We start from the raw sequence: 144,179 nt of genomic DNA on the forward strand, positions 1-144,179 counted from the left end.
TTGAGATACTGTGGCCAGTCTGCCTGAAGCGATACGCCACTAGTTGTGTATCTTAAGAGAAACATCGTTACTCTTGCCAGCGGTTTCTTGACTTTGAAGCTGTGATTATACTGGTGACGAGATATTGGCTACCCTAAGAGAGTCACAGTGTTTCGTGCCGGTTGCTCACCCAAATACACATTTTTTAGATACTGTTTCCAGTGTGCCTGAAGCGATACGCCACTAGTTGTGTATCTTAAGAGAAACATCGTTACTTTTTCCAGGGGTTTCTAGAAGTTGCTGATTTGATTCTGCTGGTGACGAGGCATTGGCTACCTCAAGAGAGTCATAGAGATTCCTGACAGTTCTTCACCCAAATACACATTTTTTAGATACTCTTTCCAGTCTGCCTGATAGCTACCCCACTAGTTGTGTATCTTAAGAGTCATTGTAACTTTTGCCAGGGGTTTCTTGAAGTTGCTGATGTGATTATGCTGGTGACGAGGCATTGGCTACCCTATGAGTGTCATAGTGATTCCTGCTAGTTGCTCACCCAAATACACATTTTTTTGATACTTTGGCCAGTCTGCCTCAAGTGACACCCCACTAGCTGTGTATCTTATGAGAAGCTTCGTTACTTTTGCAAGCGGTTTCTTGAAGTTGGTGATGGGATTATGTTGGTGACGAGGCATTGGCTATCTTAAGAGAGTCATAGTGCTTCCTGCCAGTTGCTCACCCAAATACACATTTTGAGATACTGTGGCCAGTCTGCCTGAAGCGATACGCCACTAGTTGTGTATCTTGAGAGAAACATCGTTACTCTTGCCAGCGGTTTCTTGACTTTGAAGCTGTGATTATACTGGTGACGAGATATTGGCTACCCTAAGAGAGTCAAAGTGTTTCGTGCCAGTTGCTCACCCAAATACACATTTTTTAGATACTGTTTCCAGTGTGCCTGAAGCGATACGCCACTAGTTGTGTATCTTAAGAGAAACATCGTTACTTTTGCCAGGGGTTTCTAGAAGTTGCTGATTTGATTCTGCTGGTGACGAGGCATTGGATACCTCAAGAGAGTCATAGAGATTCCTGCCAGTTCTTCACCCAAATACACATTTTTTAGATACTCTTTCCAGTCTGCCTGATAGCTACCCCACTAGTTGTGTATCTTAAGAGTCATTGTAACTTTTGCCAGGGGTTTCTTGAAGTTGCTGATGCGATTATGCTGGTGACGAGGCATTGGCTACCCTATGAGTGTCATAGTGATTCCTGCTAGTTGCTCACCCAAATACACAATTTTTTGATACTTTGGCCAGTCTGCCTCAAGTGACACCCCACTAGCTGTGTATCTTATGAGAAGCTTCGTTACCTTTGCAAGCGGTTTCTTGAAGTTGGTGATGGGATTTAGTTGGTGACGAGGCAATGGCTACCTTAAGAGAGTCATAGTGCTTCCTGCCAGTTGCTCACCCAAATACACATTTTGAGATTCTGTGGCCAGTCTGCCTGAAGCGATACGCCACTAGTTGTGTATCTTAAGAGAAACATCGTTACTCTTGCCAGCGGTTTCTTGACTTTGAAGCTGTGATTATACTGGTGACGAGATATTGGCTACCCTAAGAGAGTCACAGTGTTTCGTGCCAGTTGCTCACCCAAATACACATTTTTTAGATACTGTTTCCAGTGTGCCTGAAGCGATACGCCACTAGTTGTGTATCTTAAGAGAAACATCGTTACTTTTGCCAGGGGTTTCTAGAAGTTGCTGATTTGATTCTGCTGGTGACGAGGCATTGGCTACCTCAAGAGAGTCATAGAGATTCCTGTCAGTTCTTCACCCAAATACACATTTTTTAGATACTCTTTCCAGTCTGCCTGATAGCTACGCCACTAGTTGTGTATCTTAAGAGTCATTGTAACTTTTGCCAGGGGTTTCTTGAAGTTGCTGATGTGATTATGCTGGTGACGAGGCATTGGCTACCCTATGAGTGTCATAGTGATTCCTGCTAGTTGCTCACCCAAATACACATTTTTTTGATACTTAGGCCAGTCTGCCTCAAGTGACACCACACTAGCTGTGTATCTTATGAGAAGCTTCGTTACCTTTGCAAGTGGTTTCTTGAAGTTGGTGATGGGATTATGTTGGTGACGAGGCATTGGCTACCTTAAGAGAGTCATAGTGCTTCCTGCCAGTTGCTCACCCAAATACACATTTTGAGATACTGCGGCCAGTCTGCCTGAAGCGATACGCCACTAGTTGTGTATCTTAAGAGAAACATCGTTACTTTTGCCAGGGGTTTCTAGAAGTTGCTGATTTGATTCTGCTGGTGACGAGGCAATGGCTACCTCAAGAGAGTCATAGAGATTCCTGTCAGTTCTTCACCCAAATACACATTTTTTAGATACTCTTTCCAGTCTGCCTGATAGCTACGCCACTAGTTGTGTATCTTAAGAGTCATTGTAACTTTTGCCAGGGGTTTCTTGAAGTTGCTGATGTGATTATGCTGGTGACGAGGCATTGGCTACCCTATGAGTGTCATAGTGATTCCTGCTAGTTGCTCACCCAAATACACATTTTTTTGATACTTAGGCCAGTCTGCCTCAAGTGACACCCCACTAGCTGTGTATCTTATGAGAAGCTTCGTTACCTTTGCAAGCGGTTTCTTGAAGTTGGTGATGGGATTATGTTGGTGATGATGCATTGGCTACCTTAAGAGAGTCATAGTGCTTCCTGCCAGTTGGTCACCCAAATACACATTTTGAGATACTGTGGCCAGTCTGCCTGAAGCGATACGCCACTAGTTGTGTATCTTAAGAGAAACATCGTTACTCTTGCCAGCGGTTTCTTGACTTTGAAGCTGTGATTATACTGGTGACGAGATATTGGCTACCCTAAGAGAGTCACAGTGTTTCGTGCCAGTTGCTCACCCAAATACACATTTTTTAGATACTGTTTCCAGTGTGCCTGAAGCGATACGCCACTAGTTGTGTATCTTAAGAGAATCATCGTTACTTTTGCCAGGGGTTTCTAGAAGTTGCTTATTTGATTCTGCTGGTGACGAGGCATTGGCTACCTCAAGAGAGTCATAGAGATTCCTGCCAGTTCTTCACCCAAATACACATTTTTTAGGTACTCTTTCCAGTCTGCCTGATAGCTACGCCACTAGTTGTGTATCTTAAGAGTCATTGTAACTTTTGCCAGGGGTTTCTTGAAGTTGCTGATGTGATTATGCTGGTGACGAGGCATTGGCTACCCTATGAGTGTCATAGTGATTCCTGCTAGTTGCTCACCCAAATACACATTTTTTTGATACTTTGGCCAGTCTGCCTCAAGTGACACCCCACGAGCTGTGTATCTTATGAGAAGCTTCGTTACTTTTGCAAGCGGTTTCTTGAAGTTGGTGATGGGATTATGTTGGTGACGAGGCATTGGCTACCTTAAGAGAGTCATAGTGCTTCCTGCCAGTTGCTCACCCAAATACACATTTTGAGATACTGTGGCCAGTCTGCCTGAAGCGATACGCCACTAGTTGTGTATCTTAAGAGAAACATCGTTACTCTTGCCAGCGGTTTCTTGACTTTGAAGCTGTGATTATACTGGTGACGAGATATTGGCTACCCTAAGAGAGTCACAGTGTTTCGTGCCACTTGCTCACCCAAATACACATTTTTTAGATACTGTTTCCAGTGTGCCTGAAGCGATACGCCACTAGTTGTCTATCTTAAGAGAAACATCGTTACTTTTGAAAGGGGTTTCTAGAAATTGCTGATTTGATTCTGCTGGTGACGAGGCATTGGCTACCTCAAGAGAGTCATAGAGATTCCTGCCAGTTCTTCACCCAAATACACATTTTTTAGATACTCTTTCCAGTCTGCCTGATAGCTACGCCACTAGTTGTGTATCTTAAGAGTCATTGTAACTTTTGCCAGGGGTTTCTTGAAGTTGCTGATGTGATTATGCTGGTGACGAGGCATTGGCTACCCTATGAGTGTCATAGTGATTCCTGCTAGTTGCTCACCCAAATACACATTTTTTTGATACTTAGGCCAGTCTGCCTCAAGTGACACCCCACTAGTTGTGTATCTTATGAGAAGCTTCGTTACCTTTGCAAGCGGTTTCTTGAAGTTGGTGATGGGATTATGTTGGTGACGAGGCATTGGCTACCTTAAGAGAGTCATAGTGCTTCCTGCCAGTTGCTCACCCAAATACACATTTTGAGATACTGTGGCCAGTCTGCCTGAAGCGATACGCCACTAGTTGTGTATCTTAAGAGAAACATCGTTACTCTTGCCAGCGGTTTCTTGACTTTGAAGCTGTGATTATACTGGTGACGAGATATTGGCTACCCTAAGAGAGTCACAGTGTTTCGTGCCGGTTGCTCACCCAAATACACATTTTTTAGATACTGTTTCCAGTGTGCCTGAAGCGATACGCCACTAGTTGTGTATCTTAAGAGAAACATCGTTACTTTTGCCAGGGGTTTCTAGAAGTTGCTTATTTGATTCTGCTGGTGACGAGGCATTGGCTACCTCAAGAGAGTCATAGAGATTCCTGCCAGTTCTTCACCCAAATACACATTTTTTAGATACTCTTTCCAGTCTGCCTGATAGCTACGCCACTAGTTGTGTATCTTAAGAGTCATTGTAACTTTTGCCAGGGGTTTCTTGAAGTTGCTGATGTGATTATGCTGGTGACGAGGCATTGGCTACCCTATGAGTGTCATAGTGATTCCTGCTAGTTGCTCACCCAAATACACATTTTTTTGATACTTAGGCCAGTCTGCCTCAAGTGACACCCCACTAGCTGTGTATCTTATGAGAAGCTTCGTTACCTTTGCAAGCGGTTTCTTGAAGTTGGTGATGGGATTATGTTGGTGATGATGCATTGGCTACCTTAAGAGAGTCATAGTGCTTCCTGCCAGTTGGTCACCCAAATACACATTTTGAGATACTGTGGCCAGTCTGCCTGAAGCGATACGCCACTAGTTGTGTATCTTAAGAGAAACATCGTTACTCTTGCCAGCGGTTTCTTGACTTTGAAGCTGTGATTATACTGGTGACGAGATATTGGCTACCCTAAGAGAGTCACAGTGTTTCGTGCCAGTTGCTCACCCAAATACACATTTTTTAGATACTGTTTCCAGTGTGCCTGAAGCGATACGCCACTAGTTGTCTATCTTAAGAGAAACATCGTTACTTTTGAAAGGGGTTTCTAGAAATTGCTGATTTGATTCTGCTGGTGACGAGGCATTTGCTACCTCAAGAGAGTCATAGAGATTCCTGCCAGTTCTTCACCCAAATACACATTTTTTAGATACTCTTTCCAGTCTGCCTGATAGCTACGCCACTAGTTGTGTATCTTAAGAGTCATTGTAACTTTTGCCAGGGGTTTCTTGAAGTTGCTGATGTGATTATGCTGGTGACGAGGCATTGGCTACCCTATGAGTGTCATAGTGATTCCTGCTAGTTGCTCACCCAAATACACATTTTTTTGATACTTAGGCCAGTCTGCCTCAAGTGACACCCCACTAGTTGTGTATCTTATGAGAAGCTTCGTTACCTTTGCAAGCGGTTTCTTGAAGTTGGTGATGGGATTATGTTGGTGACGAGGCATTGGCTACCTTAAGAGAGTCATAGTGCTTCCTGCCAGTTGCTCACCCAAATACACATTTTGAGATACTGTGGCCAGTCTGCCTGAAGCGATACGCCACTAGTTGTGTATCTTAAGAGAAACATCGTTACTCTTGCCAGCGGTTTCTTGACTTTGAAGCTGTGATTATACTGGTGACGAGATATTGGCTACCCTAAGAGAGTCACAGTGTTTCGTGCCGGTTGCTCACCCAAATACACATTTTTTAGATACTGTTTCCAGTGTGCCTGAAGCGATACGCCACTAGTTGTGTATCTTAAGAGAAACATCGTTACTTTTGCCAGGGGTTTCTAGAAGTTGCTTATTTGATTCTGCTGGTGACGAGGCATTGGCTACCTCAAGAGAGTCATAGAGATTCCTGCCAGTTCTTCACCCAAATACACATTTTTTAGATACTCTTTCCAGTCTGCCTGATAGCTACGCCACTAGTTGTGTATCTTAAGAGTCATTGTAACTTTTGCCAGGGGTTTCTTGAAGTTGCTGATGTGATTATGCTGGTGACGAGGCATTGGCTACCCTATGAGTGTCATAGTGATTCCTGCTAGTTGCTCACCCAAATACACATTTTTTTAATACTTTGGCCAGTCTGCCTCAAGTGACACCCCACTAGCTGTGTATCTTATGAGAAGCTTCGTTACCTTTGCAAGCGGTTTCTTGAAGTTGGTGATGGGATTTAGATGGTGACGAGGCATTGGCTACCTTAAGAGAGTCATAGTGCTTCCTGCCAGTTGCTCACCCAAACACACATTTTGAGATTCTGTGGCCAGTCTGCCTGAAGCGATACGCCACTAGTTGTGTATCTTAAGAGAAACATCGTTACTCTTGCCAGCGGTTTCTTGACTTTGAAGCTGTGATTATACTGGTGACGAGATATTGGCTACCCTAAGAGAGTCACAGTGTTTCGTGCCAGTTGCTCACCCAAATACACATTTTTTAGATACTGTTTCCAGTGTGCCTGAAGCGATACGCCACTAGTTGTGTATCTTAAGAGAAACATCGTTACTTTTTCCAGGGGTTTCTAGAAGTTGCTGATTTGATTCTGCTGGTGACGAGGCATTGGCTACCTCAAGAGAGTCATAGAGATTCCTGACAGTTCTTCACCCAAATACACATTTTTTAGATACTCTTTCCAGTCTGCCTGATAGCTACCCCACTAGTTGTGTATCTTAAGAGTCATTGTAACTTTTGCCAGGGGTTTCTTGAGGTTGCTGATGTGATTATGGTGGTGACGAGGCATTGGCTACCCTATGAGTGTCATAGTGATTCCTGCTAGTTGCTCACCCAAATACACATTTTTTTGATACTTTGGCCAGTCTGCCTCAAGTGACACCCCACTAGCTGTGTATCTTATGAGAAGCTTCGTTACTTTTGCAAGCGGTTTCTTGAAGTTGGTGATGGGATTATGTTGGTGACGAGGCATTGGCTATCTTAAGAGAGTCATAGTGCTTCCTGCCAGTTGCTCACCCAAATACACATTTAGAGATACTGTGGCCAGTCTGCCTGAAGCGATACGCCACTAGTTGTGTATCTTAAGAGAAACATCGTTACTCTTGCCAGCGGTTTCTTGACTTTGAAGCTGTGATTATACTGGTGACGAGATATTGGCTACCCTAAGAGAGTCACAGTGTTTCGTGCCAGTTGCTCACCCAAATACACATTTTTTAGATACTGTTTCCAGTGTGCCTGAAGCGATACGCCACTAGTTGTGTATCTTAAGAGAAACATCGTTACTTTTGCCAGGGGTTTCTAGAAGTTGCTGATTTGATTCTGCTGGTGACGAGGCATTGGATACCTCAAGAGAGTCATAGAGATTCCTGCCAGTTCTTCACCCAAATACACATTTTTTAGATACTCTTTCCAGTCTGCCTGATAGCTACCCCACTAGTTGTGTATCTTAAGAGTCATTGTAACTTTTGCCAGGGGTTTCTTGAAGTTGCTGATGTGATTATGCTGGTGACGAGGCATTGGCTACCCTATGAGTGTCATAGTGATTCCTGCTAGTTGCTCACCCAAATACACAATTTTTTGATACTTTGGCCAGTCTGCCTCAAGTGACACCCCACTAGCTGTGTATCTTATGAGAAGCTTCGTTACCTTTGCAAGCGGTTTCTTGAAGTTGGTGATGGGATTTAGTTGGTGACGAGGCAATGGCTACCTTAAGAGAGTCATAGTGCTTCCTGCCAGTTGCTCACCCAAATACACATTTTGAGATTCTGTGGCCAGTCTGCCTGAAGCGATACGCCACTAGTTGTGTATCTTAAGAGAAACATCGTTACTCTTGCCAGTGGTTTCTTGACTTTGAAGCTGTGATTATACTGGTGACGAGATATTGGCTACCCTAAGAGAGTCACAGTGTTTCGTGCCAGTTGCTCACCCAAATACACATTTTTTAGATACTGTTTCCAGTGTGCCTGAAGCGATACGCCACTAGTTGTGTATCTTAAGAGAAACATCGTTACTTTTGCCAGGGGTTTCTAGAAGTTGCTGATTTGATTCTGCTGGTGACGAGGCATTGGCTACCTCAAGAGAGTCATAGAGATTCCTGTCAGTTCTTCACCCAAATACACATTTTTTAGATACTCTTTCCAGTCTGCCTGATAGCTACGCCACTAGTTGTGTATCTTAAGAGTCATTGTAACTTTTGCCAGGGGTTTCTTGAAGTTGCTGATGTGATTATGCTGGTGACGAGGCATTGGCTACCCTATGAGTGTCATAGTGATTCCTGCTAGTTGCTCACCCAAATACACATTTTTTTGATACTTTGGCCAGTCTGCCTCAAGTGACACCCCACTAGCTGTGTATCTTATGAGAAGCTTCGTTACTTTTGCAAGCGGTTTCTTGAAGTTGGTGATGGGATTATGTTGGTGACGAGGCATTGGCTACCTTAAGAGAGTCATAGTGCTTCCTGCCAGTTGCTCACCCAAATACACATTTTGAGATACTGTGGCCAGTCTGCCTGAAGCGATACGCCACTAGTTGTGTATCTTAAGAGAAACATCGTTTCTCTTGCCAGCGGTTTCTTGACTTTGAAGCTGTGATTATACAGGTGACGAGATATTGGCTACCCTAAGAGAGTCACAGTGTTTCGTGCCAGTTTTTCACCCAAATACACATTTTTTAGATAGTTGCCTGAAGCGATACGCCACTAGTTGTGTATCTTAAGAGAAACATCGTTACTTTTGAAAGGGATTTCTAGAAATTGCTGATTTGATTCTGCTGGTGACGAGGCATTGGCTACCTCAAGAGAGTCATAGAGATTCCTGCCAGTTCTTCACCCAAATACACATTTTTTAGATACTCTTTCCAGTCTGCCTGATAGCTACGCCACTAGTTGTGTATCTTAAGAGTCATTGTAACTTTTGCCAGGGGTTTCTTGAAGTTGCTGATGTGATTATGCTGGTGACGAGGCATTGGCTACCCTATGAGTGTCATAGTGATTCCTGCTAGTTGCTCACCCAAATACACATTTTTTTGATACTTTGGCCAGTCTGCCTCAAGTGACACCCCACTAGCTGTGTATCTTATGAGAAGCTTCGTTACTTTTGCAAGCGGTTTCTTGAAGTTGGTGATGGGATTATGTTGGTGACGAGGCATTGGCTACCTTAAGAGAGTCATAGTGCTTCCTGCCAGTTGCTCACCCAAATACACATTTTGAGATACTGTGGCCAGTCTGCCTGAAGCGATTCGCCACTAGTTGTGTAACTTAAGAGAAACATCGTTACTCTTGCCAGCGGTTTCTTGACTTTGAAGCTGTGATTATACTGGTGACGAGATATTGGCTACCCTAAGAGAGTCACAGTGTTTCGTGCCAGTTGCTCACCCAAATACACATTTTTTAGATACTGTTTCCAGTGTGCCTGAAGCGATACGCCACTAGTTGTGTATCTTAAGAGAAACATCGTTACTTTTGAAAGGGGTTTCTAGAAATTGCTGATTTGATTCTGCTGGTGACGAGGCATTGGCTACCTCAAGAGAGTCATAGAGATTCCTGTCAGTTCTTCACCCAAATACACATTTTTTAGATACTCTTTCCAGTCTGCCTGATAGCTACGCCACTAGTTGTGTATCTTAAGAGTCATTGTAACTTTTGCCAGGGGTTTCTTGAAGTTGCTGATGTGATTATGCTGGTGACGAGGCATTGGCTACCCTATGAGTGTCATAGTGATTCCTGCTAGTTGCTCACCCAAATACACATTTTTTTGATACTTAGGCCAGTCTGCCTCAAGTGACACCCCACTAGTTGTGTATCTTATGAGAAGCTTCGTTACCTTTGCAAGCGGTTTCTTGAAGTTGGTGATGGGATTATGTTGGTGACGAGGCATTGGCTACCTTAAGAGAGTCATAGTGCTTCCTGCCAGTTGCTCACCCAAATACACATTTTGAGATACTGTGGCCAGTCTGCCTGAAGCGATACGCCACTAGTTGTGTATCTTAAGAGAAACATCGTTACTCTTGCCAGCGGTTTCTTGACTTTGAAGCTGTGATTATACTGGTGACGAGATATTGGCTACCCTAAGAGAGTCACAGTGTTTCGTGCCGGTTGCTCACCCAAATACACATTTTTTAGATACTGTTTCCAGTGTGCCTGAAACGATACGCCACTAGTTGTGTATCTTAAGAGAAACATCGTTACTTTTGCCAGGGGTTTCTAGAAGTTGCTTATTTGATTCTGCTGGTGACGAGGCATTGGCTACCTCAAGAGAGTCATAGAGATTCCTGCCAGTTCTTCACCCAAATACACATTTTTTAGATACTCTTTCCAGTCTGCCTGATAGCTACGCCACTAGTTGTGTATCTTAAGAGTCATTGTAACTTTTGCCAGGGGTTTCTTGAAGTTGCTGATGTGATTATGCTGGTGACGAGGCATTGGCTACCCTATGAGTGTCATAGTGATTCCTGCTAGTTGCTCACCCAAATACACATTTTTTTGATACTTAGGCCAGTCTGCCTCAAGTGACACCCCACTAGCTGTGTATCTTATGAGAAGCTTCGTTACCTTTGCAAGCGGTTTCTTGAAGTTGGTGATGGGATTATGTTGGTGATGATGCATTGGCTACCTTAAGAGAGTCATAGTGCTTCCTGCCAGTTGGTCACCCAAATACACATTTTGAGATACTGTGGCCAGTCTGCCTGAAGCGATACGCCACTAGTTGTGTATCTTAAGAGAAACATCGTTACTCTTGCCAGCGGTTTCTTGACTTTGAAGCTGTGATTATACTGGTGACGAGATATTGGCTACCCTAAGAGAGTCACAGTGTTTCGTGCCAGTTGCTCACCCAAATACACATTTTTTAGATACTGTTTCCAGTGTGCCTGAAGCGATACGCCACTAGTTGTCTATCTTAAGAGAAACATCGTTACTTTTGAAAGGGGTTTCTAGAAATTGCTGATTTGATTCTGCTGGTGACGAGGCATTGGCTACCTCAAGAGAGTCATAGAGATTCCTGCCAGTTCTTCACCCAAATACACATTTTTTAGATACTCTTTCCAGTCTGCCTGATAGCTACGCCACTAGTTGTGTATCTTAAGAGTCATTGTAACTTTTGCCAGGGGTTTCTTGAAGTTGCTGATGTGATTATGCTGGTGACGAGGCATTGGCTACCCTATGAGTGTCATAGTGATTCCTGCTAGTTGCTCACCCAAATACACATTTTTTTGATACTTAGGTCAGTCTGCCTCAAGTGACACCCCACTAGTTGTGTATCTTATGAGAAGCTTCGTTACCTTTGCAAGCGGTTTCTTGAAGTTGGTGATGGGATTATGTTGGTGACGAGGCATTGGCTACCTTAAGAGAGTCATAGTGCTTCCTGCCAGTTGCTCACCCAAATACACATTTTGAGATACTGTGGCCAGTCTGCCTGAAGCGATACGCCACTAGTTGTGTATCTTAAGAGAAACATCGTTACTCTTGCCAGCGGTTTCTTGACTTTGAAGCTGTGATTATACTGGTGACGAGATATTGGCTACCCTAAGAGAGTCACAGTGTTTCGTGCCAGTTGCTCACCCAAATACACATTTTTTAGATACTGTTTCCAGTGTGCCTGAAGCGTTACGCCACTAGTTGTGTATCTTAAGAGAAACATCGTTACTTTTTCCAGGGGTTTCTAGAAGTTGCTGATTTGATTCTGCTGGTGACGAGGCATTGGCTACCTCAAGAGAGTCATAGAGATTCCTGACAGTTCTTCACCCAAATACACATTTTTTAGATACTCTTTCCAGTCTGCCTGATAGCTACCCCACTAGTTGTGTATCTTAAGAGTCATTGTAACTTTTGCCAGGGGTTTCTTGAGGTTGCTGATGTGATTATGGTGGTGACGAGGCATTGGCTACCCTATGAGTGTCATAGTGATTCCTGCTAGTTGCTCACCCAAATACACATTTTTTTGATACTTTGGCCAGTCTGCCTCAAGTGACACCCCACTAGCTGTGTATCTTATGAGAAGCTTCGTTACTTTTGCAAGCGGTTTCTTGAAGTTGGTGATGGGATTATGTTGGTGACGAGGCATTGGCTATCTTAAGAGAGTCATAGTGCTTCCTGCCAGTTGCTCACCCAAATACACATTTAGAGATACTGTGGCCAGTCTGCCTGAAGCGATACGCCACTAGTTGTGTATCTTAAGAGAAACATCGTTACTCTTGCCAGCGGTTTCTTGACTTTGAAGCTGTGATTATACTGGTGACGAGATATTGGCTACCCTAAGAGAGTCACAGTGTTTCGTGCCAGTTGCTCACCCAAATACACATTTTTTAGATACTGTTTCCAGTGTGCCTGAAGCGATACGCCACTAGTTGTGTATCTTAAGAGAAACATCGTTACTTTTGCCAGGGGTTTCTAGAAGTTGCTGATTTGATTCTGCTGGTGACGAGGCATTGGATACCTCAAGAGAGTCATAGAGATTCCTGCCAGTTCTTCACCCAAATACACATTTTTTAGATACTCTTTCCAGTCTGCCTGATAGCTACCCCACTAGTTGTGTATCTTAAGAGTCATTGTAACTTTTGCCAGGGGTTTCTTGAAGTTGCTGATGTGATTATGCTGGTGACGAGGCATTGGCTACCCTATGAGTGTCATAGTGATTCCTGCTAGTTGCTCACCCAAATACACAATTTTTTGATACTTTGGCCAGTCTGCCTCAAGTGACACCCCACTAGCTGTGTATCTTATGAGAAGCTTCGTTACCTTTGCAAGCGGTTTCTTGAAGTTGGTGATGGGATTTAGTTGGTGACGAGGCAATGGCTACCTTAAGAGAGTCATAGTGCTTCCTGCCAGTTGCTCACCCAAATACACATTTTGAGATTCTGTGGCCAGTCTGCCTGAAGCGATACGCCACTAGTTGTGTATCTTAAGAGAAACATCGTTACTCTTGCCAGCGGTTTCTTGACTTTGAAGCTGTGATTATACTGGTGACGAGATATTGGCTACCCTAAGAGAGTCACAGTGTTTCGTGCCAGTTGCTCACCCAAATACACATTTTTTAGATACTGTTTCCAGTGTGCCTGAAGCGATACGCCACTAGTTGTGTATCTTAAGAGAAACATCGTTACTTTTGCCAGGGGTTTCTAGAAGTTGCTGATTTGATTCTGCTGGTGACGAGGCATTGGCTACCTCAAGAGAGTCATAGAGATTCCTGTCAGTTCTTCACCCAAATACACATTTTTTAGATACTCTTTCCAGTCTGCCTGATAGCTACGCCACTAGTTGTGTATCTTAAGAGTCATTGTAACTTTTGCCAGGGGTTTCTTGAAGTTGCTGATGTGATTATGCTGGTGACGAGGCATTGGCTACCCTATGAGTGTCATAGTGATTCCTGCTAGTTGCTCACCCAAATACACATTTTTTTGATACTTTGGCCAGTCTGCCTCAAGTGACACCCCACTAGCTGTGTATCTTATGAGAAGCTTCGTTACTTTTGCAAGCGGTTTCTTGAAGTTGGTGATGGGATTATGTTGGTGACGAGGCATTGGCTACCTTAAGAGAGTCATAGTGCTTCCTGCCAGTTGCTCACCCAAATACACATTTTGAGATACTGTGGCCAGTCTGCCTGAAGCGATACGCCACTAGTTGTGTATCTTAAGAGAAACATCGTTTCTCTTGCCAGCGGTTTCTTGACTTTGAAGCTGTGATTATACTGGTGACGAGATATTGGCTACCCTAAGAGAGTCACAGTGTTTCGTGCCAGTTGCTCACCCAAATACACATTTTTTAGATAGTTTCCAGTGTGCCTGAAGCGATACGCCACTAGTTGTGTATCTTAAGAGAAACATCGTTACTTTTGAAAGGGATTTCTAGAAATTGCTGATTTGATTCTGCTGGTGACGAGGCATTGGCTACCTCAAGAGAGTCATAGAGATTCCTGCCAGTTCTTCACCCAAATACACATTTTTTAGATACTCTTTCCAGTCTGCCTGATAGCTACGCCACTAGTTGTGTATCTTAAGAGTCATTGTAACTTTTGCCAGGGGTTTCTTGAAGTTGCTGATGTGATTATGCTGGTGACGAGGCATTGGCTACCCTATGAGTGTCATAGTGATTCCTGCTAGTTGCTCACCCAAATACACATTTTTTTGATACTTTGGCCAGTCTGCCTCAAGTGACACCCCACTAGCTGTGTATCTTATGAGAAGCTTCGTTACTTTTGCAAGCGGTTTCTTGAAGTTGGTGATGGGATTATGTTGGTGACGAGGCATTGGCTACCTTAAGAGAGTCATAGTGCTTCCTGCCAGTTGCTCACCCAAATACACATTTTGAGATACTGTGGCCAGTCTGCCTGAAGCGATTCGCCACTAGTTGTGTAACTTAAGAGAAACATCGTTACTCTTGCCAGCGGTTTCTTGACTTTGAAGCTGTGATTATACTGGTGACGAGATATTGGCTACCCTAAGAGAGTCACAGTGTTTCGTGCCAGTTGCTCACCCAAATACACATTTTTTAGATACTGTTTCCAGTGTGCCTGAAGCGATACGCCACTAGTTGTGTATCTTAAGAGAAACATCGTTACTTTTGAAAGGGGTTTCTAGAAATTGCTGATTTGATTCTGCTGGTGACGAGGCATTGGCTACCTCAAGAGAGTCATAGAGATTCCTGTCAGTTCTTCACCCAAATACACATTTTCTAGATACTCTTTCCAGTCTGCCTGATAGCTACGCCACTAGTTGTGTATCTTAAGAGTCATTGTAACTTTTGCCAGGGGTTTCTTGAAGTTGCTGATGTGATTATGCTGGTGACGAGGCATTGGCTACCCTATGAGTGTCATAGTGATTCCTGCTAGTTGCTCACCCAAATACACATTTTTTTGATACTTTGGCCAGTCTGCCTCAAGTGACACCCCACTAGTTGTGTATCTTATGAGAAGCTTCGTTACCTTTGCAAGCGGTTTCTTGAAGTTGGTGATGGGATTATGTTGGTGATGAGGCATTGGCTACCTTAAGAGAGTCATAGTGCTTCCTGCCAGTTGCTCACCCAAATACACATTTTGAGATACTGTGGCCAGTCTGCCTGAAGCGATACGCCACTAGTTGTGTATCTTAAGAGAAACATCGTTACTCTTGCCAGCGGTTTCTTGACTTTGAAGCTGTGATTATACTGGTGACGAGATATTGGCTACCCTAAGAGAGTCACAGTGTTTCGTGCCGGTTGCTCACCCAAATACACATTTTTTAGATACTGTTTCCAGTGTGCCTGAAGCGATACGCCACTAGTTGTGTATCTTAAGAGAAACATCGTTACTTTTGCCAGGGGTTTCTAGAAGTTGCTGATTTGATTCTGCTGGTGACGAGGCATTGGCTACCTCAAGAGAGTCATAGAGATTCCTGCCAGTTCTTCACCCAAATACACATTTTTTAGATACGCTTTCCAGTCTGCCTGATAGCTACGCCACTAGTTGTGTATCTTAAGAGTCATTGTAACTTTTGCCAGGGGTTTATTGAAGTTGCTGATGTGATTATGCTGGTGACGAGGCATTGGCTACCCTATGAGTGTCATAGTGATTCCTGCTAGTTGCTCACCCAAATACACATTTTTTTGATACTTTGGCCAGTCTCCCTCTAGTGACACCCCACTAGCTGTGTATCTTATGAGAAGCTTCGTTACCTTTGCAAGCGGTTTCTTGAAGTTGGTGATGGGATTATGTTGGTGACGAGGCATTGGCTACCTTAAGAGAGTCATAGTGCTTCCTGCCAGTTGCTCACCCAAATACACATTTTGAGATACTGTGGCCAGTCTGCCTGAAGCGATACGCCACTAGTTGTGTATCTTAAGAGAAACATCGTTACTATTGCCAGCGGTTTCTTGACTTTGGAGCTGTGATTATACTGGTGACGAGATATTGGCTACCCTAAGAGAGTCACAGTGTTTCGTGCCAGTTTCTCACCCAAATACACATTTTTTAGATACTGTTTCCAGTGTGCCTGAAGCGATACGCCACTAGTTGTGTATCTTAAGAGAAACATCGTTACTTTTGCCAGGGGTTTCTAGAAGTTGCTGATTTGATTCTGCTGGTGACGAGGCATTGGCTACCTCAAGAGAGTCATAGAGATTCCTGCCAGTTCTTCAACCAAATACACATTTTTTAGATACTCTTTCCAGTCTGCCTGATAGCTACGCCACTAGTTGTGTATCTTAAGAGTCATTGTAACTTTTGCCAGGGGTTTCTTGAAGTTGCTGATGTGATTATGCTGGTGACGAGGCATTGGCTACCCTATGAGTGTCATAGTGATTCCTGCTAGTTGCTCACCCAAATACACATTTTTTTTAATACTTTGGCCAGTCTGCCTCAAGTGACACCCCACTAGCTGTGTATCTTATGAGAAGCTTCGTTACCTTTGCAAGCGGTTTCTTGAAGTTGGTGATGGGATTTAGATGGTGACGAGGCATTGGCTACCTTAAGAGAGTCATAGTGCTTCCTGCCAGTTGCTCACCCAAACACATTTTGAGATACTGTGGCCAGTCTGCCTGAAGCGATACGCCACTAGTTGTGTATCTTAAGAGAAACATCGTTACTCTTGCCAGCGGTTTCTTGACTTTGAAGCTGTGATTATACTGGTGACGAGATATTGGCTACCCTAAGAGAGTCACAGTGTTTCGTGCCAGTTTCTCACCCAAATACACATTTTTTAGATACTGTTTCCAGTGTGCCTGAAGCGATACGCCACTAGTTGTGTATCTTAAGAGAAACATCGTTACTTTTTCCAGGGGTTTCTAGAAGTTGCTGATTTGATTCTGCTGGTGACGAGGCATTGGCTACCTCAAGAGAGTCATAGAGATTCCTGACAGTTCTTCACCCAAATACACATTTTTTAGATACTCTTTCCAGTCTGCCTGATAGCTACCGCACTAGTTGTGTATCTTAAGAGTCATTGTAACTTTTGCCCGGGGTTTATTGAAGTTGCTGATGTGATTATGCTGGTGACGAGGCATTGGCTACCCTATGAGTGTCATAGTGATTCCTGCTAGTTGCTCACCCAAATACACATTTTTTTGATACTTTGGCCAGTCTCCCTCAAGTGACACCCCACTAGCTGTGTATCTTATGAGAAGCTTCGTTACCTTTGCAAGCGGTTTCTTGAAGTTGGTGATGGGATTATGTTGGTGACGAGGCATTGGCTACCTTAAGAGAGTCATAGTGCTTCCTGCCAGTTGCTCACCCAAATACACATTTTGAGATACTGTGGCCAGTCTGCCTGAAGCGATACGCCACTAGTTGTGTATCTTAAGAGAAACATCGTTACTCTTGCCAGCGGTATCTTGACTTTGAAGCTGTGATTATACTGGTGACGAGATATTGGCTACCCTAAGAGAGTCACAGTGTTTCGTGCCAGTTGCTCACCCAAATACACATTTTTAGATACTGTTTCCAGTGTGCCTGAAGCGATACGCCACTAGTTGTGTATCTTAAGAGAAACATCGTTACTTTTTCCAGGGGTTTCTAGAAGTTGCTGATTTGATTCTGCTGGTGACGAGGCATTGGCTACCTCAAGAGAGTCATAGAGATTCCTGACAGTTCTTCACCCAAATACACATTTTTTAGATACTCTTTCCAGTCTGCCTGATAGCTACCCCACTAGTTGTGTATCTTAAGAGTCATTGTAACTTTTGCCAGGGGTTTCTTGAAGTTGCTGATGTGATTATGCTGGTGACGAGGCATTGGCTACCCTATGAGTGTCATAGTGATTCCTGCTAGTTGCTCACCCAAATACACATTTTTTTGATACTTTGGCCAGTCTGCCTCAAGTGACACCCCACTAGCTGTGTATCTTATGAGAAGTTTCGTTACCTTTGCAAGCGGTTTCTTGAAGTTGGTGATGGGATTATGTTGGTGACGAGGCATTGGCTACCTTAAGAGAGTCATAGTGCTTCCTGCCAGTTGCTCACCCAAATACACATTTTGAGATACTGTGGCCAGTCTGCCTGAAGCGATACGCCACTAGTTGTGTATCTTAAGAGAAACATCGTTACTCTTGCCAGCGGTTTCTTGACTTTGAAGATGTGATTATACCGGTGACGAGATATTGGTTACCCTAAGAGAGTCACAGTGTTTCGTGCCAGTTGCTCACCCAAATACACATTTTTTAGATACTGTTTCCAGTGTGCCTGAAGCGATACGCCACTAGTTGTGTATCTTAAGAGAAACATCGTTACTTTTGCCAGGGGTTTCTAGAAGTTGCTGATTTGATTCTGCTGGTGACGAGGCATTGGCTACCTCAAGAGAGTCATAGAGATTCCTGCCAGTTCTTCACCCAAATACACATTTTTTAGATACTCTTTCCAGTCTGCCTGATAGCTACGCCACTAGTTGTGTATCTTAAGAGTCATTGTAACTTTTGCCAGGGGTTTCTTGAAGTTGCTGATGTGATTATGCTGGTGACGAGGCATTGGCTACCCTATGAGTGTCATAGTGATTCCTGCTAGTTGCTCACCCAAATACACATTTTTTTGATACTTTGGCCAGTCTCCCTCTAGTGACACCCCACTAGCTGTGTATCTTATGAGAAGCTTCGTTACCTTTGCAAGCGGTTTCTTGAAGTTGGTGATGGGATTATGTTGGTGACGAGGCATTGGCTACCTTAAGAGAGTCATAGTGCTTCCTGCCAGTTGCTCACCCAAATACACATTTTGAGATACTGTGGCCAGTCTGCCTGAAGCGATACGCCACTAGTTGTGTATCTTAAGAGAAACATCGTTACTCTTGCCAGCGGTTTCTTGACTTTGGAGCTGTGATTATACTGGTGACGAGATATTGGCTACCCTAAGAGAGTCACAGTGTTTCGTGCCAGTTTCTCACCCAAATACACATTTTTTAGATACTGTTTCCAGTGTGCCTGAAGCGATACGCCACTAGTTGTGTATCTTAAGAGAAACATCGTTACTTTTGCCAGGGGTTTCTAGAAGTTGCTGATTTGATTCTGCTGGTGACGAGGCATTGGCTACCTCAAGAGAGTCATAGAGATTCCTGCCAGTTCTTCAACCAAATACACATTTTTTAGATACTCTTTCCAGTCTGCCTGATAGCTACGCCACTAGTTGTGTATCTTAAGAGTCATTGTAACTTTTGCCAGGGGTTTCTTGAAGTTGCTGATGTGATTATGCTGGTGACGAGGCATTGGCTACCCTATGAGTGTCATAGTGATTCCTGCTAGTTGCTCACCCAAATACACATTTTTTTTAATACTTTGGCCAGTCTGCCTCAAGTGACACCCCACTAGCTGTGTATCTTATGAGAAGCTTCGTTACCTTTGCAAGCGGTTTCTTGAAGTTGGTGATGGGATTTAGATGGTGACGAGGCATTGGCTACCTTAAGAGAGTCATAGTGCTTCCTGCCAGTTGCTCACCCAAACACATTTTGAGATACTGTGGCCAGTCTGCCTGAAGCGATACGCCACTAGTTGTGTATCTTAAGAGAAACATCGTTACTCTTGCCAGCGGTTTCTTGACTTTGAAGCTGTGATTATACTGGTGACGAGATATTGGCTACCCTAAGAGAGTCACAGTGTTTCGTGCCAGTTTCTCACCCAAATACACATTTTTTAGATACTGTTTCCAGTGTGCCTGAAGCGATACGCCACTAGTTGTGTATCTTAAGAGAAACATCGTTACTTTTTCCAGGGGTTTCTAGAAGTTGCTGATTTGATTCTGCTGGTGACGAGGCATTGGCTACCTCAAGAGAGTCATAGAGATTCCTGACAGTTCTTCACCCAAATACACATTTTTTAGATACTCTTTCCAGTCTGCCTGATAGCTACCCCACTAGTTGTGTATCTTAAGAGTCATTGTAACTTTTGCCCGGGGTTTATTGAAGTTGCTGATGTGATTATGCTGGTGACGAGGCATTGGCTACCCTATGAGTGTCATAGTGATTCCTGCTAGTTGCTCACCCAAATACACATTTTTTTGATACTTTGGCCAGTCTCCCTCAAGTGACACCCCACTAGCTGTGTATCTTATGAGAAGCTTCGTTACCTTTGCAAGCGGTTTCTTGAAGTTGGTGATGGGATTATGTTGGTGACGAGGCATTGGCTACCTTAAGAGAGTCATAGTGCTTCCTGCCAGTTGCTCACCCAAATACACATTTTGAGATACTGTGGCCAGTCTGCCTGAAGCGATACGCCACTAGTTGTGTATCTTAAGAGAAACATCGTTACTCTTGCCAGCGGTATCTTGACTTTGAAGCTGTGATTATACTGGTGACGAGATATTGGCTACCCTAAGAGAGTCACAGTGTTTCGTGCCAGTTGCTCACCCAAATACACATTTTTAGATACTGTTTCCAGTGTGCCTGAAGCGATACGCCACTAGTTGTGTATCTTAAGAGAAACATCGTTACTTTTTCCAGGGGTTTCTAGAAGTTGCTGATTTGATTCTGCTGGTGACGAGGCATTGGCTACCTCAAGAGAGTCATAGAGATTCCTGACAGTTCTTCACCCAAATACACATTTTTTAGATACTCTTTCCAGTCTGCCTGATAGCTACCCCACTAGTTGTGTATCTTAAGAGTCATTGTAACTTTTGCCAGGGGTTTCTTGAAGTTGCTGATGTGATTATGCTGGTGACGAGGCATTGGCTACCCTATGAGTGTCATAGTGATTCCTGCTAGTTGCTCACCCAAATACACATTTTTTTGATACTTTGGCCAGTCTGCCTCAAGTGACACCCCACTAGCTGTGTATCTTATGAGAAGTTTCGTTACCTTTGCAAGCGGTTTCTTGAAGTTGGTGATGGGATTATGTTGGTGACGAGGCATTGGCTACCTTAAGAGAGTCATAGTGCTTCCTGCCAGTTGCTCACCCAAATACACATTTTGAGATACTGTGGCCAGTCTGCCTGAAGCGATACGCCACTAGTTGTGTATCTTAAGAGAAACATCGTTACTCTTGCCAGCGGTTTCTTGACTTTGAAGATGTGATTATACCGGTGACGAGATATTGGTTACCCTAAGAGAGTCACAGTGTTTCGTGCCAGTTGCTCACCCAAATACACATTTTTTAGATACTGTTTCCAGTGTGCCTGAAGCGATACGCCACTAGTTGTGTATCTTAAGAGAAACATCGTTACTTTTGCCAGGGGTTTCTAGAAGTTGCTGATTTGATTCTGCTGGTGACGAGGCATTGGCTACCTCAAGAGAGTCATAGAGATTCCTGCCAGTTCTTCACCCAAATACACATTTTTTAGATACTCTTTCCAGTCTGCCTGATAGCTACGCCACTAGTTGTGTATCTTAAGAGTCATTGTAACTTTTGCCAGGGGTTTCTTGAAGTTGCTGATGTGATTATGCTGGTGACGAGGCATTGGCTACCCTATGAGTGTCATAGTGATTCCTGCTAGTTGCTCACCCAAATACACATTTTTTTGATACTTTGGCCAGTCTCCCTCTAGTGACACCCCACTAGCTGTGTATCTTATGAGAAGCTTCGTTACCTTTGCAAGCGGTTTCTTGAAGTTGGTGATGGGATTATGTTGGTGACGAGGCATTGGCTACCTTAAGAGAGTCATAGTGCTTCCTGCCAGTTGCTCACCCAAATACACATTTTGAGATACTGTGGCCAGTCTGCCTGAAGCGATACGCCACTAGTTGTGTATCTTAAGAGAAACATCGTTACTCTTGCCAGCGGTTTCTTGACTTTGGAGCTGTGATTATACTGGTGACGAGATATTGGCTACCCTAAGAGAGTCACAGTGTTTCGTGCCAGTTTCTCACCCAAATACACATTTTTTAGATACTGTTTCCAGTGTGCCTGAAGCGATACGCCACTAGTTGTGTATCTTAAGAGAAACATCGTTACTTTTGCCAGGGGTTTCTAGAAGTTGCTGATTTGATTCTGCTGGTGACGAGGCATTGGCTACCTCAAGAGAGTCATAGAGATTCCTGCCAGTTCTTCAACCAAATACACATTTTTTAGATACTCTTTCCAGTCTGCCTGATAGCTACGCCACTAGTTGTGTATCTTAAGAGTCATTGTAACTTTTGCCAGGGGTTTCTTGAAGTTGCTGATGTGATTATGCTGGTGACGAGGCATTGGCTACCCTATGAGTGTCATAGTGATTCCTGCTAGTTGCTCACCCAAATACACATTTTTTTTAATACTTTGGCCAGTCTGCCTCAAGTGACACCCCACTAGCTGTGTATCTTATGAGAAGCTTCGTTACCTTTGCAAGCGGTTTCTTGAAGTTGGTGATGGGATTTAGATGGTGACGAGGCATTGGCTACCTTAAGAGAGTCATAGTGCTTCCTGCCAGTTGCTCACCCAAACACATTTTGAGATACTGTGGCCAGTCTGCCTGAAGCGATACGCCACTAGTTGTGTATCTTAAGAGAAACATCGTTACTCTTGCCAGCGGTTTCTTGACTTTGAAGCTGTGATTATACTGGTGACGAGATATTGGCTACCCTAAGAGAGTCACAGTGTTTCGTGCCAGTTTCTCACCCAAATACACATTTTTTAGATACTGTTTCCAGTGTGCCTGAAGCGATACGCCACTAGTTGTGTATCTTAAGAGAAACATCGTTACTTTTTCCAGGGGTTTCTAGAAGTTGCTGATTTGATTCTGCTGGTGACGAGGCATTGGCTACCTCAAGAGAGTCATAGAGATTCCTGACAGTTCTTCACCCAAATACACATTTTTTAGATACTCTTTCCAGTCTGCCTGATAGCTACCCCACTAGTTGTGTATCTTAAGAGTCATTGTAACTTTTGCCCGGGGTTTATTGAAGTTGCTGATGTGATTATGCTGGTGACGAGGCATTGGCTACCCTATGAGTGTCATAGTGATTCCTGCTAGTTGCTCACCCAAATACACATTTTTTTGATACTTTGGCCAGTCTCCCTCAAGTGACACCCCACTAGCTGTGTATCTTATGAGAAGCTTCGTTACCTTTGCAAGCGGTTTCTTGAAGTTGGTGATGGGATTATGTTGGTGACGAGGCATTGGCTACCTTAAGAGAGTCATAGTGCTTCCTGCCAGTTGCTCACCCAAATACACATTTTGAGATACTGTGGCCAGTCTGCCTGAAGCGATACGCCACTAGTTGTGTATCTTAAGAGAAACATCGTTACTCTTGCCAGCGGTTTCTTGACTTTGGAGCTGTGATTATACTGGTGACGAGATATTGGCTACCCTAAGAGAGTCACAGTGTTTCGTGCCAGTTTCTCACCCAAATACACATTTTTTAGATACTGTTTCCAGTGTGCCTGAAGCGATACGCCACTAGTTGTGTATCTTAAGAGAAACATCGTTACTTTTGCCAGGGGTTTCTAGAAGTTGCTGATTTGATTCTGCTGGTGACGAGGCATTGGCTACCTCAAGAGAGTCATAGAGATTCCTGCCAGTTCTTCAACCAAATACACATTTTTTAGATACTCTTTCCAGTCTGCCTGATAGCTACGCCACTAGTTGTGTATCTTAAGAGTCATTGTAACTTTTGCCAGGGGTTTCTTGAAGTTGCTGATGTGATTATGCTGGTGACGAGGCATTGGCTACCCTATGAGTGTCATAGTGATTCCTGCTAGTTGCTCACCCAAATTCACATTTTTTTTAATACTTTGGCCAGTCTGCCTCAAGTGACACCCCACTAGCTGTGTATCTTATGAGAAGCTTCGTTACCTTTGCAAGCGCTTTCTTGAAGTTGGTGATGGGATTTAGATGGTGACGAGGCATTGGATACCTTAAGAGAGTCATAGTGCTTCCTGCCAGTTGCTCACCCAAACACACATTTTGAGATACTGTGGCCAGTCTGCCTGAAGCGATACGCCACTAGTTGTGTATCTTAAGAGAAACATCGTTACTCTTGCCAGCGGTATCTTGACTTTGAAGCTGTGATTATACTGGTGACGAGATATTGGCTACCCTAAGAGAGTCACAGTGTTTCGTGCCAGTTGCTCACCCAAATACACATTTTTAGATACTGTTTCCAGTGTGCCTGAAGCGATACGCCACTAGTTGTGTATCTTAAGAGAAACATCGTTACTTTTTCCAGGGGTTTCTAGAAGTTGCTGATTTGATTCTGCTGGTGACGAGGCATTGGCTACCTCAAGAGAGTCATAGAGATTCCTGACAGTTCTTCACCCAAATACACATTTTTTAGATACTCTTTCCAGTCTGCCTGATAGCTACCCCACTAGTTGTGTATCTTAAGAGTCATTGTAACTTTTGACAGGGGTTTCTTGAAGTTGCTGATGTGATTATGCTGGTGACGAGGCATTGGCTACCCTATGAGTGTCATAGTGATTCCTGCTAGTTGCTCACCCAAATACACATTTTTTTGATACTTAGGCCAGTCTGCCTCAAGTGACACCCCACTAGCTGTGTATCTTATGAGAAGCTTCGTTACCTTTGCAAGCGGTTTCTTGAAGTTGGTGATGGGATTATGTTGGTGACGATGCATTGGCTACCTTAAGAGAGTCATAGTGCTTCCTGTCAGTTGCTCACCCAAATACACATTTTGAGATACTGTGGCCAGTCTGCCTGAAGCGATACGCCACTAGTTGTGTATCTTAACAGAAACATCGTTACTCTTGCCAGCGGTTTCTTGACTTTGAAGCTGTGATTATACTGGTGACGAGATATTGGCTACCCTAAGAGAGTCACAGTGTTTCGTGCCAGTTGCTCACCCAAATACACATTTTTTAGATACTGTTTCCAGTGTGCCTGAAGCGATACGCCACAAGTTGTGTATCTTAAGAGAAACATCGTTACTTTTGCCAGGGGTTTCTAGAAGTTGCTGATTTGACTCTGCTGGTGACGAGGCATTGGCTACCTCAAGAGAGTCATAGAGATTCCTGCCAGTTCTTCACCCAAATACACATTTTTTAGATACTCTTTCCAGTCTGCCTGATAGCTACGCCACTAGTTGTGTATCTTAAGAGTCATTGTAACATTTGCCAGGGGTTTCTTGAAGTTGCTGATGTGATTATGCTGGTGACGAGGCATTGGCTACCCTATGAGTGTCATAGTGATTCCTGCTAGTTGCTCACCCAAATACACATTTTTTTGATACTTAGGCCAGTCTGCCTCAAGTGACACCCCACTAGCTGTGTATCTTATGAGAAGCTTCGTTACCTTTGCAAGCGGTTTCTTGAAGTTGGTGATGGGATTATTTTGGTGACGAGGCATTGGCTACCTTAAGAGAGTCATAGTGCTTCCTGCCAGTTGCTCACCCAAATACACATTTTGAGATACTGCGGCCAGTCTGCCTGAAGCGATACGCCACTAGTTGTGTATCTTAAGAGAAACATCGTTACTTTTGCCAGGGGTTTCTAGAAGTTGCTGATTTGATTCTGCTGGTGACGAGGCAATGGCTACCTCAAGAGAGTAATAGAGATTCCTGTCAGTTCTTCACCCAAATACACATTTTTTAGATACTGTTTCCAGTGTGCCTGAAGCGATACGCCACTAGTTGTGTATCTTAAGAGAAACATCGTTACTTTTGCCAGGGGTTTCTAGAAGTTGCTGATTTGATTCTGCTGGTGACGAGGCATTGGCTACCTCAAGAGAGTCATAGAGATTCCTGCCAGTTCTTCACCCAAATACACATTTTTTAGATACTCTTTCCAGTCTGCCTGATAGCTACGCCACTAGTTGTGTATCTTAAGAGTCATTGTAACTTTTGCCAGGGGTTTCTTGAAGTTGCTGATGTGATTATGCTGGTGACGAGGCATTGGCTACCCTATGAGTGTCATAGTGATTCCTGCTAGTTGCTCACCCAAATACACATTTTTTTGATACTTTGGCCAGTCTGCCTCAAGTGACACCCCACTAGCTGTGTATCTTATGAGAAGCTTCGTTACTTTTGCAAGCGGTTTCTTGAAGTTGGTGATGGGATTATGTTGGTGACGAGGCATTGGCTATCTTAAGAGAGTCATAGTGCTTCCTGCCAGTTGCTCACCCAAATACACATTTTGAGATACTGTGGCCAGTCTGCCTGAAGCGATACGAAACTAGTTGTGTATCTTAAGAGAAACATCGTTACTCTTGCCAGCGGTTTCTTGACTTTGAAGCTGTGATTATACTGGTGACGAGATATTGGCTACCCTAAGAGAGTCACAGTGTTTCGTGCCAGTTGCTCACCCAAATACACATTTTTTAGATACTGTTTCCCGTGTGCCTGAAGCGATACGCCACTAGTTGTGTATCTTAAGAGAAACATCGTTACTTTTACCAGGGGTTTCTAGAAGTTGCTGATTTGATTCTGCTGGTGACGAGGCATTGGCTACCTCAAGAGAGTCATAGAGATTCCTGCCAGTTCTTCACCCAAATACACATTTTTAAGATACTCTTTCCAGTCTGCCTGATAGTTACGCCACTAGTTTTGTATCTTAAGAGTCATTGTAACTTTTGCCAGGGGTTTCTTGAAGTTGCTGATGTGATTATGCTGGTGACGAGGCATTGGCTACCCTATGAGTGTCATAGTGATTCCTGCTAGTTGCTCACCCAAATACACATTTTTTTGATACTTTGGCCAGTGTGCCTCAAGTGACACCCCACTAGCTGTGTATCTTATGAGAAGCTTCGTTACTTTTGCAAGCGGTTTCTTGAAGTTGGTGATGGGATTATGTTGGTGACGAGGCATTGGCTATCTTAAGAGAGTCATAGTGCTTCCTGCCAGTTGCTCACCCAAATACACATTTTGAGTTACTGTGGCGTCTGCCTGAAGCGATACGCCACTAGTTGTGTATCTTAAGAGAAACATCGTTACTCTTGCCAGCGGTTTCTTGACTTTGAAGCTGTGATTATACTGGTGACGAGATATTGGCTACGCTAAGAGAGTCACAGTGGTTCGTGCCAGTTGCTCACCCAAATACACATTTTTTAGATACTGTTTCCAGTGTGCCTGAAGCGATACGCCACTAGTTGTGTATCTTAAGAGAAACATCGTTACTTTTGCCAGGGGTTTCTAGAAGTTGCTGATTTGATTCTGCTGGTGACGAGGCATTGGCTACCTCAAGAGAGTCATAGAGATTCCTGACAGTTCTTCACCCAAATACACATTTTTAGATACTCTTTCCAGTCTGCCTGATAGCTACGCCACTAGTTGTGTATCTTAAGAGTCATTGTAACTTTTGCCAGGGGTTTCTTGAAGTTGCTGATGTGATTATGCTGGTGACGAGGCATTGGCTACCCTATGAGTGTCATAGTGATTCCTGCTAGTTGCTCACCCAAATACACATTTTTTTGATACTTTGGCCAGTCTGCCTCAAGTGACACCCCACTAGCTGTGTATCTTATGAGAAGCTTCGTTACCTTTGCAAGCGGTTTCTTGAAGTTGGTGATGGGATTATATTGGTGACGAGGCATTGGCTACCTTAGGAGAGTCCTAGTGCTTCCTGCCAGTTGCTCACCCAAATACACATTTTGAGATACTGTGGCCAGTCTGCCTGAAGCGATACGCCACTAGTTGTGTATCTTAAGAGAAACATCGTTACTCTTGCCAGCGGTTTCTTGACTTTGAAGATGTGATTATACTGGTGACGAGATATTGGCTACCCTAAGAGAGTCAAAGTGTTTCCTGCCAGTTGCTCACCCAAATACACATTTTTTAGATACTGTTTCTAGTGTGCCTGAAGCGATACGCCACTAGTTGTGTATCTTAAGAGAAACATCGTTACTTTTGCCAGGGGTTTCTAGAAGTTGCTGATTTGATTCTGCTGGTGACGAGGCATTGGCTACCTAAAGAGAGTCATAGAGATTCCTGCCAGTTCTTCACCCAAATACACATTTCTTAGATACTCTTTCCAGTCTGCCTGATAGCTACGCCACTAGTTGTGTATCTTAAGAGTCATTGTAACTTTTGCCAGGGGTTTCTTGAAGTTGCTGATGTGATTATGCTGGTGACGAGGCATTGGTTACCCTATGAGTGTCATAGTGATTCCTGCTAGTTGCTCACCCAAATACACATTTTTTTGATACTTAGGCCGGTCTGCCTCAAGTGACACCCCACTAGTTGTGTATCTTATGAGAAGTTTCGTTACCTTTGCAAGCGGTTTCTTGAAGTTGGTGACGGGATTTTGTTGGTGACGAGGCATTGGCTACCTTAAGAGAGTCATAGTGCTTCCTGCCAGTTGCTCACCCAAATACACATTTTGAGATACTGTGGCCGGTCTGCCTGAAGCGATACGCCACTAGTTGTGTATCTTAAGAGAAACATCGTTACTCTTGCCAGCGGTTTCTTGACTTTGAAGCTTTGATTATACTGGTGACGAGATATTGGCTACCCTAAGAGAGTCACAGTGTTTCGTGCCAGTTGCTCACCCAAATACACATATTTTAGATACTGTTTCCAGTGTGCCTGAAGCGATACGCCACTAGTTGTGTATCTTAAGAGAAACATCGTTACTTTTGCCAGGGGTTTCTAGAAGTTGCTGATTTGATTCTGCAGGTGACGAGGCATTGGCTACCTCAAGAGAGTCATAGAGATTCCTGCCAGTTCTTCACCCAAATACACATTTTTTAGATACTCTTTCCAGTCTGCCTGATAGCTACGCCACTAGTTGTGTATCTTAAGAGTCATTGTAACTTTTGCCAGGGGTTTCTTGAAGTTGCTGATGTGATTATGCTGGTGACGAGGCATTGGCTACCCTATGAGTGTCATAGTGATTCCTGCTAGTTGCTCACCCAAATACACATTTTTTTGATACTTTGGCCAGTCTGCCTCAAGTGACACCCCACTAGCTGTGTATCTTATGAGAAGCTTCGTTACCTTTGCAAGCGGTTTCTTGAAGTTGGTGATGGGATTATGTTGGTGACAAGGCATTGGCTATCTTAAGAGAGTCATAGTGCTTCCTGCCAGTTGCTCACCCAAATACACATTTTGAGATACTGTGGCCAGTCTGCGTGAAGCGATATGCCACTAGTTGCGTATCTTAAGAGAAACATCGTTATTCTTGCCAGCGGTTTCTTGACTTTGAAGCTGTGATTATACTGGTCACGAGATATTGGCTACCCTAAGAGAGTCACAGTGTTTCGTGCCAGTTGCTCACCCAAATACACATTTTTTAGATACTCTTTCCAGTCTGCCTGATAGCTACGCCACTAGTTGTGTATCTTAAGTGTCATTGTAACATTTGCCAGGGGTTTCTTGAAGTTGCTGATGTGATTATGCTGGTGACGAGGCATTGGCTACCCTATGAGTGTCATAGTGATTTCTGCTAGTTGCTCACCCAAATACACATTTTTTTGATACTTTGGCCAGTCTGCCTCAAGTGACACCCCACTAGCTGTGTATCTTATGAGAAGCTTCGTTGCCTTTGCAAGCGGTTTCTTGACGTTGGTGATGGGATTATGTTGGTGACGAGGTATTGGCTACCTTAAGAGAGTCATAGTGCTTCCTGCCAGTTGCTCACCCAAATACACATTTTGAGATACTGTGGCCGGTCTGCCTGAAGCGATACGCCACTAGTTGTGTATCTTAAGAGAAACATCGTTACTCTTGCCAGCGGTTTCTTGACTTTGAAGCTGTGATTATATTGGTGACGAGATATTGGCTACCCTAAGAGAGTCACAGTGTTTCGTGCCAGTTGCTCACCCAAATACACATTTTTTAGATACTGTTTCCAGTGTGCCTGAAGCGATACGCCACTAGTTGTGTATCTTAAGAGAAACATCGTTACTTTTGAAAGGGGTTTCTAGAAGTTGCTGATTTGATTCTGCTGGTGACGAGGCATTGGCTACCTCAAGAGAGTCATAGAGATTCCTGCCAGTTCTTCACCCAAATACACATTTTTTAGATACTCTTTCCAGTCTGCCTGATAGCTACGCCACTAGTTGTGTATCTTAAGAGTCATTGTAACTTTTGCCAGGGGTTTCTTGAAGTTGCTGATGTGATTAGGCTGGTGACGAGGCATTGGCTACCCTATGAGTGTCATAGTGATTCCTGCTAGTTGCTCACCCAAATACACATTTTTTTGATACTTTGGCCAGTCTGCCTCAAGTGACACCCCACTAGCTGTGTATCTTATGAGAAGCTTTGTTACTTTTGCAAGCGGTTTCTTGAAGTTGGTGATGGGATTATGTTGGTGACGAGGCATTGGCTATCTTAAGAGAGTCATAGTGCTTCCTGCCAGTTGCTCACCCAAATACACATTTTTTAGATACTCTTTCCAGTCTGCCTGATAGCTACGCCACTAGTTGTGTATCTTAAGTGTCATTGTAACTTTTGCCAGGGGTTTCTTGAAGTTGCTGATGTGATTATGCTGGTGACGAGGCATTGGCTACCCTATGAGTGTCATAGTGATTCCTGCTAGTTGCTCACCCAAATACACATTTTTTTGATACTTTGGCCAGTCTGCCTCAAGTGACACCCCACTAGCTGTGTATCTTATGAGAAGCTTCGTTGCCTTTGCTAGCGGTTTCTTGAAGTTGGTGATGGGATTATGTTGGTGACGAGGCATTGGCTACCTTAAGAGAGTCATAGTGCTTCCTGCCAGTTGCTCACCCAAATACACATTTTGAGATACTGTGGCGTCTGCCTGAAGCGATACGCCACTAGTTGTGTATCTTAAGAGAAACATCGTTACTCTTGCCAGCGGTTTCTTGACTTTGAAGCTGTGATTATACTGGTGACGAGATATTGGCTACCCTAAGAGAGTCACATTGGTTCGTGCCAGTTGCTCACCCAAATACACATTTTTTAGATACTGTTTCCAGTGTGCCTGAAGCGATACGCCACTAGTTGTGTATCTTAAGAGAAACATCGTTACTTTTGCCAGGGGTTTCTAGAAGTTGCTGATTTGATTCTGCTGGTGACGAGGCATTGGCTACCTCAAGAGAGTCATAGAGATTCCTGCCAGTTCTTCACCCAAATACAAATTTTTTAGATACTCTTTCCAGTCTGCCTGATAGCTACGCCACTAGTTGTGTATGTGAAGAGTCACTGTAACTTTTGCCAGGGGTTTCTTGAAGTTGCTGATGTGATTATGCTGGTGACGAGGCATTGGCTACCCTATGAGTGTCATAGTGATTCCTGCTAGTTGCTCACCCAAATACACATTTTTTTGATACTTTGGCCAGTCTGCCTCAAGTGACACCCCACTAGCTGTGTATCTTATGAGAAGCTTCGTTACTTTTGCAAGCGGTTTCTTGAAGTTGGTGATGGGATTATGTTGGTGACGAGGCATTGGCTACCTTAAGAGAGTCATAGTGCTTCCTGCCAGTTGCTCACCCAAATACACATTTTGAGATACTGTGGCCAGTCTGCCTGAAGCGATACGCCACTAGTTGTGTATCTTAAGAGAAACATCGTTACTCTTGCCAGCGGTTTCTTGACTTTGAAGCTGTGATTATACTGGTGACGAGATATTGGCTACCCTAAGAGAGTCACAGTGTTTCCTGCCAGTTGCTCACCCAAATACACATTTCTTAGATACTGTTTCCAGTGTGCCTGAAGCGATACGCCACTAGTTGTGTATCTTAAGAGAAACATCGTTACTCTTGCCAGCGGTTTCTTGACTTTGAAGCTGTGATTATATTGGTGACGAGATATTGGCTACCCTAAGAGAGTCACAGTGTTTCGTGCCAGTTGCTCACCCAAATACACATTTTTTAGATACTGTTTCCAGTGTGCCTGAAGCGATACGCCACTAGTTGTGTATCTTAAGAGAAACATCGTTACTTTTGAAAGGGGTTTCTAGAAGTTGCTGATTTGATTCTGCTGGTGACGAGGCATTGGCTACCTCAAGAGAGTCATAGAGATTCCTGCCAGTTCTTCACCCAAATACACATTTTTTTAGATACTCTTTCCAGTCTGCCTGATAGCTACGCCACTAGTTGTGTATCTTAAGAGTCATTGTAACTTTTGCCAGGGGTTTCTTGAAGTTGCTGATGTGATTAGGCTGGTGACGAGGCATTGGCTACCCTATGAGTGTCATAGTGATTCCTGCTAGTTGCTCACCCAAATACACATTTTTTTGATACTTTGGCCAGTCTGCCTCAAGTGACACCCCACTAGCTGTGTATCTTATGAGAAGCTTTGTTACTTTTGCAAGCGGTTTCTTGAAGTTGGTGATGGGATTATGTTGGTGACGAGGCATTGGCTATCTTAAGAGAGTCATAGTGCTTCCTGCCAGTTGCTCACCCAAATACACATTTTTTAGATACTCTTTCCAGTCTGCCTGATAGCTACGCCACTAGTTGTGTATCTTAAGTGTCATTGTAACTTTTGCCAGGGGTTTCTTGAAGTTGCTGATGTGATTATGCTGGTGACGAGGCATTGGCTACCCTATGAGTGTCATAGTGATTCCTGCTAGTTGCTCACCCAAATACACATTTTTTTGATACTTTGGCCAGTCTGCCTCAAGTGACACCCCACTAGCTGTGTATCTTATGAGAAGCTTCGTTGCCTTTGCTAGCGGTTTCTTGAAGTTGGTGATGGGATTATGTTGGTGACGAGGCATTGGCTACCTTAAGAGAGTCATAGTGCTTCCTGCCAGTTGCTCACCCAAATACACATTTTGAGATACTGTGGCGTCTGCCTGAAGCGATACGCCACTAGTTGTGTATCTTAAGAGAAACATCGTTACTCTTGCCAGCGGTTTCTTGACTTTGAAGCTGTGATTATACTGGTGACGAGATATTGGCTACCCTAAGAGAGTCACATTGGTTCGTGCCAGTTGCTCACCCAAATACACATTTTTTAGATACTGTTTCCAGTGTGCCTGAAGCGATACGCCACTAGTTGTGTATCTTAAGAGAAACATCGTTACTTTTGCCAGGGGTTTCTAGAAGTTGCTGATTTGATTCTGCTGGTGACGAGGCATTGGCTACCTCAAGAGAGTCATAGAGATTCCTGACAGTTCTTCACCCAAATACAAATTTTTTAGATACTCTTTCCAGTCTGCCTGATAGCTACGCCACTAGTTGTGTATGTGAAGAGTCACTGTAACTTTTGCCAGGGGTTTCTTGAAGTTGCTGATGTGATTATGCTGGTGACGAGGCATTGGCTACCCTATGAGTGTCATAGTGATTCCTGCTAGTTGCTCACCCAAATACACATTTTTTTGATACTTTGGCCAGTCTGCCTCAAGTGACACCCCACTAGCTGTGTATCTTATGAGAAGCTTCGTTACCTTTGCAAGCGGTTTCTTGAAGTTGGTGATGGGATTATGTTGGTGACGAGGCATTGGCTACCTTAAGAGAGTCATAGTGCTTCCTGCCAGTTGCTCACCCAAATACACATTTTGAGATACTGTGGCCAGTCTGCCTGAAGCGATACGCCACTAGTTGTGTATCTTAAGAGAAACATCGTTACTCTTGCCAGCGGTTTCTTGACTTTGAAGCTGTGATTATACTGGTGACGAGATATTGGCTACCCTAAGAGAGTCACAGTGTTTCCTGCCAGTTGCTCACCCAAATACACATTTCTTAGATACTGTTTCCAGTGTGCCTGAAGCGATACGCCACTAGTTGTGTATCTTAAGAGAAACATCGTTACTTTTGCCAGGGGTTTCTAGAAGTTGCTGATTTGATTCTGCTGGTGACGAGGCATTGGCTACCTCAAGAGAGTCATAGAGATTCCTGCCAGTTCTTCACCCAAATACACATTTTTAGATACTCTTTCCAGTCTGCCTGATAGCTACGCCACTAGTTGTGTATCTTAAGAGTCATTGTAACTTTTGCCAGGGGTTTCTTGAAGTTGCTGATGTGATTATGCTGGTGACGAGGCATTGGCTACCCTATGAGTGTCATAGTGATTCCTGCTAGTTGCTCACCCAAATACATTTTTTTTTGATACTTTGGCCAGTCTGCCTCAAGTGACACCCCACTAGCTGTGTATCTTATGAGAAGCTTCGTTACCTTTGCAAGCGGTTTCTTGAAGTTGGTGATGGGATTATATTGGTGACGAGGCATTGGCTACCTTAGGAGAGTCCTAGTGCTTCCTGCCAGTTGCTCACCCAAATACACATTTTGAGATACTGTGGCCAGTCTGCCTGAAGCGATACGCCACTAGTTGTGTATCTTAAGAGAAACATCGTTACTCTTGCCAGCGGTTTCTTGACTTTGAAGATGTGATTATACTGGTGACGAGATATTGGCTACCCTAAGAGAGTCACAGTGTTTCGTGCCAGTTGCTCACCCAAATACACATATTTTAGATACTGTTTCCAGTGTGCCTGAAGCGATACGCCACTAGTTGTGTATCTTAAGAGAAACATCGTTACTTTTGCCAGGGGTTTCTAGAAGTTGCTGATTTGATTCTGCTGGTGACGAGGCATTGGCTACCTCAAGAGAGTCATAGAGATTCCTGCCAGTTCTTCACCTAAATACACATTTTGTAGATACTCTTTCCAGTCTGCCTGATAGCTACGCCACTAGTTGTGTATCTTAAGAGTCATTGTAACTTTTGCCAGGGGTTTCTTGAAGTTGCTGATGTGATTATGCTGGTGACGAGGCATTGGCTACCCTATGAGTGTCATAGTGATTCCTGCTAGTTGCTCACCCAAATACACATTTTTTTGATACTTTGGCCAGTCTGCCTCAAGTGACACCCCACTAGCTGTGTATCTTATGAGAAGCTTCGTTACTCTTGCCAGCGGTTTCTTGACTTTGAAGCTGTGATTATACTGGTCACGAGATATTGGCTACCCTAAGAGAGTCACAGTGTTTCGTGCCAGTTGCTCACCCAAATACACATTTTTTAGATACTCTTTCCAGTCTGCCTGATAGCTACGCCACTAGTTGTGTATCTTAAGTGTCATTGTAACTTTTGCCAGGGGTTTCTTGAAGTTGCTGATGTGATTATGCTGGTGACGACGCATTGGCTACCCTATGAGTGTCATAGTGATTCCTGCTAGTTGCTCACCCAAATACACATTTTTTTGATACTTTGGCCAGTCTGCCTCAAGTGACACCCCACTAGCTGTGTATCTTATGAGAAGCTTCGTTGCCTTTGCAAGCGGTTTCTTGAAGTTGGTGATGGGATTATGTTGGTGACGAGGTATTGGCTACCTTAAGAGAGTCATAGTGCTTCCTGCCAGTTGCTCACCCAAATACACATTTTGAGATACTGTGGCCGGTCTGCCTGAAGCGATACGCCACTAGTTGTGTATCTTAAGAGAAACATCGTTACTCTTGCCAGCGGTTTCTTGACTTTGAAGCTGTGATTATATTGGTGACGAGATATTGGCTACCCTAAGAGAGTCACAGTGTTTCGTGCCAGTTGCTCACCCAAATACACATTTTTTAGATACTGTTTCCAGTGTGCCTGAAGCGATACGCCACTAGTTGTGTATCTTAAGAGAAACATCGTTACTTTTGAAAGGGGTTTCTAGAAGTTGCTGATTTGATTCTGCTGGTGACGAGGCATTGGCTACCTCAAGAGAGTCATAGAGATTCCTGCCAGTTCTTCACCCAAATACACATTTTTTAGATACGCTTTCCAGTCTGCCTGATAGCTACGCCACTAGTTGTGTATCTTAAGAGTCATTGTAACTTTTGCCAGGGGTTTCTTGAAGTTGCTGATGTGATTATGCTGGTGACGAGGCATTGGCTACCCTATGAGTGTCATAGTGATTCCTGCTAGTTGCTCACCCAAATACACATTTTTTTGATACTTTGGCCAGTCTGCCTCAAGTGACACCCCACTAGCTGTGTATCTTATGAGAAGCTTTGTTACTTTTGCAAGCGGTTTCTTGAAGTTGGTGATGGGATTATGTTGGTGACGAGGCATTGGCTATCTTAAGAGAGTCATAGTGCTTCCTGCCAGTTGCTCACCCAAATACACATTTTTTAGATACTCTTTCCAGTCTGCCTGATAGCTACGCCACTAGTTGTGTATCTTAAGTGTCATTGTAACTTTTGCCAGGGGTTTCTTGAAGTTGCTGATGTGATTATGCTGGTGACGAGGCATTGGCTACCCTATGAGTGTCATAGTGATTCCTGCTAGTTGCTCACCCAAATACACATTTTTTTGATACTTTGGCCAGTCTGCCTCAAGTGACACCCCACTAGCTGTGTATCTTATGAGAAGCTTCGTTACTTTTGCAAGCGGTTTCTTGAAGTTGGTGATGGGATTATGTTGGTGACGAGGCATTGGCTACCTTAAGAGAGTCATAGTGCTTCCTGCCAGTTGCTCACCCAAATACACATTTTGAGATACTGTGGCCAGTCTGCCTGAAGCGATAAGCCACTAGTTGTGTATCTTAAGAGAAACATCGTTACTCTTGCCAGCGGTTTCTCGACTTTGAAGCTGTGATTATACTGGTGACGAGATATTGGCTACCCTAAGAGAGTCACAGTGTTTCGTGCCAGTTGCTCACCCAAATACACATTTATTAGATACTGTTTCCAGTGTGCCTGAAGCGATACGCCACTAGTTGTGTATCTTAAGAGAAACATCGTTACTTTTGCCAGGGGTTTCTAGAAGTTGCTGATTTGATTCTGCTGGTGACGAGGCATTGGCTACCTCAAGAGAGTCATAGAGATTCCTGCCAGTTCTTCACCCAAATACACATTTTTAGATACTCTTTCCAGTCTGCCTGATAGCTACGCCACTAGTTGTGTATCTTAAGAGTCATTGTAACTTTTGCCAGGGGTTTCTTGAAGTTGCTGATGTGATTATGCTGGTGACGAGGCATTGGCTACCCTATGAGTGTCATAGTGATTCCTGCTAGTTGCTCACCCAAATACACATTTTTTTGATACTTTGGCCAGTCTGCCTCAAGTGACACCCCACTAGCTGTGTATCTTATGAGAAGCTTCGTTACCTTTGCAAGCGGTTTCTTGAAGTTGGTGATGGGATTATATTGGTGACGAGGCATTGGCTACCTTAGGAGAGTCCTAGTGCTTCCTGCCAGTTGCTCACCCAAATACACATTTTGAGATACTGTGGCCGGTCTGCCTGAAGCGATACGCCACTAGTTGTGTATCTTAAGAGAAACATCGTTACTCTTGCCAGCGGTTTCTTGACTTTGAAGATGTGATTATACTGGTGACGAGATATTGGCTACCCTAAGAGAGTCACAGTGTTTCGTGCCAGTTGCTCACCCAAATACACATATTTTAGATACTGTTTCCAGTGTGCCTGAAGCGATACGCCACTAGTTGTGTATCTTAAGAGAAACATCGTTACTTTTGCCAGGGGTTTCTAGAAGTTGCTGATTTGATTCTGCTGGTGACGAGGCATTGGCTACCTCAAGAGAGTCATATAGATTCCTGCCAGTTCTTCACCCAAATACACATTTTTTAGATACTCTTTCCAGTCTGCCTGATAGCTACGCCACTAGTTGTGTATCTTAAGAGTCATTGTAACTTTTGCCAGGGGTTTCTTGAAGTTGCTGATGTGATTATGCTGGTGACGAGGCATTGGCTACCCTATGAGTGTCATAGTGATTCCTGCTAGTTGCTCACCCAAATACACATTTTTTTGATACTTTGGCCAGTCTGCCTCAAGTGACACCCCACTAGCTGTGTATCTTATGAGAAGCTTCGTTACCTTTGCAAGCGGTTTCTTGAAGTTGGTGATGGGATTATGTTGGTGACAAGGCATTGGCTATCTTAAGAGAGTCATAGTGCTTCCTGCCAGTTGCTCACCCAAATACACATTTTGATATACTGTGGCCAGTCTGCGTGAAGCGATACGCCACTAGTTGTGTATCTTAAGAGAAACATCGTTACTCTTGCCAGCGGTTTCTTGACTTTGAAGCTGTGATTATACTGGTCACGAGATATTGGCTACCCTAAGAGAGTCACAGTGTTTCGTGCCAGTTAGTCACCCAAATACACATTTTTTAGATACTCTTTCCAGTCTGCCTGATAGCTACGCCACTAGTTGTGTATCTTAAGTGTCATTGTAACTTTTGCCAGGGGTTTCTTGAAGTTGCTGATGTGATTATGCTGGTGACGAGGCATTGGCTACCCTATGAGTGTCATAGTGATTCATGCTAGTTGCTCACCCAAATACACATTTTTTTGATACTTAGGCCAGTCTGCCTCAAGTGACACCCCACTAGTTGTGTATCTTATGAGAAGTTTCGTTACCTTTGCAAGCGGTTTCTTGAAGTTGGTGACGGGATTTTGTTGGTGACGAGGCATTGGCTACCTTAAGAGAGTCATAGTGCTTCCTGCCAGTTGCTCACCCAAATACACATTTTGAGATACTGTGGCCGGTCTGCCTGAAGCGATACGCCACTAGTTGTGTATCTTAAGAGAAACATCGTTACTCTTGCCAGCGGTTTCTTGACTTTGAAGCTGTGATTATACTGGTGACGAGATATTGGCTACCCTAAGAGAGTCACAGTGTTTCGTGCCAGTTGCTCACCCAAATACACATATTTTAGATACTGTTTCCAGTGTGCCTGAAGCGATACGCCACTAGTTGTGTATCATAAGAGAAACATCGTTACTTTTGCCAGGGGTTTCTAGAAGTTGCTGATTTGATTCTGCTGGTGACGAGGCATTGGCTACCTCAAGAGAGTCATAGAGATTCCTGCCAGTTCTTCACCCAAATACACATTTTTTAGATACTCTTTCCAGTCTGCCTGATAGCTACGCCACTAGTTGTGTATCTTAAGAGTCATTGTAACTTTTGCCAGGGGTTTCTCGAAGTTGCTGATGTGATTATGCTGGTGACGAGGCATTGGCTACCCTATGAGTGTCATAGTGATTCCTGCTAGTTGCTCACCCAAATACACATTTTTTTGATACTTTGGCCAGTCTGCCTCAACTGACACCCCACTAGCTGTGTATCTTATGAGAAGCTTCGTTACCTTTGCAAGCGGTTTCTTGAAGTTGGTGATGGGATTATGTTGGTGACAAGGCATTGGCTATCTTAAGAGAGTCATAGTGCTTCCTGCCAGTTGCCCACCCAAATACACATTTTGAGATACTGTGGCCAGTCTGCGTGAAGCGATACGCCACTAGTTGTGTATCTTAAGAGAAACATCGTTACTCTTGCCAGCGGTTTCTTGACTTTGAAGCTGTGATTATACTGGTCACGAGATATTGGCTACCCTAAGAGAGTCACAGTGTTTCGTGCCAGTTGCTCACCCAAATACACATTTTTTAGATACTCTTTCCAGTCTGCCTGATAGCTACGCCACTAGTTGTGTATCTTAAGTGTCATTGTAACTTTTGCCAGGGGTTTCTTGAAGTTGCTGATGTGATTATGCTGGTGACGAGGCATTGGCTACCCTATGAGTGTCATAGTGATTCCTGCTAGTTGCTCACCCAAATACACATTTTTTTGATACTTTGGCCAGTCTGCCTCAAGTGACACCCCACTAGCTGTGTATCTTATGAGAAGCTTCGTTGCCTTTGCAAGCGGTTTCTTGAAGTTGGTGATGGGATTATGTTGGTGACGAGGCATTGGCTACCTTAAGAGAGTCATAGTGCTTCCTGCCAGTTGCTCACCCAAATACACATTTTGAGATACTGTGGCCGGTCTGCCTGAAGCGATACGCCACTAGTTGTGTATCTTAAGAGAAACATCGTTACTCTTGCCAGCGGTTTCTTGGGTTTGAAGCTGTGATTATATTGGTGACGAGATATTGGCTACCCTAAGAGAGTCACAGTGTTTCGTGCCAGTTGCTCACCCAAATACACATTTTTTAGATACTGTTTCCAGTGTGCCTGAAGCGATACGCCACTAGTTGTGTATCTTAAGAGACACATCGTTACTTTTGAAAGGGGTTTCTAGAAGTTGCTGATTTGATTCTGCTGGTGACGAGGCATTGGCTACCTCAAGAGAGTCATAGAGATTCCTGCCAGTTCTTCACCCAAATACACATTTTTTAGATACTCTTTCCAGTCTGCCTGATAGCTACGCCACTAGTTGTGTATCTTAAGAGTCATTGTAACTTTTGCCAGGGGTTTCTTGAAGTTGCTGATGTGATTATGCTGGTGACGAGGCATTGGCTACCCTATGAGTGTCATAGTGATTCCTGCTAGTTGCTCACCCAAATACACATTTTTTTGATACTTTGGCCAGTCTGCCTCAAGTGACACCCCACTAGCTGTGTATCTTATGAGAAGCTTTGTTACTTTTGCAAGCGGTTTCTTGAAGTTGGTGATGGGATTATGTTGGTGACGAGGCATTGGCTATCTTAAGAGAGTCATAGTGCTTCCTGCCAGTTGCTCACCCAAATACACATTTTTTAGATACTCTTTCCAGTCTGCCTGATAGCTACGCCACTAGTTGTGTATCTTAAGTGTCATTGTAACTTTTGCCAGGGGTTTCTTGAAGTTGCTGATGTGATTATGCTGGTGACGAGGCATTGGCTACCCTATGAGTGTCATAGTGATTCCTGCTAGTTGCTCACCCAAATACACATTTTTTTGATACTTTGGCCAGTCTGCCTCAAGTGACACCCCACTAGCTGTGTAACTTATGAGAAGCTTCGTTGCCTTTGCTAGCGGTTTCTTGAAGTTGGTGATGGGATTATGTTAATGACGAGGCATTGGCTACCTTAAGAGAGTCATAGTGCTTCCTGCCAGTTGCTCACCCAAATACACATTTTGAGATACTGTGGCCAGTCTGCCTGAAGCGATACGCCACTAGTTGTGTATCTTAAGAGAAACATCGTTACTCTTGCCAGCGGTTTCTTGACTTTGAATCTGTGATTATACTGGTGTCGTGATATTGGCTACCCTAAGAGAGTCACAGTGTTTCGTGCCAGTTGCTCACCCAAATACACATTTTTTAGATACTGTTTCCAGTGTGCCTGAAGCGATACGCCACTAGTTGTGTATCTTAAGAGAAACATCGTTACTTTTGAAAGGGGTTTCTAGAAGTTGCTGATTTGATTCTGCTGGTGACGAGGCATTGGCTACCTCAAGAGAGTCATAGAGATTCCTGTCAGTTCTTCACCCAAATACACATTTTTTAGATACTCTTTCCAGTCTGCCTGATAGCTACGCCACTAGTTGTGTATCTTAAGAGTCATTGTAAATTTTGCCAGGGGTTTCTTGAAGTTGCTGATGTGATTATGCTGGTGACGAGGCATTGGCTACCCTATGAGTGTCATAGTGATTCCTGCTATTTGCTCACCCAAATACACATTTTTTTGATACTTTGGCCAGTCTGCCTCAAGTGACACCCCACTAGCTGTGTATCTTATGAGAAGCTTTGTTACTTTTGCAAGCGGTTTCTTGAAGTTGGTGATGGGATTATGTTGGTGACGAGGCATTGGCTATCTTAAGAGAGTCATAGTGCTTCCTGCCAGTTGCTCACCCAAATACACATTTTTTAGATACTCTTTCCAGTCTGCCTGATAGCTACGCCACTAGTTGTGTATCTTAAGTGTCATTGTAACTTTTGCCAGGGGTTTCTTGAAGTTGCTGATGTGATTATGCTGGTGACGAGGCATTGGCTACCCTATGAGTGTCATAGTGATTCCTGCTAGTTGCTCACCCAAATACACATTTTTTTGATACTTTGGCCAGTCTGCCTCAAGTGACACCCCACTAGCTGTGTATCTTATGAGAAGCTTCGTTGCCTTTGCTAGCGGTTTCTTGAAGTTGGTGATGGGATTATGTTGGTGACGAGGCATTGGCTACCTTAAGAGAGTCATAGTGCTTCCTGCCAGTTGCTCACCCAAATACACATTTTGAGATACTGTGGCGTCTGCCTGAAGCGATACGCCACTAGTTGTGTATCTTAAGAGAAACAGCGTTACTCTTGCCAGCGGTTTCTTGACTTTGAAGCTGTGATTATACTGGTGACGAGATATTGGCTACCCTAAGAGAGTCACAGTGGTTCGTGCCAGTTGCTCACCCAAATACACATTTTTTAGATACTGTTTCCAGTGTGCCTGAAGCGATACGCCACTAGTTGTGTATCTTAAGAGAAACATCGTTACTTTTGCCAGGGGTTTCTAGAAGTTGCTGATTTGATTCTGCTGGTGACGAGGCATTGGCTACCTCAAGAGAGTCATAGAGATTCCTGCCAGTTCTTCACCCAAATACACATTTTTTAGATACTCTTTCCAGTCTGCCTGATAGCTACGCCACTAGTTGTGTATCTTAAGAGTCATTGTAACTTTTGCCAGGGGTTTCTTGAAGTTGCTGATGTGATTATGCTGGTGACGAGGTATTGGCTACCCTATGACTGTCATAGTGATTCCTGCTAGTTGCTCACCCAATTGCACATTTTTTTGATACTTTGGCCAGTCTGCCTCAAGTGACACCCCACTAGCTGTGTATCTTATGAGAAGCTTCGTTACTTTTGCAAGCGGTTTCTTGAAGTTGGTGATGGGATTATGTTGGTGACGAGGCATTGGCTACCTTAAGAGAGTCCTAGTGCTTCCTGCCAGTTGCTCACCAAAATACACATTTTGAGATACTGTGGCCAGTCTGCCTGAGGCGATACGCCACTAGTTGTGTATCTTAAGAGAAACATCGTTACTCTTGCCAGCGGTTTCTTGACTTTGAAGCTGTGATTATACTGGTGACGAGATATTGGCTACCCTAAGAGAGTCACAGTGTTTCGTGCCAGTTGCTCACCCAAATACACATTTTTTAGATACTGTTTCCAGTGTGCCTGAAGCGATACGCCACTAGTTGTGTATCTTAAGAGAAACATCGTTACTTTTGCCAGGGGTTTCTAGAAGTTGCTGATTTGATTCTGCTGGTGACGAGGCATTGGCTACCTCAAGAGAGTCATAGAGATTCCTGCCAGTTCTTCACCCAAATACACATTTTTTAGATACTCTTTCCAGTCTGCCTGATAGCTACGCCACTAGTTGTGTATCTTAAGAGTCATTGTAACTTTTGCCAGGGGTTTCTTGAAGTTGCTGATGTGATTATGCTGGTGACGAGGCATTGGCTTCCCTATGAGTGTCATAGTGATTCCTGCTAGTTGCTCACCCAAATACACATTTTTTTGATACTTTGGCCAGTCTGCCTCAAGTGACACCCCACTAGCTGTGTATCTTATGAGAAGCTTTGTTACTTTTGCAAGCGGTTTCTTGAAGTTGGTGATGGGATTATGTTGGTGACGAGGCATTGGCTATCTTAAGAGAGTCATAGTGCTTCCTGCCAGTTGCTCACCCAAATACACATTTTTTAGATACTCTTTCCAGTCTGCCTGATAGCTACGCCACTAGTTGTGTATCTTAAGTGTCATTGTAACTTATGCCAGGGGTTTCTTGAAGTTGCTGATGTGATTATGCTGGTGACGAGGCATTGGCTACCCTATGAGTGTCATAGTGATTCCTGCTAGTTGCTCACCCAAATACACATTTTTTTGATACTTTGGCCAGTCTGCCTCAAGTGACACCCCACTAGCTGTGTATCTTATGAGAAGCTTCGTTGCCTTTGCAAGCGGTTTCTTGAAGTTGGTGATGGGATTATGTTGGTGACGTGGCATTGGCTACCTTAAGAGAGTCATAGTGCTTCCTGCCAGTTGCTCACCCAAATACACATTTTGAGATACTGTGGCCAGTCTGCCTGAAGCGATACGCCACTAGTTGTGTATCTTAAGAGAAACATCGTTACTCTTGCCAGCGGTTTCTTGACTTTGAATCTGTGATTATACTGGTGTCGAGATATTGGCTACCCTAAGAGAGTCACAGTGTTTCGTGCCAGTTGCTCACCCAAATACACATTTTTTAGTTACCGTTTCCAGTGTGCCTGAAGCGATACGCCACTAGTTGTGTATCTTAAGAGAAACATCGTTACTTTTGAAAGGGGTTTCTAGAAGTTGCTGATTTGATTCTGCTGGTGACGAGGCATTGGCCACCTCAAGAGAGTCATAGAGATTCCTGCCAGTTCTTCACCCAAATACACATTTTTTAGATACTCTTTCCAGTCTGCCTGATAGCTACGCCACTAGTTGTGTATCTTAAGAGTCATTGTAACTTTTGCCAGGGGTTTCTTGAAGTTGCTGATGTGATTATGCTGGTGACGAGGCATTGGCTACCCTATGACTGTCATAGTGATTCCTGCTAGTTGCTCACCCAAATACACATTTTTTTGATACTTTGGCCAGTCTGCCTCAAGTGACACCCCACTAGCTGTGTATCTTATGAGAAGCTTCGTTACTTTTGCAAGCGGTTTCTTGAAGTTGGTGATGGGATTATGTTGGTGACGAGGCATTGGCTACCTTAAGAGAGTCATAGTGCTTCCTGCCAGTTGCTCACCCAAATACACATTTTGAGATACTGTGGCCAGTCTGCCTGAAGCGATACCCCACTAGTTGTGTATCTTAAGAGAAACATCGTTACTCTTGCCAGCGGTTTCTTGACTTTGAAGCTGTGATTAAACTGGTGACGAGATATTGGCTACCCTAAGGGAGTCACAGTGTTTCCTGCCAGTTGCTCACCCAAATACACATTTTTTAGATACTGTTTCCAGTGTGCCTGAAGCGATACGCCACTAGTTGTGTATCTTAAGAGAAACATCGTTACTCTTGCCAGCGGTTTCTTGACTTTGAAGCTGTGATTATACTGGTGACGAGATATTGGCTACCCTAAGAGAGTCACAGTGTTTCGTGCCAGTTGCTCACCCAAATACACATTTTTTAGATACTGTTTCCAGTGTGCCTGAAGCGATACGCCACTAGTTGTGTATCTTAAGAGAAACATCGTTACTTTTCCCAGGGGTTTCTAGAAGTTGCTGATTTGATTCTGCTGGTGACGAGGCATTGGCTACCTCAAGAGAGTCATAGAGATTCCTGCCAGTTCTTCACCCAAATACACATTTTTTAGATACTCTTTCCAGTCTGCCTGATAGCTACGCCACTAGTTGTGTATCTTAAGAGTCATTGTAACTTTTGCCAGGGGTTTCTTGAAGTTGCTGATGTGATTATGCTGGTGACGAGGCATTGGCTACCCTATGACTGTCATAGTGATTCCTGCTAGTTGCTCACCCAAACACACATTTTTTTGATACTTTGGCCAGTCTGCCTCAAGTGACACCCCACTAGCTGTGTATCTTATGAGAAGCTTTGTTACTTTTGCAAGCGGTTTCTTGAAGTTGGTGATGGGATTATGTTGGTGACGAGGCATTGGCTATCTTAAGAGAGTCATAGTGCTTCCTGCCAGTTGCTCACTCAATTACACATTTTTTAGATACTCTTTCCAGTCTGCCTGATAGCTACGCCACTAGTTGTGTATCTTAAGTGTCATTGTAACTTTTGCCAGGGGTTTCTTGAAGTTGCTGATGTGATTATGCTGGTGACGAGGCATTGGCTACCCTATGAGTGTCATAGTGATTCCTGCTAGTTGCTCACCCAAATACACATTTTTTTGATACTTTGGCCAGTCTGCCTCAAGTGACACCCCACTAGCTGTGTATCTTATGAGAAGCTTCGTTGCCTTTGCAAGCGGTTTCTTGAAGTTGGTGATGGGATTATGTTGGTGACGTGGCATTGGCTACCTTAAGAGAGTCATAGTGCTTCCTGCCAGTTGCTCACCCAAATACACATTTTGAGATACTGTGGCCAGTCTGCCTGAAGCGATACGCCACTAGTTGTGTGTCTTAAGAGAAACATCGTTACTCTTGCCAGCGGTTTCTTGACTTTGAAGCTGTGATTAAACTGGTGACGAGATATTGGCTACCCTAAGAGAGTCACAGTGTTTCCTGCCAGTTGCTCACCCAAATACATATTATTTAGATACTGTTTCCGGTCTGCCTGAAGCGATACGCCACTAGTTGTGTATCTTAAGAGAAACATCGTTACTCTTGCCAGCGGTTTCTTGACTTTGAATCTGTGATTATACTGGTGTCGAGATATTGGCTACCCTAAGAGAGTCACAGTGTTTCGTGCCAGTTGCTCACCCAAATACACATTTTTCAGATACTGTTTCCAGTGTGCCTGAAGCGATACGCCACTAGTTGTGTATCTTAAGAGAAACATCGTTACTTTTGAAAGGGGTTTCTAGAAGTTGCTGATTTGATTCTGCTGGTGACGAGGCATTGGCTACCTCAAGAGAGTCGTAGAGATTCCTGCCAGTTCTTCACCCAAATACACATTTTTTAGATACTCTTTCCAGTCTGCCTGATAGCTACGCCACTAGTTGTGTATCTTAAGAGTCATTGTAACTTTTGCCAGGGGTTTCTTGAAGTTGCTGATGTGATTATGCTGGTGACGAGGCATTGGCTACCCTATGACTGTCATAGTGATTCCTGCTAGTTGCTCACCCAAATACACATTTTTGTGATACTTTGGCCAGTCTGCCTCAAGTGACACCCCACTAGCTGTGTATCTTATGAGAAGCTTCGTTACTTTTGCAAGCGGTTTCTTGAAGTTGGTGATGGGATTATGTTGGTGACGAGGCATTGGCTATCTTAAGAGAGTCATAGTGCTTCCTGTCAGTTGCTCACCCAAATACACATTTTGAGATACTGTGGCCAGTCTGCCTGAAGCGATACGCCACTAGTTGTGTATCTTAAGAGAAACATCGTTACTCTTGCCACCGGTTTCTTGACTTTGAAGCTGTGATTATACTGGTGACGAGATATTGGCTACCCTAAGAGAGTCACAGTGTTTCGTTCCAGTTGCTCACCCAAATACACATTTTTTAGATACTGTTTCCAGTGTGCCTGAAGCGATACGCCACTAGTTGTGTATCTTAAGAGAAACATCGTTACTTTTGCCAGGGGTTTCTAGAAGTTGCTGATTTGATTCTGCTGGTGACGAGGCATTGGCTACCTCAAGAGAGTCATAGAGATTCCTGCCAGTTCTTCACCCAAATACACATTTTTTAGATACTCTTTCCAGTCTGCCTGATAGCTACGCCACTAGTTGTGTATCTTAAGAGTCATTGTAACTTTTGCCAGGGGTTTCTTGAAGTTGCTGATGTGATTATGCTGGTGACGAGGCATTGGCTACCCTATGAGTGTCATAGTGATTACTGCTAGTTGCTCACCCAAATACACATTTTTTTGATACTTTGGCCAGTCTGCCTCAAGTGACACCCCACTAGCTGTGTATCTTATGAGAAGCTTCGTTACCTTTGCAAGCGGTTTCTTGAAGTTGGTGATGGGATTATGTTGGTGACGAGGCATTTGCTACCTTAAGAGAGTCCTAGTGCTTCCTGCCAGTTGCCCACCCAAATACACATTTTGAGATACTGTGGCCAGTCTGCCTGAAGCGATACGCCACTAGTTGTGTATCTTAAGAGAAACATCGTTACTCTTGCCAGCGGTTTCTTGACTTTGAAGCTGTGATTAAACTGGTGACGAGATATTGGCTACCCTAAGAGAGTCACAGTGTTTCCTGCCAGTTGCTCACCCAAATACACATTTTTTAGATACTGTTTCCAGTGTGCCTGAAGCGATACGCCACTAGTTGTGTATCTTAAGAGAAACATCGTTACTCTTGCCAGCGGTTTCTTGACTTTGAAGCTGTGATTATACTGGTGACGAGATATTGGCTACCCTAAGAGAGTCACAGTGTTTCGTGCCAGTTGCTCACCCAAATACACATTTTTTAGATACTGTTTCCAGTGTGCCTGAAGCGATACGCCACTAGTTGTGTATCTTAAGAGAAACATCGTTACTTTTGCCAGGGGTTTCTAGAAGTTGCTGATTTGATTCTGCTGGTGACGAGGCATTGGCTACCTCAAGAGAGTCATAGAGATTCCTGCCAGTTCTTCACCCAAATACACATTTTTTAGATACTCTTTCCAGTCTGCCTGATAGCTACGCCACTAGTTGTGTATCTTAAGAGTCATTGTAACTTTTGCCAGGGGTTTCTTGAAGTTGCTGATGTGATTATGCTGGTGACGAGGCATTGGCTACCCTATGACTGTCATAGTGATTCCTGCTAGTTGCTCACCCAAATACACATTTTTTTGATACTTTGGCCAGTCTGCCTCAAGTGACACCCCACTAGCTGTGTATCTTATGAGAAGCTTCGTTACTTTTGCAAGCGGTTTCTTGAAGTTGGTGATGGGATTATGTTGGTGACGAGGCATTGGCTATCTTAAGAGAGTCATAGTGCTTCCTGCCAGTTGCTCACTCAAATACACATTTTTTAGATACTCTTTCCAGTCTGCCTGATAGCTACGCCACTAGTTGTGTATCTTAAGTGTCATTGTAACTTTTGCCAGGGGTTTCTTGAAGTTGCTGATGTGATTATGCTGGTGACGAGGCATTGGCTACCCTATGAGTGTCATAGTGATTCCTGCTAGTTGCTCACCTAAATACACATTTTTTTGATACTTTGGCCAGTCTGCCTCAAGTGACACCCCACTAGCTGTGTATCTTATGAGAAGCTTCGTTGCCTTTGCAAGCGGTTTCTTGAAGTTGGTAATGGGATTATGTTGGTGACGTGGCATTGGCTACCTTAAGAGAGTCATAGTGCTTCCTGCCAATTGCTCACCCAAATACACATTTTGAGATACTGTGGCCAGTCTGCCTGAAGCGATACGCCACTAGTTGTGTATCTTAAGAGAAACATCGTTACTCTTGCCAGCGGTTTCTTGACTTTGAATCTGTGATTATACTGGTGTCGAGATATTGGCTACCCTAAGAGAGTCACAGTGTTTCGTGCCAGTTGCTCACCCAAATACACATTTTTTAGATACTGTTTCCAGTGTGCCTGAAGCGATACGCCACTAGTTGTGTATCTTAAGAGAAACATCGTTACTTTTGAAAGGGGTTTCTAGACGTTGCTGATTTGATTCTGCTGGTGACGAGGCATTGGCTACCTCAAGAGAGTCATAGAGATTCCTGCCAGTTCTTCACCCAAATACACATTTTTTAGATACTCTTTCCAGTCTGCCTGATAGCTACGACACTAGTTGTGTATCTTAAGAGTCATTGTAACTTTTGCCAGGGGTTTCTTGAAGTTGCTGATGTGATTATGCTGGTGACGAGGCATTGGCTACCCTATGACTGTCATAGTGATTCCTGCTAGTTGCTCACCCAAATACACATTTTTTTGATACTTTGGCCAGTCTGCCTCAAGTGACACCCCACTAGCTGTGTATCTTATGAGAAGCTTCGTTACTTTTGCAAGCGGTTTCTTGAAGTTGGTGATGGGATTATGTTGGTGACGAGGCATTGGCTATCTTAAGAGAGTCATAGTGCTTCCTGTCAGTTGCTCACCCAAATACACATTTTGAGATACTGTGGCCAGTCTGCCTGAAGCGATACGCCACTAGTTGTGTATCTTAAGAGAAACATCGTTACTCTTGCCAGCGGTTTCTTGACTTTGAAGCTGTGATTATACTGGTGACGAGATATTGGCTACCCTAAGAGAGTCACAGTGTTTCGTGCCAGTTGCTCACCCAAATACACATTTTTTAGATACTGTTTCCAGTGTGCCTGAAGCGATACGCCACTAGTTGTGTATCTTAAGAGAAACATCGTTACTTTTGCCAGGGGTTTCTAGAAGTTGCTGATTTGATTCTGCTGGTGACGAGGCATTGGCTACCTCAAGAGAGTCATAGAGATTCCTGCCAGTTCTTCACCCAAATACACATTTTTTAGATACTCTTTCCAGTCTGCCTGATAGCTACGCCACTAGTTGTGTATCTTAAGAGTCATTGTAACTTTTGCCAGGGGTTTCTTGAAGTTGCTGATGTGATTATGCTGGTGACGAGGCATTGGCTACCCTATGAGTGTCATAGTGATTCCTGCTAGTTGCTCACCCAAATACACATTTTTTTGATACTTTGGCCAGTCTGCCTCAAGTGACACCCCACTAGCTGTGTATCTTATGAGAAGCTTCGTTACCTTTGCAAGCGGTTTCTTGAAGTTGGTGATGGGATTATGTTGGTGACGAGGCATTTGCTACCTTAAGAGAGTCCTAGTGCTTCCTGCCAGTTGCTCACCCAAATACACATTTTGAGATACTGTGGCCAGTCTGCCTGAAGCGATACGCCACTAGTTGTGTATCTTAAGAGAAACATCGTTACTCTTGCCAGCGGTTTCTTGACTTTGAAGATGTGATTATACTGGTGACGAGATATTGGCTACCCTAAGAGAGTCACAGTGTTTCCTGCCAGTTGCTCACCCAAATACACATTTTTTAGATACTGTTTCCAGTGTGCCTGAAGCGATACGCCACTAGTTGTGTATCTTAAGAGAAACATCGTTACTTTTGCCAGGGGTTTCTAGAAGTTGCTGATTTGATTCTGCTGGTGACGAGGCATTGGCTACCTCAAGAGAGTCATAGAGATTCCTGCCAGTTCTTCACCCAAATACACATTTTTTAGATACTCTTTCCAGTCTGCCTGATAGCTACGCCACTAGTTGTGTATCTTAAGAGTCATTGTAACTTTTGCCAGGGGTTTCTTGAAGTTGCTGATGTGATTATGCTGGTGACGAGGCATTGGCTACCCTATGAGTGTCATAGTGATTCCTGCTAGTAGCTCACCCAAATACACATTTTTTTGATACTTTGGCCAGTCTGCCTCAAGTGACACCCCACTAGCTGTGTATCTTATGAGAAGCTTCGTTACCTTTGCAAGCGGTTTCTTGAAGTTGGTGATGGGATTATGTTGGTGACGAGGCATTGGCTACCTTAAGAGAGTCCTAGTGCTTCCTGCCAGTTGCTCACCCAAATACACATTTTGAGATACTGTGGCCAGTCTGCCTGAAGCGATACGCCACTAGTTGTGTATCTTAAGAGAAACATCGTTACTCTTGCCAGCGGTTTCTTGACTTTGAAGATGTGATTATACTTGTGACGAGATATTGGCTACCCTAAGAGAGTCACAGTGTTTCCTGCCAGTTGCTCACCCAAATACACATTTTTTAGATACTGTTTCCAGTGTGCCTGAAGCGATACGCCACTAGTTGTGTATCTTAAGAGAAACATCGTTACTTTTGAAAGGGGTTTCTCGAATTTGCTGATTTGATTCTGCTGGTGACGAGGCATTGGCTACCTCAAGAGAGTCATAGAGATTCCTGCCAGTTCTTCACCCAAATACACATTTTTTAGATACTCTTTCCAGTCTGCCTGATAGCTACGCCACTAGTTGTGTATCTTAAGAGTCATTGTAACTTTTGCCAGGGGTTTCATGAAGTTGCTGATGTGATTATGCTGGTGACGAGGCATTGGCTACCCTATGAGTGTCATAGTGATTCCTGCTAGTTGCTCACCCAAATACACATTTTTTTTATACTTTGGCCAGTCTGCCTCAAGTGACACCCCACTAGCTGTGTATCTTATGAGAAGCTTCGTTACCTTTGCAAGCGGTTTCTTGAAGTTGGTGATGGGATTGTGTTGGTGACGAGGCATTGGCTACCTTAAGAGAGTCCTAGTGCTTCCTGCCAGTTGCTCACCCAAATACACATTTTGAGATACTGTGGCCAGTCTGCCTGAGGCGATACGCCACTAGTTGTGTATCTTAAGAGAAACATCGTTACTCTTGCCAGCGGTTTCTTGACTTTGAAGATGTGATTATACTGGTGACGAGATATTGGCTACCCTAAGAGAGTCACAGTGTTTCCTGCCAGTTGCTCACCCAAATACACATTTTTTAGATACTGTTTCCAGTGTGCCTGAAGCGATACGCCACTAGTTGTGTATCTTAAGAGAAACATCGTTACTTTTTAAAGGGGTTTCTCGAATTTGCTGATTTGATTCTGCTGGTGACGAGGCATTGGCTACCTCAAGAGAGTCATAGAGATTCCTGCCAGTTCTTCACCCAAATACACATTTTTTAGATACTCTTTCCAGTCTGCCTGATAGCTACGCCACTAGTTGTGTATCTTAAGAGTCATTGTAACTTTTGCCAGGGGTTTCATGAAGTTGCTGATGTGATTATGCTGGTGACGAGGCATTGGCTACCCTATGAGTGTCATAGTGATTCCTGCTAGTTGCTCACCCAAATACACATTTTTTTTATACTTTGGCCAGTCTGCCTCAAGTGACACCCCACTAGCTGTGTATCTCATGAGAAGCTTCGTTACCTTTGCAAGCGGTTTCTTGAAGTTGGTGATGGGATTGTGTTGGTGACGAGGCATTGGCTACCCTAAGAGAGTCCTAGTGCTTCCTGCCAGTTGCTCACCCAAATACACATTTTGAGATACTGTGGCCAGTCTGCCTGAGGCGATACGCCACTAGTTGTGTATCGTAAGAGAAACATCGTTACTCTTGCCAGCGGTTTCTTGACTTTGAAGATGTGATTATACTGGTGACGAGATATTGGCTACCCTAAGAGAGTCACAGTGTTTCCTGCCAGTTGCTCACCCAAATACACATTTTTTAGATACTGTTTCCAGTGTGCCTGAAGCGATACGCCACTAGTTGTGTATCTTAAGAGAAACATCGTTACTTTTGAAAGGGGTTTCTAGAAGTTACTGATTTGATTCTGCTGGTGACGAGGCATTGGCTGACTCAAGAGAGTCATAGAGATTCCTGCCAGTTCTTCACCCAAATACACATTTTTTAGATACTTTTTCCAGTCTGCCTGATAGCTACGCCACTAGTTGTGTATCTTAAGAGTCATTGTAACTTTTGCCAGGGCTTACTTGAAGTTGCTGATGTGATTATGCTGGTGACGAGGCATTGGCTACCCTATGAGTGTCATAGTGATTCCTGCTAGTTGCTCACCCAAATACACATTTTTTTGATACTTAGGCCAGTCTGCCTCAAGTGACACCCCACTAGTTGTGTATCTTATGAGAAGCTTCGTTACCTTTGCAAGCGGTTTGTTGAAGTTGGTGATGGGATTATGTTGGTGACGAGGCATTGGCTACCTTAAGAGAGTCATAGTGCTTCCTGCCAGTTGCTCACCCAAATACACATTTTGAGATACTGTGGCCGAACTGTCTGAAGCGATACGCCACTAGTTGTGTATCTTAAGAGAAACATCGTTACTCTTGCCAGCGGTTTCTTGACTTTGAAGCTGTGATTATACTGGTGACGAGATATTGGCTACCCTAAGAGAGTCACAGTGTTTCGTGCCAGTTGCTCACCCAAATACACATTTTTTAGATACTGTTTCCAGTGTGCCTGAAGCGATACGCCACTAGTTGTGTATCTTAAGAGAAACATCGTTACTTTTGCCAGGGGTTTCTAGAAGTTGCTGATTTGATTCTGCTGGTGACGAGGCATTGGCTACCTCAAGAGAGTCATAGAGATTCCTGCCAGTTCTTCACACAAATACACATTTTTTAGATACACTTTCCAGTCTGCCTGATAGCTACGCGACTAGTTGTGTATCTTAAGAGTCATTGTAACTTTTGCCAGGGGTTTCTTGAAGTTGCTGATGTGATTATGCTGGTGACGAGGCATTGGCTACCCTATGAGTGTCATAGTGATTCCTGCTAGTTGCTCACCCAAATACACATTTTTTGATACTTTGGCCAGTCTGCCTCAAGTGACACCCCACTAGCCGTGTATCTTATGAGAAGCTTCGTTACCTTTGCAAGCGGTTTCCTGAAGTTGGTGATGGGATTATGTTGGTGACGAGGCATTGGCTACCTTAAGAGAGTCATAGTGCTTCCTCCCAGTTGCTCACCCAAATACACATTTTGAGATATTGTTGCCAGTCTGCCTGAAGCGATACGCCACTAGTTGTGTATCTTAAGAGAAACATCGTTACTCTTGCCAGCGGTTTCTTGACTTTGAAGATGTGATTATACTGGTGACGAGATATTGGCTACCCTAAGAGAGTCGCAGTGTTTCCTGCCAGTTGCTCATCCAAATACACATTTTTTAGATACTCTTTCCAGTCTGCCTGATAGCTACGCCACTAGTTGTGTATCTTAAGAGTCATTGTAACTTTTGCCAGGGGTTTCTTGAAGTTGCTGATGTGATTATGCTGGTGACGAGGCATTGGCTACCCTATGAGTATCATAGTGATTCCTGCTAGTTGCTCACCCAAATACACATTTTTTTGATACTTTGGCCAGTCTGCCTCAAGTGACACCCCACTAGCTGTGTATCTTATGAGAAGCTTTGTTACCTTTGCAAGCGGTTTGTTGAAGTTGGTGATGGGATTATGTTGGTGACGAGGCATTGGCTACCTTAAGAGAGTCATAGTGCTTCCTGCCAGTTGCTCACCGAAATACACATTTTGAGATACTGTGGCCAGTCTGCCTGAAGCGATACGCCACTAGTTGTGTATCTTAAGAGAAACATCGTTACTTTTGAAAGGGGTTTCTAGAAGTTGCTGATTTGATTCTGCTGGTGACGAAGCATTGGCTACCTCAAGAGAGTCATAGAGATTCCTGCCAGTTCTTCACCCAAATACACATTTTTTAGATACTCTCTCCAGTCTGCCTGATAGCTACTCCACTAGTTGTGTATCTTAAGAGTCATTGTAACTTTTGCCAGGGGTTTCTTGAAGTTGCTGATGTCATTATGCTGGTGACGAGGCATTGGCTACCCTATGAGTGTCATAGTGATTCCTGCTAATTGCTCACCCAAATACACATTTTTTTGATACTTTGGCCAGTCTGCCTCAAGTGACACCCCACTAGCTGTGTATCTTATGCGAAGCTTCGTTACCTTTGCAAGCGGTTTCTTGAAGTTGGTGATGGGATTATGTTGGTGACGAGGCATTGGCTACCTTAAGAGAATCATAGAGCTTCCTGCCAGTTGCTCACCCAAATACACATTTTGAGATACTGTGGCCAGTCTGCCTGAAGCGATACGCCACTAGTTGTGTATCTTAAGAGAAACATCGTTACTCTTGCCAGCGGTTTCTTGACTTTGAAGATGTGATTATACTGGTGACGAGATATTGGCTACCCTAAGAGAGTCACAGTGTTTCCTGCCATTTGCTCATCCAAATACACATTTTTTAGATACTCTTTCCAGTCTGCCTGATAGCTACGCCACTAGTTGTGTATCTTAAGAGTCATTGTAACTTTTGCCAGGGGTTTCTTGAAGTTGCTGATGTGATTATGCTGGTGACGAGGCATTGGCTACCCTATGAGTGTCATAGTGATTCCTGCTAGTTGCTCACCCAAATACACATTTTTTTGATACTTAGGCCAGTCTGCCTCAAGTGACACCCCACTAGTTGTGTATCTTATGAGAAGCTTCGTTACCTTTGCAAGCGGTTTCTTGAAGTTGGTGATGGGATTATGTTGGTGACGAGGCATTGGCTACCTTAAGAGAGTCATAGTGCTTCCTGCCAGTTGCTCACCCAAATACACATTTTGAGATACTGTGGCCGGTCTGTCTGAGGCGATACGCCACTAGTTGTGTATCTTAAGAGAAACATCGTTACTCTTGCCAGCGGTTTCTTGACTTTGAAGCTGTGATTAAACTGGTGACGAGATATTGGCTACCCTAAGAGAGTCACAGTGTTTCGTGCCAGTTGCTCACCCAAATACACATTTTTTAGATACTGTTACCAGTGTGCCTGAAGCGATACGCCACTAGTTGTGTATCTTAAGAGAAACATCGTTACTCTTGCCAGCGGTTTCTTGACTTTGAAGCTGTGATTATACTGGTGACGAGATATTGGCTACCCTAAGAGAGTCACAGTGTTTCGTGCCAGTTGCTCACCCAAATACACATTTTTTAGATACTGTTTCCAGTGTGCCTGAAGCGATACGCCACTAGTTGTGTATCTTAAGAGAAACATCGTTACTTTTGCCAGGGGTTTCTAGAAGTTGCTGATTTGATTCTGCTGGTGACGAGGCATTGGCTACCTCAAGAGAGTCACAGAGATTCCTGCCAGTTCTTCACCCAAATACACATTTTTTAGATACACTTTCCAGTCTGCCTGATAGCTACGCGACTAGTTGTGTATCTTAAGAGTCATTGTAACTTTTGCCAGGGGTTTCTTGAAGTTGCTGATGTGATTATGCTGGTGACGAGGCATTGGCTACCCTATGAGTGTCATAGTGATTCCTGCTAGTTGCTCACCCAAATACACATTTTTTTGATACTTTGGCCAGTCTGCCTCAAGTGACACCCCACTAGCCGTGTATCTTATGAGAAGCTTCGTTACCTTTGCAAGCGGTTTCCTGAAGTTGGTGATGGGATTATGTTGGTGACGAGGCATTGGCTACCTTAAGAGAGTCATAGTGCTTCCTCCCAGTTGCTCACCCAAATACACATTTTGAGATATTGTGGCCAGTCTGCCTGAAGCGATACGCCACTAGTTGTGTATCTTAAGAGAAACATCGTTACTCTTGCCAGCGGTTTCTTGACTTTGAAGATGTGATTATACTGGTGACGAGATATTGGCTACCCTAAGAGAGTCGCAGTGTTTCCTGCCAGTTGCTCATCCAAATACACATTTTTTAGATACTCTTTCCAGTCTGCCTGATAGCTACGCCACTAGTTGTGTATCTTAAGAGTCATTGTAACTTTTGCCAGGGGTTTCTTGAAGCTGCTGATGTGATTATGCTGGTGACGAGGCATTGGCTACCCTATGAGTTTCATAGTGATTCCTGCTAGTTGCTCACCCAAATACACATTTTTTTGATACTTTGGCCAGTCTGCCTCAAGTGACACCCCACTAGCTGTGTATCTTATGAGAAGCTTTGTTACCTTTGCAAGCGGTTTGTTGAAGTTGGTGATGGGATTATGTTGGTGACGAGGCATTGGCTACCTTAAGAGAGTCATAGTGCTTCCTGCCAGTTGCTCACCGAAATACACATTTTGAGATACTGTGGCCAGTCTGCCTGAAGCGATACGCCACTAGTTGTGTATCTTAAGAGAAACATCGTTACTTTTGAAAGGGGTTTCTAGAAGTTGCTGATTTGATTCTGCTGGTGACGAAGCATTGGCTACCTCAAGAGAGTCATAGAGATTCCTGCCAGTTCTTCACCCAAATACACATTTTTTAGATACTCTCTCCAGTCTGCCTGATAGCTACTCCACTAGTTGTGTATCTTAAGAGTCATTGTAACTTTTGCCAGGGGTTTCTTGAAGTTGCTGATGTCATTATGCTGGTGACGAGGCATTGGCTACCCTATGAGTGTCATAGTGATTCCTGCTAATTGCTCACCCAAATACACATTTTTTTGATACTTTGGCCAGTCTGCCTCAAGTGACAACCCACTAGCTGTGTATCTTATGCGAAGCTTCGTTACCTTTGCAAGCGGTTTCTTGAATTTGGTGATGGGATTATGTTGGTGACGAGGCATTGGCTACCTTAAGAGAATCATAGAGCTTCCTGCCAGTTGCCCACCCAAATACACATTTTGAGATACTGTGGCCAGTCTGCCTGAAGCGATACGCCACTAGTTGTGTATCTTAAGAGAAACATCGTTACTCTTGCCAGCGGTTTCTTGACTTTGAAGATGTGATTATACTGGTGACGAGATATTGGCTACCCTAAGAGAGTCACAGTGTTTCCTGCCATTTGCTCATCCAAATACACATTTTTTAGATACTCTTTCCAGTCTGCCTGATAGCTACGCCACTAGTTGTGTATCTTAAGAGTCATTGTAACTTTTGCCAGGGGTTTCTTGAAGTTGCTGATGTGATTATGCTGGTGACGAGGCATTGGCTACCCTATGAGTGTCATAGTGATTCCTGCTAGTTGCTCACCCAAATACACATTTTTTTGATACTTTTGCCAGTCTGCCTCAAGTGACACCCCACTAGCTGTGTATCTTATGAGAAGCTTCGTTACCTTTGCAAGCGGTTTCCTGAAGTTGGTGATGGGATTATGTTGGTGATGAGGCATTGGCTACCTTAAGAGAGTCATTGTGCTTCCTGCCAGTTGCTCACCCAAATACACATTTTGAGATACTGTGGCCATTCTGCCTGAAGCGATACGCCACTAGTTGTGTATCTTAAGAGAAACATCGTTACTTTTGCCAGGGGTTTCTAGAAGTTGCTGATTTGATTCTGCTGGTGACGAGGCATTGGCTACCTCAAGAGAGTCATAGAGATTCCTGCCAGTTCTTCACCCAAATACACATTTTTTAGATACACTTTGCAGTCTGCCTGATAGCTACGCCACTAGTTGTGTATCTTAAGAGTCATTGTAACTTTTGCCAGGGGTTTCTTGAAGTTGCTGATGTGATTATGCTGGTGACGAGGCATTGGCTACCCTATGAGTGTCATAGTGATTCCTGCTAGTTGCTCACCCAAATACACATTTTTTTGATACTTTGGCCAGTCTGCCTCAAGTGACACCCCACTAGCCGTGTATCTTATGAGAAGCTTCGTTACCTTTGCAAGCGGTTTCCTGAAGTTGGTGATGGGATTATGTTGGTGACGAGGCATTGGCTACCTTAAGAGAGTCATAGTGTTTCCTCCCAGTTGCTCACCCAAATACACATTTTGAGATATTGTGGCGTCTGCCTGAAGCAATACGCCACTAGTTGTGTATCTTAAGAGAAACATCGTTACTCTTGCCAGCGGTTTCTTGACTTTGAAGATGTGATTATACTGGTGACGAGATATTGGCTACCCTAAGAGAGTCACAGTGTTTCCTGCCAGTTGCTCATCCAAATACACATTTTTTAGATACTCTTTCCAGTCTGCCTGATAGCTACGCCACTAGTTGTGTATCTTAAGAGTCATTGTAACTTTTGCCAGGGGTTTCTTGAAGTTGCTGATGTGATTATGCTGGTGACGAGGCATTGGCTACCCTATGAGTGTCATAGTGATTCCTGCTAGTTGCTCACCCAAATACACATTTTTTTGATACTTTGGCCAGTCTGCCTCAAGTGACACCCCACTAGCTGTGTATCTTATGAGAAGCTTCGTTACTTTTGCAAGCGGTTCTTGACGTTTGTGATGGGATTATGTTGGTGACGAGGCATTGGCTATCTTAAGAGAGTCATAGTGCTTCCTGTCAGTTGCTCACCCAAATACACATTTTGAGATACTGTGGCCAGTCTGCCTGAAGCGATACGCCACTAGTTGTGTATCTTAAGAGAAACATCGTTACTCTTGCCAGCGGTTTCTTGACTTTGAAGCTGTGATTATACTGGTGACGAGATATTGGCTACCCTAAGAGAGTCACAGTGTTTCGTGCCAGTTGCTCACCCAAATACACACTTTTTAGATACTGTTTCCAGTGTGCCTGAAGCGATACGCCACTAGTTGTGTATCTTAAGAGAAACATCGTTACTTTTGCCAGGGGTTTCTAGAAGTTGCTGATTTGATTCTGCTGGTGACGAGGCATTGGCTACCTCAAGAGAGTCATAGAGATTCTTGCCAGTTCTTCACCCAAATACACATTTTTTAGATACACTTTCCAGTCTGCCTGATAGCTACGCCACTAGTTGTGTATCTTAAGAGTCATTGTAACTTTTGCCAGGGGTTTCTTGAAGTTGCTGATGTGATTATGCTGGTGACGAGGCATTGGCTACCCTATGAGTGTCATAGTGATCCCTGCTAGTTGCTCACCCAAATACACATTTTTTTGATACTTTGAACAGTCTGCCTCAAGTGACACCCCACTAGCCGTGTATCTTATGAGAAGCTTCGTTACCTTTGCAAGCGGTTTCCTGAAGTTGGTGATGGGATTATGTTGGTGACGAGGCATTGGCTACCTTAAGAGAGTCATAGTGCTTCCTCCCAGTTGCTCACCCAAATACACATTTTGAGATATTGTGGCGTCTGCCTGAAGCAATACGCCACTAGTTGTGTATCTTAAGAGAAACATCGTTACTCTTGCCAGCGGTTTCTTGACTTTGAAGCTGTGATTATACTGGTGACGAGATATTGGCTACCCTAAGAGAGTCACAGTGTTTTGTGCCAGTTGCTCACCCAAATACACATTTTTTAGATACTGTTTCCAGTGTGCCTGAAGCGATACGCCACTAGTTGTGTATCTTAAGAGAAACATCGTTACTTTTGAAAGGGGTTTCTCGAATTTGCTGATTTGATTCTGCTGGTGACGAGTCATTGGCTACCTCAAGAGAGTCATAGAGATTCCTGCCAGTTCTTCACCCAAATACACATTTTTTAGATACTCTTTCCAGTCTGCCTGATAGCTACGCCACTAGTTGTGTATCTTAAGAGTCATTGTAACTTTTGCCAGGGGTTTCATGAAGTTGCTGATGTGATTATGCTGGTGACGAGGCATTGGCTACCCTATGAGTGTCATAGTGATTCCTGCTAGTTGCTCACCCAAATACACATTTTTTTGATACTTTGGCCAGTCTGCCTCAAGTGACACCCCACTAGCTGTGTATCTTATGAGAAGCTTCGTTACCTTTGCAAGCGGTTTCTTGAAGTTGGTGATGGGATTATGTTGGTGACGAGGCATTGGCTACCTTAAGAGAGTCCTAGTGCTTCCTGCCAGTTGCTCACCCAAATACACATTTTGAGATACTGTGGCCAGTCTGCCTGAGGCGATACGCCACTAGTTGTGTATCTTAAGAGAAACATCGTTACTCTTGCCAGCGGTTTCTTGACTTTGAAGATGTGATTATACTGGTGACGAGATATTGGCTACCCTAAGAGAGTCACAGTGTTTCCTGCCAGTTGCTCACCCAAATACACATTTTTTAGATACTGTTTCCAGTGTGCCTGAAGCGATACGCCACTAGTTGTGTATCTTAAGAGAAACATCGTTACTTTTGAAAGGGGTTTCTAGAAGTTGCTGATTTGATTCTGCTGGTGACGAGGCATTGGCTACCTCAAGAGAGTCATAGAGATTCCTGCCAGTTCTTCACCCAAATACACATTTTTTAGATACTCTTTCCAGTCTGCCTGATAGCTACGCCACTAGTTGTGTATCTTAAGAGTCATTGTAACTTTTGCCAGGGCTTTCTTGAAGTTGCTGATGTGATTATGCTGGTGACGAGGCATTGGCTACCCTATGAGTGTCATAGTGATTCCTGCTAGTTGCTCACCCAAATACACATTTTTTTGATACTTAGGCCAGTCTGCCTCAAGTGACACCCCACTAGTTGTGTATCTTATGAGAAGCTTCGTTACCTTTGCAAGTGGTTTCTTGAAGTTGCTGATGTGATTATGCTGGTGACGAGGCATTGGCTACCCTAAGAGTATCATAGTGATTCCTGCTAGTTGCTCACCCAAATACACATTTTTTTGATACTTTGGCCAGTCTGCCTCAAGTGACACCCCACTAGCTGTGTATCTTATGAGAAAATTTGTTACCTTTGCAAGCGGTTTGTTGAAGTTGGTGATGGGATTAAGTTGGTGACGAGGCATTGGCTACCTTAAGAGAGTCATAGTGCTTCCTGCCAGTTGCTCACCAAAATACACATTTTGAGATACTGTGGCCAGTCTGCCTGAAGCGATACGCCACTAGTTGTGTATCTTAAGAGAAACATCGTTACTTTTGAAAGGGGTTTCTAGAAGTTGCTGATTTGATTCTGCTGGTGACGAAGCATTGGCTACCTCAAGAGAGTCATAGAGATTCCTGCCAGTTCTTCACCCAAATACACATTTTTTAGATACTCTTTCCAGTCTGCCTGATAGCTACGCCACTAGTTGTGTATCTTAAGAGTCATTGTAACTTTTGCCAGGGGTTTCTTGAAGTTGCTGATGTGATTATGCTGGTGACGAGGCATTGGCTACCCTATGAGTGTCATAGTGATTCCTGCTAGTTGCTCACCCAAATACACATTTTTTTGATACTTTGGCCAGTCTGCCTCAAGTGACACCCCACTAGCTGTGTATCTTATGGGAAGCTTCGTTACCTTTGCAAGCGGTTTCTTGAAGTTGGTGATGGGATTATGTTGGTGACGAGGTATTGGCTACCTTAAGAGAGTCATAGTGCTTCCTGCCAGTTGCTCACCAAAATACACATTTTGAGATACTGTGGCCAGTCTGCCTGAAGCGATACGCCACTAGTTGTGTATCTTAAGAGAAACATCGTTACTCTTGCCAGCGGTTTCTTGACTTTGAAGCTGTGATTATACTGGTGACGAGATATTGGCTACCCTAAGAGAGTCACAGTGTTTCGTGCCAGTTGCTCACCCAAATACACATTTTTTAGATACTGTTTCCAGTGTGCCTGAAGCGATACGCCACTAGTTGTGTATCTTAAGAGAAACATCGTTACTTTTGAAATGGGTTTCTAGAAGTTGCTGATTTGATTCTGCTGGTGACGAAGCATTGGCTACCTCAAGAGAGTCATAGAGATTCCTGCCAGTTCTTCACCCAAATACACATTTTTTAGATACTCTCTCCAGTCTGCCTGATAGCTACTCCACTAGTTGTGCATCTTAAGAGTCATTGTAACTTTTGCCAGGGGTTTCTTGAAGTTGCTGATGTCATTATGCTGGTGACGAGGCATTGGCTACCCTATGAGTGTCATAGTGATTCATGCTAATTGCTCACCCAAATACACATTTTTTGATACTTTGGCCAGTCTGCCTCAAGTGACACCCCACTAGCTGTGTATCTTATGCGAAGCTTCGTTACCTTTGCAAGCGGTTTCTTGAAGTTGGTGATGGGATTATGTTGGTGACGAGGCATTGGCTACCTTAAGAGAATCATAGAGCTTCCTACCAGTTGCTCACCCAAATACACATTTTGAGATACTGTGGCCAGTCTGCCTGAAGCGATACGCCACTAGTTGTGTATCTTAAGAGAAACATCGTTACTCTTGCCAGCGGTTTCTTGACTTTGAAGATGTGATTATACTGGTGACGAGATATTGGCTACCCTAAGAGAGTCACAGTGTTTCCTGCCATTTGCTCATCCAAATACACATTTTTTAGATACTCTTTCCAGTCTGCCTGATAGCTACGCCACTAGTAGTGTATCTTAAGAGTCATTGTAACTTTTGCCAGGGGTTTCTTGAAGTTGCTGATGTGATTATGCTGGTGACGAGGCATTGGCTACACTATGAGTGTCATAGTGATTCCTGCTAGTTGCTCACCCAAATACACATTTTTTTGATACTTTGGCCAGTCTGCCTCAAGTGACACCCCACTAGCTGTGTATCTTATGAGAAGCTTCGTTACCTTTGCAAGCGGTTTCCTGAAGTTGGTGATGGGATTATGTTGGTGATGAGGCATTGGCTACCTTAAGAGAGTCATTGTGCTTCCTGCCAGTTGCTCACCCAAATACACATTTTGAGATACTGTGGCCATTCTGCCTGAAGCGATACGCCACTAGTTGTGTATCTTAAGAGAAACATCGTTACTCATGCCAGCGGTTTCTTGACTTTGAAGATGTGATTATACTGGTGACGAGATATTGGTTACCCTAAGAGAGTCACAGTGTTTCGTTCCAGTTGCTCACCCAAATACACATTTTTTAGACACTGTTTCCAGTGTGCCTGAAGCGATGCGCCACTAGTTGTGTATCTTAAGAGAAACATCGTTACTTTTGCCAGGGGTTTCTAGAAGTTGCTGATTTGATTCTGCTGGTGACGAGGCATTGGCTACCTCAAGAGAGTCATAGAGATTCCTGCCAGTTCTTCACCCAAATACACATTTTTTAGATACACTTTCCAGTCTGCCTGATAGCTACGCCACTAGTTGTGTATCTTAAGAGTCATTGTAACTTTTGCCAGGGGTTTCTTGAAGTTGCTGATGTGATTATGCTGGTGACGAGGCATTGGCTACCCTATGAGTGTCATAGTGATTCCTGCTAGTTGCTCACCCAAATACACATTTTTTTGATACTTTGGCCAGTCTGCCTCAAGTGACACCCCACTAGCCGTGTATCTTATGAGAAGCTTCGTTACCTTTGCAAGCGGTTTCCTGAAGTTGGTGATGGGATTATGTTGGTGACGAGGCATTGGCTACCTTAAGAGAGTCATAGTGCTTCCTCCCAGTTGCTCACCCAAATACACATTTTGAGATATTGTGGCGTCTGCCTGAAGCAATACGCCACTAGTTGTGTATCTTAAGAGAAACATCGTTACTCTTGCCAGCGGTTTCTTGACTTTGAAGATGTGATTATACTGGTGACGAGATATTGGCTACCCTAAGAGAGTCACAGTGTTTCGTGCCAGTTGCTCACCCAAATACACATTTTTTAGATACTGTTTCCAGTGTGCCTGAAGCGATACGCCACTAGTTGTGTATCTTAAGAGAAACATCGTTACTTTTTAAAGGGGTTTCTCGAATTTGCTGATTTGATTCTGCTGGTGACGAGGCATTGGCTACCTCAAGAGAGTCATAGAGATTCCTGCCAGTTCTTCACCCAAATACACATTTTTTAGATACTCTTTCCAGTCTGCCTGATAGCTACGCCACTAGTTGTGTATCTTAAGAGTCATTGTAACTTTTGCCAGGGGTTTCATGAAGTTGCTGATGTGATTATGCTGGTGACGAGGCATTGGCTACCCTATGAGTGTCATAGTGATTCCTGCTAGTTGCTCACCCAAATACACATTTTTTTGATACTTAGGCCAGTCTGCCTCAAGTGACACCCCACTAGTTGTGTATCTTATGAGAAGCTTCGTTACCTTTGCAAGTGGTTTCTTGAAGTTGCTGATGTGATTATGCTGGTGACGAGGCATTGGCTACCCTAAGAGGATCATAGTGATTCCTGCTAGTTGCTCACCCAAATACACATTTTTTTGATACTTTGGCCAGTCTGCCTCAAGTGACACCCCACTAGCTGTGTATCTTATGAGAAAATTTGTTACCTTTGCAAGCGGTTTCCTGAAGTTGGTGATGGGATTATGTTGGTGACGAGGCATTGGCTACCTTAAGAGAGTCATTGTGCTTCCTGCCAGTTGCTCACCCAAATACACATTTTGAGATACTGTGGCCATTCTGCCTGAAGCGATACGCCACTAGTTGTGTATCTTAAGAGAAACATCGTTACTCATGCCAGCGGTTTCTTGACTTTGAAGATGTGATTATACTGGTGACGAGATATTGGTTACCCTAAGAGAGTCACAGTGTTTCGTTCCAGTTGCTCACCCAAATACACATTTTTTAGACACTGTTTCCAGTGTGCCTGAAGCGATGCGCCACTAGTTGTGTATCTTAAGAGAAACATCGTTACTTTTGCCAGGGGTTTCTAGAAGTTGCTGATTTGATTCTGCTGGTGACGAGGCATTGGCTACCTCAAGAGAGTCATAGAGATTCCTGCCAGTTCTTCACCCAAATACACATATTTTAGATACACTTTCCAGTCTGCCTGATAGCTACGCCACTAGTTGTGTATCTTAAGAGTCATTGTAACTTTTGCCAGGGGTTTCTTGAAGTTGCTGATGTGATTATGCTGGTGACGAGGCATTGGCTACCCTATGAGTGTCATAGTGATTCCTGCTAGTTGCTCACCCAAATACACATTTTTTTGATACTTTGGCCAGTCTGCCTCAAGTGACACCCCACTAGCCGTGTATCTTATGAGAAGCTTCGTTACCTTTGCAAGCGGTTTCCTGAAGTTGGTGATGGGATTATGTTGGTGACGAGGCATTGGCTACCTTAAGAGAGTCATAGTGCTTCCTCCCAGTTGCTCACCCAAATACACATTTTGAGATATTGTGGCGTCTGCCTGAAGCAATACGCCACTAGTTGTGTATCTTAAGAGAAACATCGTTACTCTTGCCAGCGGTTTCTTGACTTTGAAGATGTGATTATACTGGTGACGAGATATTGGCTACCCTAAGAGAGTCACAGTGTTTCGTGCCAGTTGCTCACCCAAATACACATTTTTTAGATACTGTTTCCAGTGTGCCTGAAGCGATACGCCACTAGTTGTGTATCTTAAGAGAAACATCGTTACTTTTTAAAGGGGTTTCTCGAATTTGCTGATTTGATTCTGCTGGTGACGAGGCATTGGCTACCTCAAGAGAGTCATAGAGATTCCTGCCAGTTCTTCACCCAAATACACATTTTTTAGATACTCTTTCCAGTCTGCCTGATAGCTACGCCACTAGTTGTGTATCTTAAGAGTCATTGTAACTTTTGCCAGGGGTTTCATGAAGTTGCTGATGTGATTATGCTGGTGACGAGGCATTGGCTACCCTATGAGTGTCATAGTGATTCCTGCTAGTTGCTCACCCAAATACACATTTTTTTGATACTTAGGCCAGTCTGCCTCAAGTGACACCCCACTAGTTGTGTATCTTATGAGAAGCTTCGTTACCTTTGCAAGTGGTTTCTTGAAGTTGCTGATGTGATTATGCTGGTGACGAGGCATTGGCTACCCTATGAGGATCATAGTGATTCCTGCTAGTTGCTCACCCAAATACACATTTTTTTGATACTTTGGCCAGTCTGCCTCAAGTGACACCCCACTAGCTGTGTATCTTATGAGAAAATTTGTTACCTTTGCAAGCGGTTTGTTGAAGTTGGTGATGGGATTATGTTGGTGACGAGGCATTGGCTACCTTAAGAGAGTCATAGTGCTTCCTGCCAGTTGCTCACCAAAATACACATTTTGAGATACTGTGGCCAGTGTGCCTGAAGCGATACGCCACTAGTTGTGTATCTTAAGAGAAACATCGTTACTTTTGAAAGGGGTTTCTAGAAGTTGCTGATTTGATTCTGCTGGTGACGAAGCATTGGCTACCTCAAGAGAGTCATAGAGATTCCTGCCAGTTCTTCACCCAAATACACATTTTTTAGATACTCTTTCCAGTCTGCCTGATAGCTACGCCACTAGTTGTGTATCTTAAGAGTCATTGTAACTTTTGCCAGGGGTTTCTTGAAGTTGCTGATGTGATTATGCTGGTGACGAGGCATTGGCTACCCTATGAGTGTCATAGTGATTCCTGCTAGTTGCTCACCCAAATACACATTTTTTTGATACTTTGGCCAGTCTGCCTCAAGTGACACCCCACTAGCCGTGTATCTTATGAGAAGCTTCGTTACCTTTGCAAGCGGTTTCCTGAAGTTGGTGATGGGATTATGTTGGTGACGAGGCATTGGCTACCTTAAGAGAGTCATAGTGCTTCCTCCCAGTTGCTCACCCAAATACACATTTTGAGATATTGTGGCGTCTGCCTGAAGCAATACGCCACTAGTTGTGTATCTTAAGAGAAACATCGTTACTCTTGCCAGCGGTTTCTTGACTTTGAAGATGTGATTATACTGGTGACGAGATATTGGCTACCCTAAGAGAGTCACAGTGTTTCCTGCCAGTTGCTCATCCAAAAACACATTTTTTAGATACTCTTTCCAGTCTGCCTGATAGCTACGCCACTAGTTGTGTATCTTAAGAGTCATTGTAACTTTTGCCAGGGGTTTCTTGAAGTTGCTGATGTCATTATGCTGGTGACGAGGCATTGGCTACCCTATGAGTGTCATAGTGATTCCTGCTAGTTGCTCACCCAAATACACATTTTTTTGATACTTTGGCCAGTCTGCCTCAAGTGACACCCCACTAGCCGTGTATCTTATGAGAAGCTTCGTTACCTTTGCAAGCGGTTTCCTGAAGTTGGTGATGGGATTATGTTGGTGACGAGGCATTGGCTACCTTAAGAGAGTCATAGTGCTTCCTGCCAGTTGCTCACACAAATACACATTTTGAGATACTGTGGCCAGTCTGCCTGAAGCGATACGCCACTAGTTGTGTATCTTAAGAGAAACATCGTTACTTTTGAAAGGGGTTTCTAGAAGTTGCTGATTTGATTCTGCTGGTGACGAGGCATTGGCTACCTCAAGAGAGTCATAGAGATTCCTGCCAGTTCTTCACTCAAATACACATTTTTTAGATACTCTCTCCAGTCTGCCTGATAGCTACGCCACTAGTTGTGTATCTTGAGAGTCATTGTAACTTTTGCCAGGGGTTTCTTGAAGTTGCTGATGTGATTATGCTGGTGACGAGGCATTGGCTACCCTATGAGTGTCATAGTGATTCCCGCTAGTTGCTCACCCAAATGCACATTTTTTGATACTTTGGCCAGTCTGCCTCAAGTGACACCCCACTAGCTGTGTATCTTATGAGAAGCTTCGTTACCTTTGCAAGCGGTTTCCTGAAGTTGGTGATGGGATTATGTTGGTGACGAGGCATTGGCTACCTTAAGAGAGTCATAGTGCTTCCTGCCAGTTGCTCACCCAAATACACATTTTGAGATACTGTGGCCAGTCTGCCTGAAGCGATACGCCACTAGTTGTGTATCTTAAGAGAAACATCGTTACTCTTGCCAGCGGTTTCTTGATTTTGAAGATGTGATTATAATGGTGACGAGATATTGGTTACCCTATGAGAGTCACAGTGTTTCGTGCCAGTTCCTCACCCAAATACACATTTTTTAGATACTGTTTCCAGTGTGCCTGAAGCGATACGCCACTAGTTGTGTATCTTAAGAGAAACATCGTTACTTTTGAAAGGGGTTTCTAGAAGTTGCTGATTTGATTCTGCTGGTGACGAGGCATTGGCTACCTCAAGAGAGTCATAGAGATTCCTGCCAGTTCTTCACCCAAATACACATTTTTTAGATACTCTCTCCAGTCTGCCTGATAGCTACGCCACTAGTTGTGTATCTTAAGAGTCATTGTAACTTTTGCCAGGGGTTTCTTGAAGTTGCTGATGTGATTATGCTGGTGACGAGGCATTGGCTACCCTATGAGTGTCATAGTGATTCCTGCTAGTTGCTCACCCAAATACACATTTTTTTGATACTTTGGCCAGTCTGCCTCAAGTGACACCCCACTAGCCGTGTATCTTATGAGAAGCTTCGTTACCTTTGCAAGCGGTTTCCTGAAGTTGGTGATGGGATTATGTTGGTGACGAGGCATTGGCTACCTCAAGAGAGTCATAGTGCTTCCTGCCAGTTGCTCACCCAAATACACATTTTGAGATACTGTGGCCAGTCTGCCTGAAGCGATACGCCACTAGTTGTGTATCTTAAGAGAAACATCGTTACTCTTGCCAGCGGTTTCTTGATTTTGAAGATGTGATTATAATGGTGACGAGATATTGGTTACCCTATGAGAGTCACAGTGTTTCGTGCCAGTTCCTCACCCAAATACACATTTTTTAGATACTGTTTCCAGTGTGCCTGAAGCGATACGCCACTAGTTGTGTATCTTAAGAGAAACATCGTTACTTTTGAAAGGGGTTTCTAGAAGTTGCTGATTTGATTCTGCTGGTGACGAGGCATTGGCTACCTCAAGAGAGTCATAGAGATTCCTGCCAGTTCTTCACCCAAATACACATTTTTTAGATACTCTCTCCAGTCTGCCTGATAGCTACGCCACTAGTTGTGTATCTTAAGAGTCATTGTAACTTTTGCCAGGGGTTTCTTGAAGTTGCTGATGTGATTATGCTGGTGACGAGGCATTGGCTACCCTATGGGTGTCATAGTGATTCCTGCTAGTTGCTCACCCAAATACACATTTTTTTGATACTTTGGCCAGTCTGCCTCAAGTGACACCCCACTAGCTGTGTATCTTGTGAGAAGCTTCGTTACCTTTGCAAGCGCTTTCTTGAAGTTGGTGATGGGATTATGTTGGTGACGAGGCATTGGCTACCTTAAGAGAGTCATAGTGCTTCCTGCCTGTTGCTCACCCAAATACACATTTTGAGATACTGTGGCCAGTCTGCCTGAAGCGATACGCCACTAGTTGTGTATCTTAAGAGAAACATCGTTACTCTTGCCAGCGGTTTCTCGATTTTGAAGATGTGATTATACTGGTGACGAGATATTGGCTACCCAAAGAGAGTCACAGTGTTTCCTGCCAGTTGCTCATCCAAATACACATATTTTAGATACTCTTTCCAGTCTGCCTGATAGCTACGCCACTAGTTGTGTATCTTAAGAGTCATTGTAACTTTTGCCAGGGGTTTCTTGAAGTTGCTGATGTGATTATGCTGGTGACGAGGCATTGGCTACCCTATGAGTGTCATAGTGATTCCTGCTAGTTGCTCACCCAAATACACATTTTTTGATACTTTGGCCAGTCTGCCTCAAGTGACACCCTACTAGCTGTGTATCTTATGAGAAGCTTTGTTACCTTTGCAAGCGGTTTGTTGAAGTTGGTGATGGGATTATGTTGGTGACGAGGCATTGGCTACCTTAAGAGAGTCATAGTGCTTCCTGCCAGTTGCTCACCAAAATACACATTTTGAGATACTGTGGCCAGTCTGCCTGAAGCGATACGCCACTAGTTGTGTATCTTAAGAGAAACATCGTTACTTTTGAAAGGGGTTTCTAGAAGTTGCTGATTTGATTCTGCTGGTGACGAAGCATTGGCTACCTCAAGAGAGTCATAGAGATTCCTGCCAGTTCTTCACCCAAATACACATTTTTTTGATACTCTTTCCAGTCTGTCTGATAGCTACGCCACTAGTTGTGTATCTTAAGAGTCATTGTAACTTTTGCCAGGGGTTTCTTGAAGTAGCTCATGTGATTATGCTGGTGACGAGGCATTGGCTACCCTATGAGTGTCATAGTGATTCCCGCTAGTTGCTCACCCAAATACACATTTTTTGATACTTTGGCCAGTCTGCCTCAAGTGACACCCCACTAGCTGTGTATCTTATGAGAAGCTTCGTTACCTTTGCAAGCGGTTTCCTGAAGTTGGTGATGGGATTATGTTGGTGACGACGCATTGGCTACCTTAAGAGAGTCATAGTGCTTCCTGCCAGTTGCTCACCCAAATACACATTTTGAGATACTGTGGCCAGTCTGCCTGAAGCGATACGCCTTTAGTTGTGTATCTTAAGAGAAACATCGTTACTCTTGCCAGCGGTTTCTTGATTTTGAAGATGTGATTATACTGGTGACGAGATATTGGTTACCCTAAGAGAGTCACAGTGTTTCGTGCCAGTTCCTCACCCAAACACACATTTTTTAGATACTGTTTCCAGTGTGCCTGAAGCGATACGCCACTAGTTGTGTATCTTAAGAGAAACATCGTTACTTTTGAAAGGGGTTTCTAGAAGTTGCTGATTTGATTCTGCTGGTGACGAGGCATTGGCTATCTCAAGAGAGTCATAGAGATTCCTGCCAGTTCTTCACCCAAATACACATTTTTTAGATACTCATTCCAGTCTGCCTGATAGCTACGCCACTAGTTGTGTATCTTAAGAGTCATTGTAACTTTTGCCAGGGGTTTCTTGAAGTTGCTGATGTGATTATGCTGGTGACGAGGCATTGGCTACCCTATGAGTGTCATAGTGATTCCTGCTAGTTGCTCACCCAAATACACATTTTTTTGATACTTTGGCCAGTCTGCCTCAAGTACCACCCCACTAGCTGTGTATCTTGTGAGAAGCTTCGTTACCTTTGCAAGCGGTTTCTTGAAGTTGGTGATGGGATTATGTTGGTGAAGAGGCATTGGCTACCTTAAGAGAGTCATAGTGCTTCCTGCCAGTTGCTCACCCAAATACACATTTTGAGATACTGTGGCCAGTCTGCCTGAAGCGATACGCCACTAGTTGTGTATCTTAAGAGAAACATCGTTACTTTTGAAAGGGGTTTCTAGAAGTTGCTGATTTGATTCTGCTGGTGACGAGGCATTGGCTACTTCAAGAGAGTCATAGAGATTCCTGCCAGTTCTTCACTCAAATACACATTTTTTAGATACTCTTTCCAGTCTGCCTGATAGCTACGCCACTAGTTGTGTATCTTGAGAGTCATTGTAACTTTTGCCAGGGGTTTCTTGAAGTTGCTGATGTGATTATGCTGGTGACGAGGCATTGGCTACCCTATGAGTGTCATAGTGATTCCCGCTAGTTGCTCACCCAAATACACATTTTTTGATACTTTGGCCAGTCTGCCTCAAGTGACACCCCACTAGCTGTGTATCTTATGAGAAGCTTCGTTACCTTTGCAAGCGGTTTCCTGAAGTTGGTGATGGGATTATGTTGGTGACGAGGCATTGGCTACCTTAAGAGAGTCATAGTGCTTCCTGCCAGTTGCTCACCCAAATACACATTTTGAGATACTGTGGCCAGTCTGCCTGAAGCGATACGCCATTAGTTGTGTATCTTAAGAGAAACATCGTTACTCTTGCCAGCGGTTTCTTGATTTTGAAGATGTGATTATACTGGTGACGAGATATTGGTTACCCTAAGAGAGTCACAGTGTTTCGTGCCAGTTCCTCACCCAAATACACATTTTTTAGATACTGTTTCCAGTGTGCCTGAAGCGATACGCCACTAGTTGTGTATCTTAAGAGAAACATCGTTACTTTTGAAAGGGGTTTCTAGAAGTTGCTGATTTGATTCTGCTGGTGACGAGGCATTGGCTACCTCAAGAGAGTCATAGAGATTCCTGCCAGTTCTTCACCCAAATACACATTTTTTAGATACTCATTCCAGTCTGCCTGATAGCTACGCCACTAGTTGTGTATCTTAAGAGTCATTGTAACTTTTGCCAGGGGTTTCTTGAAGTTGCTGATGTGATTATGCTGGTGACGAGGCATTGGCTACCCTATGAGTGTCATAGTGATTCCTGCTAGTTGCTCACCCAAATACACATTTTTTTGATACTTTGGCCAGTCTGCCTCAAGTACCACCCCACTAGCTGTGTATCTTGTGAGAAGCTTCGTTACCTTTGCAAGCGGTTTCTTGAAGTTGGTGATGGGATTATGTTGGTGACGAGGCATTGGCTACCTTAAGAGAGTCATAGTGCTTCCTGCCAGTTGCTCACCCAAATACACATTTTGAGATACTGTGGCCAGTCTGCCTGAAGCGATACGCCTCTAGTTGTGTATCTTAAGAGAAACATCGTTACTTTTGAAAGGGGTTTCTAGAAGTTGCTGATTTGATTCTGCTGGTGACGAGGCATTGGCTACTTCAAGAGAGTCATAGAGATTCCTGCCAGTTCTTCACTCAAATACACATTTTTTAGATACTCTTTCCAGTCTGCCTGATAGCTACGCCACTAGTTGTGTATCTTGAGAGTCATTGTAACTTTTGCCAGGGGTTTCTTGAAGTTGCTGATGTGATTATGCTGGTGACGAGGCATTGGCTACCCTATGAGTGTCATAGTGATTCCCGCTAGTTGCTCACCCAAATACACATTTTTTGATACTTTGGCCAGTCTGCCTCAAGTGACACCCCACTAGCTGTGTATCTTATGAGAAGCTTCGTTACCTTTGCAAGCGGTTTCCTGAAGTTGGTGATGGGATTATGTTGGTGACGAGGCATTGGCTACCTTAAGAGAGTCATAGTGCTTCCTGCCAGTTGCTTACCCAAATACACATTTTGAGATACTGTGGCCAGTCTGCCTGAAGCGATACGCCACTAGTTGTGTATCTTAAGAGAAACATCGTTACTCTTGCCAGCGGTTTCTTGATTTTGAAGATGTGATTATACTGGTGACGAGATATTGGTTACCCTAAGAGAGTCACAGTGTTTCGTGCCAGTTCCTCACCCAAATACACATTTTTTAGATACTGTTTCCAGTGTGCCTGAAGCGATACGCCACTAGTTGTGTATCTTAAGAGAAACATCGTTACTTTTGAAAGGGGTTTCTAGAAGTTGCTGATTTGATTCTGCTGGTGACGAGGCATTGGCTACCTCAAGAGAGTCATAGAGATTCCTGCCTGTTCTTCACCCAAATACACATTTTTTAGATACTCATTCCAGTCTGCCTGATAGCTACGCCACTAGTTGTGTATCTTAAGAGTCATTGTAACTTTTGCCAGGGGTTTCTTGAAGTTGCTGATGTGATTATGCTGGTGACGAGGCATTGGCTACCCTATGAGTGTCATAGTGATTCCTGCTAGTTGCTCACCCTAATAGACATTTTTTTGATACTTTGGCCAGTCTGCCTCAAGTACCACCCCACTAGCTGTGTATCTTGTGAGAAGCTTCGTTACCTTTGCAAGCGGTTTCTTGAAGTTGGTGATGGGATTATGTTGGTGACGAGGCATTGGCTACCTTAAGAGAGTCATAGTGCTTCCTGCCAGTTGCTCACCCAAATACACATTTTGAGATACTGTGGCCAGTCTGCCTGAAGCGATACGCCACTAGTTGTGTATCTTAAGAGAAACATCGTTACTTTTGAAAGGGGTTTCTAGAAGTTGCTGATTTGATTCTGCTGGTGACGAGGCATTGGCTACTTCAAGAGAGTCATAGAGATTCCTGCCAGTTCTTCACTCAAATACACATTTTTTAGATACTCTTTCCAGTCTGCCTGATAGCTACGCCACTAGTTGTGTATCTTGAGAGTCATTGTAACTTTTGCCAGGGGTTTCTTGAAGTTGCTGATGTGATTATGCTGGTGACGAGGCATTGGCTACCCTATGAGTGTCATAGTGATTCCCGCTAGTTGCTCACCCAAATACACATTTTTTGATACTTTGGCCAGTCTGCCTCAAGTGACACCCCACTAGCTGTGTATCTTATGAGAAGCTTCGTTACCTTTGCAAGCGGTTTCCTGAAGTTGGTGATGGGATTATGTTGGTGACGAGGCATTGGCTACCTTAAGAGAGTCATAGTGCTTCCTGCCAGTTGCTCACCCAAATACACATTTTGAGATACTGTGGCCAGTCTGCCTGAAGCGATACGCCACTAGTTGTGTATCTTAAGAGAAACATCGTTACTCTTGCCAGCGGTTTCTTGATTTTGAAGATGTGATTATACTGGTGACGAGATATTGGTTACCCTAAGAGAGTCACAGTGTTTCGTGCCAGTTCCTCACCCAAATACACATTTTTTAGATACTGTTTCCAGTGTGCCTGAAGCGATACGCCACTAGTTGTGTATCTTAAGAGAAACATCGTTACTTTTGAAAGGGGTTTCTAGAAGTTGCTGATTTGATTCTGCTGGTGACGAGGCATTGGCTACCTCAAAAGAGTCATAGAGATTCCTGCCAGTTCTTCATCCAAATACACATTTTTTAGATACACTTTCCAGTCTGCCTGATAGCTACGCCACAGTTGTGTATCTTAAGAGTCATTGTAAGTTTTGCCAGGGGTCTCTTGAAGTTGCTGATGTGATTATGCTGGTGACGAGGCATTGGCTACCCTATGAGTGTCATAGTGATTCCTGCTAGTTGCTCACCCAAATACACATTTTTTTGATACTTTGGCCAGTCTGCCTCAAGTGACACCTCACTAGCCGTGTATCTTATGAGAAGCTTCGTTACCTTTGCAAGCGGTTTCCTGAAGTTGGTGATGGGATTATGTGGGTGACGAGGCATTGGCTACCTTAAGAGAGTCATAGTGCTTCCTCCCAGTTGCTCACCCAAATACACATTTTGAGATATTGTGCCGTCTGCCTGAAGCAATACGCCACTAGTTGTGTATCTTAAGAGAAACATCGTTACTCTTGCCAGCGGTTTCTTGACATTGAAGATGTGATTATACTGGTGACGAGATATTGGCTACCCTAAGAGAGTCACAGTGTTTCCTGCCAGTTGCTCATCCAAATACACATTTTTTAGATACTCTTTCCAGTCTGCCTGATAGCTACGCCACTAGTTGTGTATCTTAAGAGTCATTGTAACTTTTGCCAGGGGTTTCTTGAAGTTGCTGATGTGATTATGCTGGTGACGAGGCATTGGCTACCCTATGAGTATCATAGTGATTCCTGCTAGTTGCTCACCCAAATACACATTTTTTGATACTTTGGCCAGTCTGCCTCAAGTGACACCCCACTAGCTGTGTATCTTATGAGAAGCTTTGTTACCTTTGCAAGCGGTTTGTTGAAGTTGGTGATGGGATTATGTTGGTGACGAGGCATTGGCTACCTTAAGAGAGTCATAGTGCTTCCTGCCAGTTGCTCACCAAAATACACATTTTGAGATACTGTGGCCAGTCTGCCTGAAGCGATACGCCACTAGTAGTGTATCTTAAGAGAAACATCGTTACTTTTGAAAGGGGTTTCTAGAAGTTGCTGATTTGATTCTGGTGGTGACGAAGCATTGGCTACCTCAAGAGAGTCATAGAGATTCCTGCCAGTTCTTCACCCAAATACACATTTTTTAGATACTCTTTCCAGTCTGCCTGATAGCTACGCCACTAGTTGTGTATCTTAAGAGTCATTGTAACTTTTGCCAGGGGTTTCTTGAAGTTGCTCATGTGATTATGCTGGTGACGAGGCATTGGCTACCCTATGAGTGTCATAGTGATTCCCGCTAGTTGCTCACCCAAATACACATTTTTTTGATACTTTGGCCAGTCTGCCTCAAGTGACACCCCACTAGCTGTGTATCTTATGAGAAGCTTCGTTACCTTTGCAAGCGGTTTCCTGAAGTTGGTGATGGGATTATGTTGGTGACGAGGCATTGGCTACCTTAAGAGAGTCATAGTGCTTCCTGCCAGTTGCTCACCCAAATACACATTTTGAGATACTGTGGCCAGTCTGCCTGAAGCGATACGCCACTAGTTGTGTATCTTAAGAGAAACATCGTTACTCTTGCCAGCGGTTTCTTGATTTTGAAGATGTGATTATACTGGTGACGAGATATTGGTTACCCTAAGAGAGTCACAGTGTTTCGTGCCAGTTCCTCACCCAAATACACATTTTTAGATACTGTTTCCAGTGTGCCTGAAGCGATACGCCACTAGTTGTGTATCTTAAGAGAAACATCGTTACTTTTGAAAGGGGTTTCTAGAAGTTGCTGATGTGATTATGCTGGTGACGAGGCATTGGCTACCTCAAGAGAGTCATAGAGATTCCTGCCAGTTCTTCACCCAAATACACATTTTTTAGATACACTTTCCAGTCTGCCTGATAGCTACGCCACTAGTTGTGTATCTTAAGAGTCATTGTAACTTTTGCCAGGGGTTTCTTGAAGTTGCTGATGTGATTATGCTGGTGACGAGGCATTGGCTACCCTATGAGTATCATAGTGATTCCTGCTAGTTGCTCACCCAAATACACATTTTTTTGATAATTTGGCCAGTCTGCCTCAAGTGACACCCCACTAGCTGTGTATCTTATGAGAAGCTTTGTTACCTTTGCAAGCGGTTTGTTGAAGTTGGTGATGGGATTATGTTGGTGACGAGGCATTGGCTACCTTAAGAGAGGCATTGTGCCTCCTGCCAGTTGCTCACCAAAATACACATTTTGAGATACTGTGGCCAGTCTGCCTGAAGCGATACGCCACTAGTTGTGTATCTTAAGAGAAACATCGTTACTTTTGAAAGGGATTTCTAGAAGTTGCTGATTTGATTCTGCTGGTGACGAAGCATTGGCTACCTCAAGAGAGTCATAGAGATTCCTGCCAGTTCTTCACCCAAATACACATTTTTTAGATACTCTTTCCAGTCTGCCTGATAGCTACGCCACTAGTTGTGTATCTTAAGAGTCATTGTAACTTTTGCCGTGGGTTTCTTGAAGTTGCTCATGTGATTATGCTGGTGACGAGGCATTGGCTACCCTATGAGTGTCATAGTGATTCCCGCTAGTTGCTCACCCAAATACACATTTTTTGATACTTTGGCCAGTCTGCCTCAAGTGACACCCCACTAGCTGTGTATCTTATGAGAAGCTTCGTTACCTTTGCAAGCGGTTTCCTGAAGTTGGTGATGGGATTATGTTGGTGACGAGGCATTGGCTACCTTAAGAGAGTCATAGTGCTTCCTGCCAGTTGCTCACCCAAATACACATTTTGAGATACTGTGGCCAGTCTGCCTGAAGCGATACGCCACTAGTTGTGTATCTTAAGAGAAACATCGTTACTCTTGCCAGCGGTTTCTTGATTTTGAAGATGTGATTATACTGGTGACGAGATATTGGCTACCCTAAGAGAGTCACAGTGTTTCCTGCCAGTTGCTCATCTAAATACACATTTTTTAGATACTCTTTCCAGTCTGCCTGATAGCTACGCCACTAGTTGTGTATCTTAAGAGTCATTTTAACTTTTGCCAGGGGTTTCTTGAAGTTGCTCATGTGATTATGCTGGTGACGAGGCATTGGCTACCCTATGAGTGTCATAGTGATTCCCGCTAGTTGCTCACCCAAATACACATTTTTTGATACTTTGGCCAGTCTGCCTCAAGTGACACCCCACTAGCTGTGTATCTTATGAGAAGCTTCGTTACCTTTGCAAGCGGTTTCCTGAAGTTGGTGATGGGATTATATTGGTGACGAGGCATTGGCTACCTTAAGAGAGTCATAGTGCTTCCTGCCAGTTGCTCACGCAAATACACATTTTGAGATACTGTGGCCAGTCTGCCTGAAGCGATACGCCTCTAGTTGTGTATCTTAAGAGAAACATCGTTACTCTTGCCAGCGGTTTCTTGATTTTGAAGATGTGATTATACTGGTGACGAGATATTGGTTACCCTAAGAGAGTCACAGTGTTTCGTGCCAGTTCCTCACCCAAATACACATTTTTTTGATACTGTTTCCAGTGTGCCTGAAGCGATACGCCACTAGGTGTGTATCTTAAGAGAAACATCGTTACTTTTGAAAGGGGTTTCTAGAAGTTGCTGATTTGATTCTGCTGGTGACGAGGCATTGGCTACCTCAAGAGAGTCATAGAGATTCATGCCAGTTCTTGACCCAAATACACATTTTTTAGATACTCTTTCCAGTCTGCCTGATAGCTACGCCACTAGTTGTGTATCTTAAGAGTCATTGTAACTTTTGCCAGGGGTTTCTTGAAGTTGCTGATGTGATTATGCTGGTGACGAGGCATTGGCTACCCTATGAGTGTCATAGTGATTCCCGCTAGTTGCTCACCCAAATACACATTTTTTGATACTTTGGCCAGTCTGCCTCAAGTGACACCACCACTAGCTGTGTATCTTATGAGAAGCTTCGTAACCTTTGCTAGCGGTTTCTTGAAGTTGGTGATGGGATTATGTTGGTGACGAGGCATTGGCTACCTTAAGAGAGTCATAGTGCTTCTTGCCAGTTGCTCACCCAAATACACATTTTGAGATACTGTGGCCAGTCTGCCTGAAGCGATACGCCACTAGTTGTGTATCTTAAGAGAAACATCGTTACTCTTGCCAGCGGTTTCTTGATTTTGAAGATGTGATTATACTGGTGACGAGATATTGGCTACCCTAAGAGAGTCACAGTGTTTCCTGCCAGTTGCTCATCTAAATACACATTTTTTAGATACTCTTTCCAGTCTGCCCGATAGCTACGCCACTAGTTGTGTATCTTAAGAGTCATTGTAACTTTTGCCAGGGGTTTCTTGAAGTTGCTGATGTGATTATGCTGGTGACGAGGCATTGGCTACCCTATGAGTGTCATAGTGATTCCTGCTAGTTGCTCACCCAAATACACATTTTTTTGATACTTTGGCGAGTCTGCCTCAAGTGACACCCCCACTAGCTGTGTATCTTATGAGAAGCTTCGTTACCTTTGCAAGCGGTTTCTTGAAGTTGGTGATGTGATTATGTTGGTGACTAGGCATTGGCTACCTTAAGAGAGTCATAGTGCTTTCTGCCAGATGCTCACCCAAATACACATTTTGAGATACTGTGGCCAGTCTGCCTGAAGCGATACGCCACTAGTTGTGTATCTTAAGAGAAACATCGTTACTCTTGCCAGCGGTTTCTTGATTTTGAAGATGTGATTATACTGGTGACGAGATATTGGCTACCCTAAGAGAGTCACAGTGTTTCCTGCCAGTTGCTCATCTAAATACACATTTTTTAGATACTCTTTCCAGTCTGCCTGATAGCTACGCCACTAGTTGTGTATCTTAAGAGTCATTGTAACTTTTGCCAGGGGTTTCTTGAAGTTGCTCTTGTGATTATGCTGGTGACGAGGCATTGGCTACCCTATGAGTGTCATAGTGATTCCCGCTAGTTGCTCACCCAAATACACATTTTTTGATACTTTGGCCAGTCTGCCTCAAGTGACACCCCACTAGCTGTGTATCTTATGAGAAGCTTCGTTACCTTTGCAAGCGGTTTCCTGAAGTTGGTGATGGGATTATGTTGGTGACGAGGCATTGGCTACCTTAAGAGAGTCATAGTGCTTCCTGCCAGTTGCTCACCCAAATACACATTTTGAGATACTGTGGCCAGTCTGCCTGAAGCGATACGCCTCTAGTTGTGTATCTTAAGAGAAACATCGTTACTCTTTACAGCGGTTTCTTGATTTTGAAGATGTGATTATACTGGTGACGAGATATTGGTTACCCTAAGAGAGTCACAGTGTTTCGTGCCAGTTCCTCACCCAAATACACATTTTTTAGATACTGTTTCCAGTGTGCCTGAAGCGATACGCCACTAGGTGTGTATCTTAAGAGAAACATCGTTACTTTTGAAAGGGGTTTCTAGAAGTTGCTGATTTGATTCTGCTGGTGACGAGGCATTGGCTACCTCAAGAGAGTCATAGAGATTCATGCCAGTTCTTCACCCAAATACACATTTTTTAGATACTCTTTCCAGTCTGCCTGATAGCTACGCCACTAGTTGTGTATCTTAAGAGTCATTGTAACTTTTGCCAGGGGTTTCTTGAAGTTGCTGATGTGATTATGCTGGTGACGAGGCATTGGCTACCCTATGAGTGTCATAGTGATTCCCGCTAGTTGCTCACCCAAATACACATTTTTTGATACTTTGGCCAGTCTGCCTCAAGTGACACCCCACTAGCTGTGTATCTTATGAGAAGCTTCGTTACCTTTGCAAGCGGTTTCTTGAAGTTGGTGATGGGATTATGTTGGTGACGAGGCATTGGCTACCTTAAGAGAGTCATAGTGCTTCCTGCCAGTTGCTCACCCAAATACACATTTTGAGATAATGTGGCCAGTCTGCCTGAAGCGATACGCCACTAGTTGTGTATCTTAAGAGAAACATCGTTACTCTTGCCAGCGGTTTCTTGATTTTGAAGATGTGATTATACTGGTGACGAGATATTGGCTACCCTAAGAGAGTCACAGTGTTTCCTGCCAGTTGCTCATCTAAATACACATTTTTAGATACTCTTTCCAGTCTGCCTGATAGCTACGCCACTAGTTGTGTATCTTAAGAGTCATTGTAACTTTTGCCAGGGGTTTCTTGAAGTTGCTGATGTGATTATGCTGGTGACGAGGCATTTGCTACACTATGAGTGTCATAGTGATTCCTGCTAGTTGCTCACCCAAATACACATTTTTTTGATACTTTGGCCAGTCTGCCTCAAGTGACACCCCACTAGCTGTGTATCTTGTGAGAAGCTTCGTTACCTTTGCAAGCGGTTTCTTGAAGTTGGTGATGGGATTATGTTGGTGACGAGGCATTGGCTACCTTAAGAGAGTCATGGTGCTTCCTGCCAGTTGCTCACCCAAATACACATTTTGAGATACTGTGGCCAGTCTGCCTGAAGCGATACGCCACTAGTTGTGTATCTTAAGAGAAACATCGTTACTCTTGCCAGCGGTTTCTTGATTTTGAAGATGTGATTATACTGGTGACGAGATATTGGCTACCCTAAGAGAGTCACAGTGTTTCCTGCCAGTTGCTCATCCAAATACACATTTTTTAGATACTCTTTCCAGTCTGCCTGATAGCTACGCCACTAGTTGTGTATCTTAAGAGTCATTGTAACTTTTGCCAGGGGTTTCTTGAAGTTGCTGATGTGATTATGCTGGTGACGAGGCATTGGCTACCCTATGAGTGTCATAGTGATTCCTGCTAGTTGCTCACCCAAATACACATTTTTTTGATACTTTGGCCAGTCTGCCTCAAGTGACACCCCACTAGCTGTGTATCTTATGAGAAGCTTCGTTACCTTTGCAAGTGGTTTCTTGAAGTTGGTGATGTGATTATGTTGGTGACTAGGCATTGGCTACCTTAAGAGAGTCATAGTGCTTTCTGCCAGATGCTCACCCAAATACACATTTTGAGATACTGTGGCCAGTCTGCCTGAAGCGATACGCCACTAGTTGTGTATCTTAAGAGAAACATCGTTACTCTTGCCAGCGGTTTCTTGATTTTGAAGATGTGATTATACTGGTGACGAGATATTGGTTACCCTAAGAGAGTCACAGTGTTTCGTGCCAGTTCCTCACCCAAATACAAATTTTTTAGATACTGTTTCCAGTGTGCCTGAAGCGATTCGCCACTAGTTGTGTATCTTAAGAGAAACATCGTTACTTTTGAAAGGGGTTTCTAGAAGTTGCTGATTTGATTCTGCTGGTGACGAGGCATTGGCTACCTCAAGAGAGTCATAGAGATTCCTGCCAGTTCTTCACCCAAATACACATTTTTTAGATACTCTTTCCAGTCTGCCTGATAGCTACGCCACTAGTTGTGTATCTTAAGAGTCATTGTAACTTTTGCCAGGGGTTTCTTGAAGTTGCTGATGTGATTATGCTGGTGACGAGGCATTGGCTACACTATGAGTGTCATAGTGATTCCTGCTAGTTGCTCACCCAAATACACATTTTTTTGATACTTTGGCCAGTCTGCCTCAAGTGACACCCCACTAGCTGTGTATCTTGTGAGAAGCTTCGTTACCTTTGCAAGCGGTTTCTTGAAGTTGGTGATGGGATTATGTTGGTGACGAGGCATTGGCTACCTTAAGAGAGTCATAGTGCTTCCTGCCAGTTGCTCACCCAAATACACATTTTGAGATACTGTGGCCAGTCTGCCTGAAGCGATACGCCACTAGTTGTGTATCTTAAGAGAAACATCGTTACTCTTGCCAGCGGTTTCTTGATTTTGAAGATGTGATTATACTGGTGACGAGATATTGGCTACCCTAAGAGAGTCACAGTGTTTCCTGCCAGTTGCTCATCCAAATACACATTTTTTAGATACTCTTTCCAGTCTGCCTGATAGCTACGCCACTAGTTGTGTATCTTAAGAGTCATTGTAACTTTTGCCAGGGGTTTCTTGAAGTTGCTGATGTGATTATGCTGGTGACGAGGCATTGGCTACCCTATGAGTGTCATAGTGATTCCTGCTAGTTGCTCACCCAAATACACATTTTTTTGATACTTTGGCCAGTCTGCCTCAAGTGACACCCCACTAGCTGTGTATCTTATGAGAAGCTTCGTTACCTTTGCAAGTGGTTTCTTGAAGTTGGTGATGTGATTATGTTGGTGACTAGGCATTGGCTACCTTAAGAGAGTCATAGTGCTTTCTGCCAGATGCTCACCCAAATACACATTTTGAGATACTGTGGCCAGTCTGCCTGAAGCGATACGCCACTAGTTGTGCATCTTAAGAGAAACATCGTTACTCTTGCCAGCGGTTTCTTGACTTTGAAGATGTGATTATACTCGTGACCAGATATTGGTTACCTTAAGAGAGTCACAGTGTTTCGTGCCAGTTGCTCACCCAAATACACATTTTTTAGATACTGTTTCCAGTGTGCCTGAAGCGATACGCCACTAGTTGTGTATCTTAAGAGAAACATCGTTACTTTTGAAAGGTGTTTCTAGAAGTTGCTGATTTGATTCTGCTGGTGACGAGGCATTGGCTACCTCAAGAGAGTCATAGAGATTCCTGCCAGTTCTTCACCCAAATACACATTTTTTAGATACTCTCTCCAGTCTGCCTGATAGCTACGCCACTAGTTGTGTATCTTAAGAGGCATTGTAACTTTTGCCAGGCGTTTCTTGAAGTTGCTGATGTGATTATGCTGGTGACGAGGCATTGGCTACCCTATGAGTGTCATAGTGATTCCTGCTAGTTGCTCACCCAAATACACATTTTTTTGATACTTTGGCCAGTCTGCCTCAAGTGACACCCCACTAGCTGTGTATCTTATGAGAAGCTTCGTTACCTTTGCAAGCGGTTTCTTGAAGTTGGTGATGGGATTATGTTGGTGACGAGGCATTGGCTACCTTAAGAGAGTCATAGTGCTTCCTGCCAGTTGCTCACCCAAATACACATTTTGAGATACTGTGGCCAGTCTGCCTGAAGCGATACGCCACTAGTTGTGTATCTTAAGAGAAACATCGTTACTCTTGCCAGCGGTTTCTTGACTTTGAAGCTGTGATTATACTGGTGACGAGATATTGGCTACCCTAAGAGAGTCACAGTGTTTCGTGCCAGTTGCTCACCCAAATACACATTTTTTAGATACTGTTTCCAGTGTGCCTGAAGCGATACGCCACTAGTTGTGTATCTTAAGAGAAACATCGTTACTTCTGAAAGGGGTTTCTAGAAGTTGCTGATTTGATTCTGCTGGTGACGAAGCATTGGCTACCTCAAGAAGGTCATAGAGATTCCTGCCAGTTCTTCACCCAAATACACATTTTTTAGATACTCTTTCCAGTCTGCCTGATAGCTACGCCACTAGTTGTGTATCTTAAGAGTCATTGTAACTTTTGCCAGGGGTTTCTTGAAGTTGCTGATGTGATTATGCTGGTGACGAGGCATTGGCTACCCTATGAGTGTCATAGTGATTCCTGATAGTTGCTCACCCAAATACACATTTTTTTGATACTTTGGCCAGTCTGCCTCAAGTGACACCCCACTAGCCGTGTATCTTATGAGAAGCTTCGTTACCTTTGCAAGCGGTTTCCTGAAGTTGGTGATGGGATTATGTTGGTGACGAGGCATTGGCTACCTTAAGAGAGTCATAGTGCTTCCTCCCAGTTGCTCACCCAAATACACATTTTGAGATATTGTGGCCAGTCTGCCTGAAGCGATACGCCACTAGTTGTGTATCTTAAGAGAAACATCGTTACTCTTGCCAGCGGTTTCTTGACTTTGAAGATGTGATTATACTGGTGACGAGATATTGGCTACCCTAAGAGAGTCACAGTGTTTCCTGCCAGTTGCTCATCCGAATACACATTTTTTAGATACTCTTTCCAGTCTGCCTGATAGCTACGCCACTAGTTGTGTATCTTAAGAGTCATTGTAACTTTTGCCAGGGGTTTCTTGAAGTTGCTGATGTGATTATGCTGGTGATGAGGCATTGGCTACCCTATGAGTATCATAGTGTTTCCTGCTAGTTGCTCACCCAAATACACATTTTTTTGATACTTTGGCCAGTCTGCCTCAAGTGACACCCCACTAGCTGTGTATCTTATGAGAAGCTTTGTTACCTTTGCAAGCGGTTTGTTGAAGTTGGTGATGGGATTATGTTGGTGACGAGGCATTGGCTACCTTAAGAGAATCATAGAGCTTCCTGCCAGTTGCTCACCCAAATACACATTTTGAGATACTGTGGCCAGTCTGCCTTAAGCGATACGCCACTAGTTGTGTATCTTAAGAGAAACATCGTTACTCTTGCCAGCGGTTTCTTGACTTTGAAGATGTGATTATACTGGTGACGAGATATTGGCTACCCTAAGAGAGTCACAGTGTTTCGTTCCAGTTGCTCATCCAAATACACATTTTTTAGATACTGTTTCCAGTGTGCCTGAAGCGATGCGCCACTAGTTGTGTATCTTAAGAGAAACATCGTTACTTTTGAAAGGGGTTTCTAGAAGTTGCTGATTTGATTCTGCTGGTGACGAAGCATTGGCTACCTCAAGAGAGTCATAGAGATTCCTGCCAGTTCTTCACCCAAATACACATTTTTTAGATACTCTTTCCAGTCTGCCTGATAGCTACGCCACTAGTTGTGTATCTTAAGAGTCATTGTAACTTTTGCCAGGGGTTTCTTGAAGTTGCTCATGTGATTATGCTGGTGACGAGGCATTGGCTACCCTATGAGTGTCATAGTGATTCCCGCTAGTTGCTCACCCAAATACACATTTTTTGATACTTTGGCCAGTCTGCCTCAAGTGACACCCCACTAGCTGTGTATCTTATGAGAAGCTTCGTTACCTTTGCAAGCGGTTTCCTGAAGTTGGTGATGGGATTATGTTGGTGACGAGGCATTGGCTACCTTAAGAGAGTCATAGTGCTTCCTGCCAGTTGCTCACCCAAATACACATTTTGAGATACTGTGGCCAGTCTGCCTGAAGCGATACGCCTCTAGTTGTGTATCTTAAGAGAAACATCGTTACTCTTGCCAGCGGTTTCTTGATTTTGAAGATGTGATTATACTGGTGACGAGATATTGGTTACCCTAAGAGAGTCACAGTGTTTCGTGCCAGTTCCTCACCCAAATACACATTTTTTAGATACTGTTTCCAGTGTGCCTGAAGCGATACGCCACTAGGTGTGTATCTTAAGAGAAACATCGTTACTTTTGAAAGGCGTTTCTAGAAGTTGCTGATTTGATTCTGCTGGTGACGAGGCATTGGCTACCTCAAGAGAGTCATAGAGATTCATGCCAGTTCTTCACACAAAGACACATTTTTTAGATACTCTTTCCAGTCTGCCTGATAGCTACGCCACTAGTTGTGTATCTTAAGAGTCATTGTAACTTTTGCCAGGGGTTTCTTGAAGTTGCTGATGTGATTATGCTGGTGACGAGGCATTGGCTACCCTATGAGTGTCATAGTGATTCCCGCTAGTTGCTCACCCAAATACACATTTTTTGATACTTTGGCCAGTCTGCCTCAAGTGACACCCCACTAGCTGTGTATCTTATGAGAAGCTTCGTTACCTTTGCAAGCGGTTTCTTGAAGTTGGTGATGGGATTATGTTGGTGACGAGGCATTGGCTACCTTAAGAGAGTCATAGTGCTTCCTGCCAGTTGCTCACCCAAATACACATTTTGAGATACTGTGGCCAGTCTGCCTGAAGCGATACGCCACTAGTTGTGTATCTTAAGAGAAACATCGTTACTCTTGCCAGCGGTTTCTTGATTTTGAAGATGTGATTATACTGGTGACGAGATATTGGTTACCCTAAGAGAGTCACAGTGTTTCGTGCCAGTTCCTCACCCAAATACACATTTTTTAGATACTGTTTCCAGTGTGCCTGAAGCGATACGCCATTAGTTGTGTATCTTAAGAGAAACATCGTTACTTTTGAAAGGGGTTTCTAGAAGTTGCTGATTTGATTCTGCTGGTGACGAGGCATTGGCTACCTCAAGAGAGTCATAGAGATTCCTGCCAGTTCTTCACCCAAATACACATTTTTTAGATACTCTTTCCAGTCTGCCTGATAGCTACGCCACTAGTTGTGTATCTTAAGAGTTATTGTAACTTTTGCCAGGCGTTTCTTGAAGTTGCTGATGTGATTATGCTGGTGACGAGGCATTGGCTACCCTATGAGTGTCATAGTGATTCCTGCTAGTTGCTCACCCAAATACACATTTTTTTGATACTTTGGCCAGTCTGCCTCAAGTGACACCCCACTAGCCGTGTATCTTATGAGAAGCTTCGTTACCTTTGCAAGCGGTTTCCTGAAGTTGGTGATGGGATTATGTTGGTGACGAGGCATTGGCTACCTTAAGAGAGTCATAGTGCTTCCTGCCAGTTGCTCACCCAAATACACATTTTGAGATACTGTGGCCAGTCTGCCTGAAGCGATACGCCACTAGTTGTGTATCTTAAGAGAAACATCGTTACTCTTGCCAGCGGTTTCTTGACTTTGAAGATGTGATTATACTGGTGACGAGATATTGGCTACCCTAAGAGAGTCACAGTGTTTCCTGCCAGTTGCTCATCCAAATACACATTTTTTAGATACTCTTTCCAGTCTGCCTGATAGCTACGCCACTAGTTGTGTATCTTAAGAGTCATTGTAACTTTTGCCAGGGGTTTCTTGAAGTTGCTCATGTGATTATGCTGGTGACGAGGCATTGGCTACCCTATGAGTGTCATAGTGATTCCTGCTAGTTGCTCACCCAAATACACATCTTTTTGATACTTTGGCCAGTCTGCCTCAAGTGACACCCCACTAGCTGTGTATCTTATGAGAAGCTTCGTTACCTTTGCAAGCGGTTTGTTGAAGTTGGTGATGGGATTATGTTGGTGACGAGGCATTGGCTACTTTAAGAGAGTCATAGTGCTTCCTGCCAGTTGCCCACCAAAATACACTTTTTGAGATACTGTGGTCAGTCTGCCTGAAGCGATACGCCACTAGTTGTGTATCTTAAGAGAAACATCGTTACTTTTGAAAGGGGTTTCTAGAAGTTGCTGATTTGATTCTGCTGGTGACGAGGCATTGGATACCTCAAGAGAGTCATAGAGATTCCTGCCAGTTCTTCACCCAAATACACATTTTTAGATACTCTTTCCAGTCTGCCTGATAGCTACGCCACTAGTTGTGTATCTTAAGAGTCATTGTAACTTTTGCCAGGGGTTTCTTGAAGTTGCTGATGTGATTATGCTGGTGACGAGGCATTGGCTACCCTATGAGTGTCATAGTGATTCCTGCTAGTTGCTCACCCAAATACACATTTTTTTGATACTTTGGCCAGTCTGCCACAAGTGACACCCCACTAGCTGTGTATCTTATGAGAAGCTTCGTTACCTTTGCAAGCGGTTTCTTGAAGTTGGTGATGGGATTATGTTGGTGACGAGGCATTGGCTACCTTAAGAGAGTCATAGTGCTTCCTGCCAGTTGCTCACCAAAATACACATTTTGAGATACTGTGGCCAGTCTGCCTGAAGCGATACGCCACTAGTTGTGTATCTTAAGAGAAACATCGTTACTCTTGCCAGCGGTTTCTTGACTTTGAAGATGTGATTATACTGGTGACGAGATATTGGCTACCCTAAGAGAGTCACAGTGTTTCCTGCCAGTTGCTCACCCAAATACACATTTTTTAGATACTGTTTCCAGTGTGCCTGAAGCGATACGCCACTAGTTGTGTATCTTAAGAGAAACATCGTTACTTTTGAAAGGGGTTTCTTGAAGTTGCTGATTTGATTCTGCTGGTGACGATGCATTGGCTACCTCAAGAGAGTCATAGAGATTCCTGCCAGTTCTTCACCCAAATACACATTTTTTAGATACTTTTTCCAGTCTGCCTGATAGCTACGCCACTAGTTGTGTATCTTAAGAGTCATTGTAACTTTTGCCAGGGGTTTCTTGAAGTTGCTGATGTGATTATGCTGGTGACGAGGCATTGGCTACCCTATGAGTGTCATAGTGATTCCTGCTAGTTGCTCACCCAAATACACATTTTTTTGGATACTTTGGCCAGTCTGCCTCAAGTGACACCCCACTAGCTGTGTATCTTATGAGAAGCTTCGTTACCTTTGCAAGCGGTTTCCTGAAGTTGATGATGGGATTATGTTGGTGACGAGGCATTGGCTACCTTAAGAGAGTCATAGTGCTTCCTGCCAGTCGCTCACCCAAATACACATTTTGAGATACTGTAGCCAGTCTGCCTGAAGCGATACGCCACTAGTTGTGTATCTTAAGAGAAACATCGTTACTCTTGCCAGCGGTTTCTTGACATTGAAGATGTGATTATACTGGTGACGAGATATTGGTTACCCTAAGAGAGTCACAGTGTTTCGTGCCAGTTCCTCACCCAAATACACATTTTTTAGATACTGTTTGCAGTGTGCCTGAAGCGATACGCCACTAGTTGTGTATCTTAAGAGAAACATCGTTACTTTTGAAAGGGGTTTCTTGAAGTTGCTGATTTGATTCTGCTGGTGACGAAGCATTGGCTACCTCAAGAGAGTCATAGAGATTCCTGCCAGTTCTTCACCCAAATACACATTTTTTAGATACTCTTTCCAGTCTGCCTGATAGCTACGCCACTAGTTGTGTATCTTAAGAGTCATTGTAACTTTTGCCAGGGGTTTCTTGAAGTTGCTCATGTGATTATGCTGGTGACGAGGCATTGGCTACCCTATGAGTGTCATAGTGATTCCCGCTAGTTGCTCACCCAAATACACATTTTTTGATACTTTGGCCAGTCTGCCTCAAGTGACACCCCACTAGCTGTGTATCTTATGAGAAGCTTCGTTACCTTTGCAAGCGGTTTCCTGAAGTTGGTGATGGGATTATGTTGGTGACGAGGCATTGGCTACCTTAAGAGAGTCATAGTGCTTCCTGCCAGTTGCTCACCCAAATACACATTTTGAGATACTGTGGCCAGTCTGCCTGAAGCGATACGCCTCTAGTTGTGTATCTTAAGAGAAACATCGTTACTCTTGCCAGCGGTTTCTTGATTTTGAAGATGTGATTATACTGGTGACGAGATATTGGTTACCCTAAGAGAGTCACAGTGTTTCGTGCCAGTTCCTCACCCAAATACACATTTTTTAGATACTGTTTCCAGTGTGCCTGAAGCGATACGCCACTAGGTGTGTATCTTAAGAGAAACATCGTTACTTTTGAAAGGCGTTTCTAGAAGTTGCTGATTTGATTCTGCTGGTGACGAGGCATTGGCTACCTCAAGAGAGTCATAGAGATTCATGCCAGTTCTTCACCCAAATACACATTTTTTAGATACTCTTTCCAGTCTGCCTGATAGCTACGCCACTAGTTGTGTATCTTAAGAGTCATTGTAACTTTTGCCAGGGGTTTCTTGAAGTTGCTGATGTGATTATGCTGGTGACGAGGCATTGGCTACCCTATGAGTGTCATAGTGATTCCCGCTAGTTGCTCACCCAAATACACATTTTTTGATACTTTGGCCAGTCTGCCTCAAGTGACACCCCACTAGCTGTGTATCTTATGAGAAGCTTCGTTACCTTTGCAAGCGGTTTCTTGAAGTTGGTGATGGGATTATGTTGGTGACGAGGCATTGGCTACCTTAAGAGAGTCATAGTGCTTCCTGCCAGTTGCTCACCCAAATACACATTTTGAGATACTGTGGCCAGTCTGCCTGAAGCGATACGCCACTAGTTGTGTATCTTAAGAGAAACATCGTTACTCTTGCCAGCGGTTTCTTGATTTTGAAGATGTGATTATACTGGTGACGAGATATTGGTTACCCTAAGAGAGTCACAGTGTTTCGTGCCAGTTCCTCACCCAAATACACATTTTTTAGATACTGTTTCCAGTGTGCCTGAAGCGATACGCCGTTAGTTGTGTATCTTAAGAGAAACATCGTTACTTTTGAAAGGAGTTACTAGAAGTTGCTGATTTGATTCTGCTGGTGACGAGGCATTGGCTACCTCAAGAGAGTCATAGAGATTCCTGCCAGTTCTTCACCCAAATACACATTTTTTAGATACTCTTTCCAGTCTGCCTGATAGCTACGCCACTAGTTGTGTATCTTAAGAGTCATTGTAACTTTTGCCAGGCGTTTCTTGAAGTTGCTGATGTGATTATGCTGGTGACGAGGCATTGGCTACCCTATGAGTGTCATAGTGATTCCTGCTAGTTGCTCACCCAAATACACATTTTTTTGATACTTTGGCCAGTCTGCCTCAAGTGACACCCCACTAGCCGTGTATCTTATGAGAAGCTTCGTTACCTTTGCAAGCGGTTTCCTGAAGTTGGTGATGGGATTATGTTGGTGACGAGGCATTGGCTACCTTAAGAGAGTCATAGTGCTTCCTGCCAGTTGCTCACCCAAATACACATTTTGAGATACTGTGGCCAGTCTGCCTGAAGCGATACGCCACTAGTTGTGTATCTTAAGAGAAACATCGTTACTCTTGCCAGCGGTTTCTTGACTTTGAAGACGTGATTATACTGGTGACGAGATATTGGCTACCCTAAGAGAGTCACAGTGTTTCCTGCCAGTTGCTCATCCAAATACACATTTTTTAGATACTCTTTCCAGTCTGCCTGATAGCTACGCCACTAGTTGTGTATCTTAAGAGTCATTGTAACTTTTGCCAGGGGTTTCTTGAAGTTGCTCATGTGATTATGCTGGTGACGAGGCAGTGGCTACCCTATGAGTGTCATAGTGATTCCTGCTAGTTGCTCACCCAAATACACATCTTTTTGATACTTTGGCCAGTCTGCCTCAAGTGACACCCCACTAGCTGTGTATCTTATGAGAAGCTTCGTTACCTTTGCAAGCGGTTTGTTGAAGTTGGTGATGGGATTATGTTGGTGACGAGGCATTGGCTACTTTAAGAGAGTCATAGTGCTTCCTGCCAGTTGCCCACCAAAATACACATTTTGAGATACTGTGGTCAGTCTGCCTGAAGCGATACGCCACTAGTTGTGTATCTTAAGAGAAACATCGTTACTTTTGAAAGGGGTTTCTAGAAGTTGCTGATTTGATTCTGCTGGTGACGAGGCATTGGATACCTCAAGAGAGTCATAGAGATTCCTGCCAGTTCTTCACCCAAATACACATTTTTAGATACTCTTTCCAGTCTGCCTGATAGCTACGCCACTAGTTGTGTATCTTATGAGTCATTGTAACTTTTGCCAGGGGTTTCTTGAAGTTGCTGATGTGATTATGCTGGTGACGAGGCATTGGCTACCCTATGAGTGTCATAGTGATTCCTGCTAGTTGCTCACCCAAATACACATTTTTTTGATACTTTGGCCAGTCTGCCACAAGTGACACCCCACTAGCTGTGTATCTTATGAGAAGCTTCGTTACCTTTGCAAGCGGTTTCTTGAAGTTGGTGATGGGATTATGTTGGTGACGAGGCATTGGCTACCTTAAGAGAGTCATAGTGCTTCCTGCCAGTTGCTCACCAAAATACACATTTTGAGATACTGTGGCCAGTCTGCCTGAAGCGATACGCCACTAGTTGTGTATCTTAAGAGAAACATCGTTACTCTTGCCAGCGGTTTCTTGACATTGAAGATGTGATTATACTGGTGACGAGATATTGGTTACCCTAAGAGAGTCACAGTGTTTCGTGCCAGTTGCTCACCCAAATACACATTTTTTAGATACTGTTTCCAGTGTGCCTGAAGCGATACGCCACTAGTTGTGTATCTTAAGAGAAACATCGTTACTCTTGCCAGCGGTTTCTTGACTTTGAAGATGTGATTATACTGGTGACGAATAATTGGATACCCTAAGAGAGTCACAGTGTTTCCTGCCAGTTGCTCATCCAAATACACATTTTTTAGATACTCTTTCCAGTCTGCCTGATAGCTACGCCACTAGTTGTGTATCTTAAGAGTCATTGTATCTTTTGCCAGGGGTTTCTTGAAGTTGCTGATGTGATTATGCTGGTGACGAGGCATTGGCTACCCTATGAGTGTCATAGTGATTCCTGCTAGTTGCTCACCCAAATACACATTTTTTTGATACTTTGGCCAGTCTGCCTCAAGTGACACCCCACTAGCTGTGTATCTTATGAGAAGCTTCATTACCTTTGCAAGCAATTTCCTGAAGTTGGTGATGGGATTATGTTGGTGACGAGGCATTGGCTACCTTAAGAGAGTCATAGTGCTTCCTGCCAGTTGCTCACCCAAATACACATTTTGAGATACTGTGGCCAGTCTGCCTGAAGCGATACGCCACTAGTTGTGTATCTTAGGAGAAACATCGTTACTCTTGCCAGCGGTTTCTTGACTTTGAAGATGTGATTATACTGGTGACGAGATATTGGTTACCCTAAGAGAGTCACAGTGTTTCGTGCCAGTTGCTCACCCAAATACACATTTTTTAGATACTGTTTCCAGTGTGCCTGAAGTGATACGCCACTAGTTGTGTATCTTAAGAGAAACGTCGTTACTCTTGCCAGCGGTTTCTTGACTTTGAAGATGTGATTATACTGGTGACGAGATATTGGCTACCCTAAGAGAGTCACAGTGTTTCCTGCCAGTTGCTCTTCCCAATACACATTTTTTAGATACTCTTTCCAGTCTGCCTGATAGCTACGCCACTAGTTGTGTATCTTAAGAGTCATTGTAACTTTTGCCAGGGGTTTCTTGAAGTTGCTGATGTGATTATGCTGGTGACGAGGCATTGGCTACCCTATGAGTGTCATAGTGATTCCTGCTAGTTGCTCACCCAAATACACATTTTTTGATACTTTGGCCAGTCTGCCTCAAGTGACACCCCACTAGCTGTGTATCTTATGAGAAGCTTCGTTACCTTTGCAAGCAATTTCCTGAAGTTGGTGATGGGATTATGTTGGTGACGAGGCATTGGCTACCTTAAGAGAGTCATAGTGCTTCCTGCCAGTTCTTCACCCAAATACACATTTTTTAGATACTCTTTCCAGTCTGCCTGATAGCTACGCCACTAGTTGTGTATCTTAAGAGTCATTGTAACTTTGGCCAGGGGTTTCTTGAAGTTGCTGATGTGAATATGCTGGTGACGAGGCATTGGCTAACCTATGAGTGTCATAGTGATTCCTGCTAGTTGCTCACCCAAATACACATTTTTTTGATACTTTGGCCAGTCTGCCTCAAGTGACACCCCACTAGCTGTGTATCTTATGAGAAGCTCCGTTACCTTCGCAAGCGGTTTCCTGAAGTTGGAGATGGGATTATGTTGGTGACGAGGCATTGGCTACCTTAAGAGAGTCATAGTGCTTCCTGCCAGTTGCTCACCCAAATACACATTTTTAAGATAATGTGGCCAGTCCGCCTGAAGCGATACGTCACTTACTGTGTATCTTAAGAAATTCGTTACTTTTGCCAGGTGTTTCGTGAAGTTGTTGATGTGATTCTGCTGTTGACGAGGCATTGGCTACCTTAAGAGGGTCATAGTGATTCCTTCCAGTTGCTCACCCAAATACACATTTTTTATATTCTGTTCCAAGTCTTCCTGAAGAGATACGCTACTAGTCTTATATCTTAAGAGAAACATCGTAACTCTTGCCACGGGTTTCTTGAACATGCTGAAATGATTCTGAAGGATATGAGGCATTGGCTACCTTAAGAGATTCATAGTGATCGCTGCCAGTTGTTCACCCAAATACACATTACTTAGATACTGTGGGCAGTCTGCCTGAAGCGATACGCCACTAGTTGTGTATCTTAAGAGAATCATCGTTACTCTTGCCAGCGGTTTCTTCACTTTGAAGATGCGATTATACTGGTGACGAGATATTGGGTACCCTAAGAGAGTCACAGTGTTTCCTGCCAGTTTCTCACCCAATACACATTTTTTAGATACTGTTTCCAGTGTGCCTGAAGAGATACGCCACTAGTTGTGTATCTTAAGGTACATATAGATATTTTGCCAGGGGTTTCTTGAAGTTGCTGATGTGATTCTGCTGGTGACGAGGTATTAGCTACCTTAAGAGAGTCATAGTGAATCCTGCCACTTGCCCACCCAAATACACATTTTTAGATACTGTCGTGTCTACCTGAAGCGATACGCCGCTAGTTGTGTATCTTAAGAGGAACATCGTTACTTTTGCTAGGGGTTTCTTGAAGTTGCTGATGTGATTCTGCTGGTAATGAGGCACTTGCTACCTAAAGAGAGTCATATTGAGTACTGCCAGGTGCGCACCCAAATACACATTTCTTAGATACTGTGGCCAGGCTGCCTGAAGCGATACGCCACTTGCTGTGTATCTTAAGAAATTCATCGTTACTTTTGCCAGGTTTTTCTGGAAGTTGCTGATGTGATTCTGCTGGTGACGAGGCATTGGCTACCTTAAGAGGGTCATAGTGATTCCTTCCAGTTGCTCACCCAAATACACGTTTTTTATATTCTGTGGCCAGTCTGCTTGAAGAGATACGCTACTAGTCTTTTATCTTAAGAGAAAAATCGTAACTCTTGCCACGGGTTTCTTGAACATGCTGAAATGATTCTGCAGGATATGAGGCATTGGCTACCTTAAGAGATTCATAGTGATTCCTGCCAGTTGTTCACTCAAATACACATTACTTAGATACTGTGGGCAGTCTGCCTGATACTATACGCCACTAGTTGTGTTTCATAAGAGAAACATCGTTACTTTTGCCAGGGGATTCTTGATGTTGCTGAGGTGATTATGTTGGTGACGAGGCATTGGCTACCTTGAGAGAGTCATAGTGACTCCTGCCAGTTGCTCTCCCAAATACACATTTTTAGATACTGTGGCCAGTCTGCCTGAAGCGATACGCCACTAGTCGTGTATCTTAAGAGAAACATCGTTACTTTTGCCAGGGGTTTCTAGAAGTTGCTGATTTGATTCTGCTGGTGACGAGGCATTAGCTACCTCAAGAGAGTCATAGAGATTCCTGCCAGTTCTTCACCCAAATACACATTCTTTAGATACTCTTTCCAGTCTGCCTGAAGAGATACGCCACTAGTTGTGTATCTTATGAGAAGCTTCGTTACCTTTGCAAGGGGTTTCTTGAAGTTGGTGATGTGATTATGTTGGTGACGAGGCATTGGCTACCTTAAGAGAGTCATAGTGCTTCCTGTCAGTTGCTCACCCAAATACACATTTTTAGGCGTCTGCCTGAAGCGATACGCCACCAGTTGTGTATCGTAAGAGAAACATCGTTACTTTTGCCAGGGGATTCTTGATGTTGCTGAGGTGATTATGTTGGTGACGAGGCATTGGCTACCTTAAGAGAGTCATAGTGACTCCTGCCAGTTGCTCACCAAAATACACATTTTTAGATACTGTGGCCAGTCTGCCTGAAGCGATACGCCACTAGTTGTGTATCTTAAGAGAATCATCGTTTCTCTTGCCAGAGGTTTCTTGACTTTGAAGATGTGATTATACTGGTCAGGAGATATTGGCTACCCTAAGAGAGTCACAGTGTTTCCAGCCAGTTTCTCACCCAAATACACATTTTTTAGATACTGTTTCCATTGTGCCTGAAGAGATACGCCACTAGTTGTGTATCTTAAGGTACATATAGATATTTTGCCAGGGGTTTCTTGAAGTTGCTGATGTGATTCTGCTGGTGACGAGGTATTGGCTACCTTAAGAGAGTCATAGTGAATCCTGCCACTTGCCCACCCAAATACACATTTTTAGATACTGTCGTGTCTACCTGAAGCGATACGCCGCTAGTTGTGTATCTTAAGAGGAACATCGTTACCTTTGCTAGGGGTTTCTTGAAGTTGCTGATGTGATTCTGCTGGTGATGAGGCACTTGCTACCTAAAGAGAGTCATAGTGAGTACTGCCAGGTGCGCACCCAAATACACATTTCTTAGATACAGTGGCCAGGCTGCCTGAAGCGATACGCCACTTGCTGTGTATCTTAAGAAATTCATCGTTACTTTAGCCAGGTGTTTCTTGAAGTTGCTGATGTGATTCTGCTGGTGACGAGGCATTGGCTACCTTAAGAGGGTCATAGTGATTCCTTCCAGTTGCTCACCCAAATACACATATTTTATATTCTGTGGCCAGTCTGCCTGAAGAGATACGCTACTGGTCTTATATCTTAAGAGAAACATCGTAACTCTGGCCACGGGTTTCTTGAACATGCTGAAATGATTCTGCAGGATTTGAGGCATTGGCTACCTTAAGAGATTCATAGTGACTCCTGCCAGTTGTTCACCCAAATACACATTACTTAGATACTGTGGGCAGTCTGCCTGATGCTATACGCCACTAGTTGTGTTTCATAAGAGAAACATCGTTACTTTTGCCAGGGGATTCTTGATGTTGCTGAGGTGATTATGTTGTTGACGAGGCATTCGCTACCTTAAGAGAGTCATAGTGACTCCTGCCAGTTGCTCACCCAAATACACATTTTTAGATACTGTGGCCAGTCTGCCTGAAGCGATACGCCACAGTTGTGTATCTTGAGAGAATCATCGCTATTCTTGCCAGCGGTTTCTTGACTTTGAAGACGTGATTATACTGGTGACGAGATATTGGCTACCCTAAGAGAGTCACAGTGTTTCCTGCCAGTTTCTCACCCAAATACACATTGTTTAGATACTGTTTCCAGTGTGCCTGAAGAGATACGCCACTAGTTGTGTATCTTAAGGTACATATAGATATTTTGCCAGGGGTTTCTTGAAGTTGCTGATGTGATTCTGCTGGTGACGAGGTATTGGCTACCTTAAGAGCGTCATAGCGAATCTTGCCACTTTCCCACCCAAATACACATTTTTAGATACTGTCGTGTCTACCTGAAGCGATACGCCGCTAGTTGTGTATCTTAAGAAGAACATCGTTACTTTTGCTAGGGGTTTCTTGAAGTTGCTGATGTGATTCCGCTGGTGATGAGGCACTTGCTACCTAAAGAGAGTCATAGTGAGTACTGCCAGGTGCGCACCCAAATACACATTTCTTAGATACTGTGGCCAAGCTGCCTAAAGCGATACGCCACTTGCTGTGTATCTTAAGAAATTCATCGTTACTTTTGCCAGGTGTTTCTTGAAGTTGCTGATGTGATTCTGCTGTTGACGAGGCATTGGCTACCTTAAGAGGGTCATAGTGATTCCTTCCAGTTGCTCACCCAAATACACATTTTTTATATTCTGTGGCCAGTCTGCCTGAAGAGATACGCTACTAGTCTTATTTCTTAAGAGAAACATCGTAACACTTGCCACCGGTTTCTTGAACATGCTGAAATGATTCTGCAGGATATGAGGCATTGGCTACCTTAGGAGATTCATAGTGATTCCTGCCAGTTGTTCACCCAAATACACATTACTTAGATACTGTGGGCAGTCTGCCTGATGCTATACGCCACTAGTTGTGTTTCATAAGAGAAACATCGTTACTTTTGCCAGGGGATTCTTGATGTTGCTGAGGTGATTATGTTGGTGACGAGGCATTGGCTATCTTAAGAGAGTCATAGTGACTCCTGCCAGTTGCTCTCCCAAATACACATTTTTAGATACTCTTTCCACTCTGCCTGAAGAGATACGCCTCTAGTTGTGTATCTTAAGAGTCATTGTAACTTTTGCCTGGAGTTTCTTGAAGTTGCTGATGTGATTTTGCTGGTGACGAGGCATTGGCTACCTTATGAGTGTCATAGTGATTCCTGCTAGTTGCTCACCCAAATACACATTTTTAGATACTTTGGCCAGCCTGCCTGAAGTGACACGCCACGAGCTGTGTATCTTACGTGAAGCTTCGTTACCTTTGCAAGGGGTTTCTTGAAGTTGGTGATGTGATTCTGCTGGTGACGAGGTATTAGCTACCTTAAGAGAGTCATAGTGAATCCTGCCACTTTCCCACCCAAATACCCATTTTTAGATACTGTCGTGTCTACCTGGAGCGATACGCTGCTAATTGTGTAACTTAAGAGGAACATCGTTACTTTTGCTAGGCGTTTCTTGAAGTTGCTGATGTGATTCCGCTGGTGATCAGGCACTTGCTACCTAAAGAGAGTCATAGTGAGTACAGCCAGGTGCGCACCCAAATACACATTTCTTAGATACTGTGGCCAGGCTGCCTGAAGCGATACGCCACTTGCTGTGTATCTTAAGAAATTCATCGTTACTTTTGCCAGGTGTTTCTTGAAGTTGCTGATGTGATTCTGCTGTTGACGAGGCATTGGCTACCTTAAGAGGGTCATAGTGATTCCTTCCAGTTGCTCACCCAAATACACATTTTTTATATTCTGTGGCCAGTCTGCCTGGAGAGATACGCTACTAGTCTTATATCTCAAGAGAAACATCGTAACTCTTGCCACGGGTTTCTTGAACATGCTGAAATGATTCTGCAGGATATGAGGCATTGGCTACCTTAAGAGATTCATAGTGATTCCTGCCAGTTGTTCACCCAAATACACATTTTTTATATTCTGTGGCCAGTCTGCCTGGAGAGATACGCTACTAGTCTTATATCTCAAGAGAAACATCGTAACTCTTGCCACGGGTTTCTTGAACATGCTGAAATGATTCTGCAGGATATGAGGCATTGGCTACCTTAAGAGATTCATAGTGATTCCTGCCAGTTGTTCACCCAAATACACATTTTTTATATTCTGTGGCCAGTCTGCCTGAAGAGATACGCCACTAGTTGTGTATCTTAAGAGTCATTGTAACTTTTGCCTGGAGCTTCTTGAAGTTGCTGATGTGATTTTGCTGGTGACGAGGCATTGGCTACCTTATGAGTGTCATAGTGATTCCTGCTAGTTGCTAACCCAAATACACATTTTTTAGGTACTTTGGCCAGCCTGCCTGAAGTGACACGCCACGAGCTGTGTATCTTATGTGAAGCTTCGTTACCTTTGCAAGGGGTTTCTTGAAGTTGGTGATGTGATTATGTTGGTGACGAGGCATTGGCTACCTCAAGAGAGTCATAGTGACGCCTGCCAGTTGCTCACCCAAATACACATTTTTAGATACTGTGGCCAGTCTGCCTGAAGCGATAAGCCACTAGTTGTGTATCTTAAGAGAATCATTATTCCTCTTGCCACCGGTTTCTTGACTTTGAAGATGCGATTATACTGGCGACGAGATATCGGCTACGCTAAGAGAGTCACAGTGTTTCCTGCCAGTTTCTCACCCAATACACATTTTTTAGATACTGTTTCCAGTGTGCCTGAAGAGATACGCCACTAGTTGTGTATCTTAAGGTACATATAGATATTTTGCCAGGGGTTTCTTGAAGTTGCTGATGTGAATCTACTGTTGACGAGGCATTGGCTATCTTACGAGGGTCATAGTGATTCCTTCCAGTTGCTCACCAAAATACACATTTTTTATATTCTGTGGCCAGTCAGTCTGAAGAGATACGCTACTAGTCTCATATGTTAAGAGAAACGTCGTAACTCTTGCCACGGGTTTCTTGAACATGCTGAAATTATTCTGCAGGATATGAGGCATTGGCTACCTTAAGAGATTCATAGTGATTCCTGCCAGTTGTTCACCCAAATACACATTACTTAGATACTGTGGGCAGTCTGCCTGATGCTATACGCCACTAGTTGTGTTTCATAAGAGAAACATCGTTACTTTTGCCAGGGGATTCTTGATGTTGCTGAGGTGATTATGTTGGTGACGAAGCAATGGCTACCTTAAGAGAGTCATAGTGACGCCTGCCAGTTGCGCACCCAAATACACATTTCTTAGATACTGTGGCCAGTCTGCCTGAAGAGATACGCCACTAGTTGTGTATCTTAAGAGAAATATCGTTACTTTTGCCAGGGGTTTCTAGAAGTTGCTGATTTGATTCTGCTGGTGACGAGGCATTAGCTACCTCAAGAGAGTCATAGAGATTCCATCCAGATCTTCACCCAAATACAGATTTTTTAGATACTCTTTCCAGTCTGCCTGAAGAGATACGCCACTAGTTGTGTATCTTAAGAGTCGTTGTAACTTTTGCCTGGAGTTTCTTGAAGTTGCTGATGTGGTTTTGCTAGTGACGAGGCATTGGCTACCTTATGAGTGTCATAGTGATTCCTGCTAGTTGCTCACCCAAATACACATTTTTTAGATACTTTGCCCAGCCTGCCTGAAGTGACACGCCACGAGCTGTGTATCTTATGTGAAGCTTCGTTACCTTTGCAAGGGGTTTCTTGAAGTTGGTGATGTGATTTTGTTGGTGACGAGGCATTGGCTTCCTTAAGAGAGTCATAGTGCTTCCATTCAGTTGCTCACCCGAATACACATTTTTGGGCGTCTGCCTGAAGCGATACGCCATTAGATGTGTATCGTAAGAGAAACTTCGTTACTCTTGCCAGCGGTTTCTTGACTTTGAAGATGCGATTATACTGGTGACGAGATATTGGCTACCCTAAGAGAGTCACAGTGTTTCCTGCCAGTTTCTCACCCAATACACATTATTTAGATACTGTTTCCAGTGTGCCTGAAGAGATACGCCACTAGTTGTGTATCTTAAGGTACATATAGATATTTTGCCAAGGGTTTCTTGAAGTTGCTGATGTGATTCTGCTGTTGACGAGGCATTGGCTACCTTAAGAGGGTCATAGTGATTCCTTCCAGTTGCTCACCCAAATACACATTTTTTATATTCTGTGGCCAGTCTGCCTGGAGAGATACGCTACTAGTCTTATATCTTAAGAGAAACATCGTAACTCTTGCCACGGGTTTCTTGAACATGCTGAAATGATTCTGCAGGATATGAGGCATTGGCTACCTTAAGAGATTCATAGTGATTCCTGCGAGTTGTTCACCCAAATACACATTACTTAGATACTGTAGACAGTCTGCCTGATGCTATACGCCACTAGTTGTGTTTCACAAGAGAAACATCGTTACTTTTGCCAGGGGATTATTGATGGTGCTGAGGTGATTATGTTGGTGACGAGGCATTGGCTACCTTAAGAGAGTCATAGTGACTCCTGCCAGTTGCTCACCCAAATACACATTTTTAGATACTGTGGCCAGTCTGCCTGAAGCGATACGCCATTAGTTGTGTATCTTAAGAGAAACTTCGTTACCTTTGCAAAGGGTTTCTTGAAGTTGCCGATGTGATTTTGCTGGTGAAGAGGAAATGGCTACCTTAAGGGTGTCATAGTGAATCCTGCCACTTGCTCACCAAAATACACATTTTTAGATATTGCGGCAAGTCTGCCTGAAGCGATACGCCACTAGTTGTGTATCTTAAGAGAATCCTCGTTACTCTTGCCAGCGGTTTCTTCACTTTGAAGATGTGATTATACTGGTGAGGAGATATTGGCTACCCTAAGAGAGTCACAGTGTTTCCAGCCAGTTTCTCACCCAAATACACAATGTATAGATACTGTTTCCAGTGTGCCTGATGAGATACGCCACTAGTTGCGTATCTTAAGGTACATATAGATATTTTGCCAGGGGTTTCTTGAAGTTGCTGATGTGATTCTGCTGGTGACGAGGTATTAGCTACCTTAAGAGAGTCATAGTGAATCCTGCCACTTGCCCACCCAAATACACATTTTTATATACTGTCGTGTCTACCTGAAGCGATACGCCGCTAGTTGTGTATCTTAAGAGGAACATCGTTACTTTTGCTAGGGGTGTCTTGAAGTTGCTGATGTGATTCTGCTGGTGATGAGGCACTTGCTACCTAAAGAGAGTCATAGTGAGTACTGCCAGGTGCGCACCCAAATACACATTTCTTAGATACTGTGGCCAGGCTGCCTGAAGCGATACGCCACTTGCTGTGTATCTTAAGAAATTCATCGTTACTTTTGCCAGGTGTTTCTTGAAGTTGCTGATGTGATTCTGCTGCTGACAAGGCATTGGCTACCTTAAGAGGGTCATAGTGATTCCTTCCAGTTGCTCACCCAAATACACATTTTTTATATTCTGTGGCCAGTCAGCCTGAAGAGTTACGCTACTAGTCTTATATCTTAAGAGAAACATCGTAACTCCTGCCACGGGTTTCTTGAACATGCTGAAATGATTCTGCAGGATATGAGGCATTGGCTACCTTAAGAGATTCATAGTGATTCCTGCGAGTTGTTCACCCAAATACACATTACTTAGATACTGTGGGCAGTCTGCCTGATGCTATACGCCACTAGTTGTGTTTCATAAGAGGAACATCGTTACTTTTGCCAGGGGATTCTTGATGTTGCTGAGGTGATTATGTTGGTGACGAGTCATTGGCTACCTTAAGAGAGTCATAGTGAATCCTGCCACTTGCCCACCCAAATACACGTATTTCGATACTGTCGTGTCTACCTCAAGCGATACGCCGCTAGTTGTGTATCTTAAGAGGAACATCGTTACTTTTGCTAGGGGTTTCTTGAAGTTGCTGATGTGATTCTGCTGGTGACGAGGCATTGGCTATTGAAGAGGGTCATAGTGATTCTTTCCAGTTGCTAACCCAAACACACATTTTTTTATATTCTGTGGCCAGTCTGCCTGAAGAGATACGCTACTAGTCTTATATCTTCAGAGAAACATCGTAACTCTTGCCACGGGTTTCTTGAACATGTTGAAATGATTCTGCAGGATATGAGGCATTAGCTACCTTAAGAGATTCATAGTGATTCCTGCCAGTTGTTCACCCAAATACACATTACTTAGATACTGTGGGCAGTCTGCCTGATGCTATACGCCACTTGTTGTGTTTCATAAGAGAAACATCGTTACTTTTGCCAGGTGATTCTTGATGTTGCTGAGGTGATTATGTTGGTGACGAGGCATTGACTACCTTAAGAGAGTCATAGTAACTCCTGCCCGTTGCTCACCCAAATACACATTTTTAGATACTGTGTCGTCTGCCTGAGGCGATACGCCACTAGTTGTGTATCTTAAGAGAATCATCGTTACTCTTGCCAGCGGTTTCTTGACTTTGAAGATGTGATTATACTGGTGACGAGATATTGGCTACCCTAAGAGAGTCACAGTGTTTCCTGCCAGTTTCTCACCCAAATACACATTTTTTAGATACTGTTTACAGTGTGCCTCAAGAGATACGCCACTAGTTGTGTATCTTAAGGTACATATAGATATTTTGCCAGGGGTTTCTTGAAGTTGCTGATGTGATTCTGCTGGTGACGAGGTATTGGCTACCTTAAGAGAGTCATAGTGAATCCTGCCACTTGCCCACCCAAATACACATTTTTAGATACTGTCGTGTCTACCTGAAGCGATACGCCGCTAGTTGTGTATCTTAAGAGGAACATCGTTACTTTTGCTAGGGGTTTCTTGAAGTTGCTGATGTGATTCTGCTGGTGATGAGGCACTTGCTACCTAAAGAGAGTCATAGTGAGTACTGCCAAGTGCGCACCCAAATACACATTTCTTAGATACTGTGGCCAGGCTGCCTGAAGCGATACGCCACTTGCTGTGTATCTTAAGAGGATCATCGTTACTTTTGCCAGGTGTTTCTAGAATTTGCTGATGTGATTCTGCTGGTGACGAGGCATTGGCTACCTTAAGGGGGTCATAGTGATTCCTTCCAGTTGCTCACCCAAATACACATTTTTTATATTCTGTGGCCAGTCTGCCTGAAGAGATACGCTATTAGTCTTATATCTTAAGAGAAACATCGTAACTCTTGCCGCGGGTTTCTTGAACATGCTGAAATGATTTTGCAGGATATGAGGCATTGGCTACTTTAAGAGATTCATAGTGATTCTTTCCTGTTGCTCACCCAAATACACATTTTCATATACTGTGGCCAGTCTGCCTGAAGCGATACCTCACTAGTTGTGTATCTTAATACAATCATCGTTACTCTTGCCAGCGGTTTCTTGACTTTGAAGATGTGATTATACTGGTGACGAGATATTGGTTACCCTAAGAGAGTCACAGTGTTTCCTGCCAGTTTTTCACCCAAATACACATTTTTTTAGATACTGTTTACAGTGTGCCTGAAGAAATACGCCACTAGTTGTGTATCTTAAGGTACATATAGATATTTTGCCAGGGGTTTCTTGAAGTTGCTGATGTGATTCTGCTGGTGACGAGGTATTGGCTACCTTAAGAGAATCATAGTGAATCCTGCCACTTGCCCACCCAAATACTAATTTTTAGATACTGTCGGGTCTACCTGAAGCGATACGCCGCTAGTTGTGTATCTTAAGAGGAACATCGTTACTTTTGCTAGGGGTTTCTTGAAGTTGCTGATGTGATTCTGCTGGTGATGAGGCACTTGCTACCTAAAGAGAGTCATAGTGAGAACTGCCAGGTGCGCACCCAAATACACATCTCTTAGATAATGTGTCCCGGCTGCCTGAAGCGATAGGCCACTGGCTGTGTATCTTAAGAAATTCATCGTTACTTTTGCCAGGTGTTTCTTGAAGTTGCTGATGTGATTCTGCTGTTGACGAGGAATTGGCTACCTTAAGAGGGTCATAGTGATTCCTTCCAGTTGATCACCCAAATACACATTTTTTACATACTTTGGCCAGTCTGCCTGAAGTGACACGCCACTAGCTGTGTATCTTATGAGAAGCTTCGTTACCTTTGCAAGGGGTTTCTTGAAGTTGGTGATGTGATTATGTTGGTGACGAAGCATTGGCTACCTTAAGAGGGTCATAGTGATTCCTTCCAGTTGCTCACACAAATACACATTTTTTATATTCTGTGGCCAGTCTGCCTGAAGAGATATGCTACTAGTCTTATATCTTAAGAGAAACATCGTAACTCTTGCCACGGGTTTCTTGAACATGCTGAAATGATTCTGCAGGATATGAGGCATTGGCTACCTTAAGAGCCAGTTGTTCACCCAAATACACATTACTTAGATACTGTGGGCAGTCTGCCTGATTCTATACGCCACTAGTTGTGTTTCATAAGAGAAACATCGTTACTTTTGCCAGGGGATTATTGATGGTGCTGAGGTGATTATGTTGGTGACGAGGCATTGGCTACCTTAAGAGAGTCATAGTGACTCCTGCCAGTTGCTCACCCAAATACACATTTTTAGATACTGTGGCCAGTCTGCCTGAAGCGATACGCCATTAGTTGTGTATCTTAAGAGAAACTTCGTTACCTTTGCAAAGGGTTTCTTGAAGTTGCCGATGTGATTTTGCTGGTGAAGAGGAAATGGCTACCTTAAGGGTGTCATAGTGAATCCTGCCACTTGCTCACCAAAATACACATTTTTAGATATTGCGGCAAGTCTGCCTGAAGCGATACGCCACTAGTTGTGTATCTTAAGAGAATCCTCGTTACTCTTGCCAGCGGTTTCTTCACTTTGAAGATGTGATTATACTGGTGAGGAGATATTGGCTACCCTAAGAGAGTCACAGTGTTTCCAGCCAGTTTCTCACCCAAATACACAATGTATAGATACTGTTTCCAGTGTGCCTGATGAGATACGCCACTAGTTGCGTATCTTAAGGTACATATAGATATTTTGCCAGGGGTTTCTTGAAGTTGCTGATGTGATTCTGCTGGTGACGAGGTATTAGCTACCTTAAGAGAGTCATAGTGAATCCTGCCACTTGCCCACCCAAATACACATTTTTATATACTGTCGTGTCTACCTGAAGCGATACGCCGCTAGTTGTGTATCTTAAGAGGAACATCGTTACTTTTGCTAGGGGTGTCTTGAAGTTGCTGATGTGATTCTGCTGGTGATGAGGCACTTGCTACCTAAAGAGAGTCATAGTGAGTACTGCCAGGTGCGCACCCAAATACACATTTCTTAGATACTGTGGCCAGGCTGCCTGAAGCGATACGCCACTTGCTGTGTATCTTAAGAAATTCATCGTTACTTTTGCCAGGTGTTTCTTGAAGTTGCTGATGTGATTCTGCTGCTGACAAGGCATTGGCTACCTTAAGAGGGTCATAGTGATTCCTTCCAGTTGCTCACCCAAATACACATTTTTTATATTCTGTGGCCAGTCAGCCTGAAGAGTTACGCTACTAGTCTTATATCTTAAGAGAAACATCGTAACTCCTGCCACGGGTTTCTTGAACATGCTGAAATGATTCTGCAGGATATGAGGCATTGGCTACCTTAAGAGATTCATAGTGATTCCTGCGAGTTGTTCACCCAAATACACATTACTTAGATACTGTGGGCAGTCTGCCTGATGCTATACGCCACTAGTTGTGTTTCATAAGAGGAACATCGTTACTTTTGCCAGGGGATTCTTGATGTTGCTGAGGTGATTATGTTGGTGACGAGTCATTGGCTACCTTAAGAGAGTCATAGTGAATCCTGCCACTTGCCCACCCAAATACACGTATTTCGATACTGTCGTGTCTACCTCAAGCGATACGCCGCTAGTTGTGTATCTTAAGAGGAACATCGTTACTTTTGCTAGGGGTTTCTTGAAGTTGCTGATGTGATTCTGCTGGTGACGAGGCATTGGCTATTGAAGAGGGTCATAGTGATTCTTTCCAGTTGCTAACCCAAACACACATTTTTTTATATTCTGTGGCCAGTCTGCCTGAAGAGATACGCTACTAGTCTTATATCTTCAGAGAAACATCGTAACTCTTGCCACGGGTTTCTTGAACATGTTGAAATGATTCTGCAGGATATGAGGCATTAGCTACCTTAAGAGATTCATAGTGATTCCTGCCAGTTGTTCACCCAAATACACATTACTTAGATACTGTGGGCAGTCTGCCTGATGCTATACGCCACTTGTTGTGTTTCATAAGAGAAACATCGTTACTTTTGCCAGGTGATTCTTGATGTTGCTGAGGTGATTATGTTGGTGACGAGGCATTGACTACCTTAAGAGAGTCATAGTAACTCCTGCCCGTTGCTCACCCAAATACACATTTTTAGATACTGTGTCGTCTGCCTGAGGCGATACGCCACTAGTTGTGTATCTTAAGAGAATCATCGTTACTCTTGCCAGCGGTTTCTTGACTTTGAAGATGTGATTATACTGGTGACGAGATATTGGCTACCCTAAGAGAGTCACAGTGTTTCCTGCCAGTTTCTCACCCAAATACACATTTTTTAGATACTGTTTACAGTGTGCCTCAAGAGATACGCCACTAGTTGTGTATCTTAAGGTACATATAGATATTTTGCCAGGGGTTTCTTGAAGTTGCTGATGTGATTCTGCTGGTGACGAGGTATTGGCTACCTTAAGAGAGTCATAGTGAATCCTGCCACTTGCCCACCCAAATACACATTTTTAGATACTGTCGTGTCTACCTGAAGCGATACGCCGCTAGTTGTGTATCTTAAGAGGAACATCGTTACTTTTGCTAGGGGTTTCTTGAAGTTGCTGATGTGATTCTGCTGGTGATGAGGCACTTGCTACCTAAAGAGAGTCATAGTGAGTACTGCCAAGTGCGCACCCAAATACACATTTCTTAGATACTGTGGCCAGGCTGCCTGAAGCGATACGCCACTTGCTGTGTATCTTAAGAGGATCATCGTTACTTTTGCCAGGTGTTTCTAGAATTTGCTGATGTGATTCTGCTGGTGACGAGGCATTGGCTACCTTAAGGGGGTCATAGTGATTCCTTCCAGTTGCTCACCCAAATACACATTTTTTATATTCTGTGGCCAGTCTGCCTGAAGAGATACGCTATTAGTCTTATATCTTAAGAGAAACATCGTAACTCTTGCCGCGGGTTTCTTGAACATGCTGAAATGATTTTGCAGGATATGAGGCATTGGCTACTTTAAGAGATTCATAGTGATTCTTTCCTGTTGCTCACCCAAATACACATTTTCATATACTGTGGCCAGTCTGCCTGAAGCGATACCTCACTAGTTGTGTATCTTAATACAATCATCGTTACTCTTGCCAGCGGTTTCTTGACTTTGAAGATGTGATTATACTGGTGACGAGATATTGGTTACCCTAAGAGAGTCACAGTGTTTCCTGCCAGTTTTTCACCCAAATACACATTTTTTTAGATACTGTTTACAGTGTGCCTGAAGAAATACGCCACTAGTTGTGTATCTTAAGGTACATATAGATATTTTGCCAGGGGTTTCTTGAAGTTGCTGATGTGATTCTGCTGGTGACGAGGTATTGGCTACCTTAAGAGAATCATAGTGAATCCTGCCACTTGCCCACCCAAATACTAATTTTTAGATACTGTCGGGTCTACCTGAAGCGATACGCCGCTAGTTGTGTATCTTAAGAGGAACATCGTTACTTTTGCTAGGGGTTTCTTGAAGTTGCTGATGTGATTCTGCTGGTGATGAGGCACTTGCTACCTAAAGAGAGTCATAGTGAGAACTGCCAGGTGCGCACCCAAATACACATCTCTTAGATAATGTGTCCCGGCTGCCTGAAGCGATAGGCCACTGGCTGTGTATCTTAAGAAATTCATCGTTACTTTTGCCAGGTGTTTCTTGAAGTTGCTGATGTGATTCTGCTGTTGACGAGGAATTGGCTACCTTAAGAGGGTCATAGTGATTCCTTCCAGTTGATCACCCAAATACACATTTTTTACATACTTTGGCCAGTCTGCCTGAAGTGACACGCCACTAGCTGTGTATCTTATGAGAAGCTTCGTTACCTTTGCAAGGGGTTTCTTGAAGTTGGTGATGTGATTATGTTGGTGACGAAGCATTGGCTACCTTAAGAGGGTCATAGTGATTCCTTCCAGTTGCTCACACAAATACACATTTTTTATATTCTGTGGCCAGTCTGCCTGAAGAGATATGCTACTAGTCTTATATCTTAAGAGAAACATCGTAACTCTTGCCACGGGTTTCTTGAACATGCTGAAATGATTCTGCAGGATATGAGGCATTGGCTACCTTAAGAGCCAGTTGTTCACCCAAATACACATTACTTAGATACTGTGGGCAGTCTGCCTGATTCTATACGCCACTAGTTGTGTTTCATAAGAGAAACATCGTTACTTTTGCCAGGGGATTCTTGATGTTGCTGAGGTGATTATGTTGGTGACGAGGCATTGGCTACCTTAAGAGAGACATAGTGACTCCTGCCAGTTGCTCACCCAAATACACATTTTCTATATTCTGTGGCCAGTCAGCCTGAAGAGATAGGCTACTAGTCTTATATCTTAAGAGAAACGTCGTAACTCTTGCCACGGGTTTTTTGAACATGCTGAAATGATTCTGCAGGATATGAGGCATTGACTACCTTAAGAGATTCATAGTGACTCCTGCCAGTTGTTCACCCAAATACACATTACTTAGATACTGTGGCAGTCTGCCTGATGCTATACGCCAGTAGTTGTGTTTCATAAGAGAAACATCGTTACTTTTGCCAGGGGATTCTTGATGTTGCTGAGGTGATTATGTTGGTGACGATGCATTGGCTACCTTAAGAGAGTCATAGAGATTCCTGCCAGTTGCTCACCCAAATACACATTTTTAGATACTGTTTCCAGTGTGCCTGAAGAGATACGCCACTAGTTGTGTATCTTAAGGTACATATAGATATTTTGCTAGGGGTTTCTTGAAGTTGCTGATGTGATTCCGCTGGTGACGAGGTATTAGCTACCTTAAGAGAGTCATAGTGAATCCTGCCACTTCCCCACCCAAATACACATTTTTAGATACTGTCGTGTCTACCTGAAGCGATACGCCGCTAGTTGTGTATCTTAAGAGGAACATCGTTACTTTTGCTAGGGGTTTCTTGAAGTTGCTGATGTGATTCTGCTGGTGATGAGGCACTTGCTACCTAAAGAGTGTCATAGTGAGTACTGCCAAGTGCGCACCCAAATACACATTTCTTAGATACTGTGGCCAGGCTGCCTGAAGCGATACGCCACTTGCTGTGTATCTTAAGAAATTCATCGTTACTTTTGCCAGGTGTTTCTTGAAGTTGCTGATGTGATTCTGCTGGTGACGAGGCATTGGCTACCTTAAGAGGGTCATAGTGATTCCTTCCTGTTGCTCACCCAAATACACATTTATTATATTCTGTGGCCAGTCTGCCTGAAGAAATACGCTACTAGTCTTATATCTTCAGAGAAACATCGTAACTCTTGCCACGGGTTTCTTGAACATGCTGAAATGATTCTGCAGGATATGAGGCATTGGCTACCTTAAGAGCCAGTTTTTCACCCAAATACACATTACTTAGATACTGTGTGCAGTCTGCCTGATTCTATACGCCACTAGTTGTGTTTCATAAGAGAAACATCGTTACTTTTGCCAGGGGATTCTTGATGTTGCTGAGGTGATTATGTTGGTGACGAGGCATTGGATACCTTAAGAGAGTCATAGTGACTCCTGCCAGTTGCTCACCCTAATACACATTTTTAGATACTGTGTCGTCTGCCTGAAGCGATACGCCACTAGTTGTGTATCTTAAGAGAAACATCGTTACTTTTGCCAGGGGTTTCTAAAAGTTGCTGATTTGATTCAGCTGGGACGAGGCATTAGCTACCTAAAGAGATTCACAGTGTTTCCAGCCAGTTTCTCACCCAAATACACATTTTTTAGATACTGTTTCCATTTTGCCTGAAGAGATACGCCACTAGTTGTGCATCTTAAGGTACATATAGATATTTTGCTAGGGGTTTCTTGAAGTTGCTGATGTGATTCTGCTGGTGATGAGGCACTTGCGACCTAAAGAGAGTCATAGTGAGTACTGCCAGGTGCGCACCCAAATACACATTTCTTAGATAATGTGTCCAGGCTGCCTGAAGCGATACGCCACTTGCTGTGTATCTTAAGAAATTCATCGATACTTTTGCCAGGTGTTTCTTGAAGTTGCTGATGTGATTCTGCTGGTGACGAGGCATTGGCTACCTTAAGAGGGTCATAGTGATTCCTTCCAGTTGCTCACCCAGATACACATTTGTTATATTCTGTGGCCAGTCTGCCTGAAGAGATACGCTACTAGTCTTATATCTTAAGAGAAACATCGTAACTCTTGCCACCGGTTTCTTGAACATGCTGAAATGATTCTGCAGGATATGAGGCATTGGCTACCTTAAGAGATTCATAGTGACTCCTGCCAGATGTTCACCCAAATACACATTACTTAGATACTGTGGGCAGTCTGCCTGATGCTATACGCCACTAGTTGTGTTTCATAAGAGAAACATCGTTACTTTTGCCAGGGGATTCTTGATGTTGCTGAGGTGATTATGTTGTTGACGAGGCATTGGCTACCTTAAGAGAGTCATAGTGAATCCTGCCACTTGCCCACCCAAATACACATTTTTAGATACTGTCGTGTCTACCTGAAGCGATACGCCGCTAGTTGTGTATCTTAAGAAGAATATCGTTACTTTTGCTAGGGGTTTCTTGAAGTTGCTTATGTGATTCTGCTGGTGATGAGGCACTTGCTACCTAAAGAGAGTCATAGTGAGTACTGCCAGGTGCGCACCCAAATACACATTTATAGGATACTGTGGCCAGGCTGCCTGAGCGATACGCCACTTGCTGTGTATCTTAAGAAATTCATCGTTACTTTTGCCAGGTGTTTCTTGAATTTGCTGATGTGATTCTGCTGGTGACGAGGCATTGGCTACCTTATGAGTGTCATAGTGATTCCTGCTTCTTGCTCACCCAAATACACATTTTTTAGATACTTTGGCCAGTCTGCCTGAAGTGACACGCCACTAGCTGTGTATCTTATGAGAAGCTTCGTTACCTTTGCAAGGGGTTTCTTGAAGTTGGTGATGTGATTATGTTGGTGACGAGGCATTGGCTACCTTAAGAGAGTCATAGTGCTTCCTGTCAGTTGCTCACCCAAATACACATTTTTAGGCGTCTCCCTGAAGCGATACGCCACTATTTGTATATCTTAAGAGAATCATCGTTTCTCTTGCCAGCGGTTTCTTGACTTTGAAGATGTGATTATACTGGTGAGGAGATATTGGCTACCCTAAGAGAGTCACAGTGTTTCCAGCCAGTTTCTCACCCAAATACACATTTTTTAGATACTGTTTCCATTGTGCCTGAAGAGATACGCCACTAGTTGTGCATCTTAAGAGAATCATCGTTACATTTGCTAGGGGTTTCTTGAAGTTGCTAATGTGATTCTGCTGGTGATGAGGCACTTGCTACCTAAAGAGAGTCATAGTGAGTACTGCCAGGTGCGCACCCAAATACACATTTATAGGATACTGTGGCCAGGCTGCCTGAGCGATACGCCACTTGCTGTGTTTCTTAAGAAATTCATCGTTACTTTTGCCAGGTGTTTCTCGAATTTGCTGATGTGATTCTGCTGGTGACGAGGCATTGGCTACCTTAAGAGGGTCATAGTGATTCCTTCCAGTTGCTCACCCAAATACACATTTTTTTATATTCTGTGGCCAGTCTGTCTGAAGAGATGCGCTACTAGTCTTTTATCTTCAGAGAAACATCGTAACTCTTGCCACAGGTTTCTTGAACATACTGAAATGATTCTGCAGGATATGAGGCATTGGCTACCTTAAGAGATTCATAGTGATTCCTGCCAGTTGTTCACCCAAATACACATTACTTTGATACTGTGGGCAGTCTGCCTGATGCTATACGCCACTAGTTGTGTTTCATAAGAGAAACATCGTTACTTTTGCCAGGGGACTCTTGATGTTGCTGAGGTGATTATGTTGGTGACGAGGCACAGGCTTCCTTAAGAGAGTCATAGTGACTCCTGCTAGTTGCTCACCCAAATACACATTTTTAGATACTGTGTCGTCGGCCTGAAGCGATACTTCACTAGTTTTTTAGATACTGTTTCCTGTGTGCCTGAAGAGATACGCCACTAGTTGTGTATCTTAAGGTACATATAGATATTTTGCCAGGGGTTTCTTGAAGTTGCTGATGTGATTCTGCTGGTGACGAGGTATCGGCCACCTTAAGAGAGTCATAGTGAATCCTGCCACTTGCCCAGCCAAATACACATTTTTAGATACGGTCGTGTCTACCTGAAGCGATACGCCGCTAGATGTGTATCTTAAGAGGAACATCGTTACTTTTGCTAGGGGTTTCTTGAAGTTGCTGATGTGATTCTGCTGGTGATGAGGCACTTGCTACCTAAAGAGAGTCATAGTGAGTACTGCCAGGTGCGCACCCAAATACACATTTCTTAGATACTGTGGCCAGGCTGCCTGAAGCGATACACCACTTGCTGTGTATCTTAAGAAATTCATCGGTACTTTTGCCAGGTGTTTCTTGAATTTGCTGATGGGATTCTGCTGGTGACGAGGCATTAGCTACCTTAAGAGGGTCATAGTGGTTCCTTCCAGTTGCTCACAAAAATACACAATTTTTATATTCTGTGGCCAGACTGCCTGAAGAGATACGCTACTAATCTTATATCTTAAGAGAAACATCGTAGCTCTTGCCACGGATTTCTTGAACATGCTGAAATGATTCTGCAGGATATGAGGCATTGGCTACTTTAAGAGATTCATAGTGATTCCTGCCAGTTGTTCACCCAAATACACATTACTTAGATACTGTGGGTAGTCTGCCTGATGGTATACGCCACTAGTTGCGTTTCATAAGATAAACATCGTTACTTTTGCCAGGGGATTCTTGATGTTGCTGAGGTGATTATGTTGGTGACGAGGCATTGGCTACCTTAAGAGAGTCATAGTGCTTCCTGCCAGTTGCTCACCCAAATACACATTTTTAGATACTGTGTCGTCTGCCTGAAGCGATAAGCCACAAGTTGTGTATCTTAAGAGAATCATCGTTACTCTTGCCAGCGGTTTCATGACTTGGAGGATGTGATTATACTGGTGACGAGATATTGGCTACCCTAAGAGAGTCACAGTGTTTCCTGCCAGTTTCTCACCCAAATACACATTTTTTTAGATACTGTTTCCAGTGTGCCTGAAGAGATACGCCACTAGTTGTGTATCTTAAGAAATTCATCGTTACTTCTGCCAGGTGTTTCTTGAAGTAACTGATGTGATTCTGCTGGTGACGAGGCATTGGCTACCTTAAGAGGGTCATAGTGATTCCTTCCAGTTGCTCACCCAAATACACATTTTTTATATTCTGTGGCGAGTCTGCCTGAAGATATACGCTACTAGTCTTTTATCTTAAGAGAAACATCGTAACTCTTGCCATGGGTTTCTTGAACATGCTGAAATGATTCTGCAGGATATGAGGCATTGGCTACCTTAAGAGATTTATAGTGATTCCTGCCAGTTGTTCACCCAAATACACATTACTTAGATACTGTGGGCAGTCTGCCTGATGCTATACGCCAAAAGTTGTGTTTCATAAGAGAAACATCGTTACTTTTGCCAGGGGATTCTTGATGTTGCTGAGCTGATTATGTTGGTGACGAGGCATTGGCTACCTTAAGAGAGTCATAGTGACTCCTGCCAGTTGCTCACCCAAATACACATTTTTAGATACTGTGTCGTCTGCCTGAAGCGTTACGCCACTAGTTGTGTATCTTAAAAGAAACATCGTTACTTTTGCCAGGGGTTTCTAGAAGTTGCTGATTTGATTCTGCTGGTGACGAGGCATTAGCTACCTCAAGAGAGTCAAAGAGATTCCTGCCAGTTCTTCACCCAAATACACATTTTTTAGATACTCTTTCCAGTCTGCCTGAAGAGATACGCCACTAGTTGTGTATCTTAAGAGAATCATCGTTACTGTTGCCAGCGGTTTCTTGACTTTGAAGATGTGATTATACTGATGACGAGATATTGGCTACCCTAAGAGAGTCACAGTGTTTCCTGCCAGTATCTCACCCAAGTACAAATTTTTTAGGTACTGTTTCCAATGTGCCTGAAGAGATACGCCACTAGTTGTGTATCTTAAGGTACATATAGATATTTTGCCAGGGGTTTCTTGAAGTTGCTGATGAGATTCTGCTGGTGACGAGGTATTGGTTACCTTCAGAGAGTCATAGTGAATCCTGCCACTTGCCTACCCAAATACACTTTTTTAGATACTGTCGTGTCTACCTGAAGCGATACGCCGCTAGTTGTGTATCTTAAGAGGAACATCGTTACTTTTGCTAGGGGTTTCTTGAAGTTGCCGATGTGATTCTGCTGGTGATGAGGCACTTGCTACCTAAAGAGAGTCATAGTGAGTACTGCCAGGTGCGCAACCATATACACATTTCTTAGATACTGTGGCCAGGCTGCCTGAAGCGATACGCCACTTGCTGTGTATTTTAAGAAATTCATCGTTACTTTTGCCAGGTGTTTCTTGAAGTTGCTGATGTGATTCATCTGGTGACGAGGCATTGGCTACCTTAAGAGGGTCATAGTGATTCCTTCCAGTTGCTCACCCAAATACACATTTTTTATATTCTGTGGCCAGTCTGCCTGAAGAGATACGCTACTAGTCTTATATCTTAAGAGAAACATCGTAACTCTTGCCACGGGTTTCTTGAACATGCTGAAATGATTCAGCAGGATATGAGGCATTGGCTACCTTAAGAGATTCATAGTGATTCCTGCCAGTTGTTCACCCAAATACACATTACGTAGATACTGAGGGCAGTCTGCCTGATGCTATACGCCACTAGTTGTGTTTCATAAGAGAAACATCGTTACTTTTGCCAGGGGATTCTTGATGTTGCCGAGGTGAATACGTTGGTGACGAGGCATTGGCTACCTTAAGAGAGTCTTACTGACTCCTGCCAGTTGCTCACCCAAATACACATTTTTAGATACTGTGTCGTCTGCCTGAAGCGATACGCCACTAGTTGTGTATCTTAAGAGAAACATCGTTACTTTTGCCAGGGGTTTCTGGAAGTTGCTGATTTGATTCTGCTGGTGACGAGGCATTAGCTACCTCAAGAGAGTCATAGAGATTCCTGCCAGTTCTTCACCCAAATACACATTTTTTAGATACTCTTTCCAGTCTGCCTGAAGTGATACGCCACTATTTGTGTATCTTAAGAGAATCATCGTTACTGTTGCCAGCGGTTTCTTGACTTTGAAGATGTGATTATACTGGTGACGAGATATTGGCTACCCTAAGAGAGTCAGAGTGTTTCCTGCCAGTTTCTCACCCAATACACATTTTTTAGATACTGTTTCCAGTGTGCCTGAAGAGATACGCCACTAGATGTGTATCTTAAAGTATATATAGATATTTTGCAAGGGGTTTCTTGAAGTTGCTGATGTGATTCTGCTGGTGATGAGGCACTTGCTACCTAAAGAGAGTCATAGTGAGTACTGCCAGGTGCGCACCCAAATACACATTTCTTAGATACTGTGGCCAGGCTGCCTGAGGCGATACGCCACTTGCTGTGTATCTTAAGAAATTCATCGTTACTTTTGCCAGGTGTTTCTTGAATTTGCTGATGGGATTCTGCTGGTGACGAGGCATTGGCTACCTTAAGAGGGTCATAGTGATTCCTTCCATTTGCTCACACAAATACACAATTTTTATATTCTGTGGCCAGTCTGCCTGAAGAGATACGCTACTAATCTTATATCTTAAGAGAAACATCGTAGCTCTTGCCACGGGTTTCTTGAACATGCTGAAATGATTCTGCAGGATATGAGGCATTGGCTACTTTATGAGATTCATAGTGATTCCTGCCAGTTGTTCACCCAAATACTCATTACTTAGATACTGTGGGTAGTCTGCCTGATGCTATACGCCACTAGTTGTGTTTCATAAGATAAACATCGTTATTTTTGCCAGGGGATTCTTGATGTTGCTGAGGTGATTATGTTGGTGACGAGGCATTGGCTACCTAAAGAGAGTCATAGTGAGTACTGCCAGTTTCTCACCCAAATACACATTTTTTTAGATACTGTTTCCAGTGTGCCTGAAGAGATACGCCACTAGTTGTTTATCTTAAGGTACATATAGATATTTTGCCAGGGGTTTCTTGAAGTTGCTGATGTGATTCTGCTGGTGACGAGTTATTGGCTACCTTAAGAGAGTCATAGTGAATCCTGCCACTTGCCCAAACAAATACACATTTTTAGATACTGTCGTGTCTACCTGAAGTGATACGCCACTAGTTGTGTATCTTAAGAGGAACATCGTTACTTTTCCTAGGGGTTTCTTGAAGTTGCTGATGTGATTCTGCTGGTGATGAGGCACTTGCTACCTAAAGAGAGTCATAGTGAGTACTGCCAGGTGCGCACCCAAATACACATTTCTTAGATACTGTGGCCAGGCTGCATGAAGCGATACGCCACTTGCTGTGTATCTTAAGAAATTCATCGTTACTTTTGCCAGGGGTTTCTGGAAGTTGCTGATTTGATTCTGCTGGTGACGAGGCATTAGCTACCTCAAGAGAGTCATAGAGTTTCCTGCCAGTTCTTCACCCAAATACACATTTTTTAGATACTCTTTCCAGTCTGCCTGAAGTGATACGCCACTATTTGTGTATCTTAAGAGAATCATCGTTACTGTTGCCAGCGGTTTCTTGACTTTGAAGATGTGATTATACTGGTGACGAGATATTGGCTACCCTAAGAGAGTCACAGTGTTTCCTGCCAGTTTCTCACCCAATATATATTTTTTAGATACTGTTTCCAGTGTGCCTGAAGAGATACGCCACTAGATGTGTATCTTAAAGTATATATAGGTATTTTGCAAGGGGTTTCTTGAAGTTGCTGATGTGATTCTGCTGGTGATGTGGCACTTGCTACCTAAAGAGAGTCATAGTGAGTACTGCCAGGTGCGCACCCAAATACACATTTCTTAGATACTGTGGCCAGGCTGCCTGAGGCGATACGCCACTTGCTGTGTATCTTAAGAAATTCATCGTTACTTTTGCCAGGTGTTTCTTGAATTTGCTGATGGGATTCTGCTGGTGACGAGGCATTGGCTACCTTAAGAGGGTCATAGTGATTCCTTCCATTTGCTCACCCAAATACACAATTTTTATATTCTGTGGCCAGTCTGCCTGAAGAGATACGCTACTAATCTTATATCTTAAGAGAAACATCGTAGCTCTTGCCACGGGTTTCTTGAACATGCTGAAATGATTCTGCAGGATATGAGGCATTGGCTACTTTAAGAGATTCATAGTGATTCCTGCCAGTTGTTCACCCAAATACTCATTACTTAGATACTGTGGGTAGTCTGCCTGATGCTATACGCCACTAGTTGTGTTTCATAAGATAAACATCGTTATTTTTGCCAGGGGATTCTTGATGTTGCTGAGGTGATTATGTTGGTGACGAGGCATTGGCTACCTAAAGAGAGTCATAGTGAGTACTGCCAGTTTCTCACCCAAATACACATTTTTTTAGATACTGTTTCCAGTGTGCCTGAAGAGATACGCCACTAGTTGTTTATCTTAAGGTACATATAGATATTTTGCCAGGGGTTTCTTGAAGTTGCTGATGTGATTCTGCTGGTGACGAGTTATTGGCTACCTTAAGAGAGTCATAGTGAATCCTGCCACTTGCCCAAACAAATACACATTTTTAGATACTGTTGTGTCTACCTGAAGTGATACGCCACTAGTTGTGTATCTTAAGAGGAACATCGTTACTTTTCCTAGGGGTTTCTTGAAGTTGCTGATGTGATTCTGCTGGTGATGAGGCACTTGCTACCTAAAGAGAGTCATAGTGAGTACTGCCAGGTGCGCACCCAAATACACATTTCTTAGATACTGTGGCCAGGCTGCATGAAGCGATACGCCACTTGCTGTGTATCTTAAGAAATTCATCGTTACTTTTGCCAGGTGTTTCTTGAAGTTGCTGATGTGATTCTGCTGGTGACGAGGCATTAGCTACCTCAAGAGAGTCATAGAGATTCCTGCCAGTTCTTCACCCAAATACACATTTTTTAGATACTCTTTCCAGTCTGCCTGAAGAGATACGCCACTAGTTGTGTATCTTGAGAGTCATTGTAACTTTTGCCTTGGGTTTCTGGAAATTGCTGATGTGATTTTGCTAGTGACGAGGCATTGGCTACCTTATGAATGTCATAGTGATTCCTGCTAGTTGCTCACCCAAATACACATTTTTTAGATACTTTGGCCGGTCTGCCTGAAGTGACACGCCACTAGCTGTGTATCTTATGAGAAGCTTCGTTACCTTTGCAAAGGGTTTCTTGAAGTTGGTGATGTGATTATGTTGGTGAGGAACCATTGGCTACGTTAAGAGAGTCATAGTGCTTCCTGTCAGTTGCTCACCCAAATACACATTTTTAGATACTGTGGCGTCTGCCTGAAGCAATACGCCACTAGTTGTGTATCTTAAGAGAATCATCGTTACTCTTGCCAGCGGTTTCTTGACTTTGAAGGTGTGATTATACTGGTGACGAGATATTGGCTACCCTAAGAGAGTCACAGTGTTTCCTGCCAGTTTCTCACCCAAATACACCTTTTTTAGATACTGTTTCCAGTGTGCCTGAAGAGATAAGCCACTAGTTGTGTATCTTAAGGTACATATAGATATTTTGCCAGGGGTTTCTTGAAGTTGCTGATGTGATTCTGCTGGTGACGAGGTAGTGGCTACCTAAAGAGAGTCATAGTGGATCCTGCCACTTGCCCACCCAAATACACATTTTTAGATACTGTCGTGTCTACCTGAAGCGGTACGCCGCTAGTTGTGTATCTTAAGAGGAACATCGTTACTTTTGCTAGGGGTTTCTTGAAGTTGCTGATGTGATTCTGCTGGTGATGAGGCACTTGCTACCTAAAGAGAGTCATAGTGAGTACTGCCAGGTGCGCACCCAAATACACATTTCTTGGATACTGTGGCCAGGCTGCCTGAAGCGATACGCCACTTGCTGTGTATCTTAAGAAATTCATCGTTACTTTTGCCAGGTGTTTCTTGAAGTTGCTGATGTGATTCTGCTGGTGACGCGGTATTGGCTACCTTAAGAGGGTCATAGTGATTCCTTCCAGTTGCTCACCCAAATACACATTTTTTATATTCTGTGGCCAGTCTGCCTGAAGAGATACGCTACTAGTCTTATATCTTAAGAGAAACATCGTAACTCTTGCCACGGGTATCTTGAACATGCTGAAATGATTCAGCAGGATATGAGGCATTGGCTACCTTAAGAGATTCATAGTGATTCCTGCCAGTTGTTCACCCAAATACACATTACTTAGATACTGTGGTTAGTCTGCCTGATGCTATACGCCACTAGTTGTGTTTCATAAGAGAAACATCGTTACTTTTGCCAGGGGATTCTCGATGTTGCCGAGGTGATTACGTTGGTGACGAGGCATTGGCTACCTTAAGAGAGTCATAGTGAATCCTGCCACTTGCCCAAACAAATACACATTTTTAGATACTGTCGTGTCTACCTGAAGTGATACGCCACTAGTTGTGTATCTTAAGAGGAACATCGTTACTTTTCCTAGGGGTTTCTTGAAGTTGCTGATGTGATTCTGCTGGTGATGAGGCACTTGCTACCTAAAGAGAGTCATAGTGAGTACTGCCAGGTGCGCACCCAAATACACATTTCTTAGATACTGTGGCCAGGCTGCATGAAGCGATACGCCACTTGCTGTGTATCTTAAGAAATTCATCGTTACTTTTGCCAGGGGTTTCTGGAAGTTGCTGATTTGATTCTGCTGGTGACGAGGCATTAGCTACCTCAAGAGAGTCATAGAGTTTCCTGCCAGTTCTTCACCCAAATACACATTTTTAGATACTTTGGCCAGTCTGCCTGAAGTGACACGCAACTAGCTGTGTATCTTATGAGAAGCTTCGTTACCTTTGCAAGGGGTTTCTTGAAGTTGGTGATGTGATTATGATGGTGACGAGGCATTGGCTACCTTAAGAGAGTCATAGTGCTTCCTGTCAGCTGCTCACCCAAATACACATTTTTGGGCGTCTGCCTGAAGCGATACACCCTTAGTTGTGTATCGTAAGAGAAACTTCGTTACCTCTGCAAAAGGTTTCTTGATGTTGCCGATGTGATTTTGCTGGTGAAGAGGAAATGGCTACCTTAAGGGAGTCATAGTGAATCCTGCCAGTTGCTCACCAAAATACACATTTTTAGATACTGTGTCGTCTGCCTGAAGCGATACGCCACTAGTTGTGTATCTTAAGAGAAACATCGTTACTTTTGCCAGGGGTTTCTGGAAGTTGCTGATTTGATTCTGCTGGTGACGAGGCATTAGCTACCTCAAGAGAGTCATAGAGTTTCCTGCCAGTTCTTCACCCAAATACACATTTTTTAGATACTCTTTCCAGTCTGCCTGAAGTGATACGCCACTATTTGTGTATCTTAAGGGAATCATCGTTACTGTTGCCAGCGGTTTCTTGACTTTGAAGATGTGATTATACTGGTGACGCGATATTGGCTACCCTAAGAGAGTCACAGTGTTTCCTGCCAGTCTCTCACCCAATACACATTTTTTAGATACTGTTTCCAGTGTGCCTGAAGAGATACGCCACTAGATGTGTATCTTAAAGTATATATAGGTATTTTGCAAGGGGTTTCTTGAAGTTGCTGATGTGATTCTGCTGGTGATGAGGCACTTGCTACCTAAAGAGAGTCATAGTGAGTACTGCCAGGTGCGCACCCAAATACACATTTCTTAGATACTGTGGCCAGGCTGCCTGAGGCGATACGCCACTTGCTGTGTATCTTAAGAAATTCATCGTTACTTTTGCCAGGTGTTTCTTGAATTTGCTGATGGGATTCTGCTGGTGACGAGGCATTGGCTACCTTAAGAGGGTCATAGTGATTCCTTCCATTTGCTCACCCAAATACACAATTTTTATATTCTGTGGCCAGTCTGCCTGAAGAGATACGCTACTAATCTTATATCTTAAGAGAAACATCGTAGCTCTTGCCACGGGTTTCTTGAACATGCTGAAATGATTCTGCAGGATATGAGGCATTGGCTACTTTAAGAGATTCATAGTGATTCCTGCCAGTTGTTCACCCAAATACTCATTACTTAGATACTGTGGGTAGTCTGCCTGATGCTATACGCCACTAGTTGTGTTTCATAAGATAAACATCGTTATTTTTGCCAGGGGATTCTTGATGTTGCTGAGGTGATTATGTTGGTGACGAGGCATTGGCTACCTAAAGAGAGTCATAGTGAGTACTGCCAGTTTCTCACCCAAATACACATTTTTTTAGATACTGTTTCCAGTGTGCCTGAAGAGATACGCCACTAGTTGTTTATCTTAAGGTACATATAGATATTTTGCCAGGGGTTTCTTGAAGTTGCTGATGTGATTCTGCTGGTGACGAGTTATTGGCTACCTTAAGAGAGTCATAGTGAATCCTGCCACTTGCCCAAACAAATACACATTTTTAGATACTGTCGTGTCTACCTGAAGTGATACGCCACTAGTTGTGTATCTTAAGAGGAACATCGTTACTTTTCCTAGGGGTTTCTTGAAGTTGCTGATGTGATTCTGCTGGTGATGAGGCACTTGCTACCTAAAGAGAGTCATAGTGAGTACTGCCAGGTGCGCACCCAAATACACATTTCTTAGATACTGTGGCCAGGCTGCCTGAAGCGATACGCCACTTGCTGTGTATCTTAAGAAATTCATCGTTACTTTTGCCAGGTGTTTCTTGAAGTTGCTGATGTGATTCTGCTGGTGACGCGGCATTGGCTACCTTAACAGGGTCATAGTGATTCCTTCCAGTTGCTCACCCAAATACACATTTTTTATATTCTGTGGCCAGTCTGCCTGAAGAGATACGCTACTAGTCTTATATCTTAAGAGAAACATCGTAACTCTTGCCACGGGTATCTTGAACATGCTGAAATGATTCAGCAGGATATGAGGCATTGGCTACCTTAAGAGATTCATAGTGATTCCTGCCAGTTGTTCACCCAAATACACATTACTTAGATACTGTGGTTAGTCTGCCTGATGCTATACGCCACTAGTTGTGTTTCATAAGAGAAACATCGTTACTTTTGCCAGGGGATTCTCGATGTTGCCGAGGTTATTACGTTGGTGACGAGGCATTGGCTACCTTAAGAGAGTGATAGTGACTCCTGCCAGTTGCTCACCCAAATACACATTTTTAGATACTTTGGCCAGTCTGCCTGAAGTGACACGCAACTAGCTGTGTATCTTATGAGAAGCTTCGTTACCTTTGCAAGGGGTTTCTTGAAGTTGGTGATGTGATTATGATGGTGACGAGGCATTGGCTACCTTAAGAGAGTCATAGTGCTTCCTGTCAGCTGCTCACCCAAATACACATTTTTGGGCGTCTGCCTGAAGCGATACACCCTTAGTTGTGTATCGTAAGAGAAACTTCGTTACCTTTGCAAAAGGTTTCTTGATGTTGCCGATGTGATTTTGCTGGTGAAGAGGAAATGGCTACCTTAAGGGAGTCATAGTGAATCCTGCCAGTTGCTCACCAAAATACACATTTTTAGATACTGTGGCCGGTCTGCCTGAGACGATACGCCACTAGTTGTGTATCTTAAGAGAATCATCGTTACTCTTGCTAGCGGTTTCTTGACTTTGAAGATGTGATTATACTGGTGACGAGATATTGGCTACCCTAAGAGAGTCACAGTGTTTCCTGCCAGTTTCTCACCCAAATACACATTTCTTAGATACTGTTTCCAGTGTGCCTTAAGAGATACGCCACTAGTTGTGGATCTTAAGGTACATATAGATATTTTGCCAGAGGTTTCTTGAAGTTGCTGATGCCATTCTGCTGGTGACGAGGTATTGGCTACCTTAAGAGAGTCATAGTGAATCCTGCCAGTTGCTCACTCAAATACACATTTTTAGACACTGTCTCGTCTGCCTGAAGCGATACGCCACTATTTGTGTATCTTAAGAGAAACATCGTTACTTTTGCCAGGGGTTTCTAGTAGTGGCTGATTTGATTCTGCTGGTGACGAGGCATTAGCTACCTCAAGAGAGTCATAGAGATTCCTGCCAGTTCTTCACCCAAATACACATTTTTTAGATACTCTTTCCAGTCTGCCTGAAGCGATGAAACGTCCCCTTTTTAAACAATTTTACATACGACTGTGCTTAAACTGACGCACAATATTTTTTAGCGCAACGCAATCTGACTTTCAAGATTCCCTACAAAAGAATGGCCCTGACTAACATTAACCTGTACTTTTCACAAATCACTTACCTCACAAAAATCTTGGTTACTCCCACTACTGCAATACAGCGGGCGCCACTACTGCCAGCTAAATAAAAGATTCAAACTATGGAAGGCACTAACTACTAATAGGGATAGTTAGCAAATGAAAGAATTAATAGAGAACAAACAGTGTAGTTACCTTGATATCATATATATATATATATATATATATATATATATATATATATATATATATATATATATATATATATATATATATAGAGCAGTTCATGACAAATTTCAAAACTCCGCCATCTCTCTCCCCACATCCACCACTGCTGGTGGCTCACCTCCAACTGCCAACGCTACGCGCTGTTCACAGCCAGCTGCCTAACACTACAATGGCGAGTATTACAACAATGCTAACTGGCCACAGACTGTACACAGCACAGCCAGTGATTTTGATACAGAGGTGGCGTTACCAATAAAAAAACCTAAACAGCCTACTTACATAGCCCCCATGCTACCCACAAAAAATTTTACAAATTGGGTTGGGCAGTGTTCAATACATATTTGTTAAAATTTTTTTCACAATTACAATAACAAAGAAATCAAATGCACACACTTATTGATACAATGTTGGTCAAATGCTCAAATTTTCTCACAGTCCATAAAGACAATCCTGATCGTTCATGACAGTAAAATAGCAGTGTTTTTCTCAAAGTCTGAGCAGTAAAAGAAAATGAACACGGAAGTAGTGGATTTCCATGCAGTCTTGAAGAAGTAGCGTTGTCCTTCCAACGGAAAGACAGTGCTGACTCGACATGCAGACAGGTAATGGGCCACAACCGAGTAAACCCACAGCAGAGTCAGTCGACGTTTTGAAGAACATTGGTAGGTAGGTCATCACAGAGTAGACCCACTGCTGTCCTGGTAGAGATTACGGTATTAGTGGGCCATCAGAGGCGCAGACCCACTGCAGTCATTGCAGAAATAATGGTACTGGTGAGTCAGCAAAGGTGTAGACCCACTGTAGTCCTAGTAGAGATTATGGTACTGGTGAGTCAGCAACGACGTAGACCCACTGTAGTCCTCGTAGAGATTACGATACTGGTGGGCCACCAGAGGTACAGGTGCACAATCACCATTGAAGAGTCTTGCGGATAATATAGCTAGTCCATAACCACCACTTGTGCACTCACAAAGTTTTTTGGAATTGTCCATAGAACCAGCAATGCTGTTATCCAGTCCCTTGCTGAATTATTAACACACGTGCAAACACTAACAGTCCCTACGTGTCACATATTGTCCATATAGTATGACCAACAGAAACGTGTGCAGTGAAATGGAACTTACAAGTTACTTAATTTGATGAACTGCTGTCAATTACAATTTTATAACATGAGAGTACAATTACAAAGGTACAAAATACATCATTAAAGAACATAACAATACAGATAACATTTGTAGTACAGGCTTTACAAAAGAATCAAAATAACATATACATCAATGTTACAGGAATTATGAGTTAAGTAGATACATAGAAGTTCAGTAACTTTCAAAACATCAACTTCACACATGAGCATTAAAATAAAACAAAATAAATAATGTCTAAGCATATTTACAAGGTAAATAACATATTATTAATACCAATTATATTTGAGGATAACAGTATTCCTCATCATAGTGAATAGTATTAGAAAAAAAATTCTATGAAACTACACAGAGACAGGAGGAAAACACAAGGTTACACAAACACATAGGGGGATAACACAATGGAAAGGACACTGTTCGTTTTCAGAGTAACTTTTGGTACTGCAGTCCAACCCAAGACTACATTCCATAGATCGTTCGTCTTATTTCCACATTTGTTTCCACCAAAAAAATCCTATTCAAGCATGCTTTCTGTATATATATGTTCACATATTTCTTACCTCATTATTTATTTTCCATTATCTTACTTCATCATTTATTCCCAAGAAAATCCTACCTAAACCTGTGGTCCCTAAACCCTACTTTTTTTGGTTCATATCCTCTTTCAAAATACCTTTTTTTTTTGGCCAAAGCATTTTCTTTAAGATTCTCAATGCATTTCTTCCAATCCATCATAGTTAGTTTCTTATATAGTCTACCCCCTCTTAAGCTAACTTAAATCTACTGAGCTCAGATATATATACCAAGGGACGAGGCAATGCAGCATCACATAAAACAATTAATATAAACAGCAATGAAAAAAAACGCAGATTTGCGAAGCAAGCAGCATTAAGAAATTAGCAAAGCAATTGTAATATTACAACTAATCTAAGGCAATGTGCAGCAAACATTAAAAATAAATCATTAGTAAAACTGGCTTAACAGAATAATACAAAGTCAAATTCAATAACACTATGCCTGGCAAACAGCAGCAACTTATACCTAAACATGACATAGCTCAAGCAGAAAAAATATTACAGTAAAAATGGCCATGTTTAAAACTTACGTCACATCTTAACACTAGAGTGATGCATCACGATAACTTACTCTACCAAAAAAATTACCAAGTAGTTGAAAAGAAAATTATGTATGCTGTTCCTGTTACTAGTCCCTTCTTATTGTTCTTTCCATTCCAAGAGCTCCTTTTTCGAAGAATGTGGATCATAAAGTAATTATTTAATAGATCTTTTGACAGAAAGTTTTCACATTAGCAAATGATTTTTTTTATAAAACCCATGCTGCAACACAGCTGGAAACTAGATATCAAATGAAATAAGCAAGTATGTACAAAGCAAAGCATAAGAACATCGTTCAATAGCCATGTGGCATTTCATAAGTAGTAAAAAAATATCTCATCTAGAAAGACAGGAGTCATAATCAGGTGTGTAGACAAACTATTTCTTGTCATTTCATTAGGCATTTCAGTAAATATCAGAAAGTACGATATGTTTCCAAGTAATGAGCGTGTCGCATTTGCGATGCTTTCTACAAAGGAACGTCAATAGCGAGGATAATGGCTTCCCTTTTTTTTTACCTGTGCCGCTGCTCGCAATAATGGCTTTTTCTCCAGGCGTCTGACACACCTGGCCGCTCACCTGGGTGCCCACGACGCATTACGTGCAGGTGGTCACTTACCTTTCTTAACGAAATATTTACGACAGCAGTTTTCGCTACAGCGACAGTCTCATATAAAAATTTCATAGGTCAAGAATTTGCGTTACAAATCTGTAGAAACAAAATCGTATGAATATAACAGTGTCCGAAAAATTTTCGTAGGCATTGTGGTACATTCACGCATTTACACACATTTCATAACCCTTAAAGTACGATTCTTGGTTTCCAACATCCTTTTTCCCTAACCACTACTCATTATTCCTTACTTTCTTACACATATACATATTCGTCGACACGTCTTCAATATTTCATCTTAGAAATCCGTAGCATAATCAAATTCCTCATATAGCATCAGCTTCTTGACCATAAACATACCTCAGCAGCATAATACACATCGTCGTCGTAAAAATAACATCATAACCCCTCAGTCAACTCTGAAAATCGTCGTAGCTTCCTCCAATAGTTTCAAAACCTAAAAAAAATTCTCTGCTCATTTCAAAAGTGTTATCTACCTCAAACGTACTTTAAAATCATGCTCCCTTACCAAATACATCATTCAAAGCTCTCGTAGTATCACAATGGTTCCGAAAAAATATGAACAGTTCACAAAGTACAGACAAAATACAATTTCATAAGTGTGAAATTACCCAACTGGGAAATTGCGTAAACATATGTCACTGATGTAGTAAAAAAAAGTTTATCTCTTAGTTAAATGATCAGATAGCTGTGTAATTATGTGTTAGAGAAATATGGTACCGATGTGTAAAGTTGTATAAGCAAATACCATATTAGCTAAGGCTCCTTGTGCGTGCCAAACACATGGTACACAAAGTAAGCGTGTACCCCCCTGAGGATAAATGTAATTATACCCTCCGGTGTTACAAATTACAGCAATGGAATGAAATATATCACGGAAAACCCTTGTATCATTGTACTTCAAATATCTTTAAAAATAAATGTTTTGAGTACCAAATTAATCACTCAAATGCGTGTCCTGTAGCGCTAAATGTGCGTCTTGCTGTAAGATAATTCTGTGGAAGTGTAGTAATTATCGTCCTCCGAAAGCTAAGTTCTGCAGAAGTCAATGTACTTACCTCATGATAAACAAAAGTGAAATGCTTTGCGTATAGATATCTTAGTTATTACGCTTATTGTTGTGATGAAGAAAGTACTGTACTGTAACGTATTGTTGTGCCACGAAAAAGGCTGTCTCATTGTTGCTATACCACAAAAGTTACTACTAAAACCTGTTTTACTTTCCAGAAGAATTCAGAAAAACTGTGCAGATATGAAAAGATACACTGCAAAAGCAACATTGTAAATTGTCACTCATTAGTAGCGTCGTGATATAGTCGTGTAGCTGTCAAATAAACTAACCACTGTGTCACCTCATATCTCTCAGAAAGCACCTTGAATCCATAATGTATTTGCAAGTAAACCAAAATGTTGCATTAAGAAAAGCAGATTATCTTTCAATGAGCGGTTTTATATGTGAAGTGTGGTGAAATCCTTTACTCTTCATAGTACTCAGAGTTTGAACTTGAATGCAATTGTCATGTGGTATACGTCGGTAAGGAACACTGGAATTTATCTCAAGGTTAGCGCTATGTTATTTATCTCGGAGCCAGCCGGCGCAGGTGTCTGCCTGCGGTGCGGGTCATTGCCTATTGTCTCTTTGTTGGCGCGCGTCGTTATTGCGGTTAGGAGACCTAGCTTCTACAAATTCGCCTTGCCGAGAGGGCCCAGCTCTGTTATAATCCCGCCAGTTCTGATGAAATTCAGGTCTGTCGTTATGTCGGTAGTTTACATAGTTTCTTATTTGTCAGTCATGTGGTGGAGAATTTCTCCCTGAATCGTAACTGTGCGCCGAACTGTTGCGTCTGAAGTTATTCTGCCTCCCCTTTTTTTTTTTTAACAGCTTATAGTAAAAATCATCGTGTCGGCGAGTAGCATATCGGTCATTGTTAGGTCGTGTCGGCCGTTCCATCTCAAAATTCGGTGCACATTGCCAGTTTCTTTCATAACTTCCGAAATGCCCTGTGTTATTATTTTGCGTCTTTTCTGTATTTCTAAGTCCCTCTTCCCGTGTTGGAGCGCGAGTGTCTTCTGAAATTTGTAATTTTTGTATTACTTGTGCCAACTGATCTTGTACTTCCCGGATTTCTCTTTTGTACTGTATATTGATTTGATTTTGATTGAATTTCCTAATTTGTTCGCACTCTTCTGTGTCATTAAAGAGTACCGGTTTTGTGTCATTCAGATTATGATCTACCTTCGTAGATAAATTAGTGAACTGATCTGAAAGTTCGGCTACTTTATCCGATAGTGTACTTATTTCCTCAGTGTGTTTTTCTGAACCAAGTTTCAGAGTATCTACTGTGTCCTTTAAGTTTTCCTGAGTTTTTGCAAGTTGCGTAACCGAATCGGTAGATGCAACTGAGTCAAATTTAGCTTGCAAGGTCTCATGATTTTCGTGAACAATAGTTTGCAGTTCTTTTATGGCTGCTTCGTGATTTTGTAGTGCATTTTCATGACGCGAAAAAATAGGTTGAAAATGCTCACAAATTTGTGTTTTTACGGCATGACAGACTTTTTGGCATTTCGATTCAATGTTATGTAACTCAGTAGTTAAATCTTCACGTGTTTGTTCAAGCTTATGTTCCACTGAGTCTAACTTTTGAAGATTTTCTTCCATTGTGTCTAACTTTTGAAGATTTTGTACCATTCTGTCTAACTGTTGCTGTATTTGTCTCTGATTTTGTTCCATTTGTTGCATTAATTGCAATAATAATGTATTAGTGTCTGGAATCTGTTTCTCTATGCTTTTTGGCAGTGCATTTTCACCGGCAACATTCACATTTTGACAAGCAGAAAATGTGTCTTGACTCATTTGAGAAAACGGTGATGACCCAGAACCTGAATCTACAGTATTTGCGAAATCGTGTCGTGTCATTTCGGCTTCCTGAGGCGAGCTATTGCCGACCGATCGATCGATAATGCTTCCCTCTTCACTAATTGTTTCACTGTCCACGCCATTGTTTGCCACCCGCTCCATTTCCCTATGCACAGTTACCAAATTACTACTTTGAATATTAGTTAATTCATTACACGGTGGCGCTAACACACTGCTTTCATTTTCACTGTCATTTCTCAGTTTACTTTGGAGCCTAGTATTGCGTTTTTCACACGCCATTATTGTCACAGTATTTTCACGACAACACAGAAAAACAAAATTTGAAGAGCAAAAATAAGAAAACACATTAACATAACACTGAAAATAGTATCTAATTATTGCAGCTGTGAAATACTTGGTGCAAATCTACATGCATGCCACAACTGTTTTACTGTACAACAATGAAAAACTACAACTACAAAGGAAATTCTCTCTATAATCACGCACTGGCAATAAACAAAAGCTACACTAATTACACAAACTACAAGGAAAAAAATCAGAAGATTCCTGTGAGGTATCCTCGGCTAAGGGTCGACATATGAAATGTTCCCTTTTTAAACAATTTTACATACGACTGTGCTTAAACTGACGCCCAATATTTTTTAGCGCAACGCAATCTGACTTTCAAGATTCCCTACAAAAGAATGGCCCTGACTAACATTAACCTGTACTTTTCAAAATCACTTACCTCACAAAAATCTTGGTTACTCCCACTACTGCAATACAGTTGGCGCCACTACTGCCAGCTAAATAAAAGATTCAAACTATGGAAGGCACTAACTACTGATAGGGATAGTTAGCAAATGAAGGATATTAATAGAGAACAAACAGTGTATTTACGTTGATATCATATATATATATATATATATATATATATATATATATATATATATATATATATATATATATATAGAGCAGTTCATGACAAATTTCAAAACTCCGCCATCTCTCTCCCCACATCCGCCACTGCTGGCAGCTCACCTCCAACTGCCAACGCTACGCGCTGTTCACAGCCAGCTGCCTAACTCTACAATGGCGAGTATTATAACAATGCAAACTGGCCACAGACTACACACAGCACAGCCAGTGATTTTGATACAGAGGTGGCGTTACCAATAAAAAAAACCTAAACAGCCAACTTACAGCGATACGCCACTAGTTGTGTATCTTAAGAGAATCATCGTTACTCTTGCCAGCGGTTTCTTGACTTTGAAGATGTGATTATACTGGTGACGAGATATTGGCTACCCTAAGAGAGTCACAGTGTTTCCTGCCAGTTTCTCACCCAAATACATATTTTTTAGATACTGTTTCCAGTGTGCCTGAAGGGATACGCCACTAGTTGTGTATCTTAAGGTACATATAGATATTTTGCCAGGGGTTTCTTGAAGTTGCTGATGTGATTCTGCTGGTGACGAGGTATTGGCTACCTTAAGAGAGTCATAGTGAGTACTGCCAGGTGCGCACCCAAATACACATTTCTTAGATACTGTGGCCAGGCTGCCTGAAGGTATACGCCACTTGCTGTGTATCTTAAGAAATTCATCGTTACTTTTGCCAGGTGTTTCTTGAAGTTGCTGATGTGATTCTGCTGGTGACGAGGCATTGGCTACCTTAAGAGGGTCATATTGATTCCTTCCCGTTGCTCACCCAAATACACATTTTTTATATTCTGTGGCCAGTCTGCCTGAAGAGATACGCCACTAGTTGTGTATCTTAAGAGTCATTGTAATTTTTGCCTGGGGTTTCTTGAAGTTGCTGATGTGATTTTGTTGGTGACGAGGCATTGGCTACCTTATGAGTGTCATAGTGATTCCTGCTAGTTGCTCACCCAAATACACATTTTTTAGATAGTTTGGCCGGTCTGCCTGAAGTGACACGTCACTAGCTGTGTATCTTATGAGAAGCTTCGTTACCTTTGCAAAGTGTTTCTTGCAGTTGCTGATGTGATTCTGCTGGTGACGAGGCATTGGCTACCTTAAGAGGGTCATAGTGATTCCTTCCAGTTGCTCACCCAAATACATATTTTTTATATTCTGTGGCCAGTCTGCCTGAAGTGAGACGCCACTAGTTGTTTATCTTAAGAGAAACATCGTTACTTTTGCCAGGGGTTTCTAGAAGTTGCTGATTTGATTCTGCTGGTGACGAGGCATTAGGTACCTCAAGAGAGTCATAGAGATTCCTGCCAGTTCTTCACCCAAATACACATTTTTTAGATACTGTTTCCAGTGTGCCTGAAGAGATACGCCACTATTTGTGTATCTTAAGGTACATATAGATATTTTGCCAGGGGTTTCTTGAATTTGCTTATGTGATTCTGCTAGTGACGAGGTATTGGCTACCTTAAGAGAGTCATAGTGAATCCTGCCACTTGCCCAACCAAATAACACATTTTTAGATACTGTCGTCTACCTGAAGCGATACGCCGCTAGTTGTGAATCTTAAGAGGAACATCGTTACTTTTGCTAGGGGTTTCTTGAAGTTGCTGCTGTGATTCTGCTGGTGATGAGGCACTTGCAACCTAAAGAGAGTCATAGTGAGTACTACCAGGTGCGCACCCAAATACACATTTCTTAGATACTGTGGCCAGGCTGCCTGAAGCGATACGCCACTTGCTGTGTATCTTAAAAATTCATCGTTACTTTGCCAGGTGTTTCTTGAAGTTGCTGATGTGATTCAGCTGGTGACGAGGCATTGGCTACCTTAAGAGGGTCATAGTGATTCCTTCCAGTTGCTCACCCAAATACACATTTTTTATATTCTGTGGCCAGTCTGCCTGAAGAGATACGCTACTAGTCTTATATCTTAAGAGAAACATCGTAACTCTTGCCACGGGTTTCTTGAACATGCTGAAATGATTCTGCAATATATGAGGCTTTGGCTACCTTAAGAGATTCATAGTGATTCCTGCCAGTTGCTCAACCAAATACACATTTTTAGATACTGTGTCGCCTACCTGAAGCGATACGCCACTAGTTGTGTATCTTAAGAGAATCATCGTTACTCTTGCCAGCGGTTTCATGACCTTGAAGATGTGATTATACTGGTGACGAGATATTGGCTACCCTAAGAGAGTCACAGTGTTTCCTGCCAGTTTCTCACCCAAATACACATTTTTTAGATACTGTTTCCAGTGTGCCTGAAGAGATACGCCACTATTTGTGTATTTTAAGGTACATATAGATATTTTGCCAGGGGTTTCTTGAAGTTGCTGATGTGATTCTGCTGGTGACGAGGTATTGGCTACCTTAAGAGAGTCAGAGTGAATCCTGCCACTTACCCACCCAAATACACATTTTTTGATACTGTCGTGTCTACCTGAAGCGATTCGCCGCTAGTTGTGTATCTTAAGAGGAACATCGTTACATTTGCTAGTGGTTTCTTGAAGTTGCTGGTGTGATTCTGCTGGTGATGAGGCACTTGCTACCTATAGAGAGTCATAGTGAGTACTGCCAGGTGCGCACCCAAATACACATTTCTTAGATCCTGTGGCCAGGCTGCCTGAAGCGATACACCACTAGTTGTGTATCTTAAGAGAAACATCGTTACTTTTGCCAGGGGTTTCTAGAAGTTGCTGATTTGATTCTGCTGGTGACGAGGCATTAGCTACCTTAAGAGAGTCATAGAGATTCCTGCCAGTTCTTCACCCAAATACACTTATTTTAGATACTCTTTCCAGTCTGCCTGAAGAGATACGCCACTAGTTGTGTATCTTAAGAGAAACATCGTAACTCTTGCCACGGGTTTCTTGAACATGCTGAAATGATTCTGCAGGATATGAGGCATTGGCTACCTTAAGAGATTCGTAGTGATTCCTGCCAGTTGTTCACCCAAATACACATTACTTAGATACTGTGGGAAGTCTGCCTGATGCTATACGCCACTAGTTGTGTTTCATAAGAGAAACATCGTTACTTTTGCCAGGGGTTTCTTGTTGTTGCTGAGGTGATTACTTTGGTGACGAGGCATTGGCTACCTTAAGAGAGTCATAGAGATTCCTGCCAGTTCTTCACCCAAATACACATTTTTTAGATACTCTTTACAGTCTGCCTGAAGAGATGCGCCACTAGTTGTGTATCTTAAGGTACATATAGATATTTTGCCAGGGGTTTCTTGAAGTTGCTGATGTCATTCTGCAGGTGACGAGGTATTGGCTACCATAAGAGAGTCATTGTGAATCCTGCCACTTACCCAAATACACGTTTTTGGATACTGTCGTGTCTACCTGAGGCGATACGCCGCTAGTTGTGTATCTTAAGAGGAACATCGTTACTTTTGCTAGGGGTTTCTTGAAGTTGCTGATGTGATTCTGCTGGTGATGAGGCACTTGCTACCTAAAGAGAGTCATAGTGAATACCGCCAGGTGCGCACCCAAATACACATTTCTTAGATACTGTGGCCAGGCTGCCTGAAGCGATATGCCACTAGTTGTGTATCATAAGAGAATCATCGTTAACTTGCCAGCGGTTTCTTGACTTTGAAGATGTGATTATACTGGTGACGAGATATTGGCTACCCTAAGAGAGTCACAGTGTTTCGTGCCAGTTTCTCACCCAAATACAAATTTTTTATATACTGTTTCCAGTGTGCCTGAAGAGATACGCCACTAGTTGTCTATCTTAAGAGTCATTGTAACTTTTGCCTGGGGTTTCTTGAAGTTGCTGATGTGATTTTGCTGGTGACGAGGCATTGGCTACCTTATGAGTGTCATAGTGATTCCTCCTAGTTTCTCACCCAAATACACATTTTTTAGATACTTTGGCCAGTCTGCCTGAAGTGACACGCCACTAGCTGTGTATCTTATGAGAAGCTTCGTTACCTTTGCAAGGGGTTTCTTGAAGTTGGTGATGTGATTATGTTGGTGACGAGGCATTAGCTACCTTAAGAGAGTCATAGTGCTTCCTGTCAGTTGCTCACCCAATTACACATTTTTAGGCGTCTGCCTGAAGCGATACGCCACTAGTTGTGTATCGTAAGAGAAACTTCGTTACCTTTGCAAAGGGTTTCTTGAAGTTGCCGATGTGATTTTGCTGGTGAAGAGGAAATGTTTACCTTAAGGGAGTCATAGTGAATCCTGCCACTTGCTCACCTAAATACACATTTTTAGATACTGTGGCCAGTCTGCCTGAAGCGATACGCCACTAGTTGTGTATCTTAAGAGAATCATCGTTTCTCTTGTCAGCGGTTTCTTGACTTTGAAGATGTGATTATACTGGTGACGAGATATTGGCTACCCTAAGAGAGTCACCGTGTTTCCTGCCAGTATCTCACACAAATGCACATTATTTAGATACTGTTTCCAGTGTGCCTGAAGAGATACGCCACTAGTTGTGTATCTTAAGGTACATATAGATATTTTGCCAGGGGTTTCTTGAAGTTGCTGATGTGATTCAGCTGGTGACGAGGTATTGGCTACCTTAAGAGAGTCATAGTGAATCGTGCCACTTCCCCACCCGAATACACATTTTTAGATACTGTCGTGTATACCTGAAGCGATACGCCGCTAGTTGTGTATCTTAAGAGGAACATCGTTACTTTTGCTAGGGGTTTCTTGAAGTTGCTGATGTGATTCTGCTGGTGATGAGGCACTTGCTACCTAAAGAGAGTCATAGTGAGTACTGCCAGGTGCGCACCCAAATACACATTTCTTAGATACTGTGGCCAGGCTGCCTGAAGCGATACGCCACTAGTTGTGTATCTTAAGAGAATCATCGTTACTCTTGCCAGCGGTTTCTTGACTTTGAAGATGTGATTCTGCTGGTGATGAGGCACTTGCTACCTAAAGAGAGTCATAGTGAGTACTGCCAGGTGCGCACTCAAATACACATTTCTTAGATACTGTGGCCAGCTGCCTGAAGCGATACGCCACTTGCTGTGTATCTTATGAAATTCATCGTTACTTTTGCCAGGTGTTTCTTGAAGTTGCTGATGTGATTCTGCTGGTGACGAGGCATTGGCTACCTTAAGAGGGTCATAGTGATTCCTTCCAGTTGCTCACCCAAATACACATTTTTTTATATTCTGTGGCCAGTCTGCCTGAAGAGATACGCTACTAGTCTTATATCTTAAGAGAAACATCGTAACTCTTGCCACGGGTTTCCTGAACATGCTGAAATGATTCTGCAGGATATGAGGCATTGGATACCTTAAGAGATTCATAGTGATTCCTGCCAGTTGTTCACCCAAATACACATTACTTAGATACTGTGGGCAGTCTGCCTGATGCTATACGCCACTAGTTGTGTTTCATAAGAGAAACATAGTTACTTTTGCCAGGGGTTTCTAGAGGTCGCTGATTTGATTCTGCTGGTGACGAGGCATTAGCTACCTCAAGAGAGTCATAGAGATTCCTGCCAGTTCTTCACCCAAATACTCATTTTTTAGATACTCTTTCGTCTGCCTGAAGAGATACGCCACTAGTTGTGTATCTTAAGAGTCATTGTAACTTTTGCCTGGGGTTTCTTGAAGTTGCTGATGTGATTTTGCTGGTGACGAGGCATTGGCTACCTTATGAGTGTCATAGTGATTCCTGTTAGTTGCTCACCCAAATACACATTTTTAGATACTTTGGCCAGTCTGCCTGATGTGAAACGCCACTAGCGGTGTATCTTATGAGCAGCTTCGTTACCTTTGCAAGGGGTTTATTGAAGTTGGTGATGTGATTATGTTGGTGACGAGGCATTGGCTACCTTAAGAGAGTCATAGTGAATCCTGCCACTTGCCCACCCAAATACACATTTTTAGATACTGTCGTGTCTACCTGAAGCGATACGCCGCTATTTGTGTATCTTAAGAGGAACATCGTTACTTTTGCTAGGGGTTTCTTGAAGTTGCTGATGTGATTCTGCTGGTGATGAGCCACTTGCTACCTAAAGAGAGTCATAGTGAGTACTGCCAGATGCGCAGCCAAATACACCTTTCTTAGATACTGTGGCCAGGCTGCCAGAAGCGATACGCCACTAGTTGTGTATCTTAAGAGAATCATCGTTACTCTTGCCAGCGGTTTCTTGACTTTGAAGATGTGATTATACTGGTGACGATTTATTGGCTACCCTAAGAGAGTCACAGTGTTTCCTGCCAGTTTCTCACCCAAATACACATTTTTTAGATACTGTTTCCAGTGTGCTTGAAGAGATACGCCACTAGTTGTGTATCTTAAGAGTCATTGTAACTTTTGCCTGGGGTTTCTTGAAGTTGCTGATGTGATTTTGCTGGCGACGAGGCATTGGCTACCTTATGAGTGTCATAGTGTTTCCTGCTAGTTTCTCACCCAAATACACATTTTTTAGATACTTTGGCCAGTCTGCCTGAAGTGACACGCCACTAGCTGTGTATCTTATGAGAATCATCGTTACTCTTGCCAGCGGTTTCTTGACTTTGAAGATGTGATTATACTGGTGACGAGATATTGGCTACCCTAAGAGAGTCACAGTGTTTCCTGCCAGTTTCTCACCCAAATACACATTTTTTAGATACTGTTTCCAGTGTGCCGGAAGAGATACGCCACTAGTTGTGTATCTTAAGAGTCATTGTAACTTTTGCCTGGGGTTTCTTGTAGTTGCTGATGTGATTTTGCTGGTGACGATGCATTGGCTACCTTATGAGTGTCATAGTGATTCCTGTTAGTTGCTCACCCAAATACACATTTTTAGATACTTTGGCCAGTCTGCCTGAAGTGAAACGCCACTAGCTGTGTATCTTATGAGCAGCTTCGTTACCTTTGCAAGGGGTTTCTTGAAGTTGGTGATGTGATTCTGCTGGTGACGAGGCATTGGCTACCTTAAGAGAGTCATAGTGAATCCTGCCACTTGCCCACCCAAATGCACCTTTTTAGACACTGTCGTGTCTACCTGAAGCGATACGCCGCTAGTTGTGTATCTTAAGAAATTCACCGTTACTGTTGCCAGGTGTTTCTTGAAGTTGCTGATGTGATTCTGCTGGTGACGAGGCATTGGCTACCTTAAGAGGGTCATAGTGATTCCTTCCAGTTGCTCACCTAAATACACATTTTTTTATATTCTGTGGCCAGTCTGCCTGAAGAGATACGCTACTAGTCTTATATCTTAAGAGAAACATCGTAACTCTTGCCACAGGTTTCTTGAACATGCTGAAATGATTCTGCAGGATATGAGGCATTGGCTACCTTAAGAGATTCATAGTGATTCCTGCCAGTTGTTCACCCAAATACACATTACTTAGATACTGTGGGCAGCCTGCCTGATGCTATTCGCCTCTAGTTGTGTTTCATAAGAGAAACATCGTTACTTTTGCCAGGGGTTTCTAGAGGTCGCTGATTTGATTCTGCTGGTGACGAGGCATTAACTACCTCTAGAGAGTCATAGAGATTCCTGTCAGTTCTTCACCCAAATACACATTTTTTAGATACTCTTTCCAGTCTGCCTGAAGAGATACGCCACTAGTTGTGTATCTTAAGGGTCATTGTAACTTTTGCCTGGGGTTTCTTGAAGTTGCTGATGTGATTTTGCTGGTGACGAGGCATTGGCTACCTTATGAGTGTCATAGTGATTCCTGTTAGTTGCTCACCCAAATACACATTTTTAGATACTGTGGCCAGGCTGCCTGAAGCGATACGCCACTAGTTGTGTATCTTAAGAGAATCATCGTTACTCTTGCCAGCGGTTTCTTGACTTTGAAGATGTGATTATACTGGTGACGAGATATTGGCTACCCTAAGAGAGTCACAGTGTTTCCTGCCAGTTTCTCACCCAAATACACATTTTTTAGATACTGTTTCCAGTGTGCCTGAAGCGATACGCCACTAGTTGTGTATCTTAAGAGGATCATCGTTACTTTTGCTAGGGGTTTCTTGAAGTTGCTCATGTGATTCTGCTGGTGATGAGCCACTTGCTACCTAAAGAGAGTCATAGTGAGTACTGACAGGTGCGCACCCAAATACACCTTTCTTAGATACAGTGGCCAGGCTGCCTGAAGCGATACGCCACTAGTTGTGTATCTTAAAGGAAACATCGTTACTTTTGCCAGGAGTTTCTAGAATTTGCTGAATTGATTCTGCTGGTGACGAGGCATTAGCTACCTCAAGAGAGTCATAGAGATTCCTGCCAGTCCTTCACCCAAATACACATTTTTTAGATACCCTTTCCAGTCTGCCTGAAGAGATACGCCACTAGTTGTGTATCTTAAGAGTCATTGTAACTTTTGCCTGGGGATTCTTGAAGTTGCTGATGTGATTCTGCTGGTGACGAGGCATTGGATACCTTAAGAGGGTCATAGTGATTCCTTCCAGTTGCTCACCCAAATACACATTTTTTATATTCTGTGGCCAGTCTGCCTGAAGGGATACGCTACTAGTCTTATATCTTAAGAGAAACATCGTAACTCTTGCCACGGGTTTCTTGAACATGCTGAAATGATTCTGCAGGATATGAGGCATTGGCTACCTTAAGAGATTCATAGTGATTCCTGCCAGTTGTTTACCCAAATACACATTACTTAGATACTGTGGGCAGTCTGCCTGGTGCTATACGCCACTAGTTGAGTTTCATAAGAGAAACATCGTTACTTTTGCCAGGGGATTCTTCATGTTGATGAGGTGATTATGTTGGTGACGAGGCATTGGCTACCTTAAGAGTGTCATAGTGACTCCTGCCAGTTGCTCAACCAAATACACATTTTTAGATACTGTGTCGCCTACCTGAAGCGATACGCCACTTGTTGTGTATCTTAAGAGAATCATCGTTACTCTTGCCAGCGGTTTCATGACTTTGAAGATGTGATTATACTGGTGACGAGATATTGGCTACCCTAAGAGAGTCACAGTGTTTCCTGCCAGTTTCTCACCCAAATACACATTTTTTAGATACTGTTTCCAGTGTGCCTAAAGAGATACGCCACTAGTTGTGTATCTTAAGGTACATATAGATATTTTGCCAGGGGTTTCTTGAAGTTGCTGATGTGATTCTGCTGGTGACGAGCTATTGGCTACATTGAGAGAGTCATAGTGAATCCTGCCACTTGCCCACCCGAATACACATTTGTAGATACTGTCGTGTCTACCTGAAGCGAAACGCCGCTAGTTGTGTATCTTAAGAGGAACATAGTTACTTTTGCTAGGGGTTTCTTGAAGTTGCTGATGTGATTCTGCTGGTGATGAGGCACTTGCTACCTAAAGAGAGTCATAGTTAGTACTGCCAGGTGCGCACCCAAATACACATTTCTTAGATACTGTGGCCCGGCTTCCTGAAGCGATACGCCACTAGTTGTGTATTTTAAGAGAATCATCGTTACTCTTGCCAGCGGTTTCTTGACTTTGAAGATGTGATTATACTGGTGACGAGATATTGGCTACCCTAAGAGAGTCACAGTGTTTCCTGCCAGTTTCTCACCCAAATACAAATTTTTAGATACTGTTTCCAGTGTGCCTGAAGAGATACGCCACTAGGTGTGTATCTTAAGAGTCATTGTAACTTTTGCCTGGGGTTTCTTGAAGTTGCTGATGTGATTTTGCTGGTGACGAGGCATTGGCTACCTTATGAGTGTCATAGTGATTCCTGGTAGTTTCTCACCCAAATACACATTTTTTAGATACTTTGGCCAGTCTGCCTGAAGTGACACGCCACTATCTGTGTATCTTATGAGAAGTCTCGTTACCTTTGCAAGGGGTTTCTTGAAGTTGCTGATGTGATTCTTTGGTGACGAGGCATTGGCTACCTTAAGAGGGTCATAGTGATTCCTTCCAGTTGCTCACCCAAATACACATTTTTTATATTCTGTGGCCAGTCTGCCTGAAGAGATACGCTACTAGTCTTATATCTTAAGAGAAACATCGTAACTCTTACCACGCGTTTCTTGAACATGCTGAAATGATTCTGCAGGATATGAGGCATTGGCTACCTTAAGAGATTCATAGTGATTCCTGCCAGTTGTTCACCCAAATACACATTACTTAGATACTGTGGGCAGTCTGCCTGATGCTATACGCAACTAGTTGTGTTTCATAAGAGAAACATCGTTACTTTTGCCAGGGGATTCTTGATGTTGCTGAGGTGATTATGTTGGTGACGAGGCATTGACTACCTTAAGAGAGTCATAGAGACTCCTGCCAGTTGCTCACCCAAATACACATTTTTTAGATACTCTTTCCAGTCTGCGTGAAGAGATACGCCACTAGTTGTGTATCGTAAGAGAAACTTCGTTAACTTTGCAAAAGAGTTTCTTGAAGTTGCCGATGTGATTTTGCTGGTGAAGAGGTATTGGCTACCTTAAGAGAGTCATAGTGAATCCTGCCACTTGCCCACCCAAATACACATTTTTAGATACTGTCGTGTCTACCTGAAGCGATACGCCGCTAGTTGTGTATCTTAAGAGGAACATCGTTACTTTTGCTAGGGGTTTCTTGAAGTTGCTGATGTGATTCTGCTGGTGATGAGACACTTGCTACCTAAAGAGAGTCATAGTGAGTACTGCCAGGTGCGCACCCAAATACACCTTTCTTAGATACTGTGGCCAGGCTGCCTGAAGCGATACACCACTAGTTGTGTATCTTAAGAGAATCATCGTTACTTTTGCTAGGGGTTTCTTGAAGTTGCTGATGTGATTTTGCTGGTGACGAGGCATTGGCTACCTTATGAGTGTCATAGTGATTCCTGCTAGTTTCTCACCCAAATACACATTTTTTAGATACTGTTTCCAGTGTGCCTGAAGAGATACGCCACTAGTTGTGTATCTTAAGGGACATATAGATATTTTGCCAGGGGTTTCTTGAAGTTGCTGATCTGATTCTGCTGTTGACGAGGTATTGGCTACCTTAAGAGAGTCATAGTGAATCCTGCCACTTGCCCACCCAAATACACATTTTTAGATACTGTCGTGTCTACCTGAAGCGATACGCCGCTAGTTGTGTATCTTAAGAGGAACATCGTTACCTTTGCTAGGGGTTTCTTGAAGTTGCTGATGTGATTCTGCTGGTGATGAGGCACTTGCTACCTAAAGAGAGTCATAGTGAGTACTGCCGGGTGCGCACCCAAATACACCTTTCTTAGATACTGTGGCCAGGCTGCCTGAAGCGATACGCCACTAGTTGTGTATCTTAAGAGAATCATCGTTACTCTTGCCAGCGGTTTCTTGACTTTGAAGATGTGATTATACTGGTGACGAGATATTGGCTACCCTAAGAGAGTCACAGTGTTTCCTGCCAGTTTCTCACCCGAATACAAATTTTTTAGATACTGTTTCCAGTGTGCCTGAAGAGATACGCCACTAGTTGTGTATCTTAAGGTACATATAGATATTTTGCCAGGGTTTTCTTGAAGATGCTGATGTGATTCTGCTGGTGACGAGGTATTGGCTACCTTAAGAGAGTCATAGTGAATCCTGCCACTTGCCCACCCAAATACACATTTTTAGATACTGTTGTGTCAACCTGTAGCGATACGCCGCTAGTTGTGTATCTTAAGAGGAACATTGTTACTTTTGCTAGGGGTTTCTTGAAGTTGCTGATGTGATTCTGCTGGTGATGAGGCACTTGCTACCTAAAGAGAGTCATAGTGAGTACTGCCAGGTGCGCACCCAAATACACATTTCTTAGATACTGTGGCGAGGCTGCCTGAATCGATACGCCACTTGCTGTGTATCTTAAGAAATTCATCGTTACTTTTGCCAGGTGTTTCTTGATGTTGCTGATGTGATTCTGCTGGTGACGAGGCATTGGCTACCTTAAGAGGGTCATAGAGATTCCTGCCAGTTCTTCACCCAAATACACATTTTTTAGATACTGTTTCCAGTCTGCCTGAAGAGATACGCCACTAGTTGTGTATCTTAAGAGAATCATCGTTACTCTTGCTAGCGGTTTCTTGACTTTGAAGATGTGATTATACTGGTGACGAGATATTGGCTACCTTATGAGTGTCATAGTGATTCCTGCTAGTTTCTCACCCAAATACACATTTTTTAGATACTGTTTCCTGTGTGCCTGAAGAGATACGCCACTAGTTGTGTATCTTAAGGGACATATAGATATTTTGCCAGGGTTTTCTTGAAGATGCTGATGTGATTCTGCTGGTGACGAGGTATTGGCTACCTTAAGAGAGTCATAGTGAATCCTGCCACTTGCCCACCCAAATACACATTTTTAGATACTGTCGTGTCTACCTGTAGCGATACGCCGCTAGTTGTGTATCTTAAGAGTCATTGTAACTTTTGCCTGGGGTTTCTTGAAGTTGCTGATGTGATTTTGCTGGTGACGAGGCATTGGCTACGTTATGAGTGTCATAGTGATTCCTGCTAGTTGCTCACCCAAATACACATTTTTTAGATACTTTGGCCAGTCTGCCTGAAGTGACACGCCACTAGCTGTGTATCTTATGAGAAGCTTCATTACCTTTGCAAGGGGTTTCTTGATGTTGGTGATATCATTCTGTTGGTGACGAGGCATTGGCTACCTTAAGAGGGTCATAGTGATTCCTTCCAGTTGCTCACCCATTTACACATTTTTTATATTCTGTGGCCAGTCTGCCTGAAGAGATACGCTACTAGTCTTATATCCTAAGAGAAACATCGTAACTCTTGCCACGGGTTTCTTGAACATGCTGAAATGATTCTGCAGGATATGAGGCATTGGCTACCTTAAGAGATTCATAGTGATTCCTGCCAGTTGTTCACCCAAATACACTATACTTAGATACTGTGGGCAGTCTGCCTGATGCTATACGCCACTAGTTGTGTTTCATATGAGAAACATCGTTACTTTTGCCAGGGGATTCTTGATGTTGCTGAGGTGATTATGTTGGTGACGAGGCATTGGCTACCTTAAGAGAGTCATAGTGACTCCTGCCAGTTGCTCACCCAAATACACATTTTT

The sequence above is a fragment of the Schistocerca nitens genome, chromosome 3 (genome assembly GCF_023898315.1).
Source record: "Schistocerca nitens isolate TAMUIC-IGC-003100 chromosome 3, iqSchNite1.1, whole genome shotgun sequence".
Lineage (NCBI taxonomy): Eukaryota > Metazoa > Arthropoda > Insecta > Orthoptera > Acrididae > Schistocerca > Schistocerca nitens.